We start from the raw sequence: 144,179 nt of genomic DNA on the forward strand, positions 1-144,179 counted from the left end.
TCTGAGCATCTCCTGTATCATGTCTGCAGTCTCTGACCATCTACTGTATCATGTCTGCAGTCTCTGGCCATCTCTTGTATCATGTCCGCAGTCTCTGACCATCTACTGTATCATGTCTGCAGTCTCTGACCATCTACTGTATCATGTCTGCAGTCTCTGACTATCTCCTGTATCATGTCTGCAGTCTCTGACCATCTCCTGTATCATGTCTGCAGTCTCTGACCATCTCCTGTATCATGTCTGTAGTCTCTGACCATCTACTGTATCATGTCTTCAGTCTCTGATCATCTACTGTATCATGTCCTCAGTCTCTGACCATCTCCTGTATCATGTCTGCAGTCTCTGACCATCTCCTGTATCATGTCTGCAGTCTCTGGCCATCTTCTGTATCATGTCTGCAGTCTCTGAGCATCTCCTGTATCACGTCTGCAGTCTCAGACCAATCTACTGTATCATGTCTGCAGTCTCTGAGCACCTCCTGTATAATGTCTGCAGTCTCTGACCATCTGTTGTATTATGTCTGCAGTCTCTGACCATCTCCTGTATCATGTCTGCAGTCTCTGACCATCTCCTGTATCATGTCTGCAGTCTCTGGCCATCTTCTGTATCATGTCTGCAGTCTCTGAGCATCTCCTGTATCACGTCTGCAGTCTCAGACCAATCTACTGTATCATGTCTGCAGTCTCTGAGCACCTCCTGTATAATGTCTGCAGTCTCTGACCATCTGTTGTATTATGTCTGCAGTCTCTGAGCATCTCCTGTATCATGTCTGCAGTCTCTGACCATCTACTGTATCATGTCTGCAGTCTCTGACCATCTACTATACTAATGTCTGCAGTCTCTGACCATCTCCTGTATCACGTCTGCAGTCTCTGACCATCTACTGTATCATGTCTGCAGTCTCTGACCATCTACTGTATCATGTCTGCAGTTTTTGAGCATCTACTGTATCATCTGCAGTCTCTGACCATCTCCTGTAACATGTCTGCAGTCTCTGACCATCTACTGTATCATGTCTTCAGTCTCTGATCATCTACTGTATCATGTCCTCAGTCTCTGACCATCTCCTGTATCATGTCCGCAGTCTCTGACCATCTCTTGTATCATGTCCTCAGTCTCTGACCATCTACTGTATCATGTCCTCAGTCTCTGACTATCTCCTGTATCATGTCTGCAGTCTCTGACCATCTCCTGCATCATGTCTGCAGTCTCTGACCATCTCCTGTATCATGTCTGTAGTCTCTGACCATCTACTGTATCATGTCTTCAGTCTCTGATCATCTACTGTATCATGTCCTCAGTCTCTGACCATCTCCTGTATCATGTCTGCAGTCTCTGACCATCTCCTGTATCATGTCTGCAGTCTCTGGCCATCTTCTGTATCATGTCTGCAGTCTCTGACCATCTCCTGTATCACGTCTGCAGTCTCTGACCATCTACTGTATCATGTCCTCAGTCTCTGAGCATCTCCTGTATCATGTCTGCAGTCTCTGACCATCTGTTGTATTATGTCTGCAGTCTCTGACCATCTACTGTATCATGTCTGCAGTCTCTGACCATCTACTGTATCATGTCTGCAGTCTCTGACCATCTACTGTACTAATGAATGACTGAGGGACCTTGCGCTTATGGATTAAAGTGAGATAAGTGTATAAAAAATGTGCATATAAAGCTGCTAGCAGCAGTGAAAAAGTGCTAGTGCTCTTTTAAAAATGTAAAAATGTGGATGCAGCGCTGCTTTTAAAATAGGTAAATATAAATATTGATGTTTCTTCTTAAATATAAGTGATAATATATGAAGATTAAGAAATCATAAAAAACATTATGAACTTCCCAAAATCAAATGATTAAACACATTGTGCTATAAATAAATGTCCATTAGTGCATCCTTCCAAGGTGCTGTGGTTTTCCCAATTATTCATAAAGTGCTTGAGTGCTTCAACTGTGCTGTGCGCGGGGTTTCCCCCTTAAGATGTCTACTTACCACCAAGTAGATATAATCAGGCATGTAAAAGGATTAACACTCAGCTTCTTCAATTGGTCAATCAAGAAGGAATATTGCTGGAAGGTCAAGATTCATCACCCGTATCCTCAGAAAAAGAAGCTTTTCATAGTGAAGTTCGTTTAAACAACACATTTATTGGGTGTACAACGGGGGTTTATACTCACAAACATCACAATAAAGCATGCAAAAAATGAATGGAGCGGCTCGGTGGTGTGCTGCTCCCGAAGACATGTCTTCAGTCTCTGACCATCTCCTGTATCATGCCCTTAGTCTCTGACCATCTCCTGTATCATGTCTGCAGTCTCTGACCATCTCCTGTATCATGTCTATAGTCTCTGAATATCTCCTTTAGCAAGTCTCCAATCTCTTACTCAAACTTAAACACATTGCTAATAATATTAGCTATCTATTTATGCTGAAGGTAGGACTGTGCAGGGGAGGCAGAGAGTGCAAAAGGGGGAACTGTGATTAGAGAGGCGGAGTGCAGACTGCAAGGGGCACTGTGTTGGGGGGGCTGTGAAATTTGTGCAAAAAATATTCTTGAACACATTACAATTTTTTGTGGGTGTTTTTACATTTTAAAGTTGGGGGGGGGGGGGTGCCAGATATAGGATCCGCCCCTGTAGTGCATTTGCACATCTTTCCCAGCAAGGAGTATTATCTCCAAGGGTTAGAAAGGCTGGATTCATCTCTTTTTCATGGATAGTGTAGGACCCACTGATAATGGGGTACTTTGACGCAGTGGTGGGCTTGAGCACTATATGGCCATATGGTGGGACCAAATCCCCATTTTTATTTATGGATTGTCTCCATATTTGATAGTCATTTCTTTTGCATATGTGTGCTATTCTTTTTTAATATACATGTCTCTTGGTTCATAGCTGCACCAGCTTTAGAAATACATGGGTATGCTCCCCCAAATTTTTTGCTTGTTTATTATGTATTCAGTCTGACCAGACTACCGAGGTTGAGCACCCCACCCCCCACACAAACCTGTACTCTATCAGTGTCCACTATCAAGTAGATATAGGAGGAGTCCCCTGTAGTGCATTTGCACATTTTTCCCAGCAAGGAGTATTATCTCCAAGGGTTAGAAAGGCTGGATTCATCTCTTTTTCATGGATAGTGTAGGACCCACTGATAATGGGGTACTTTGACGCAGTGGTGGGCTTGAGCACTATATGGCCATATGGTGGGACCAAATCCCCATTTTTATTTATGGATTGTCTTCAAATTTGGTAGTTTCTTTTGCATGTGTGCGCTATTCTTTTTTAATATACATGTCCCCCATCTGACCCTGCTGGGGAGCCAATGATGGACTTTAAGGGTGTTAATGGTGTTGTCTTGTGCCTCTCTACCCGGGGTAAATCCCATTTAGTCCACAGAGATCAAATGAAGTAGTAAAGGAAGGAGTCTGTTTGTGAGAATTTTTGCATATTTCTTCAAGTTGATGTTAAGCAATAATATCAGTCTGTAATTGGTGACTTGGGTAGGGTCTTTGTCCTTCTTGGGAATCATGATTATGTGGGCTTCTAGAGGTTGGGTTGGAATGACACTGCTTGCAGCGACCAACTTAAATGCTGCCAGGAAATGTGGGGCTAGGATCTCTAGAAAGCCTTTATATTGGTTGGTAAGGCCATCTGATCCGGCGCTCTTGCCAGGTTTCATTTGTTTGAGTGCCTGGCCAAGTTCCTCAGGGGTAAGAGGATCCTCCATGGTAGAAATGAAAGTGCTACGGTAATATGGGCATGGTGTTGTTGGAGAGATACTTGAAAATCAGATATTGGCGATTGGCCTTGCTCTGTTCCAAGGGATTGGTAGGGCTGATCTTATAAAGCAACCTATAATAGACAGTGATTTGCTTTGTGGTATCAACTGCCGTGTATTAAGTTTTACCAGTGTATCATGGATAGAATGTATATCTATCTCAGCTCATTTACCTTGAGCCATTTTTGCAAGAAGCCTGCCACTTTTATGTGCATGCTCATAAAAGAGCTTGTGACTCAGAAGCATACCTACATAAGGTTTGCATACCCCGCACCTCCTGGAGAGCTTTTCAGGGCTATGTCAAAGCTGTCAGAGTGTGTGCCGCTGGGGAGCATTTATGCACTGCTTTTGGATCCATGTAAGCAGAGTAGTAACGTGGGCTTGGCGGGCCTTATTCATTTTGGTCACATTTGTGAGCCTTCCACCTAATCAGCGGAGAGATGTCAGAGGCAGTGTTATGCCAAAAGTAGTCAATGAGGGCTTGAAACAAGGACTGACGTGCAACAGGGTCATTCAGGAGCGACGGATTGAAACGGCATGTTTTAGAAAAATAGATGACGTCAGAAAGGTGAGGCGTGAGAGTAATGGGGTGATGGTCAGATAAAAACAATGACTCAATACTCACTTTCCGAACACAAGATAGGTAAGTCTGTGAGATGAAGAAGTACAGTGAGAGAGAGAAAAGTAAATTAAATCTTTTGATGTTCGATAGAGGAAGCACCATGTGTCATAAAGCATAAGTGACTGAAGCTGTCCTTTTATAACCCGTAGGCCTTGTAGGGAATGGAGGTGGCCCCATTGGACGTGTCCAACAGGGGGTTGAGCGGGACATTCAGGTCGCCCTCAAGAATCACCATGCTTGACGCGAAAAAGGCCAGCAGTCTTTCAACTCAGCGATAGAATGCGATGTGTTTGGTATTAGGACTGTAAATACTTGCCAGTGTAACAGGTTTTATTATCCAAGGTGCCTTTCGAGAACATGCGGTCAGGTAACTGCATCTGGATTTGGGCTTTGGGCCACTGCACCTTCTGGATACAAAAGAGCTGTGAGGATTGTTTCCTGAAATTTTAGGAAGGATCCAGTTCTTCCAGTCGGTTTGCAAATAACAAAAGCATTATATAGAGCCAACTGAAATAAATATATAGATACTTTCTTGTACCGGTGTCTAGCTCTGCAGAACGCTAAATACGGCTCCATCATTTGGTTGTTAAAGTCTACTACTCCCATATAAGGACTATATTTGTGGGCAGAGAGAGGCTTTTCAGCAACAGCAGATGCTGTGCTAGTTGGGCCGTTGTTTCTTGATGAATGGAATACGGGATGAATACATCCTGTTTGTTCTTCCACTTCACTGTGAGTAGTTCATCATTCCGCAAGCAGGCTTTCTCCCCCTTTCTAAGTTGGGTATTTACAAGCCGCTGGGGGAAGCCCCTGTGACTGGGTCATATAGGGCCACAGCAGTGAATTGCTTTAATGAACAAATGTCAAAAAAGTGGCAAGCTTGCATAAAAGTTGTCCACGTACAAATGATACCACTTTAGGAACAAGGGTGATACCGAGTCCCATACTTTCTTGCCACTGCTCCTCATGTAGTCTGGGCATCCAGGGGGGTCCAGCTGATTCTTTTCCCTTGAATATTCTAAAATAATATGTATAGCCTGGGTATCTTTCACAGAGCTTATACAGTTTGACCCCATATCTGGCACGCTTACTGGGGAGATATTGCTTAACCACTTGACCTCTGGAAGATTTCATTCTCTTCCTAACCACAGCATTTTTTGCAATTTGGCATTATGTTACTTTAACTGGTAATTGCGCAGTCATGCAAAGCTGTACCCAAGCAAACGTTTGTTCTTTTTTATCCACAAATAGAGCTTTCTTTTGGTGCTATTTAATAACCACTGGGATTTTTGTTTTTTGCCATATAAACAAAAAAAATGTTGAAAAAAATGATATTTTGTACTTTTTGTTATAAAAAAAACATCCAAAAAATTCAATTTTAGTCATACATTTAGGCTAAAATGTATTTAGCTACATGTCTTTAGTAAAATAAATCCCAAAAGGCGTATATTTATTAGTTTGTGCAAAAGTTATAGCGACTACAAACTATGGTGTATATACAGTACTGGAACTTACGCAGCTTTTACTTTCTGACTGCCTATCTCATTTCTTGAGGCGCTAAAATGGCAGGGCAGTATAAAACCCCTTTAAATGACCCCTTTTTGGAAAGTAGAGGAATGTTGAACCCATTAAATATTTTATTTTTTTTTTTTCACGTTTTTAAAAAAGGACAAAAAAAATAAGTTGTCACTGAAATGATATATTGCTCACACATGCCATGGGTATATGTGGAATTACACCCCAAAATACATTCTGCTGCTTCTCCTGAGTATGGGGATACCCCATGTGTGAGACTTTTTAGGAACCTAGCCGCTTACAAGTGCCGAAAACGAATCACCGTCTTCAGGATTTTGCTCATTTTACTTCCTCTCTACCTATCAGAGATTCGGAGGCCCTGAAATGCCAAGAAAGCACATCCCCCCACCCCCCAAATGACCCTTTTTGGAAAGTAGACACCCAATCTATTTGCTGAGAAGCATGTGGAGTCTATGGAATATTTTCTGCTGCTTCTCCTGAGTATGGGAATACCCAATGTGTGAGACTTTTTGGCAGTCTAGCCAGGTACAGGACCCGGAAAACCAAGGGCGTAAATTACTAATTTCACTTCCTCACTACCTATTACAGTTTCAGAGGCAATGAAATGCCAAGATAGCACAATACGCCCCAAATTACCCCTTTTCAGAAAGTAGACACCCCAAACTATTTGCTGAGAGGCATGTTGAGTATTTTGCAGATCTCGCTTTTTGTCACAAGGTTTTGCAAATTGAAAAAAGAAATGAAAAAATAAATTTTCCTTTTCTTTCTTCATTTTCCAAAAAGTTGTGGCAAAAAATGAGACCTGAAAAATACTGACTATGCCTCTCAGTAAATAGCGCTGGGTGTCTACTTTCCTCAAAAGGGGTCATTTGGGGGGTTTTGTGCGATCTTGGCATTTTAGGGCCTCCAAAACTTATAGGTAGCGAGGAAGTGAAATTAGCAATTTACACTCTTAGAAAGCTGATGTTTTGGTTTTTGGGGTCCAGTATGCAGCTAGACTGCCAAAAAGTCTCTCACATGTGGTATTCTCATACTCAGGAGAGGTAGCAGAATGTATTTTGGGGTGTAATTCCACATATACCCATGGCATGTGTGAGCAATATATCAGTGACAACTTTGTGTAATAAAAAAAATGTAATTTTCCAGAAATTTGTGGCAAAACATAAAATATTCCATGGACTCAACATGCCTCTCAGCAAATAGCTTTGGGTGTCTCCTTTCCAAAAATGGGTCATTTGGGGGTGTTCCAACTGTCCTGGAATTTTATGTCCAACATTAGAAGCTTATGCCACACATCACCCACTCTTCTAACCACTTAAAGACCAAGCCTTTTCTGACACTTTTTGTTTACATGAAAAATAGATTTTTTTTTTTTTGCTTGAAAGTTACTTTGAACCACCAAACATTATATATTTTTTAAAGCAGAGGGCCTACAGAATAAAATGGTGGGCGTTGCAGTTTTTTTTTTTTTGTCACAGTATTTGTGCAGCGATTTTCCAAACAATTTTTTTTAATTTAATGCACGAAAAACACAATATATTGTCCAATTGTTTGTTAAAATATAAAAGATAATCTTATGCAGAGTACATAGATACCAAACACAACATGCTTTAACATTGTGCACGCCCGTGCAGCGGTGACAAACTTCATACATTTTTAACCAGTTCTGGATCAGAAGGATTTGCCCCCTTAATGACCAGGCCATTTTTTGCGATTCGGCACTGTGTTACTTTAACGGAAAATTGCGCGGTCGTGCAAAATTTATGTCCTTTTTTTCCACAAATACAGCTTTCTTTTGGTTGTATTTGATCACCTCTGAGATTTTTATTTTTTGCGCTATAACAAAAAAAGTGCGATAATTCTGAAAACAAAACAGTATTTTTCACATTCTGCTATATAACATCCCCCCCCCCCCCCCAAAATGCAAAAATCAAACTTTTTCATCCTTTTAGGCCAATTTATTTTCTGCAATAAGTTTATTTTGATTAGTCTGCGCAAAAATTATCGCGTCTACAAATTAGGGGAAAGATTTATGTCCTTTTTATTTATGTAATTTTTTTTTACTAGTAATGGCCGCAATCTGCGATTTTTAACAGGACTGCAACATTGCGGCTGACAGATCAGACCCTAAACTGACATTTTTGACACTTTTGGGGGGACCAGTGACATTACTACAGTAATCAGCGCTAAAAATATGCACTGTTACTGTAATAATGATCATACTGTTAAGTGTGAGCCTAGGGGAGTGTTTTCTAACTGTATGGGGGAGAGACTTGTGAAATGATCATAGTGACCTGTGATCCTATATAGCAGGATCACAGGCCCTCTGTGATCATTTCAGAGAGAAGAACGGTCAGCTGTGTTTAAAACAGCTGACCGTCCTTCTCTCTCACCAGGGAGAGATCGCGGGTGCCCAGCGGCAATTGCGGCCACTGGTCCATTGGATCAGCATTCCCGCTGCCTAGAGGGGGCGGAAGCACGACACCGGCAGCGCGCGCTTGCCCCCCCCAGCTCCGCCCGTGTCCAACGTAGGGCTACGTTCACACAGACGAGCCAGCCTGCCACAGTAAATCTGAGGCAGGCAGTCGGCAAGTGGTTAAAATCATTTAAAAGCCTTTACAGGTTACCACTTTAGATTTACAGAAGAGGTCTACTTCTAGAATTATTGCCCTCGATTTGACATTTGCGGTGATACCTCACATGCATGGTGCAATTGCTGTTTACATACGACATGAGACCGATGCTTGCATTTACCTTTGTGGCAAGCACGGGGGACAGGGGTGCTTTAATTCTTTTTATTATTATTTTTATTATTTTTTTGCTTTTTTATTTTATTTTTACACCATCACTTAAATGTTTTTTTTTCTTTTATCACTTTTATTGTTATCACAGGGAATGTAAATATCCCTTATGATATCAATAGGTAGTGACAGGTACTCTTTTTTAAAAAATATGGGGTTTATTAGACTGTAGATCTTTCCTCTGCCCTTAAAGCATCAGACCACACCAAGATCGGTGTGATAAGATGTTTTCCCAACTAAAAAACGGCGCTGTTTATATCTGGCGAAACCAAATTGATGAAATATTCGTAGCCATAGAGATGATTGGAGCAGTTCTGATCTCTGATCAACTCTATGGTCAGTTGGCGGAACCACCTGCTGCATTCTTGGGTTCCCGGGGGGGTCAGAAAAGCCAGAGAAAACCGTGAAAGGTGGCGGGAGGGGGGGCGTCCCCTTTCACTGCTTGAATTGCATTGCTTTTACATAAAAGTCGACCACCTACTGAAAAAAGAACAATACCAAGATGATTTCTAAACTTGCAGACATCATTTCAGTACAACCACTCAAAGTCCAGCAACGTACTAGTACATTGCTGGTCCTTGTTGGGCATATATTGAAATGTTCTTTTTTTATGCAGCCTGTGGGTTAAACTAAAAAAGAGAACCTAACAGATAACTCCATTCACATCGATTGATGTGGATGAAGAAAAATATGCAGAAGCATAGGGATGATCCGCTCTCTGTCCACCCCAACCCCTATGCTTCGGCATATATGCTCTTTTTTTTAACTGCGGTGGTGAAATCACCTCCTACAGTGCTTTAGTCACTGATTTACGTATACTGAAAGCAAACCCTGTTGCTGTCAGAATAAACAGATCAGTGCTGCTAACAAAAAAACACAGGAACAATAAAACATTACAGTATAGCAGTATAGTATGAGGTACAGTAAAACAGTAAGAACAGAACATAAACTCAATAAAACAAAAATTATTTTTGACTTTTTATTTTTTACTTTTTACAGTTTTATGTTTTAACTGAAAAGAAAATGTAAACGTATCTATATATATAAAGAGGGCGGCTGCAGTGTCCTTAACAACCAATAAGGTCTAGCTGACAGCTGAATGTAAAAAAAAAATGCCGGCAATAAAACTAAAATAAATTGGTGTGGCCCCCCCCCAATCCATACCAGGCTTTCTGGATCTGGTATGGATTTTAAGAGGAACACCACGCCAAATTCTTTTTTAAAAATGGAATGGGTTCCTCCTCAAAATCCATACCAGACCCTTATACGAGCATGCAACCTGGCAGGTCAGGAAAGGGAGGGGATGAAAGAACGTCCCCCCATACCATTCCAGGCCACATGCCTTTAAAGCACCCCCCAATGCTGAGGGCATGTGTCCAGGTATGGTTCAGGAAGGGGGGGGGCGCTCATTTGTCCCCTCCCTTTCCTGACCTACCTGGCTGCATGCTCAGATAAGGGTCTTGCATGGACTTTGGGGGAGACCCCGCGCCATTTTGAAAAAAAAAATTTGGTTTGGGGTTCCCCTCAAAATCCATATCAGACCCAAAGGGCCTGGTATGGATTTGGGGGAGGGGCACACTGTTTTTTTTCTTAATTTTTATTGCAGGCATTTTTTCTATTTACATTCAGCTGTCAAGAATTGCCCGTATCTAGTCATGGCCATGGCAGCAGAAAACACGGGCATATGGTGAATTGGGTCAGTGGACCAATATGACCACAACTCACTCTTTTTAGTAATGCCCATGAGGAGGGAAAACCCAACCATACAATCCCATATACACAATCCCCCCCCATCAACCCCCCCCCCCCCACAGTTGATCCAGAGGAAGGCGAAAAACCCCAGCAAAGCATGATCCAATTTGCTACAGCAGGGGGAAAAATTCCTTCCTGATCCCCCGAGAGGCAATCGGATAGTCCCTGGATCAACTTTACCCATAAATATTAGTACCCATTTATATTATGTGCACCTAGAAAAGAATCCAGGCCTTTTTTAAAGAAATCTAGTGAGGTAGCCAGAACCACCTCTGGAGGGGGTCTATTCCACATTTTCTTACGGTGAAGAAACCTTTCCGTAATTGGAGACTAAATCTCTTTTCCTCTAGATGTAAAGAGTGCCCTCTTGTCCTCTGTGTTGACCTTAAAGTGAATAACTCAACACCAAGTTCACTATATGGACCCCTTATGTATTTATACATGTTGATCATATCCGCCCTTAATCTCCTCTTCTCAAGAGAGAATAAATTCAGTTCCTCTAATCTTTCCTCATAGCTGAGCTCCTCCATGCCGCTTATCAGTTTGGTTGCCCTTCTATGCACTTTCTCCAGTTCCCCGATATCCTTTTGGAGAACTGGTGCCCTAAACTGAACTGCATATTCCAGATGAGGTCTTACTAATGATTTGTACAGGGGAAACATTATATCTCTCTCTCTCTCTCTCTGGAGTCCAGGCCTTTGTTAATACAAGAAAATACTTTGCTTGCTTTGGAAACCACAGCTTAGCATTGCATGCTTTTATTAAGCTTAGGATCTACCAGAACATCCAGCTCCTTCTCCACTATGGATTCCCCCAGTTCTACTCCCCCTAGTATGTATGATGCATGCATATTCTTAGCCCCCAAGTGCATAACTTTACATTTATCAACATTAAACCTCATTTGCCACATAGTTGCCACATGAAACAGTGCATTGAGGTCAGCTTGTAAGTTGGAAACATCCTGCAAGGAAGGTATTCCACTGCATAGCTTGGAATTGTTAAGGATGCTGCGGGCTGCCAGTTCCTTAAGTATGGCATGCTGGGACCACTACTTTTTACCACATGTATATACAGTATACACCTCCTACCTCCCTTGTTTTGCTGTGCTCTGCTGGTCCCCCTATACTTTATTCTCCTGTCTCCCTGTACTGTTCCCTTCTAGCCCCCTGTACTTTTCCCAACTGCCTTCCATACTGTGCTCCCCTGCCCCCCCCCCCCCTATACTGCTTCTTCCTGACCCCCTGTACTGTTCCCTTCTAACCCCCTGTACTGTTCTGTCCTAACCCCTTCCCCCTGTACTGTGCTGTATTCTCCTGAACCCCTATACTGTTTTCTCCTGCCCCCCCCCCCCATACTGTTCCCTTCTTGCCCCCCTGTAATTTTCCCTTCTGCCCCCCCTTACTATGCTCTGCTGGCCCCCTATACGGTTTTCCCCTATATCTCCCCTCCCCCCCTGTACTGTGGTCTATTCTCCGGGCTCCCCTACACTGTAGACAAGATACAGCTGGAACTATAGCTCCAGTCGATCCAGGCCAAAAATCTTATAAAGCATGCTTTGCCGAAGGGAAAGAATTCCGTCCCAACTGCTGAAGCCGTTCGTAGACTCCATGGGTCTCCTATAATGACTGGGTGCCGATTTAGACAGGCAAGCATTCGGGTCTGTCTTAGGTCTTGTACACTCCATGACGTGGATCTGATCTGATGACCCGCTGCTGCCCTCATCGGCAGTAAAATAGTCTGAAGAGTCGGATGAGGTGCTGAGTGATGCGGGTGAGACTGGTGGTGGTGACTCGGATGTTTGAGGTGATGTTTCCATCTTCAATGTTTCACTGGCAAATGAAAAATGGCTGTAGTGCTGTTGGTCTTCCAATAATACGGGACTATCCAGGTCTTCTGAGGACAAAAGATCAGCCATATCGAGTCTAATACTGAGTACTGGAGTCCACAATTCCTGAAAAGAAAGAAATATAAACATTAAAATCACTAGTTAATACAATTGATCGCAAACTTTAGTGCACTTCATATACCCGCTTGCGTTTCCTGTGCGATTCCTGTGCACTTTGAGTGCAGTGCACAGTCAGCCTATTTATTTGAATCGGCTGGAATCACACTGGACTGCACCAAAAGTAGTGCATGCACTAATATAAAAAAAAAAAAACGCAATGCAACCAGATCACATGGTACTTTTGTACAATGCAATCTGGTACTTGAATATGTGACCTGCGCTTTGGGTGTCGTTAGCATTGCATTGACACCCGCTGCAGATCGCAAGTGCAGTGTGTTTTGAAGGCAGTGCAGGAAACCTGTGGGTTTCCCATGCCGTGCTCTAGTGTGAACGAGCCCTAAATCCTCCACGTCCCTTAAATGTGCCCAAACTTCTCTCTTAAATTTATACTTACAGGTCGTACATGAAATAATGCAGGTGACTTCCCCGCCTCCACCTCAATCCAGTTGATCTCCTTGAAAAATGGATGCTCTCTGATATCTTTCAGGAGCTTTCGCCTGCACAGCGGGTCTTTGTGAAGAAGCTGTAACGAGAGAAACATAATTATAAACATGAACTAGCAATAACTGGAGAATATAATCCCTTTTTTAACATGGTCTCTAATACTTATTATTAAACCCCCCCCCCCCCGTCCATGCCTATCAGCCTACTTTTATATTATGACAGTATTGTACAGTATGGAAGACTTTCTATTAGGCCTCGGTTGGGGGGGGCTATGGTACCTCACTGGTCTTCAAGTGGTTGTACCAGGGTGATGCCATTATATATACTGTGTATATATATATATATATATATATATATATATATATATATATATATAGAATGTTTAGGGGTTCTAAGTATTTTTCTAGCAAAAAAGCTGATTGTTAAATGTAAAATAAAGTGCCAGAAAAAGCCTGGACCTTAAGTGGTTAAGCAAAACCTATCTTCACTGTCGTACTCGGCAGGCAGTACAGTTCTTCCATTAGGTCAGTGCTGTATTTTGGCCTAGGCTGACAAGGCCCAGGCCTAGGGCGGCACTTTGCGGGGGGGGCAGCAAAATAGCCACCCCCGCCTCCATCTAAGACTCTATTAGCCACTGGTTGCTAGAGCAACCAGTAATGTCACACCTTCTCCCACCCCCTCTCCCTCTCTCTCCCACCCCCTCTTCCTGTCTCTCCCATCCTCTCTCTCTCTCACCACCCCCTCTCTCTCTCTCCCACCACCCCCTCTCTCGCTCTCTCTCTCTCTCTATTCTCCTTCTCTCTCTCTCTCATCCCCTTCTCTCTCTCTCTCATCCCCCCTCTCTGTCTCACCCCCCCTTTCTCTCATCCCCCCTCTCTCTCTCATTCCCTTCTCTCTCTCTTATCCCCCTCTCTATCTCACCCCCTCTCTCTCTCATCCCCCCTCTCTCTCTCTCTCTCTCATCCCACTCTCTCTATCTCTCTCAACACCCCCCCCTCTCTCTCCCAACACTCTCTCTATCTCCCAACACCCTCTCTTTCTCTCCCTCTCTCTCTCTCCCAACACCCTCTCTCTCTCCCAACACCCTTTCTCTCTCCCATCACCCTCTCTCTCTCTCCCCCACCACCTTCTCCCTCTCTCATCCTCCCTCACCCTCCCTTACCCAACCCCCTCTCTCTCTCTCCCACCCCCCCTCCCCCCCCCCTCGTAAGATCTTAGGGGTTCTTGCTGGGACTTGTAGTCTTTCAATTTTGGAGGGAGTCACATCCGTTAAACAGGAAGGGGTGGGGAAAATTTACGTAGGAGGGGGAGGGGGGCGTTCAATTTTAGTCTTGCCTAGGGCAGCTCAAAACCAAAATACATCACTGCATTAGGTATGGGGTGCCACATATGCTATTGTTAGCTGGCCCTGCGAAAAATTCCCACAATGCTTCTTTTTCCATCTGTGTTTCCTTGGTATAAAGATCATAATTTCCTGTACTTACCTTGCTAATAAGGTTCCTAAGCTCGAATTCCATCGCTGGGGGATATATAGGATTAACTTCAGTAAGCGCAAACTTCAGACTTTTTCTGTTGATGCAAAATGGAACGTATGGGTATACGCTAACCGCCATTTCATATATTATAAGTCCCAGTGCGAAATAGTCGATCATGGCACCATACGGCAGACGTAACCAAAGCTGTAGAAAGAAAAGAGAAGAACGATGAGAAAGCTGTCATGCCAGGCATGGGACAGAGATGGTACTATGCTGGCATAGGTGATGTATTTAGCCTCCCAAGTGTCCTGATCTCCCCGGGTTTTTTTGTTTTTTTTCTTATGGTTTTAAAGCCAAATTAGGTGCAATTTTTGAGGATAGGCTTGGAGCTTAAAGTGTATGTAGATCCAAAACTAGAAAAGTGACTAAAACCCCTGTCCGCTTTTTAAAAAATCTTTCTGAGAAATTTCCCTTTACTTCCTGTCCCAAAGACACAACAGGAAGTATGAGAATATCTCTCCAAAGGGAGTGCCTATCCCATCCTAGATGACTGTCACCAGAACAGATTTACCCATTGGAAGACTTTCCTTCACCTCCTGTGTCACCAGGACAAATAGAGAGGATAAATCTCCCCAGTGGGGGATATGAACAGCAATAAAAACCTGAAAGGGGTTCTAATCTTTTCCCACTCAATCCACTCCAACCTCAATCAATCCATTTTGGCTTTACGCACACTTTAATTGTCCCTTTGCAGAGGGAAGACGAGGTATACTGAGTCCAATGGCTCAACTTTCTTACCATGTTATAATAACTAAGGACTGCAGTGAAAAGCCTCCACCTTATTTGTATCTCTAGCTTGGATCATTATCTGGCAAAGTAGATAACAATGGAGCTGATGTTGGGATACAAAAAAAAAGGTCTAAATGTACATGTAACCTCAATTTCCCCTGCAGAGGAACTCCAACGCTTCTTTAGGATTTAACACTTCCCACTTTTTGTTGGTTATTTAGTCCTAGCCCAGAAACCCAATGATATGGGACACCCAGGAAACGAAAGGAGACATTTTTCACTAAAAGCCCCTTTAACTCTTCTATACCCAATAACAAAGAGCTGTGTATCTAAATAAACACTAAAATGAAGTCAGCAGACTGTTTCTTACCTCTGGTGCCCAATATAATCGGGTGCCCTTATACTGTCCTGTAATACTCATTGGTTCAAAGACGCCCGTCATTGCCAGTCCAAAATTGCCGATCTTTGCATGGCCTATGCTGGTCATGAATATGTTTTCTGGCTTAATGTCCCTGTAAGGAGAAGAAACAGTTAGTACATATCACACAATATCGCAATTATCAAAAGTCTATGATCCTAAGGCAGGGGTCTACAAACTTTCCAAAGAAAGGGCCAGTTTACTGTTCTTTAGACTTGGGGGGTGAGAGGGGAGCAGACTTGGTCCAGTCTTAGTGGTCAGTGAGAATAAAAAAAATGACATTGCGGCTGTACGCAGTAGGGGGAAGAATAGTGCCCAATCATTGGAATATTTTCTCAATATTGGTGTCAGTGGGAGGAATAGTGCCCCATCATTGGTGTCAGTGGGAGGAATAGTTTCCCAATATTGGTGTCAGCGAGAGGAATAGTGCCCCATTATTGGTGTCAGTGGGAGGAATAGTTTCCCAATATTGGTGTCAGCGAGAGGAATAGTGCCCCATTATTGGTGTCAGTGGGAGGAATAGTGCCCCATTATTGGTGTCAGTGGGAGGAATAGTTTCCCAATATTGGTGTCAGCGAGAGGAATAGTGCCCCATTATTGGTGTCAGTGGGAGGAATAGTGCCCCATTATTGGTGTCAGTGGGAGGAATAGTGCCCCATTATTGGTGTCAGTGGGAGGAACAGTGCCCCATTATTGGTGTCAGTGGGAGGAATAGTGCCCAATTATTGGTGTCAGTGGGAGCAATAGTATCCCCTCGGTGGAGTCAGTAAGAGAAATAGTATCCTATGGTTGGTGTCAGTGGGAAGAACAGTGCCCCATCACTGGTGTCAGTGGGAGGAATAGTGTCCCATTCTTGATGTCAGAATATCTAACTCTTTAATGATGTGGGGGGGGGGGGGGGGCGCCGATACAGCTTCTCACCAAGGGCGTTGGAGACCCTAGGTACGCCTCTGGCCCCCTCATTGGTATAAGTGGAAGGAATAGTGTCCCATCATTGGTGTCAGTGGGATGAATAGTGTCCCATCATTGGTGTTAGTGGGAGTAATAGTGTCCCATCATTGGTACCAGTGGGAGCAATAGTGCCCCATCATTGGTGTCAGTAGGAGGAATGGCGCTTCCTTGTTGGGATGCTTTGCATCAGTGCCCCAAGCGTCAGATGAAGGTTAGCAAAGGACCACATTTGTGCTGTGGTCCACAGTTTGGAGACCACTGTCTGAGGGTAAAAGATAATATATATATATATATATATATATATCTACAGTATCTCACAAAAGTGAGTACACCCTTCAAATGTTTGTAAATATTTTATTATATCTTTTAGTGAGACACCAGTTAGGGTCCTTTCACACGGCCGCTCCGTGTGTCCGCAAATCATCCAATCCGTTTGCGGATGATTTGCGGACATAGACCGTGTGCGCCGAACAGTCTGTTGTTTGCCGGGCGCTCGGGTTCGGCACATCGCGGATCGGGTGAACAGATTATTGGGTGGGGCTGGGGAAGACCCAGCTGTCATGGTACACGTGGGTACCAATGACATAGGCAGAGGAAGACGGAGAGTCCTAAACGATTTCAGGGACTTAGGCGCTAAGTTGAGGACTAGGACCTCCAAGGTAGTATTTTCCGAAATACTACCTGTACCTCGAGCCACACCAGAGAGGCAGCGGGAGATTAGGGAAGTTAACGAGTGGCTGAGGAGCTGGTGTAGTAAGGAGGGTTTCGGGTTCCTGGAGAACTGGGCCGTCTTCTCAGTCGGTCACCGGCTCTTTGGTAGGGACGGATTGCACCTAAATGGGGTGGGTGCAGCCGTACTGGGTGAGAGGATGGCCAAAAAGTTAGAGGGGCTTTTAAACTAGGGAATGGGGGGGAGGGTACAGATGTAGAATTAGCCAGTGGAAAGCAAGTTTCAGAGGGCAGAAATGGGGGCATTAGCGGTAGGGTGTTCGGAGCCCCTATACCCAGGGTGGGTACGGGGAAAAATCAAGAGAGCAGCCTAAAAACATCAAAATTACGAGGCTTATATACCAATGCCAGAAGCCTGGCCAACAAGATGGGAGAGCTGGAGCTGCTGATGTTTGAGGAGGACTTAGATTTTGTGGGGATAACTGAGACTTGGTTTGACAGCTCTCATGACTGGATGGCGACCATTCAGGGGTATTCCCTTTATCGCAGAGATAGAGAGGGTAAAAAAGGGGGAGGGGTATGTTTGTATATTAAGAACAGTATACAGGTAAATATGAGGGATGATATTAATAATGGAGCTATGGACGAGGCAGAATCCCTATGGGTAGAGCTTCAAAGGAAAGGCACGGTGGGGAAGGTAATATTGGGCGTATGCTATAGGCCCCCAAACCAGAGGGAGGAGGGTGAGGTGGACCTCATGTTACAGATAGGATTGGCAGCAAGGATGGGAAATGTCATTATAATGGGGGACTTTAATTATCCTGATATAGACTGGGCAGAAGGAACCGCGCATTCAGCCAAGGCTCGGCAGTTCCTAAATGTTTTGCAGGACAATTTCATGGGTCAGATGGTGAATGCACCGACAAGAAACAATGCGGTACTTGACCTACTGATTACCAACAATACAGACCTGCTCACGGATATAGAAATACGGGACAACTTAGGGAACAGTGACCATAGGTCAATTGGTTTCAGTATTAATTACAGTAATAGGAAACACAAGGGTAATATAAGGACACTGAATTTCAAAAGAGCCAATTTCCCTAAACTGCGCTCGCTGCTAGAAAATATCAATTGGGATAGAACCCTGGGAACAAAGAACACGGAGGAAAAATGGGAGTGCTTCAAGAGCATACTTAACAAGGGGGTGGACCAGTGCATTCCACAGGGAAATAAATTTAAAAGAGCAAAACTAAACCCTGGGTGGCTAAACTCCAACATAAAAATGTATATTAGAGCTAAAGAAAAGGCCTTCAAAAAATACAAGACTGAGGGGTCAGTGGCAGCATTTAAGCATTACAAAGAGTGTAATAAGAAATGTAAAGATGAAATCAGGACGGCTAAAATAGAACACGAGAGACATATAGCGGAGGAGAGTAAAAAGAACCCCAAGAAATTCTTTAAGTATATAAACAGTAGGAAAGCGAGGCCAGAACACATTGGCCCCATAAAAGATGATAAAGGAAAAATGGCCACTGAGGACAGAGAAAAGGCGGAAGTGTTAAATAATTTCTTTTCTTCAGTCTTCACAAAGGAATCGGGGGGCTACACGAACCCCGCTTGTAAGGCCGAACTAAATAATACACCTCAGGAAGTGCCGCCATGGCTAACAGAGGATAGACTTAGAGCTAAACTAGAGAAACTTAACATAAATAAATCCCCGGGACCGGATGGCTTGCACCCAAGGGTTCTAAATGAGCTCAGTCAGGTGATTGCCAGACCATTATTCTTGATCTTTAAGGATAGTTTACAGACGGGTATGGTGCCAGCTGATTGGAAAAAAGCCAACGTGGTACCAATATTTAAAAAGGGGCCGAGATATATCCCGGGTAACTATAGGCCGGTCAGCCTAACATCTGTAGTCTGCAAAATTTTGGAGGGGATGATAAGGGACCACATACAAGACTTTAGTAATGAAAACGGTATTATAAGTAGTAATCAGCATGGATTCATGAAAAATCGTTCATGCCAAACCAATCTATTAACCTTCTACGATGAAGTGAGCTGCCACTTAGATAAAGGTAAGCCTGTGGATGTGGTGTATCTGGACTTTGCAAAGGCCTTTGACACCGTTCCCCACAAACGCTTACTGTACAAACTAAGGAAGGTAGGTATGGACCATAAGGTGAGTACCTGGATAGAGAACTGGCTCCAGGGGAGAGTACAGAGGGTGGTGATTAATGGGGAGTACTCGGATTGGGCGGGTGTGGAAAGTGGGGTCCCCCAGGGTTCTGTCCTGGGACCAATCCTGTTTAATTTATTCATAAATGATCTAGAGGAGGGGATATCTAGTACAATCTCAGTATTTGCAGATGATACTAAATTAGGCATGCCAATATCTTCTATGCAGGATGTGGAAATCTTGCAAGCAGACCTGAACAAAATAACGGGGTGGGCAACTACATGGCAGATGAGATTTAATGTAGAAAAATGTAAAGTAATGCACTTGGGGGCCAGAAACCAGAAAGCAAGCTACTCACTAGGGGGGGAACCTCTGGGTGAGTCTAGGATGGAAAGGGACCTGGGGGTACTGGTAGACAACAGGCTTGGAAGTGGCATGCAATGCCAAGCCGCTGCAAGCAAAGCCAACAGAATACTGGGTTGTATAAAAAAGGGGATTCACTCCAGAAATAAAGAGATTATTCTTCCACTCTACAAGACTCTGGTCCGGCCACATCTGGAGTATTCTGTCCAGTTCTGGGCACCGGTCCTCAGGAAGGATGTGCTGGAACTGGAGAAAGTCCAGAGAAGGGCAACAAAAATAATTAGGGGAATGGAGGACATCGGCTATGAGGAAAGACTACAAGCACTGAACTTGTTCTCTCTGGAGAAGAGACGCTTGAGGGGGGATATGATATCAATGTACAAATACTGTACTGGCGACCCTAGCATAAGGAACAAACTATTTAGAGTAAGGGAATACAATAAGACACGTGGCCACTCACTAAAACTAGAGGAAAGGCGGTTTAACCTTAAAGTGCGTAAGGGGTTCTTCACTGTAAGAGCGGTAAGGATGTGGAATTCTCTTCCGCAAGCAGTCGTATCAGCGGGGAGCATTGATAGTTTCAAAAAACTATTGGATGGACACCTTAAAGACCACAACATACAGGGGTATACAATGTACGGTTAAAAGCAAACACACACACATAGGTTGAACTGGATGGACTTGTGTCTTTTTTCAGCCTCACTAACTATGTAATAATGTAAGTGAATGGCACTGCGGATGTCAGCGGAATACCATCCGCTGACACCCGATTTTCCTCCTGTCAGTTCTGTTCCGTTTTTACGAATGGAACAGAACCCCATTTTTCCTTCCGTGTAAAAAACGGAAAGGAAGGAAAATCGGATGTCAGCGGTGTCATCCGCTGACATCCGCAGTGCCATATACTTACATTATGTCCGCATATCATCTGCAAACGGATGGGATGATATGCGGGCACACGGAGCGGATGACAGAAATGTCATCCGCCCTGTGGAAAAAAAAAAAAAAAAGTCCCGCAGCGGACCTTTCACACGGAGCGGCCGTGTGAAAGGAGCCTTAAGAAATGACACTTTGGGACATTGTAGCAAAGTGTCATTTCTTAAGTGATGTCACATGAAAAGATACAATTAAATATTTATAATTAAGAAAAAAAAAAAAAAAATATATATATATATATATATATATATATATATATATATATTAAAATAATAAAAAAAAATATATATACTGTATATGTATATATATATATATATATATATATATATATATATATATACAGTATAGATACGGAAATTTAGTAATGGGTGGATCACAGCTTCTTCTATGCCACTGTGGTTATGGGGAAGTCTGACTTGCCCAGTTGGGATTTCATTCATCATTCATTGAAAATGAAACAGGAGCACTAAGACTTCTGTAGATTTTATAAGGGACTGGAATAGGAAATGCAGTCATTATGTTATCTATGAATCAGAAGAAGCCAGGGGGTGATTTTACTATTTTACCCATAACTAAAGATAGCAATTTTGGTGACGTCACCCTTCATTTACTCCATAGTTAATCATATGTTTCCAATCCTTACCTGTGTATGATACCCTCACTGTGGAGGAATTGCAGTCCACATAATATTTCTGATGTAAGGATTTGGATGGCTCTTGCAGGAAATGGTGCTACAGCTTCTATGACCATCTTTAGGTCTCCTCCGCTCATATACTCCATCACAAATACGAGATAGTCCTGTGTGAAAATAAGGGATAAAGATAAGGGTTAAATTATGGACATTCATGATTTGGTGGGGTAATTTGTGAAGGCAGACCATGCAGTGTGGTCAAGCCCATATAACATTCTCCTAATATGGTGAGAATGGGAAAGACGACTTACATTTGTCTGAAAGGCACCAAATAGATGGGTGAAAAAGACGTTGTGTCTGGTCTTCTCCAGCAATTGACGCTCCATCAGGACTTCATTTTCTTTTTTTCCAGCCAGATGTCTCTTTTGCACCAACTTGACAGCAAGCGGATGGTCATAGGCAGCATGAGACGCTAATACAACCTGTAGAAGAAAGAGGAACATAATAAGTATGGTGCAATAATAGTGCAGGATGGTGATTGCTTTTTGTCAAGTACCACATATCCAGCATGTGCTCCCCAAATTGTCTAGGGGTAGCTAACCATGATCATAAGATATTAAGTCTATTATCTGCAGGGTTCACAGATATTTAGGGCTTAAGCTGTCCTTACATGGTTCAGCTTGTTTTTGTTCAGCCCCCCCAAAAAAACAGAACCAATTCCCCCATTCACGCATTAGAGGTGGATGAGGGAATCCTCCCTGCTTGGCTATTGTTTTCTAACAGCGGGGTGACTCCTCCATTGTCAGAATACACAGATCAGTACTTCAGACTATTGGCCGCTTTTATGTGGTGGGGCAAGTGAACAGAAGCCGATCGGTAAAGCAACTTCTGTTAAACCGCAGTGGCCACACATGGATTGACATTCGGCCAGTCCATGCTCAACCAGCCGAATGTTGATTCATACATGGCCAGCTTAATACACACTAGATTCATGTATAGTGCATGCATGTTAAAAAGAAATAAGCTGCAAGGATCATTTCTAGCATGCTTTGGATCTAGGATCAAGTGTGAACAAGGAACATGCAGGAATGGGTACATTTTGCCATGAACATAAATCCACAATCCACATGGTGGACAAATGCATGACCAAACTATAGGAAAATCAGCCTAATAACTTACCTTTCCAAAACCTCCCTGTCCCAGTAAATGATGAAATATAAAGCTGTCCATGGTTAAAGGACCTGACCCAATGCTGATGAATGGGGCTGGTAGGGATGGTTTGCTGGTTCTGATAGGTTCATCAATTTTGTCTTTCTTGCTATCACTGGTGCCTGAAGCCAATGTCCTCTTGTCAATGATAGCTGGATCCAATGTCTGTGGAATTGGTATCTTGCCACTGATAGCTGGATCCGATGGCTTCTTGATGCTAGTGGATGAGGCATCCTTTTTTTCTAGGGAGAGAATGAAAAATTCACATTGTTAGCATTTAACTTAACTTTGCATCATATAAATCATCTAATTCATGTGTGTTACTGTATATGACCTGTTTCTGGTATGCAACATTCCATATACATGGGTAAAATGGTGGTTTTTGGACCTGGGAGCCAGATCTTGGAGTGTGGAATTTAAGCTAGCAGTGATCCTCGTATGTGTATATAGTAGGGATCCGTGTGTGTGTGTGTGTCTGTGTCTGTGTGGCAATGGTTCTGGTGTGTGTATATAGCAGGGATCCCAGTGTGTATATATCATTGATGCCAGTATGTGTATATAGCAGGGATCCCAATATGTGTATATAACTGTGATCCCGGTATGTGTATATAGCAGGGATCCCAGTATGTGTATATAACTGTGATCCCGGTATGTGTATATAGCAATGATCCCGGTATGTGTATATAGTAGGGATCCCAGTATGTGTAGATAACAGTGATCCCGGTATGTGTATGTAGCAATTGTTCCAGTATGTGTATATAGCAGTGATCCCGGTATATGTATATAGCAGTGATCCCAGTATGTGTATATAGAAGAGATCCCAGTATGTGTATATAGCAGTGATCCCGGTATATGTATATAGCAGTGATCCCAGTATGTGTATAAACCAGTGATCCCGGTATGTGTATAAAGCAGGGATCCCGGTATGTGTATATAGCAGTGATCCCAGTATGTGCATATAGCAGGTATCTGGGTATGAGTATATGGCAGGGATTCTGATATGTGTATATAGCAAGGGTCCCGGTATGTGTATAAAGCAGTGATCCCGGTATGTGTATATAACAGTGATCCTAATAAGTGTATATAGCAGAGATCCCGATATGTGTGTATAGCAGTGATCCCGGTATGTGTATATAGCAGTGATCCTGGTATGTGTATATAGCAGAGATCCCGATATGTGTGTATAGCAGTGATCCTGGTATGTGTATATAGCAATGGTCTCAGTATGTATATATAGCAGAGATCTCGGTATGTGTATACAGCAAGGAACCCGGTATATGTATATAGCAGTGATCCTGGTATGTGTATATAGCAGGGATCCCGGTATGTGTATATAGCAATGATTCCGGTATGTGTATATAGCAATGATTCCGGTATGTGTATATAGCAATGATTCCAGTATGTGTATATAGCAATGATCCTGGTATGTGTATATAGCAATGATTCCAGTATGTGTATATAGCAGTGATCCCGGTATGTGTATATAGTAGTGGTCCTGGTATATTTATCTAGCTGTGATCCCGGAATATGTATAAGGCAGTGACCCCGATATGTGTATATAGCAGTGATCTCAGTATGTGTATATAACAGGGATCCCGATGTGTGTATATAGCAGTGATCCCGGTATGTGTATATAGCAATGATCCCGGTATGTGTATATAGCAATGATCCCGGTATGTGTATATAGCAGGGATCTTGGTATGTGTATATAGTAATGGTCCCAGTACATGTATATAGCAGGGATCCTGGTATATATATATATTGTAATTGCAGTGATCCCGGTATGTGTATATAGCAGTGATCCTGGTATGTGTATATAGCAGGGATCCCGATATGTGTATATAGCAGTGATCCTAATAAGTGTATATAGCAGAGATCCCGATATGTGTGTATAGCAGTGATACTGGTATGTGTATATAGCAATGGTCTCAGTATGTATATATAGCAGAGATCTCGGTATGTGTATACAGCAAGGAACCCGGTATATGTATATAGCAGTGATCCTGGTATGTGTATATAGCAATGATCCCGGTATGTGTATATAGCAATGATCCCAGTATGTGTATATAGCAATGATTCCGGTATGTGTATATAGCAATGATCCCGGTATGTGTATATAGCAATGATCCCGGTATGTGTATATAGCAATGATCCCGGTATGTGTATATAGCAATGATCCCGGTATGTGTATATAGCAATGATTCCGGTATGTGTATATAGCAATGATCCCAGTATGTGTATATAGCAATGATCCCAGTATGTGTATATAGCAATGATCCCGGTATGTGTATATAGCAATGATCCCGGTATGTGTATATAGCAGGGATCCCGGTATGTGTATATAGCAGTGATCTCAGTATGTGTATATAACAGGGATCCTGATGTGTGTATATAGCAGGGATCCCGGTATGTGTATATAGAAATGATCCCGGTATATAGGAATGATCCTAGTATATTTATATATAGCAATGTCCATGTTATGTATACAGGAGTTACCCCAATACATTGCAGAGTCTCCGATTATAAAGAGAACACAGCAGGATGGGGGATGGTAATTTTAGAAAAATGTCAGTTATTTTCAGTTGAGTCCAGTGAGATTTGAAAATGAGACTCCCATAGCTTTGTGAATGTTGCCTAAAATACTGATATGTTTCTATAATGTGTGTGTTCTCCATTGGGACACATAAATGACATGTTTGGTGACATTGTATATAAATGATGTCAATTTCTGGTTTATTTTGTGTACAGATATTGTAATGGTAATGGTGGGGCTCAGTCAGTGGATGTCGGAGTTATTATTACATTTCACTCACCATCCTCACCTGTTGTAATTTCCTTCTTCTCTTTTTCCCCAAAACACGGGAAAACACATTTAAAAACTCTCTTTGCTCCGCGCTTAAACGCCCGCCACTTCCCCTTTTTTGGGGGGGTCGTAGCGTTTGGCATTTCAGCGGGCTGGTGATCCTCTAACAAGGAATCAATTATATCTGCAGGTTTCTCTTTGGTGATGTTCAGAGAAACCTTTTCTTCCTTCTCTATTCTGCGATAAAATGTCATTCTCCAATTCTGAGCGATATCAGATAATAGAAAACACGACACACAGCGATCGCTTCCTCTCTGATCACAAGACACAGAGTGAATGACCACCAACTGACGCACAGCTCCTTATATAGACCCACAGTGCCAGTGGGCGGGGCTTAGTCACATGACCATGCAGTGGGTGGGGCTGTGTAGTGGGCGGGGCTTACAGTCACATGACCATGCAGGTACCTTGAGTGTGTAAACAAGTTTTTTTTTCTAAACAATGTCAGTTATTTTGAGCTGGGGATTAAATCTGAAAATAACACATGGCTGAAAATTCAAATCTTTATATTTGTATAACAGCTCTATGAGTGTCTGCACATTGTATCTATATTTAAAGTCATTTTAAATTACTATAAAGTACATTGTTTTTTTTTTTTTTTTAAATGATGACACCTCAATGCCATTTTTTGCGGGGCTTAAAGTCACATGACAATGCAGTAGGTGGGGCTGTGCAGTGGGCGGGGCTTAAAGTCACATGACCATGCAGGAACTTTGAGTGAGTAAACAAGTCTAACAGACTCAATTCAAAACAAGCATAACATTGTTTTTTTTGTTTTTTGTTTTTTTTGTTTTTTCTTGTTTTGTTTTTTTTACAATACATAGATTGGTGAAATGATGTACAATTGATATAAAGAGATTTTTTTTTTTTTGCCTAAAGTATTTTTTTTTTTTTTTAACTCTTTTTATTGCAAGAGATAAAAATGCAGAATACAAAATCAAATAATGCTTAATTTCCATATAAGTTATTGCAATAACAAGGTAAGGTCTGAAAACGGTGCAACAATAAGTGTAAGCAATGAGTGCAAACATGACATACAGTGACTATAGTTGGAACCTTTAAAACATCGAGTATTGAGCAAGAAAATTATAGATCATAACAAGTAAATCTATATAGTCAGATTTGAAGAGGTCCATATTTCCCAAATTTTGTTGCATTTTTTTGGAAATCCCCATTGTTCGAACACCAATTTCTCATAGGGCAGAATTTGATTGACCGGTTGTATCCAGAGAATAAAATGGAGATGGTTGCAATATTTTTTATCACACTGTATTTGCGCATCGGTCTTACAAAACACATTTTTTTTGGAAAAATTTAATTTTTTTAAATTAAAAATCAAGAAAACAGTAAAGTTAGCCCATTTTTTTCTATAAAATGAAAGATAATGTTACGCCAAGTAAATAGATACCCAACATTTCATGCTTCAAAATTGCACACGCTCGTGGAATGGCGACAAACATTGGTAGTTAAAAATCCCCATAGGCGACACTTTCTTCTACAAGTTACCATTTTAGAATTACAGAGGAGGTCTAGGGCTAGTATTTTTGCTCTGGCTCTAACGATCGCGGCGATACCTTACATGTGTGGTTTGAACACCATTTACATATGTGGGTGCAACTTGCCTATGCGTTTGCTTCTGCGCGCAAGCTAACGGGGACAGAGCTCTTTAATTATTATTTTTATTCTCTATTTTATTTTTCATTTTTAAACTATCCTTTAAAAAAAAAAATTTTGATCACTTTTATTCTTATTACAGGCGGTCTCCGGGTGTTCATCGGGTGTTCATGTGTTCGGTGAACACACAAACAAATGGGGCCTTTCGCAGGTAATTCGCCCCGCCACCGCACCCGAAAAATAGAAAAGAGAAAAAAAATGCTCCCGCCACTTCAGACACCTCCGACGTAATGAGCTGCTGGAGCTGTGACAGTTCTTTTAAAGGAAAGGGGCGGGGACACCATCCGGTGACACCGCCCCTTCTGACGACGTCAGTAATTTATTCACTGCACCTGAGCAGTACATTATGGGGCGCTCGTGATGTCAGATTCCTATAAAAGAGCTGTCAAACCCAAACAGCTCATTACGCGGGAAGAGTCTGAAGAGGCAAGAGCTTCTTTTTTTTTCTTTCTATTTTTCGGGTGCAGCGGGCGGCGTGATTGATGATGGATTTACATCGGGGGGACACTATTTTAAATTTTTTTTAATAAAGGACTTGTCCAAAATTGGCTTTTGTCTTTAATTTTTATTGTACACTTTTTTGGTGAATGGGTAGGGGTTCGATGTACCCAAAATACATTCACATGGGGGTCCGGATCTGGGGGCCCCCTTATTAAAGGGGGCTTCCAGATTCCGATAAGCCTTCTACCCGCAGACCCACACAACCACAGCCCAGGGTTGTCAGGAAGAGACCCTTGTCTCCATCAACATGGGGACAAGGTGCTTTGGGGGGCACCCCAAAGCACCCTCCCAATGTTGAGGGCAAGTGGCCTGGTATTGGTATGGTTCAGAAGGGGGGGGGCGCTCGCTCGGCTCCCCCCCATTCTGTCCAGCCAGGCTGCTTGCTCAGATAAGGGTCTGGTATGGACTGGAAGGGGGGTATGGTATGGACCCAAAGGGTGTGCTATGGACTGGAAGGGGGGACCCCACGCCATTTTCATGCTTTTTTTATCTGTATTGCCAGGAGCCAACAATACATTACAGCCGCAAGCAAGTTTACATTTTTTCCTTTAGAAATGTCAGTATTGCTGCAGCAGGCTACATACATCGTACAAATGCACCACTTTACAGGCACATTAAGGGGGCCCCCCAGGCACGATATTTAAAGACATTTTTAATTTTTATTGTTTCACTTTAAACATCATTAAAATCACTGCTCCTGTAAAAATGATTGTTTTTTAAAAAAATGTTTGCATCGGTAAATATCTCCCAGGGCAGTACCCAGGTCCTCATACACTTTGTTTGGGCAATAACTTGCATTTAAGCCTTTAAAATTAGGACTTTTGATTTTTCATGTTCGAGTCCCATAGGTTTTAATGGAGTTTGCATGTTCGTACGAACTTTTCCCCCGTTCGCGGTGCTCTGGTGCAAACCGAACCGGGGGGCGGGGGGGGGGGGGCTGGGTGCGTTGTTCGGCTCATCACTAGTCTCCACAGAAGCTTTATCACTAATCTTTGTTTCCAGAACAACCCAAAATTTTCAAAATACAGCAAAACAAATGTTACAAGGGTTTTAACCCTTCCCTATGCTATCCAGAAAACTTAAAATGTATTCTTTTGGCTGGAGTTACAATTAAAAAATGTACCTGTTCTGACTTACAAACAAATTCGACTTAAGAACAAACCTACAGACCCTATCTTGGTTGTAACCCGGGAACTGCCTGTACAAGTAATATAAACTTCCCTTGTAATGGAAATAAGAATGACAGGGCCTCTTTAATGTGAGATCTGGTGTCAAAAAGACCTCACATCTCACATCTACAGTTATTTTTTTTTCATGATGAAAAAAAAATGGGCTCTTTAACCACTTAAGCCCCGGAGGATTTTCCTGCTAAAAGACCAGGGGGTATTTTGCGATTCGGCACTGCGTGAATTTAACGGACAATTGCGCGGTCGTGCAACGCTGTACCTAAACGAATTTGACGTCCTTTTTTTCCCACAAACAGAGCTTTCTTTTGGTGGTATTTGATCACCTGTGCAATTTTTTGATCACGCGCTATAAACAAAAAAAGAGCGACAATTTTTCAAAAATAGCAATATTTTTCACATTTTTTTATATGAAATTCCCCAAAAAAAATGTAAAAATCAAAATTTTTTAACATTTTTGGCCAATTTGTTTTATCCTACCTATGTTTGGTAAAAAAAATCGCAAAAAGCGTATTTTGATTGGTTTGCGCAAAAGTTATCGCGTTTACTAACAAAGGGAAAGATTTTTGTCATTTTTGTTGTTTTTTTTTTAACGCGTAATGGCGGCGATCTGAAATTTTTTTTGCGGTACTGCGACATTGCGGCGGACAGATCGGACCCTTGACTGAAATTTTTGACACTTTTGGGGTTACCAGTGACATTTCTACAGTAATCAGTGCTATACATATGCACTGTTACTGTAAAAATACACTGGTTGTGAAGGGGTTAACTTTATTTGGGAGGGAGGGGCTGTGTGTGTCCCTAGGGGCGTGATTCTTACTGTGATTGGCTGTGGCTCTAGCTGTAAGGACACTGATCAACGGATCTACATACTAGATCCGTGTGATCAGTGTCTTTACAGCGAGGAGAATGACAGGTGGCTTGTTTACACAAGCTGCCTGACATTCTCCCTCTCCCCCGACGATCGCCGAGTGGCCAGCGGACATCGGGTCCGCTGGTCACACGCGCGGGGGAGTCCGTGACCGCGCGGGAGCGGGAGCGCGCCTCCGCAGGCGCGCGCTCGCTCCCCAGACCCTCCCAGGCTAGTGACGTTAATTAACGTCACTCTGCCTGGCAGGGGCTGACCGCCGCAGTAAATCTACTTGCGGCGGTCGGCAAGCGGTTAAGGCAGTTGCTGGGAAGTGACATATGACATCGCTCCGGTCCTCCAAGGCCATAGAGTGGATTGGGGGGCCAGCTTGTCCTCACTCGACTTTCTGCCTGAGAGGACAGCGGACAGGATCGTTTTCCCCGCTACCGACAACTCCAGTAAGCAGGGAAAACGACCGGGAAGCAGCGGGGGGGGGGGGGGGGCACCTCTCCCACCACCCATAAAGGTGATCCCACGGCAAATCTGCCGATGGGACGCCCTTATGTTAAAGCTATCTGCTGCTATAACCCCGGTATTTAACATCAAAGTACCAACGTAAATACACGGTGGGCGGTCCATAAACGGTTAATAGCGTTCCCGTGTATCGTGGCCAGATCTCCTCATCAAGGATACCCAGGAGACAAACCTTCGGTGTTAGGGGCACTTGTATAGACAATACTGCAGATAGAGCCTCTACCACCTTTTGCCAGAACTTTGCAATAATTGGGCGCTGTCATATTACAGGAGCAAAGTCACCTCTAGGGCATTTGTATCTTGCACAATTTGATGAAGGTATGCGATGCGTTGCGTGTTGTCTAATTGGTGTTGGGTAAGATTGATGAAACATATGCATTTGGGTCAGCTTATAAATGATATGGATATTTTTAATGGTAATTATGTTGGTGATTGGATGAGGAGGACTAGACCAATACACATACAGGGATCAGTGCTATGTATATACAGTGAATCCGGAAAGTATTCACAGCGCTTCACTTTTCCCACATTTTGTTAATTTACAGCCTTATTCCAAATGGATTACATTCATTATTTTTCACAGCATTCTACAAACTATACCCCATAATGACAATGGTAAAGAAGTTTGTTTGAAATATTTGCAAATTTATTAAAAATAAAAAACAAAAAAATCACATGTACATAAGTATTCACATTGACACTCAAAATTGAGCTCAGGTGCATCCTGATTCCACTGATCATCTTTGAGATGTTTCTACAACTTGATTGGAGTCCCCCTGTGGTAATCTCAGTTGATTGGACACGATTTGGAAAGGCACACACCTGTCTATATTAGGTCCCACAGGTAACAGTGCATGTCAAAGCACAAACCAAGCCATGAAGTCCAAGGAATTGTCTGTAGACCTCTGAAACAGGATTGTATGGAGGCACAGATCAGGGGAAGGGTACAGAAACATTTCTGCAGCATTGAAGGTCCCAATGACCACAGTGGCATCCATCACCTGTAAATGGGAGAAGTTTGGAACCACCAGGACTCTTGCTAGAGTGGGCTGCCCTGCCAAACTAAGTGTTTGGGATAGAAGGGCCTTAGTCAGGGAGATGAGCAAGAACCCAATTGTCACCCTGACAAAGCTCCAGCATTTCTCTTTGGAGAGAGGAGAACCTTACAGAAGAACAACCATTTCTGCAGGACTCCACCAATCAGGCCTGTATGGTAGAGTGGCCATATGGCAGCCTACCTGGAGTTTACCTAAAGGCACCTGAAGGCAGTGGCGGCTGGTGCTCAAAATTTTTGGGGGGTGGGGGGGGCGCAAAAAGAAAAAATGTATTAGGTATTGCTTTGCGGCAAAAAAGCGGTAAAAAAATGCGTGACTTTAAGGTCACACAAGTGTGAAAGGGGCCTTCAGTAATCAAGGAACAGTGCCTTGAAAAAGTATTCATAGTCACCCCTTGAAATAATCCACATTTTGTCATGTTATTTACAACTAAAAACTTAAATGTATTTTATGTGATAGACCGGCACAAAATTGTGAAGTGGAAGGAAAATGGAAGAAAAATGACAATGCAGATCTCTAGAGGGGGTCAGTGATTAGATAATCTGCAGACCATAAATCTAGATGGGACAGATAGATAGAAGAGAACTATATTGTGCCTATCTATTTATATGTTCGGCAGATTATCCCCATCACTTACCCCTCTACAGATCTGCAGAACATTGCTCTGTCCCATCTAGATTTATGGTCTGCAGATTATCTAATCACACAGACCCTTCTACAGATAGAAGAGAACTATATTGTGCCTATCTGTAGAAGGGTCTGTGTGATTAGATAATCTGCAGACCATAAATCTAGATGGGACAGAGGAATGTTCTGCAGATCTCTAGAGGAGTAATTTGATGGGTAATCTGCAGAACATATATTTTGGTGGGACAGAGCAATGCTCATGCAGGGGTCATTGATGAAGAGAGCGTAATACACAGAGTGCTGGGCTAGGAAAGCGTAATACACAGAGTGCTGGGTTAGGAGAGCGTAATACACAGAGCGCTGGGTTAGGAGAGCGTAATACACAGAGTGCTGGGTTAGGAGAGCGTAATACACAGAGTGCTGGGTTAGGAGAGCGTAATACACAGAGTGCTGGGTTAGGAGAGCGTAATACACAGAGCGCTGGGTTAGGAGAGCGTAATACACAGAGTTCTGGGTTAGGAGAGAGTAATACACAGAGTGCTGGGTTAGGAGAGCGTAATACACAGAGCGCTGGGTTAGGAGAGCGTAATACACAGAGTGCTGGGTTAGGAGAGCGTAATACACAGAGTGCTGGGTTAGGAGAGCGTAATACACAGAGTGCTGGGTTAGGAGAGCGTAATACACAGAGTGCTGGGTTAGGAGAGCGTAATACACAGAGCGCTGGGTTAGGAGAGCGTAATACACAGAGTTCTGGGTTAGGAGAGCGTAATACACAGAGTGCTGGGTTAGGAGAGTGTAATACACAGAGTGCTGGGCTAGGAGAGCGTAATACATAGAGCGCTGGGTTAGGAGGGTGTAATACACAGAGTGCTGGGCTAGGAGAGCGTAATACACAGAGCGCTGGGTTAGGAGAGCGTAATACACAGAGTGCTGGGTTAGGAGAGTGTAATACACAGAGTGCTGGGCTAGGAGAGCGTAATACATAGAGCGCTGGGTTAGGAGAGTGTAATACACAGAGTGCTGGGTTAGGAGAGCGTAATACACAGAGTGCTGGGTTAGGAGAGCGTAATACACAGAGCGCTGGGTTAGGAGAGCGTAATACACAGAGTGCTGGGTTAGGAGAGCGTAATACACAGAGTGCTGGGTTAGGAGAGTGTAATACACAGAGTGCTGGGCTAGGAGAGTGTAATACACAGAGTGCTGGGCTAGGAGAGCGTAATACATAGAGCGCTGGGTTAGGAGAGTGTAATACACAGAGTGCTGGGTTAGGAGAGCGTAATACACAGAGCGCTGGGCTAGGAGAGCGTAATACACAGAGTGCTGGGCTAGGAGAGCGTAATACACAGAGCGCTGGGCTAGGAGAGCGTAATACACAGAGTGCTGGGTTAGGAGAGCGTAATACACAGAGCGCTGGGTTCAATACAGGATAATACACAGGTGGGCTATGCAAAGAGTGCACTTCTGCCCCCACATCCAAAGCTTACTCTGCACTAGGGATGATCGAACGGTTCGGGTCCACCATCGGTTCGGCCCGAACATTCAGTGTTCGAGGTTCGGCCGAATTTAGAACTTTTTGCCCAAAAAGTTCGGAATTCGGCAACCAGAACCGACCAAAATGCAATGCTTCAGGAAATGGGCTTTAAAAGCCCGTGATTGGACCAGAACCATTAGCAAAAGCCAATTGAGGGGGCAGGAGAATGCTAGGAATGTGATTGGAGTGACTAGGGGGTCCCTAGACCAATCATTATTGAATACGCCCCCCAGTATTTAAGATCGCCCCCGCCATATTCCTAGCATTGTTATGCTGGACATGGAAGAGAGTGGAAGCAGTTCTGTTAATTTTACTTTAAAAGTGTCATTTAGCATTTATTAGTGTCAGGAAAGGGATATCTAGTGTAGTTAGAGTGCTCCTTTACACTTAAGTTAGCTTCAAAAATTTAGTTTCTGTAGGGAAAGTGTTAAGTGTCAGGGGACCGTAGTGTAGTGTAGGGTTAACTGGCAGTGACTGCTATGGCAGGGTGACAAAACCCTTCCATAGCAGGGTGACCGCTATAGAGAAATGATCATTTCTCTGAATTGCTTCGGCACACCAATATGGCTTCTCACCCACAAGCATTTTTTATGCTGCAGGGGCTGCCACTGCCAGTGCTTTTTTGAGGACATGTTTGATGTCAGACATGACATCTGAACATGTGTATAGGGGGTATATATAGACATATATGTCTGTATATATACCCCTAGACATATATAGGTGTGATAGTAGCAGAAATAAATGCTTGCGCTAATGAAATCATTTACAGTAATATATTTCTGCTACTATCACACCTATATATGGCTAGGTGTCTATATACATATAATTATGTGTGTATATATACCACTATACACATGTTCAGATGTTTTGCCTGCCTCAAAAGAACCCCAAAAAATGCCAAAAAAACGCTAGCGTCAAAAATAAATGCCCAGGTGTGTTTTTGCTGGCATTTTTTGGGGGGTTTTGGAGGCAGGCAAAACATCTGAACTTGTGCACAGTACCACTATACACAAGTTCAGATGTTTTTCCTGACTGCAAAGAACCCAAAAAAATGCCTGCTTTGAAACCGGCAAGGTGTTACAGCAGAGAAGCCATATTCCAGAGCTGAAAGTTTGCTAATACATACAATCCTTTTTTTTTCTGGTTCTGGACATGCTACAGAGCTGAAACTTCACAGGTACACCTTGTAGACCCCCCAGACACAAAATCACACAAAAAAAGTTCTTAAAAATTGTCATTTTTGATAAAAAAAAGCCAATTATTGGAAAAATTAAAAAAAAAAAATTTTGATTTTTACATATTTTTTTGGGGGAATTTCATATAAAAAAAAAGGGAAAAATATTGCTATTTTTGCAAAATTGACGCTCTTTTTTTGTTTATAGCGCGTGATCAAAAAATCGCACAGGTGATCAAATACCGCCAAAAGAAAGCTCTGTTTGTGGGAAAAAAAGGACGCCAAATTTGTTTAGGTACAGCGTCGCACGACCGCGCAATTGTCCGTTAAAGTCACGCAGTGCCGAATCGCAAAATACCCCCTGGTCGTTTAGCAGCCAAATCCTCCGGGGCTTAAGTGGTTAAGGCCTTTTGTCCGTTACTAGTATCCAGCATGGTTTCCAAAGAGGAGACATGGATTGCGACTGCCTATGATTGCCACTGATGTTTGCTGGGATTAGTTTCATATTTGCCACCTTGGTTTGGACTGTGTAAAGTTGCTGCCGCTGTATTGCCTCTGTGAATAGTGTGTCCTGGTAGAATCTCTGGCTTTCCATGCAAAATGTTAGGGGACTTTGGATCTCCTGACCTACGATAGTCATCAAATTGTGGGGACAACAGGATCATTGCTGGGTTCCCTTGAACATTAACTGGGGGTCACATGGCTTGAGGAAGGGCTCGCTAAACACTTGTTTTGAAATACCGTATTTTCCGGCGTATAAGACGACCCCCCTAATTTTCAAGTTAAAACATAGGTTTTGGGCTATACTCGCCGTATAAGATTACCTCCCCCTTCTGAAGCAAGGCAACACCATTGAAAAACATCAGATTTCTCATAGATCTCCAAGGTACCCCAAGTACTGTAATACATGTAATCTCTCATAATATCTCCAAGGTACCCTAAGTATTACCAGTAGATGAAATCTCAAGACGCTGGCTGTGCGGGAATCCTGTACAGGTATACCGTATGTACCGTAGCTTCAGTATACATACTCTCCCTGATTGGCTCAGCGCTACACTGTATGTAGCCGAAGCTACGGTACATACGGTATACCGGTACAGGATTTCCACATAGCCAGCATCTTGAGAGATTACATCTACCGGTAATGCTTATACTTAGGTTACCTTGGAGATATTATACTCGGCGTATAAGACGACCCCCCATTTTGGGGGATTTTTTTGATGTTCAAAAGTAGTCTTATATGCCAGAAAATACAAATTGTGTAAATGTAATAAGATTAATGTATTGTAAAATTACAACTCCCAGTATTGATTAGGATCCATGAAGAAGCTACAAGCGAAAAAGGGGAATGATCCTGCAATTTGTGAAGATACCCGTGGAACCTAGAGAATTTCATCTCTATTTTACGATATTCATATACACTACGGGTATTTTCATATAGGCTCTCTCCTGCATCCCTTGTGATGCAGGAGAGAGCCTGTTATATTATTTAATATGAGGAGATATTGTATCTGTTTTTTTTTTTATTGATTTTATATAATCTTTTAAATTCGTCTAAATAAAATGTATATTTATTATACAAACACTTGAGTCTATTTCTCCCGGGGGTTATGAGTGGCTACCTTAAAAGTCCCAATCTCTTTCTCTATTCTTCATTTTACTCAATCTATATGGGGATGTGGAGCCACTAATTATTGAGTCTTGTCTCATATTTTCTTGGGTCCCTGGTGAGGTCAGTGGCAGTCAGTTCCCCCCACTGCCAGCTAGTGTCAGATTGCCCGCAGCACTATCACAGTCCAATTATATGTTGCTGATAGCCACTAGTATAAAAAAAAAAAAAAATTCCTGTATACATACCATAGTTTGTGGACTCTATAACTGTCGCGCAAACCAACCGATATACAACTTATTGGGATTTTTTTTTTTTTTTTACCAAAAACATGCAGCAGAATACATTTTGGTCAAAATTTATGAAGAAATTCGATTTTTTTTATTAGATATGTTTTATAACAGAAAGTAAAAAATATATATTTTTTTTCTTTTATATAATAAAAAAAATTAAAAACCCAGTGGTGATCTAATACCACCAAAAAAAAAGCTCTATTTGTGGGGGAAAAAAATGATATACATTTAATTTCAGTACAGCGTTACATGACTGCGCAATTACCAGTTAAAGTAGTGCAGTGCTAAATCACAACAAAAAATGCCCTGCTCATGAAGGGGCTAAAACCTTCCAGAGCTAAAGTGGTTAAAGGCTAAGTTCACTTTTCCAAAAAAAACAAATGTGCAGAATTTTCAGGAAAAAAAAAGGAGTGCAATTTTTGGTTTTTATATTGTAATATAGGACCCTGCAGAGCATTGTGCCCATAATCAGTGGATCGCAGATACAACGTCAGGCTCCTGCACATACTGCCTAGAGCTCTCCATATGCGCAGACAGTTCCTGAGCTGTAGGCAGTGTGAATGAACTACAAGCGTGCTGATCCGCTCTCGCTGGTAGTTCATTGATACCTGCCTGGTGGGGGATGGGACTTGTAGTTTATTCATTCACAGACCCATGTGAATGAATGTTGCGCCATTTATAAAATGTAACTGCAGGTTTGGGAAGAAGAACCCCCACTCACTGTCATGGTGGGGATGGGGGGAGTGAGCAGGGGTGCTGAACTGGTAACATGGTATAGGTCAGGGATCCTCAAACTACAGCCCTCCAGCTGTTTCGGAACTACACATCCCATGAGGCATTGTAAAACTCTGACATTCACAGACATGACAAGGCATGATGGGAATTGTAGTTCCTGAACAACTGGAGTGCCGTAGTTTGAAGACCCCTGGTATAGGTTATACCCTAAATATGGCGTAATATGTAACATGTTGGTCAAGGTGATCCCATCCTTAACAATGAGGATATTTAAAAAACAAAAAAACAAAAAAAAAAAAAAACCACAACAGGCGACATCTTGAGATAAAAAATACATGTAATTATATAAATCTGTACAAGTGTGCACATTTACAAAGGTTTAAAGATCCTCTTAAAGGACAATTTACTATGAACACCATTGGTCTGTCCATTAAATAGACAGCAGCTGGAAATTCAAGCTCCCCTGGATGCCAAATTTGGGAATTCAGTCCAATGTTCAACAAATCTCCCTTCTCTGAAGATCCGAAAACAGCAAGCCAGTCTAAAACTTCTGCAAGAATTTCAGCACCATGTCCCTAAGTCGCACCCGAAGTCGCTCATCGTGCTCGCAGATGATATGGGTGGAGTCTTCCTCAAACTGGATGAGAGTATCGGCCTCCTGCAAGTGGACGATGTGACCCTTGGCGGTGTCCTCTATCTTCACATCGCTGAATCCGTGCTGTAATTGGAGGAGGGCAAATCAGTACATCAGACAGACTATTGGAGGAAGGAATTTACCAGCATCCAATAATGTTACCCTCCACCACAGACCAAACAAATATAGAATGTTCTTAAAAATTCAGTTCCTTGTACTTTTCTATGTTTAGGTCTATTTTTTTTTCTGTCACTGTGATGTCATATGTTGTATACATTTTTTTTTTCAAATTTAAACAAAAAAAATAAATAAATCAATCAATCACTTTCTCTGATCTGGAATAGCTTACTTAACCCTTTCCTACTGTTGCCCCATGAATCTTTAGGAAAAGTGCTGGGAGGTGAAGACAGGAATTATGATCATGTGACCGCTGTGATTGGCTGTTAAATGGTCGTAAAGCTCCTGATAACATATACAGTATCTCGATGCAAAAATCCTGAGGTAGATAAAGGGGGATAAAAGGTACCAACATATACACCAAGATATACAGTATCTCACAAAAGTAAGTACACCCCTCACATTTTTGGAAATATTTTATTCTATCTTTTCATGTGACAACACTGAAGAAATGACACTTTACTACAATGTAAAGTAGTGAGTGTACAGCTTGTATAACAGTGTAAATTTGCTGTCCCCTCAAAATAACTCAACACACAGCCATTAATGTCTAAACCGCTGGAAACAAAAGTGAGTACACCCCTAAGTGACAATGTCCAAATTGGGCCCAAAGTGTCAATATTTTGTGTGGCCACCATTATTTTCCAGCACTGCCTTAACCCTCTTGGGCATGGAGTTCACCAGAGCTTCACAGGTTGCCACTGGAGTCTTCTTCCACTCCTCCATGACATCACGGAGCTGGTGGATGTTAGAGATAGGGATGCACCGATCCGATATTCGGATCGAATATCGGCACCGATATGGCCATTTTAGATGGATCGGGGAATCGGTAACATTGCCTGATCCACTGGCCGATCCGGTTTTTGCTTGGTAATGGCTCAGCCATCCCTTACTAGGTGCAGTAGTAGTATGGGATGGGAGCCGCTACTTCCTGTATAGGCCCGGATCACAGGCGGAGTGATATCAGATGCACTCCGCCTGTGAATGGAGGAGCCGTACACATGAAGCAGCGGCTTTGCTCTGTACTGCAGCCACTTGCTTTGTGTGTAGCTCAGGATCGGTTCCGGTATCGGCATTTTCACAACGCCAAATATCGATATCGGGTCCAAAAAAGTCAGATCGGTGCATCCCTAGTTAGAGAACTTGTGCGCCTCCACTATCCGTTTGAGGATGCCCCACAGATGCTCAATAGGGTTTAGGTCTGGAGACATGCTTGGCCATTCCATCACCTTTACCCTCAGCTTCTTTAGCAAGGCAGTGGTCGTCTTGCTGGTGTGTTTGGGGTCGTTATGTTGGAATACTGCCCTGCGGCTGTCTCTGAAGAGAGGGGATCATGCTCTGCTTCAGTATGTCACAGTACATATAGGCATTCATGGTTCCCTCAATGAACTGTAGCTCCCCAGTGCCGCCAGCACTCATGCAGTGGCTTGCCTCATTTAAAGTCCCATGACCATTCTAGTTCTGTTTGTCTCCATCCCCACATTCCTCCTGTCACCCTGCTGTCGCCCCCCTCCCACAGCTCGCCCGGGTCTCCCATTCCACCGGGAGACCCAAGAATCCTACCTGCACTGCCGCCAAAGACCCGATCAAAGCCGCATTCCGATCTGATCGGGTCTCCATGTAAAAACTCGGAAGGGTACTCGGCACCGAATTCAAAAAAATTACAGCATTCAAAACAGCCAAACTTGGCGTTTTGAATGCTTTTAAGTGCAGAGGAGCCAGCATGTCCAGGAGCAGTGGCGTTTTGGTAGAAAAAAATGCAAGACGTATGTAAACGCTAGGCGCGGTTAGCTCTTGAGTGTTAATTCATTTCAACGACCAGAACATATTATTCTGGCCAATTAAATAAATTAGCGCATACACGCATTACACACATTTACAAGCGTCAAGTGTTTAACAACTTCCAGACCACAATATGTACATATACGTCATCTGTTTTGAAGTGTTATACAGAGTTTATGCCTGCAGATGGCAGGCATCCACCCAGTATTTTTTTTGTTTCCCTCTCCTGGCGCTATTTTTATGTCCCCCCCATCGCTACTCTCCGCTTCTTCTCTGGGCTCTCCGGTCCCACCCGGAGCCTGGTAGCGAAGCCGGTGGTTCTCCTGGCCTACTATAAAGCCAGAGATGTATAGTAACTAAGTAGAACTACTTCACTACTTTACTTAAGTACCGAAAGGTGGTATCTGTACTTTCCAGGAGTAGAATTTTTTTCTCCTACTTCCACTTTTACTTCACTACATTTTTTCGATGATTTCAATACTTCTACTCCAATATTTTTTTTGTGTGCTGCATAGTTACTCGTTACAATTATAAAAATTACCACTGCCAGAACAGTAGATGGCAGGTTTCATGAAGCTCAAAACATGTGTATTATCAGCGCATACGAAAATAAATGCTACTGTATGTATAAATAAAAGCTGCATTAGAAATAATAAAAAACAATATGATGTTCAAACTTTTGACTTCTTTCTTTAATAACTACATAACACAGTACTTGTACTTTTACTTTCAGTACTTGAGTAGCAATTTTTTTTTTCAAAACTACTGGTACTTTTACTTTCAGTACTTGAGTAGCAAAATTTTTAAAAAAACTACTTGCAATACTTAAGTACAAAAAATGTTGAATACTTTAGTACTTCTACTCAAGTCACTTTTTGATCGAGCACTTGTACTTTTACTCAAGTATGGGTTTCGAGTACTTTATACAACTCTGCATAAAGCGAATCAGGGACCAGAACGTCTCCGGTCATCTTTAGGCCCCATTCACACCTGAGCATTTTGTAGTTCAAAGGTCGAAGCTACAATACGCTGGAGGAGAAAAAAAAATCAATGCATCTCTATAGAGACGGTTCACATCTCCACTCCAAGTTGCCTGAAGCCAAACTCCTGAAGCTCAAAAAAGTTCTGGGGCTTTTTTTGTAGCTCCATTCGGGCAGATTTGGGCGTTTTTGGCGCCTTTTTATTCCCATAGAAGTACACAAACGCGCAATTCGCGTGTTTTTATGTACTATTGCGCGTTTTGTCGCGCGACTTGGCGCGTTTTTCTGACCCAGGAAGTGGATGAATAACATAGCAACAAACGATGAAACAGATGATCTTTTATCTATTGGCTAATAAAAAAATGCCCAAGAGCAAAAATGCTGCATAAAAACGCGCATGAAAAAGTGCCAAAATCGATCATAAAAACACGCCAAAATTGATCATAAAAACGCCCAAAGACGCTACGCTCAGGTGTGAATGCAGCCTTATGGTATAAGAAACCAGAAGCGACAATTATTTAGTCACTGATGCTTTCAGCCGGTTGTTTACTGGCCATTATGGCAAAGGAAAAGCTTCGGATCAAATCGATTCAGGTTTCATCTGAATCTTTCAAGTGCATAGGAGAGACTTGCTGATCTAATAGACCTCAGATCTCTCGGTAAAGATGACCTGTCACTGCCTACTTTGCCCCTTTTACACTTGTGCGACCTAAAAGTCACGTGATTTTTTTTGCCACAATTTTGACTGGAATTGAAGCAATGCCAGTGTAATCTTGGGCAATGGACCTCAAAATGCATCAAAGTCGAACCGCAGGGACTACTTTGAAGTCGCTCCATCTTGAAGTCGCACAGATATGAACGGTACTCATTGGAAATCATGAAACTTTGCAGTCCCAAGTCGCTCAAGTGTGAAAGGGACCTTTCTATCACAAGAGAGGTTTACATTCCTTGTGACAAGAGAAAACACATTCTAGGGACAGTGTAAAAATATAAACAAATGTATAAAATACATTTAAAAAGGAAAGATATTTTTTACACTAATGCAGAGAATGCATTAAAGTAATAAAACTTTAAAGCAGTAATAAAGCCCCCCCCCCCCCCCCAAAAGAAAAAAGAAAAAATGGGCCCCTGCAGGATAAGGCCATAATGTGCAAACGTACGCCCCATATTTGCACATTATGACAGACTTACCTTAAAATGAACCCTCCAGCACGGTCACTGCTGCAGGGCTTCCATCTTCACCCGTTCTTCCTTCCTGGGTTCGCAGGCTTAGGCTGTTTGAGTGGCCGAGCCGCAATGACCCCATTCCTGTGCACATGACCGCTGCACAGTGCTCTGAATGAGCGGCACCCTCCATTCAGAGTGCAGAGCGCAAGTGTCGGTGACATTACCGGCTGCTACTAAAGTAAATATCTTCTAAATGGGGCACATTTAGAAGATATTTACTGTACCTACAGGTAAGCCTGATTATAAGCGTACCTGTAGGTATAAATAAAAAAGCGGACTTTACTACCACTTTACACCCTTACAACAATTGTAAAATACAGCTGCTAAGAAACACCAGGCTGGGAAGGAAGGCACACAGAATACAACTGTGGGTATTCCACTTACCTTCTCCAGGGTCTGTACAAATTGCTCCACAGGAATGGTTCCGCTCAGTAGAGCTTTGAACGGCTGGCTCTCTGGACTCTCCTCCGTGGCTCGCTTCCTCTTCTTACCTGACGGAGGTGGCGCGGTCTTCGGAGGAGGCTGAGCAAGAAACCAAAGAAACTTCCATTATAATAGTGCATGGAGGTTCATTTTTTCCTCTACAGACTCCGTACAAGTGTAGAGTCCTACTTATAATGTCCTACTATGCAGGCCATGAGGCCAAAGCCATTCTATTCTGTATGCTGTGCTGTACTTTACATACTCCACACCACTCACCTCTACTGTACGTTATATACTCCATGCCACTCACCTCTACTGTACGTTATATATTCCATACCACTCACCTCTACTGTACGCTATATACTCCATGCCACTCACCTCTACTGTACGTTATATACTCCATGCCACTCACCTCTACTGTACGTTATATATTCCATACCACTCACCTCTACTGTACGTTATATACTCCATACCACTCACCTCTACTGTACGTTATATACTCTATACCACTCACCTCTACTGTATAACAATTGCCGTGATAATGTGCCCAAACCCCTATTATTGTGTAATAGAAAGATGGGGCTTTGTATGGGCAATTGGAGAGAGGAGGACCACAATTATCACACCATATAATTAATTAAAATTGCTCTCTTTATTGAACAGACACACACATATATATATATATATATATATATATAGACAAAAAACGAAATATACAAACCCAAATCCAAAAAAGTTGGGACACTGTACAAATTGTGAGTAAAAAAGGAATGGACTAATTTACAAATCTCGTAAACTTATATTTTATTCACAATATAATATAGATAACATATCAAATGTTGAAAGTGAGACATTTTGAAATGTCATGCCAAATATTGTCTCATTTTGGATTTCATGAGAGCTACACATTCCAAAAAAGTTGGGACAGGTAGCAATAAGAGGCCAGAAAAGTTAAATGCACATATAAGGAACAGCTGGAGGACCAATTTGCAACTTATTGGGTCAATTGGCAACATGATTGGGTATAAAAAGAGCCTCTCAGAGTGGCAGTGTCTCTTAGAAGTCAAGATGGGCAGAGGATCACCAATTCCCCCAATGCTGCGGCGAAAAATAGTGGAGCAATATCAGAAAGGAGTTTCTCAGAGAAAAATTGCAAAGAGTTTGAAGTTATCATCTACAGTACATAATATCATCCAAAGATTCAGAGAATCTGGAACAATCTCTGTGTGAAAGGGTCAAGGCCGGAAAACCATACTGGATGGCGGTGATCTTCGGGCCCTTAGACGGCACTGCATCACATACAGGAATGCTACTATAATGGAAATCACAACATGGGCTCAGGAATATTTCCAGAAAACATTGTTGGTGAACACAATCCACCGTGCCATTCGCCGTTGCCGGCTAAAACTCGATAGGCCAAAAAAGAAGCCAAATCTAAACATGATCCAGAAGCGCAGGCGTTTTCTCCGGGCCAAGGCTCATTTACAATGGACTGTGGCAAAGTGGAAAACTGTTCTGTGGTCAGACGATTCAAAATTTGAAGTTCTTTTTGGAAAACTGGGACACCATGTCATCCGGACTAAAGAGGACAAGGACAACCCGTTGTTGTTTTTAGCGCTCAGTTCAGAAGCCTGCATCTCTGATGGTATGAGTGGCATGAGTGCGTGTGGCATGGGCAGCTTACACATCTGGAAAGGCACCATCAATGCTGAAAGGTATATCCGAGTTCTAGAACAACATATGCTCCCATCCAGACGTCGTCTCTTTCAGGGAAGACCTTGCATTTTCCAACATGACAATGCCAGACCAAATACTGCATCAATTACAACATCATGGCTGCGTAGAAGAAGGATCCGGGTACTGAAATGGCCAGCCTGCAGTCCAGATCTTTCACCCATAGAAAACATTTGACGCCTCATAAAGAAGATGCGACAAAGAAGACCTAAGACAGTTGAGCAATTAGAAACCTGTATTAGACAAGAATGGGACAACATTCCTATTCCTAAACTTGGGCAACTTGTCTCCTCAGTCCCCAGACGTTTGCAGGCTGTTATAAAAAGAAGAGGGGATGCCACACAGTGGTAAACATGGCCTTGTCCCAACTTTTTTGAGATGTGTTGATGCCATGAAATTTAAAATCAACTTATTTTTCCCTTAAAATTATTCATTTTCTCAGTTTAAACACCTGATATGTCATCTATGTTGTATTCTGAATAAAATATTGAAATGTGAAACTTCCACATCATTGCATTCTGTTTTTATTCACAATGTGTACAGTGTCCCAACTTTTTTGGAACCGGGTTTGTACTATAACTACATAGAAAGACTGGCTAAAAGAAAAACGCATATGTAGAAATATATTCCCAAGGGGAATGCCGATACAGTGTATCTCATTAGATGTTACGGTCTCTAGATAGCACGGTCTAGGGTCCCCAGCAAGCCGACGCGTTTTGCAACAGGGCTTCCTCAGGGCTAGAGAGACCAAGGCAGACCGATATTTCCAGCTGCGATAGAGACCTTGGCAGACACATGCGTTGAGGGGCAGATCAGTGCAGGCAGATATATGCAAGAGGTTATATGCAATGATGTTTACATGAGCTTTTACGTAGGAGTTAGTGCCGGTTCACACTATAGCGATGATAGACATCGCATGTGATTTGCAGAGCAGTGCTGTGCGAATCATATGCAATGTCTATCACAGCACTGCTCTGCAAATCACATGCGATGTCTGTACGATGCAAATTCAGTCATACAGATTGTATGGCTGAATTCGCATCACACTCGGACCAAAGTCATTCAGGACACTTTTTTTGGTCCACACCAGAATCGGATCACATGGGGGTGTTCACACCTATGCGATCTGATTCCTGTTCGAACTGACAGTTTTCACTGCGATATGCGAACTAATCTGGGGGTGTCATTAACTTTGTATTGACACTCCCAGCGATTCGCATATGGCAGTGTGAACTGCCTGCGAGTCGGGTGCGATGCAGTGGTTTGCAGGGTTCCAGCATCGCACCAATATGAACCGCCACCTAAAGGTAAACCAAGGAAAGCCGGCACAAAGCAGCAAGTTCTAGCAAATTATTATTTCAAAGTGAGCCAACAGCTCTGGACAATCCTGCTGCTGTGTTTCAGCCTACGGAGAGGCCTTAGTCCTAGCTGACTGCTAATACAACATACTCAGTATGACTAAAGCTGAACATAGATGGACTGAATTTTGGCCAGTCCAGCAGGGACTGGTCGAGATTTGATCCATGTATAGGCAGGCTGGTTGTTCTGAAGTTTATCCATCGATCGACTTCAATACAATCAGCCGGTCAGATTTTATGCCAGCGGCTATCATTATGTTCTGCTGACAGGGAAGGCTACTTGCCAGCAGAACCCAATAGTTCTGTGGGAGGGATTTCTCCAACACCACTGACTGTGTTGATGGGGGAATAGAGCGGTTTTCTTTTCTGTAACCTGTAGCTGCCGGAAAGAAAACTGAATCATCTATGGCCTGCTTAAGTCCTCTTTGTAGGCAGAACTTGTTCATTTTTACATAAACATTTGCAAGGACTTGCTGCTATGTACCTTCTTTCATAATTTTACTCTATGGTTTACGCTCAGACAGGATCCTAGGCTTCTGAGTAGTCCATTAAGATAGGGAGGTAGAGCAGTATCCCCCACAGCTATTGCCTTTTGTATCAATTGACCCTCCCTTTTAGATTGTAAGCTCTAACGAGCAGGGCCCTCTGATTCCTTTTGTTCCAAATTGTATTGTAACTGTAATGTCTGCCTTCATTTTGTTAAGTGCTGCGCAAACTGTTGGCGCTATATAAATCCTGTATAATAATAATAATACTTGGTTAAAGGTACACACCAGTGAAAGAAAAAAGACTTTGTGCAATAAATTGGCAATTCGATCTAGAAATTTGGTTTTCCATCCTTCTATTGCTGCTGTGCCAGGATGCCCTCTCTACAGCCAGGGCCGGCCCTACAATGGGTCCCAGTGGGTCCATTGGACCCAGGCGGCAGATAAGCAGGGGCGGCCGCGGGCCGAAGAAGTAGAAGAAAAAAAAAAATTGCCACCACAGACAGTAAATGTTGCGGGCGGCTGGCGGCTGCACTCGTCTCGGAGCGAGTCAGAGTGTTCAAATTGACGGGTCTGGGTGGGTCTGGCCGCCGTCTCTGTCATGGTCACTCACCGTCTCTCACCTCCTATTCTGCAGTGCTGACTGGCCGAGCCGAGGCGAGCGGGGCGAGCCGGAGCGGCAATGCGGCTGCCGGTTGGTTGAGCAGTGTGGGTGGGCGGGCTTGTGGGGCGGAGCCAGCGCAGGAGAGCGGCGGACTCAGCGGAGCAGCTTTCCAGGCACCACGCAAGGCAAGACAGAGAGAGCACGAACCGCCGGTGAGTGTTTAAAGAATAAATTAAATGAAAAAAAAAATACACTGACGCCGTGCTACTATAATAACTTTAAGCCAGGCAATGAAAACGGCTGTGTAAAACTAAAAGGCTGCATGTACACACTAGCTGCTATACCTCTGTGAGCCCCCTATAAACATGTACCTGTATGTCATGTGACTGGTGCTGCTTGCTTTGTATGCTTATTTCAGCCTGGCTCTGAAGACGGATTCCGTTTTTCTCAGCGGGGGATCGATCCGTTGATCCTCCGCTGAGCAGGAGGATGACAGCTGTGTCTCCGCGCTGTGTGCGGAGACACAGCTGTCAGTTCCCAATACATCCCTATGCGGGAATCGGATGGGAACGGACCGTTGGTCCATTCTCATCCGATCCGATCCGCTGGACGGATGAAAAATAGGGTTTCCATCCGTCCAGATTTGACGGATCGGATCAGATGTCAGTGGACATGTCTCCGCTGACATCCGATCCCCCATAGAGATGCATGGGGGCAGGACCGGCCCTACCATGGGTCCCGGTGGGACCATGGGTCCCAGGCGGCACTTAGAGAGGGGCGGCCCCCGGCCGCCTCTTCTCTTCTAAGCCTATCGCAAAAAAAAAAAGGTCCGCGGCTGGCCCGACATGCACACTGTGCATGCGCCGCCGCAGCTCGGCGAAGCCCGTAAATGTTCGCCTATTTCCGGGAATAGCCGAACATGTATTAGCTTTTCCGAGCGGCGGCGGTGCATGCGCAGTGTGCATGTCAGGCCGGCCGCGGACATGTTGACGTGTGGCGCCGGGCAGCGCCATTTTTTAATTCTAAAACGCCCTTTAGGAACAGGTAAGTGAGACTGCACACTACCTGTCATTATGCAGGGCTGCAGGCAAACTACAGAAGATGCAGTGCTGCGGGCATGGTACATGTCCACAGCACTGCATCTCCTGTAGTATGCCCACAGCCCCGCATTCTCTTGTACCATATCCGTCTCCTGTACCATGCCCACACAGCCCTGCATTCTCATACACCATGCCCACACAGCCCTGCATTCTCATACACCATGCCCACAGCCCTGCATTCTCATACACCATGCCCACAGCCCTGCATTCTCCTGTACCATGCCCGCAGACCCGCATTCTCCTGTACCATGCCCACAGCCCTGCATTCTCCTGTACCATGTCCGCAGCCCCGCATTCTCCTGTACCATGCCCGGAGCCCTGCATTCTCCTGTACCATGCCCACAGCACTGCATTCTCCTGTACCATGCCCGCAGCCCTGCATTCTCCTGTACCATGCCCGCAGCACTGCATTCTCCTGTACCATGCCTACAGCCCTGCATTCTTCTGTATTATGCCCGCAGAACTGCATTCTCCTGTACCATGCCCGCAGCCCTGCAGGGCACTGTGGCACTATAGACAGTAGAAAGCCTGGTGCGCTCATCTGCCCAGTGTCTACTGCTCTGTCCTGCTCCTGCTGTCACTCCGTACACACTCACACTCCTCTGACTGCTTTCATAGTCCTATAGAATGTGGGGACATCTTGGAGGGCGTGAATTTTTTTTTTTTTTGGGGGGGGGGGGGCAGCATTTCATTCTCGGACCCAGGCAGCACAATGTCTTGGGCCAGCCCTGTCTACAGCCATTATAAAGTCTGGATTGGATAAGTCCATCCGCATGGCACCTAGTCTGTATCATTGCATGTGATGGTATCCTGGCCCCCAACAACCCCTGGTCTTCTCCCCCTGAGTGGGTCAGGCTCTCATCCAATCAAGTGGCCAGATGTCACTGACACCTCCAGCACAATGACTGGCTGTGTAGCCCTAGTGTGCGGCTGCAACTCCTTAAGAACAGCCAGTGGGGTACCTCAGGGATCTGTACTGGGACCAATTTTGTTTAATATCTTCATAAGTGATATTGCAAAAGGCCTCGATGGTAAGGTTTGTCTTTTTGCTGATGACACAAAGATATGTAACAGGGTTGATGTTCCTGGAGGGAAACGCCAAATGGAAAAGGATTTAGGAAAACTAGAAGAATGGTCAGAACTCTGGCAACTGAAATTTAATGTGGATAAGTGCAAGATAATGCACCTGGGGCGTAAAAACCCAAGGGCAGAATATAGAATATTTGACACAGTCCTGACCTCAGTATCTGAGGAAAGGGATTTAGGAGTAATTATTTCAGAAGACTTAAAGGTGGGAAGACAATGTAATAGAGCAGCACGAAATGCCAGCAGAATGCTTGGATGTATAGGGAGAGGTATAAGCAGTAGAAAGAGAGAAGTGCTTATGCCGCTGTACAGAACACTGGTGAGACCTCACTTGGAGTATTGTGCGCAGTACTGGAGGCCATATCTCCAGAAGGATATAGATACTCTAGAGAGAGTTCAGAGAAGAGCTACTAAACTAGTACATGGATTGCAGGAAAAAACTTACCAGGAAAGGATAAAGGACCTTAACATGTATAGCTTGGAAGAAAGAAGAGACAGAGGGGATATGATAGAAACATTTAAATACATAAAGGGAATCAACTCGGTAAAGGAGGAGAGCATATTTAAAAGAAGAAAAACTACCACAAGAGGACACAGTTTTAAATTAGAGGGGCAAAGGTTTAAAAGTAATATGAGGAAGTATTACTTTACTGAGAGAGTAGTGGATGCATGGAATAACCTTCCTGCAGAAGTGGTAGCTGCAAATACAGTGAAGGAGTTTAAGCATGCATGGGATAGGCATAAGGCTATCCTTCATACAAGATAGGGCCAGGGACTATTCATAGGATTCAGATATATTGGGCAGACTAGATGGGCCAAATGGTTCTTATCTGCCGACACATTCTATGTTTCTATGTTTCTTAAGAACCCCTAGCACATGGGGCCATCTAGATGCAGTGCACCTGGGAGAGATAGGTGCAGTGTCCAGCTGTCAAAGTCTATGGCAGGCTGCGGCTATGAGACTGAATGCCGTTCGGACTTTAGGGATGAAGGACCACAACAAAGGTCTTCTTCACCACGTAGTACAGTGTTCACCCTCGTCCATCCACAGCCTGCCAAAGACTTTCACAGACTGCAGGCATCAGGGCTGGAGGCTGTAGCTGCCAATCTTGGATGCACTAAAACTCCAAGTGGGAAGCACTTCACCTAGACAGCCCTGTGTGCAGGCGGCCTTAACAACCCTGTGAAGACACTGAGGAAACAAACTGGGTTGGTATTCGAGAAAACTCAGGTTAGGGTCAGCTGTGTTGACTTTCTGGATTTTAACCAAAACAGTACCCAACTGGGGCATACAATGCCGTAATCTGTCACATGGCTTACATATATCAGCTGGCTTTTCTGAGTGGAGGGCCTGTGACTGAGCACCTGCAGAAGACACCATTAGGGCATCCAGGTAACTGGTTTCTTCACCCATACCTGAACTCCCTTGCCCCAGGCCCAGTCACTCACCTGCAGGACATGCTTGTTATCTTTCGTATACAGAACGGCAGACACAGTCGCCAAGGAGACGCCAGGTTTAATTTCCATCGGCACCAAAGACTCGGCCAACTACACAAGAAAAGGAAAAAAATACAATGGAGAATATACAAACATACAATAAAAAATATAAAAATATGCAATGGACAATATAAAAACGTATACATCCTGGACCCCACTGCATGATTTCTAATGGGACAAAATAAATCATGGCATTTTTTGGAAACAGAAGAGTCTGTTATTACTAATAGAGTAGTTATTTTTGGACTATTATTAAAGCTGAATTCCAGGATAATTTTAAAAATCTCTCCTTAAGGTGATCCTAAACCCTCTATGGGGAAGTGTATTAAATCTGGAGTAGCTGTACATAGCAACCAATCAGCTTCTTTCTTCCGCTTGTTCAGTTGAAGCCCAACTCTGGGTCCATTTTTAAAAAAAATGTTTACGCATGTAGTGGTGCTGTGTCCGCACTGCATTGGTTAACGGCTTGTTTTGTCTAGCGGTGAACAAAGAGCCTATAATCACCTGATCCTTCAGAATATGGTGCTCCCCCACGTCCAGAGGTGGTCTGTTCCCAACGAATTCACATCCAGAGCCTTTCTATGGGTGTGATGTCAGGAACATTCCACCGCACAAGACTGCGGGCGAGGGGTGGTCCAGGAGCTGCAGGAACCGATCTTGCGCTGGGAGGATTAGGGGAGTATATCTTATCTCTCCAATCCCCTAGACCAGTGGTCTCCAAACTGTGGCCCTTTGCTTGCCTTTATCTGGCCCTTGAGACATAATTCCTGCCACTGACACCAACAGTGGGGCACTAATCCTCCCACTGACAACAAAAATGGGGCACTTTTTCTTTTCATTGACACCATCGATAGGCCACTATTTCTTTCAATGACACTAACTATGGGGCACTATTCCTTCCACTGACACCAACGCCTGGGCACTATTCCTTCCACTGACACCAACGACTGGGCACTATTCCTTCCACTGACACCAATGACGGGGCACTATTCCTTTCACTGACACCAATGACGGGGCACTATTCCTTCCACTGACACCAGTGATGGGGCACTATTCCTTCCACTGACACCAATGATGGGGCACTATTCCTTCCACTGACACCAATGATGGGGCACTATTCCTCCAACTGACACAGATGGGATGCTACTCCTTCCAGTGATAACAATGATGGGGCACTATACCTCCCACTGACCCCAATGATGGGGCACTATTCCTCCAAATGATACCAACGATGGGGAACTATTTCTCCCACTAACACCAATGATGGAACACTATTCCTCCCACTGATACCAATGATGGGGCACTATTCCTCCCACTGACACCAATGATGGGGCACTATTCCTCCCACTTATACCAATAAATGGGGTACTATTCCTCCTACTGACACCAATGATGGGGCACTATTCCTCCCACTGATACCAATGATGGGACACTATTCCTCCTACTGATACCAATGATGAGGCACTATTGATCTTTTATTGAAAAGAATCAAGCAACATATTTTATACAAAAGTAAAAAACAGAACTATAGTACAATATTCCAACAAAAAAAACAAAGGAATTCACATCCATGTGCAGAATATATACAATATATACATAATCCACTTCCAACATTCTTAGAAAACTATTTACATAAAGCAGCAGAGAGGGCCTAAGAGGCACAACCCATCACCTATGTATGCAGCCATTTATCAAAAACTGAGCATTAAGAAAAAATCTAGGGTGATAAGAGACAGAAAGCCACACCCGGGAAAGAGACTCCTGGCAGTCAGGGAGGCTTGAAACCCCTCCACGCCTTCAGCCAAGCCCTCTGACCCCACTTGTCTCTCTCAAGCGCCCGAATCTTCCCCACCTCATGCAGAATGTCACACACCACCACCTGAACAGGAAGGATTTTACGCCGAAGGGTGACCTGACACCGTGCGTTCCATGTGTAATAACGGACTACTAAACTAACTAAAAAAAGTGTATCCAAACAAAAGCCCCCACCAGTATTGAATGCTCCGTACACCCACTCAGCATAACCCAGCCTGGAGAGGAAAGGAACACCGAGGGCCCGCCCAACCTGTTTGTATACCTCTATGTTAAAAGGGCAACGAAGCAGAAAATGGTCCATAGTCTCCTCCTCACCTGCACATTCCTCTCGAGGACAACCACGATCCATCCCACTGCGGAATTTCAAATTGCCCCGAACATAGAGCCTCCCGTGGAAGCACAACCAGGCCAGATCCCTGAATTTAAGGGGGACTCTAGCCAAATTAATCAATCTTAACCCTTCCCTCAAAATTGGGCCTGGGCAATCCCTTAAGGCCAGTGGGTCATGAAAGACTTCACTCAAGACTCGGCTCATAAGGACTTTCCTCGGAGCGGATCTGAGATCTTCAGCCGACAGTCGCCACTGCCGCAGCAACTTCAGACACGGAGCGACATAGGCTGGGAGCTGACCACGATGACCCCTGAGATTCTTCACTTGGCCACCTTCTTCCCAAAGTCGCAGAAAAGGCCTAAACCAAGATCTAAACATGCCTGCCCATCCAGGAGGTTCCACTGCAAGCATACTACCAATGTTAAACTTGAGAAATAGCAGTGAAAAGAAAAGAACGGGGTTGACCATACCTAAGCCACCCTCCCTCCTGGATAGATAGGTGACATTCCTCTTGATGGGGTTCAGTCTGTTCCCCCACAGCATCTGGAAGAACACACTATAGATCCTAGCATAGAGAGACACTGGCAAGATGCAGACAGGGCTGACATACAAGAAGATCGGTATCAGGTAAGTCTTAATCAGATCAACCCTTTCCCTCAGAGATAACTTCCATCTCTTCCAGCTGACCACCTTAGTATTGGCAACTTCCAGCCTGCCCTCCCAGTTTTTGAGGCCATAATCGCCAGGTCCAAATTCAATGCCTAATATCTTAATTTTTTCCTGGGGCACTGGAAAAGTGTCCGGGAGATCAAACCCCTCACCTTCCTTTCCCATCCAAAAAACTTCACTCTTTTCCTGATTGATCTTGGAGCCTGATGCTTCAGAGTACCGTGATGTCAGAGAGACCACCTCCTCCGCTTCATCTGTCCCAGTGACAATCACTGACACATCATCCGCATAGGCAACAACCCTCAAAGGCGGCTCACCCGGGATTCCCACTGGTACCCCACACAACATGCTGCTCTCTAGCCTCCTGATGAAGGGGTCGATTGCAAACACATAGAGCAGGGGACTCAGCGGACAACCCTGGCGCACCCCAGAACCAACCTCAAAGGACTGTCCAACCCAACCATTAACAAGAGGGAAGCTTTCTGCCCCCTTATACAAAACTTTTAACCAATCGACAAAACCACCCGGCAGACCGTACTTACTAAAGAGCAACCACAGGTACTCATGGTTGACACGATCGAAAGCCTTTGCCTGATCCAATGCCAGTAGATACTTTCCCCAGCCTGCAGCCCTGCACTGCTCCAAGGCCTCCCGGACAGCTAAAACCGCTGTGAAGGTGCTCCTACCCTGGATCGAACAGTGCTGATGGCGAGAAAGCAAAGACTCTGCTACTGCCGATAGGCGCCAGAAAAATATCTTCGCCAGCACCTTTCTATCGACATTGAGAAGGCTGATGGGGCGCCAATTCTCAATCATCGAAGGATCTTTACCTTTTGAAAGAAGAATCACAGCTGAGTGTCTCATGGAAGGGGGAAGCACCCCCTCAGCAAGACAACTGTTAAAAATCTCTACCAAATGTGGGGCCAGAATAGACTTAAAGGCTTTGTAAAACTCAGCCGTCAGACCATCCGGTCCAGGTGACTTCTTGATGGCAAGCTGTTCAATTGCCCTCGTCACCTCTTCAACTGTGATCTCTTCTGTCAAATTCATCAAAGGGACATCTCCACCATTTAGACCTGGAATAGAGTCCAAAAAGCTTTCCATCTTGTCTCGGTCAAGCTCCTTCCTCCCAAGAAGTTCAGCATAAAAAGACCTCACGACCTCCAGGATCCCTGACCTGGACTTTGTCAAGGAACCTGTACTATCCTTAAGGCCAACGACCATCTTAACAGCTACACCCTGTTTGCAGTTCTGGTAAGGGTCAGGCGAGTGGTATTTCCCATAGTCCCGCTCCAGAACCAAAGAGGTATGCCGGTCATATTGACACTTCCTGAGGAGGATTTTCACTTCAGAGATTGCCCCAGGATCTCCTCCTCTCGAGACAAGAATATCTAGCTTCCTCCGCAAACGTTGGTAGGTCATGTATCTATTAAACTGTTTTTTATTGGCTAGGCCCCTGAAGAATCCAGCAATCCTCTTTTTGGTCAGCTCCCACCACTCAGCCTTGCTGCTACAAAAGTCCAGGATGGTCACCTGTGCCTGAAAGAATTCCTCAAAGGATTGTCTAACATGTTCTTCCTCAAGGAGAGTCGAATTTAATCTCCAGATGCCTTTGCCCCTCTGAGGGAAATCTGAAGCATTCAAGACCACAAATAGCATACAGTGATCAGAGAACTCCACCGCCTGCACCACTGGGGGTGAGAAAGCAGAGGCCTCCTTCAAAAAAAACCTATCTATCCTACTCTGACTATTACCTCGATGAAAGGTGAACCCTGTGTCATCCGGGAGGTGCTTAATGTGCACATCCACAAGACCAGCATCCCTAACCATACTATTTAAAAAAACGCTATCATATCCCAGCCGGTCATTGAAGTCCTTCCTGTCCTTGGGCCTAGTCACAGTATTAAAGTCACCTCCAAAAACCACTTGCCGGGATGTAAAAAGAAATGGCTTGATCCTTGTAAAAAGGCATTTCCTGTCCCACTTTGTGTGCGGCCCATAGATATTAATTAGGCGCAGGTCCTGCCCTCCCACAAGAACGTCTAAGACCATACATCTCCCAATCTCCACCTCAATAACCCGCCGGACAGTTACCATGCCGGTTTTAAACAACACCGCCACCCCGCCGTAAGGCTCGGCCGCAAGAGACCAGTAAGATGGACCATACCTCCACTCTCTCTTGGCCATATGAATATCTGCCAAGGAGGTGAGCCTAGTCTCCTGCAAAAATAAAATTTCAGCATCTAATTGGCTGAACAAAAATAAGGCCATAGAACGAGCTCTTACCGACTTAATGCTGGCGACATTTATTGTCACCACTTTTAACGGAGGGGGAACCGCCATTTGGGTTATTGGGTGGATTGCTTCTTAGCTCCCCTCTGCTGCTCATCACCAGAAGCCTCTCTCTTTCTTGAAGCCTCCTCCAACTCCATTTCAATTTCTGAATTCTGCTCAGAAGAATCCCCAGATGAGGAGATATCCCAAGCAGAAGCCCTAGAACGGTTGGAGACAGTCACTGAGGCATCCTGTCCCTGTTCCGTCCTCACCGTCTGTCTCTTCCGCCTCACAACCTTCCTTCTCTCCTCCAGGTACTGAAGGTCAGATTCAGAGATGCTTTCATCTCTTGTTTTCTTCTTCTTCTTCTTTGAAGTCTTCACAGAAGACTTCTTTACAGAGGAAGCCGCAGCAGCACCCTTTTTGGTACCCTCTGCCACTCCTGGTGGGTGGGGGGCTTCTTTAAGGTCACACTTAGGAAGGGAAGACTGATCGGGAATAACTGACTCAGGGGGCACAGACTTGGCAGATTCTGACACAAGAGGAGCCGGTACAGTAGGCTGGGGGGACACAGGGACAGACACAGAAGGAAAACTTACAGATACAGGAGGGGTGGGCACAGGGACTAGGGAGGGATCCTGCACAAGACCAGGGGGGTCAGTCACCGCAGAGGAGGGTGGTACAACAGGGGCCTCATCCTCCATCCTGTCCAGCCTTAACAGATCATCTATCACCTCTCTATCCATATTATGCCAGGCTTCAGGACATCGGCTGTAGGGGTGGCCAAGGCGCAGGCACAGGTTGCACCTTATCGCCTGGGTGCAGTCCCTGGCCACATGACCCTGCCCCCGACACACTGAACAGATCAGAGCTGAACAAGAGGAGCTAAAATGCCCCTTTTCTCCACAGCGGTGACACAGTTTTGGCTGACCGGGATAAAAAATGGTCATCCTATCCCTCCCTATAAAGGCAGAGGAGGGCAGGTGACGGACAACATTCCCATCCCTAGCCAACCTGACCGTTACCGACCAACCCCCGGTCCAGATGCCACGCTCATCATGAATTTTATCCGGCCTGGTCAAAACATCCCCATAATTTCTCAACCAGACCTCTAAGTCCCGAGCAGGAACACTCTCATTTGTAAGGACAATAGTAATTTTCTTCACTGTTGACCTTTGGGAAACTGCCACTGGCACCAGACCTTCCCATTCGGGTCTTGACCTGCACCGAGCCATATATCGTTCCCAGAACAAGTCAAGACCCTCTGGTCTGGTGAAACTAACTGTGTATTCCCGGCTTCCAGCCACATGTATCAGGGCATATAGGTCATTAGCCCCAAAACCCATATCTAAGATCAGGTCCACCACCATACGCCTTGCTAGAGGGACTGCACCACCTTCCCATTTAAGGAGGACTACGTTCCGCCTTGGACCCCCAGCAGAAGCCATAGATCCAATACCAGATCCAATGGTGCTCATAGTGGCAGCCCGCGAGGGAAAACCCTGATTAGAAGCAGAGCTCCTCCTTGATTGTAACCCTGGCTTGGTGATATTGCCAGGAGCACAGCTTACCACCTGTGCAAATGTAGGCTTATTAGGGCCAAGACCCCACACTGATGTCACATTATCAGGTACACTACTATTATTATTTTTACCAGCTTGGCCTAAACAAGCAGCATTATCATTTCCACATATAATGGTGGGATCCACCATGCCTGCAATGTTATTAGGGATAACTGTTTCTGATGCAGTACCAGATGTTTCCTGCTGCTGCGCTGTAGAGTCCTGTTCAACAGTGACTGAAATAGTTTTAAGCTCAGCAGAAGGGGGGTTAATCGGCTCTTCTGGGTTTTGTGGTTCTTCAGCAGAAATGTCATTTTTTAAACACAACTTTTCCTGTTTAGAGACATCAGCAGCAGGCACAACATTGCTGAGCATAGGGGAATCACCCGGAGTGTCATTAGGAAACCCATCATTAGGCAAGGTGCTAAAAGGCACAAAAACTGTTTTATCTGTAAGCTGGGGCTTTATATACTTTACTTTATCAGGCACACTCTCAGGTAAGTCCTCCACATCACCAAACACCAGCTGATCTTCCTGCATTGGAGACTCCATTACCTGTATAACTTTCAACATGCCTCCTGAGCCCTGAGATGGCAATGGGCTGCTTACCTCACCTTGAGGGGGAAGGGGGTCAGAACCGGGGGTCTCCTCCTCCACCTCCATCTTTGCAAACCTCCGTTCATTGCAAAACTTCTCCCTGAAGGGACCATCCCTGCCTTCCATCATGGCCACGATAGTTTCTTGATGATCCACACAGACTTTCGCTAATTGGACCTCTGAATCCATTGATCCACGGTTCTTGCTGAACAAGCCTTCACGCTGCTTTCTCAGGCGCTTTAAATCCGCTCTAAGCTTGTAGAGCTTGTCTCTCTCCTTATTGAGGACTTTGATCCCGGCCACCACTCGCTCCCGAATGGATCCAGCATCTTCATCCTCACCAGGTGCAGAGAGATCACCAACCACGGGCTGCACAGGAGCAGGGGTGCCATCCATCCGCCCAGGGGATGTCTGAGAGCCTCCAGCAGGAGAGGCCCTGCTGGCCTCCATGGCTTCCCCAGAAGGGGGCCAGGAGAGCTGGGAGGGATTTCACCTCACACCCTCTTACACAGATCACCTGCAGCAGCAACAGACACACAGCCAGAGAACCTTCCAGCAGCCACACCCGAAGCTGAATGATGGGAAACTACTCCTCCCACTGACACCAATGATGGGACACTATTCCTCCCACTGACACCAATGATGGGACACTATTCCTCCCACTGACACCAATGATGGGGCATTATTCCTCCAACTGATACCAATGATGAGGCACTATTCCTCCAACTGATACCAATGATGGGGCACTATTCCTCCCACTGATACCAATGATGGGACACTATTCCTCCCACTGATACCAATGATGAGGCACTATTCCTCCCACTGACACCAATGATGGGGCACTATTCCTCCCACTGACACCAATGATGGGACACTATTCCTTCCACTGATACCAATGATGGGGCCAGAGGCGTACCTAGGGTCTCCAACGCCCTTGGCGAGAAGCTGTATCGGCGCCCCCTCCCCATCATTAAAGAGTTAGATATTCGGTTTGTCTTTTTACATCAATTTCTATTAATTTTTAATCGTCTGCATATCCATTGAAGATAATGTTTAGGTTATACAGTCCTTTTTCAATTGTTTTGACTCAGAAACAGATATTGCATGTAAGCATAGTAGTCAGATGAGATTTAGGCTAAACATGTGATATCACATTCAGAAGAAATATAATATATTAATAGATTTTATATTTTTTTCTGATATAACTAATTTTACATTTTTAAAGGTGCTATGCTATAATAAAAGATAAGAATCTGTATTCAAATTATATCAAAACAATATTTTTTTTTATAAATTCTTTATAGGTATGCCAAGAACAGTTACAACAAATAAGCCATAATACAGGATCAAAACCAACAATAAACATAGAATGCAACAATTAACCCTGATGTGAGACGGCCTGAGGTGGCCAAAGGTGCCCCAAAAAACAGGATAGAAAGGGGGGGGGGGAAGGTAGGGAAGCAGAATGGTCGGAAGGGGCATGCCCTCCAAGCAGCACGAGACAGGGGGAGGGTTAGATCCCATGGTCCGCAGAGCTGGGCACAGGCCATCAGCAGTCAGTAACAAGCTAGGTACATCAGTCTAGCAACCGTCGATAGTCCTCTGAGAAAACAAATTAGTGCCAGGACAAAATGTTTTTTAATCACTTGCCGTCTGCTCACTTGAGCACTACTGCGGCAAAGTGGTTGGTTATAGTCTGGCGACATAGACCTACGTCGCCAGACACTCCCCCTTTGCGGCGGCGCGTGCGCGCCGCCGGAGGCTCGCTCCCGCTGTGTTCAGTCACAGCGGGAGTCGGGCCAGGGGAGGAGCAGCGGCGATCGCCGCTGCTCTTCCCCGATCGTCGGGGAATCGAGTGTGGAGATCCGCCCGCTTGTGTAAACACAAGCAGGCGGATCTCCTAAGTGACAGGCAGGGTCAGATTGCAGGGTTCAGCATAGCTGAACCCTGGATCTGTCCTTGTGTCACACAGTCACCTCCCCCCACACACGTTAGTAAGCACCAGGCATACATTAACCCCTCCCTCTCCAATAAAATTAACCCCTTCCCTGTCAGTGTCATTTTTACAGTAACAGTGCATATTTATAGCACTGATTACTGTAGTAATGTCACTGGTACCCCCAAAAGTGTCAAAAATGTCAGTCCGGGGTCCGATCTGTCCGCCACAATGTCGCAGTCCCGCAAAAAAAAAAAAAAAAATCGCAGATCGCTGCCATTACTCGTTAAAAAAAAAAAACACCAAAAATGACAGAAATCTTTCCCTTAGTTAGTAAACGCAATAACCTTTGTGCAAACCAATCAAAATACGCTTATTGTGATTTTTTTTTACCAAAACATAGGTAGCAGAAAACAAATTGGCCAAAAATTTAAAATAACTTTGATTTTTAAATTTTTTTGGGGGGGGAATTTCATATAAAAAAAATGTCAAAAATATTGTTATTTTTTCAAAAATTACGCTCTTTTTTTGTTTATAGCGCAAGAAGTAAAAATCGACAGGTGATCAAATACCACCAAAAGAAAGCTGTGTTTGTGGGAAAAAAAGGACGTAAATTTCCTTTGGGTACGGCATCGCACGACCGCGCAATTGTCAGTTAAAGTTGCACAGTGCCGAATCGCAAAAAGTGGCTCAGACGTAAGACAGCATAATCCTCTAGTGGTAAAGTGGTTAATGTTATGCTTTTTTATCAATTATGGATAACTCTCCAAGTAAAAAGAAAAGCTGCCTCTGTGCTTAGCTTGGCTATCTAAAATTTCACTTTTCTCGCTTTGACTGTAGCAAAATCGTCTACTATGGCATCTACATTAATCTGTGAAACCATTTTATGTTCGATTGATAATAAGGCAAGGCTGGTTAATCTTTCTTGGCTCATTGTAGAACGTAGATAATTCTTTATCAACTTGAGTTTGCTAAAGCTGCGTTCACAAGACGCCACGGTCACTGGTAAGGTTAAATAAATTCGAAGTGCTGTTTTGATGTTTGGATAGATATCACCCAGACAGTACTCTTGTATATAATACCAAGTAAACTATCATCGCAAACCAAAATATAACACAAAACTAATGTGTGTAGATAAAGTGTAGCAAAATATCCTCGAGTGTATATATACTAATCCGGCAGCAAACACCAATCGTGTTCACAAATCACAAACCATACAAAAATAACCAAAATGTGCTGCGCCAGACATACACAAATAAAAGCAGTGATATTATGTGATAATAATGATAAATAGAAAAAAGTTCATAAGGCACATAATCGTGCTAGTGCTCCAATCAAATGAATCTCCAAAAGTCCCAGTGTTCAACTGAAATGTGATCCAATCGTGATAAACAACGAATATTGTGAACACAGTTTAGTGAATCCCTCCACCAGACAGATAAGCCTCTCACCTTCCCATCAGACCCAAATGGCATAACATGAATATGGATTTCCAGGAAAGGGCCTCTCTACTGTGCAGCTCCAAGGATTCCAAGATATATGTGGGGATAAGAATGGGACAGAATCTAGTGCTCTCCGCATATATATATAAATCAGCTTTATTGAAGAGAATAAACAAACTCACATTTACAGGGCACTCGGCCGTGCCTGCTTTGCTGACATGTAATGTAGATAGTGCTCCGGAGAAACGATCTGCGTCGGCCACGCACGCTCCGCCCCCCCCTATACGCGTTAAGTCGAGCGTGATGCTCCTTTGACTTCCTCAGTAGGGGTGGCTTGTGCGTGTCAAGCCTCGCTCTAAATATGTGAGCGCTCCGGTGGATTGGCCAGCGGGTCCTAGTCACTCCCCTTCCTTTTAGCTCAGTGTGAGACACCGGAACCTCCGAACCAGGCATTCGTTCGGCGGTGTCACTAGCTAATACATTCATTGGGGCACTATATAGGATGTAAACAGTACTAATAATATACTACAATAGTGTACTAAATTGCGGATACAGCGTGGCGATGCCGATCTTTCTCAGGAATGCACTAGATACATAAAAACATATATAATCACATGTAATCTATACCCAAATTTTACTAAAACATAGAAAGCCTATAAAAAGCATATATTATCATTCAAATTGAATCAATAACCTAAAATACATTAAAAATCTTTAAATCATTAAAATCAATAAAAAATCCATTACTCTGTAAAAAATTCTAAAAATAGCTCTAAAATTAGGCAAATATAGCCAGATAAATATAATACATGATACAATGTTGGCCACTATTTATCGCTAATGAAGCAGTTGAGGTCAAAGTCCTTATTTAAACCTCTGGGTGCCAGTACTTTGGCTTCATACACCCAGAAGGATTCCCTCCTGCTTAACTGGCGGATGTAATTTCCTCCTCTCCAATGTGGTTGTACATGTTCTATTCCCCAGAATTTTAATGTAAGTGGTTTTTTGTTATGGAATTCTTTGAAGTGTTTAGACACATTGTGTAAGGCCTCCCCCTTCTTTATATTTGCAATGTGTTCTCCTATCCTTACATTTAGGGCTCTGGAGGTCCGTCCAACATATTGGAGTCCACACCCACATTCCATCATATAAACTACCCCAATCGTAGTACAAGTTATAAGATCTTTAATACGATATTCCTTGCCTGTGCTGTTACATATGAAGGACTTCCTTTTCTTTATATTCTTTCTTGTCTGTTGGCATACACCACATCTGCCACATGCGTGAAAGCCAGACAAGAACTGAAACACTGTATTTTTCTTCTGTATAGGAGGATTTATCACCCCCGGGGCCAACCTGTCCTTCAGTATAGGTGCTCTCCTATAAATGAAGCCAGGTCTCTCTGGGAGGTGGGGTCCCAAAACTCTGTCTTGTTTAAGGACTCCCCAGTGTTTCTTTACAATTCGTTCAACTTGCTTGTGTTGAGCATTGTAATCCAACACTAATTTGAAATTGTTATTGGCCTCCTTGGATGAAGCTGGTTTATTTCTTAACAGTTCTGTTCTGTTTAATCTAGAAACTTTCTCTAAATCTGAAGACACTTTTTCCATGTTATACCCTTTTTGCTGAAACCTGTCTACTAATATTTTGGACTGTGCAACAAAGTCATCTTGATTTGAACAGTTTCTCTTGATTCGGATCAGCTGTCCCCTTGGAATATTGAAGAGCCAATTTCTATGGTGGCAGCTGTCCATAGAAAGGTAAGAATTACGGTCTGTGGGCTTGAAAAAATTTCTGGTATGTATTTGACCGTCTTTAATAAAAATCTCTAAATCAAGGAACTGTATTTTTTCTTTGCTCTCTGTCCATGTTAAAACAATATTTTTATTATTAAAATTCATTTTAGCTTTAAAAAGATTAAAAGAATCCATATCACCATCCCAGATCATAATCAAATCATCTATAAACCTTCTATAAAAGATGAGTTCTGGAGGTCTGTGAGATAAAATGTCTTCTGCTTCCCATTGGGCCATAAATAAATTGGCGACACTGGGGGCAAATCTTGCCCCCATCGCCACGCCTTTGGTTTGTAGAAAAAAGTTTCCTGCATACCAAAAATAATTATGTTTAAGGCAAAATTCCAAGCTTTCCAATATGAACTCTACATGATCCTCTTCCAACTCCGATTCATCCAGGGCCCATGATGCGGCCCTCATAGCCGCATCGTGCCCTATGATCGTATATAAAGAGCCCACATCTGCAGTTGCTAGAATGCAGTTCTCTGTGATGGGAAGGGATTGTAGGTCTTGGATCACATGTTTGGTGTCTCTAATGTATGCCGGCGTGCGGGTAACCAATGGTTGCAAATAAACATCAATATATTGGCCTAACCTGGAGCTCAGGGAGTCAATCCCATTAATAATGGGTCTCCCGGGAGGCTTCTCTACAGACTTATGAATTTTTGGGAGAAAATAAATAATGGGGGTTCGACAGGAAATAGGGTTCAGGTACGTTGCTTCTTTCTTATTTAAAATAGCTTCATCCAATCCATTTTTAATCAATACATCAAGTTCCTTCTTATATGTATTTAGCGGATTACCCCTTAAACGGGAATAAGTATTTGGGTCAGAAAGTTGTCTGGTCATTTCATTATTGTAATATTCTGTACTCATGACAACTATTCCGCCCCCTTTATCCGCTGGTCTAATTACCAGTTGTTTATTGGCTTCCAGGCTTGCGATCCCTTTTTTAATCCATTGGGGGTCTTGGATTTTTCTTATTTTTAGTTGCTCAAGATCTTGTGATACCAGATTTTTAAATACTTCCATATACTTGCTGTCTTTATTGGGTGGATTGAACACCGATTTGTTTCTCAACATAGAATAATGTGTTCTCTCACTGTTCATAGGGCGGTTATCTGGTTTGGATAGGAAATACTTCTTTTGATTTAGGCTTCTCATGTATTTCTGTAAATTGACATAAGTGTCGAATTTATTTAAATTTTTTACAGGGGCATATTTTAACCCTTTATCTAGGACTTTCGTCTCTTCCTTAGTCAAAGGTATGCCACTAATATTAAATATGCCTGCTCCTATTGGGTTTTGCTTTTACTCTTGTATACACTTCAATAAATCCATGGGAGTTGCTGACTCTAATTCCTTGATCAGCTCCTGCACTTGTTCTTTGAAGACTTCTAATTCGGAAACAAGCTCCACGATGTCTACGTCCGATGAGTAGTGAAGTCCGAAGTCAGTGGCATGTTTTTTCAGCTCACTGAAACTCATATTCTTCAAGTTATTACCACACAAAAAGGAAAATTCTGAAGCTATAGCTGACATGGCCTCATATCGTGACTTCATTTCGGTTACAATTCTGTCATAAACTGTATTTATTTCTCTTCTAAAGTTTTGTTCGGGGGAAAGATAGGGGTCTTTGTCAGAAGCACTATCGTGAAACAATTTCACTTTCTTCACCCTCACATTAGGAACGTCGCCTTCTAAATCCATTTCTGAGGATTTCTCTTTGGCAAACATTATGCCTGGTTCCGTTCCATCATCTCGCATTTTCTGCAATGATTCTGTGAGACCCTTTAACATTTTGTTTGCTACATCAAGAGAAATAGCCTTGCTTTGAAGAGACTGGTTGACCTTGTCAATGCAACACAGTATTCTTTCCCATATGTGAAGAAGGCAAAGAAATCTGAAGTCTATTTGTCTCATCAAAGTTTCTGCTCCAAATGCGGTTTCCTCATTATAATTTATGCGATCTGACATGTCATTCAGTACATCAAAAACAGATTTTACAGACTTTTTTAAGGCGCTAACTGCCCTCTGTTTGGATGACCACCTCGTATCGCTGTGACCTTTTAAACTAACTTCAAGTTTCTGCATTAAAACTTGCCATCTTCCTGTGGAACCACTGAAAAAATTGAAGATTTGCTTTACAGTTCCAAAAAACGTTAACATCATCGGTGAAACACTTGCAGCATGGGAGCCAACAAGATTTAAACTGTGGGCAGCACAGGGTATACATCTTGCCAATTCATTAACCTGAGATAATCTTGCTTGTACTCCGCTATATTTTCCAGCCATATTGCTTCCATTATCGTATGCTTGACCACGGCAGTCATCGATTTTCAGACCGTCTGCCTGCAGTTTTAATAAAATAGTATTTGAAAGGCCCTTTCCTGTTTTTTCATCTGTATTAATAAAATCAAAGAAACTTTCCTCAATTTGACAAAGGCCATCCGGGAGGTCTACAAACCGTATCACTTGACTCATCTGCTCCATCCGAGCACTATCTGGGGTGCAGTCAAATATCATAGAAAAATATTTTGCTGCTTTAATTTTTTTCAGCATCTCCTCTTTTACTTTTCTGGCTATTAACACAATTAACTCATTTTGAATTTTTGGTGAAAAATAACTCACAGCGTGTTTGTTTTCTTTCATGTAGGTCATGTGAGCTGCTAGCTGAGGGTGATAATGGCTTAACAATTCCAAGGTACTGAGGAATATACCACATTCCGGCTCCCCTGCGATTCCCTTCCAATTGCTTCCACGAAATGCCAAATTGTTTTTGGCACAAAACAAAATAACGTCAACAACAACTTTTAAAATATTGCGCCATTTCTCCTTTTCTTTTTGAAGTCGGCTTTGTATTTCAGCATCCGCAGTTTGACCAATTTTTAATCCCCTTTCAAAATCTTTACACGTCATGTAGCAATCTCTGTGATGGGATGAGTTTTCATGAATTTGAAGAGACGGATTTAAGTGTTTCCAATCCTGAAAACCTTTGTCAAAGTCAGAAAAGGCTGTGAGTTTGGGGCTCTTGGAAAACAGTAGATATGGAAAACAAAAAAGAGCATCTTTAGATTCGCTGTAAATCATCCATTGTCTTCTGACACGTTCCCCATTTTTAAGATTCTTATAAAACCATTTGGCGTCAAGATGTCTTCCGTCATCTGAGGTTGGAAATTTAAATTTGGATATATCGACTGTTTCAGGGCCATGGTCAACAACAAGCTGTGTACGAACACTATCGGTGATCTCAGGAATTCCTGGCCACTTGGCTGGATCTTCATAAGCAATCACTTTTAGTTGTACTTGGTTACAGTTGCCCTTTTAATCTTGTTCTTCGTCGTTCACACCTGTTATAGGCTCACTGCTCTTTGTCTCTGTAGATGTGCATGAAGAAGAAGCCACAGCGAAGTCTTCAACCTGTGGAATCACAGAATCATATTCATTTCCTATAGGTTCTGTAAAAGACATTTCAGCTTCATGGCTCTGACAGTTGCTTGCTTCTTTTTCTGTCAAAGGATGTTGATTAGCTCCGTCTGCATCTGTATTACAACCACTAGCATATCCCTCGTTGTTTGGGTGCAGCCAGTTATTAAAGCAGAGTTCCCTAGAGTCAGGGCTAGTGCATTCCACAATGGCTAGCCTCTGATCTGTCCCGGGTTGCACTTACCTTTTAGGAGAAATACTTACCTTGAAAAAGTATTCTCCAGCGCTGCCATCTCAGGTGTGGGCAGCTTGAAGCCAGCGCGAACCTCTTCTGCGTCCTCTTCCTTCTTCTTCGGTCCCACAATGCACTGCACGGGCCCCGCCGTCACTTCCGGTGCGCGCGCGTTGTCCCTCCACAGTTTCTGGGCATGCCCAGAAGCTGTTTAGAAGGGAATGACGCGCGCGCACCGGAACTGACGTCGGGGCCGGTGCAGGCGCATTGATTCCTGGGAGCGATGACGTTCAGCTCCCAGGAATCATTGCAAAGCGGAAGTGACGAATCGCCGTGGCCGCCGAGGGGAGGAAGAAGGAAGTAAGGTAAGTATATTTTCTCTACAAGGTAAGTAAAAAAGAAAAAAAAATGCGATTATTCATTTGTTTTTCAGGTGACCCAGAGCGAGAAGATGGAGGTAAGTATCAATTTAGGGTGGAACTCCACTTTAAGACCTCCAGATAAAGAAGCAACTTTTTTTTCTCTTTCTCTTTTCAGCTTTCTAAATGCACTACCAGATGGCTTTTTAGGTCCCATGTTGCAGGCACTGTTTTGCCCCTCAACTTCAAAGAAGTACAGGGAAAACCTCTGCAGACAGTCGGATAATTAACCACTTGCCTACCGGGCACTTTCACCCCCTTCCTGCCCAGGCCAAATTTTCAGCTTTCAGCGCTCTCACGCTTTGAATGACAATTGCGCGGTCATGCTACACTGTACCCATATAACATTTTTTTCACACAAATAGAGCTTTCTTTTGGTGGTATTTAATCATCTCTGGGTTTTTTATTTTTTACAAAAAAAAAGAAAAAAGACAGAAAATTTTGAAAAAATAAAAAGTTTTTCTTATTTTCTGCGAGTAAATTTTGAAAATAAATAAATGTTTCTCCTTCACTGATGAGACGGCACTGATGGGCACTGATAGGCTGCACTGATGAGGTGGCACTTATGGGCACTGATGAGGAGGTACTAATATGCCGCACTGATGAGCACTGATAGGCGGCACGGATAGGAGGCACTGATGAGCACTGATGAGCACTGATAGGTGGCACTGATGAGCACTGAGAGCTGTCACTGCTGAGCACTGAGAGGTGTCACTGCTGAGCACTGAGAGGCGGCACTGATGGGCACTGACGGGTGGCACTGATAGGCAGCACCATCAGTGCCCACACTCAGTGCCCATAGTGCTGCCTAGATGAGCAGGCACTGATGGGCACTGACTGGCAGCACTATGGGCACTGATGGGGGGCACTGTGGGCACTTGTGTTATTTTATTTACCTCTTTTGTAATCAGGGCACTGGTGATCAGTGTCCTGATTACATTTTTCTTTGTCCCCTTACCGGTGATCGGCTCTGCACCTTCCTCACATGCAGTCTCTGTGTGAGGAAGGAGAGCTGGCAATGAGAGATGATCAATTGCATGGTCCGATCACGTGGTAAATGGCTGCTGTGATTGGCCATTTACCACTATCTGTGATTGGCTGTGTCCAAGTGACACGGCCGACACAGATTTTCCCCGATACACGATCGCGGGAGCGTGCGGGGAGCCTGTTACTGGGAGGCTGTTTAAAGACGGCCTCCCGGAAATTCGAGTCCGCGCTGTAGCCGTACTTCGGCTATAGCACGGACCGGAAGTGGTTAATCTATGTTAAATGGGCACAAAAAAAAAAAAACGTATGTTTAATTGAAATATTGAATCAAGTGTATTATTGCAATAAATGATTGCTAATAAAATGCTTAAACTTGATGCAATATTTCCATTAAAAATACCATTCAACACAACAGCACTCACCTGTCTACTTCATACAAGGTATTGGACACCCCTGGGTCATTAACCACTTGCCGACCGCCGCACGACTATTTACGCCGGCAGTCAGCCCCTCACAGGCAAAGTGACATAGTACTACATCGCTATCCTGTGAGGCTCTAGGGGGCAAGCGCACGCCGCCGGTGGCGCGCTCCCGCCCCCGCTCGTTCACGGATCCCCCCCCCGCGCGTGTGACCGGCGGACCCGATGTCCGCCGGTCACTCGCGGCGATCGTCTGTTACAGAGGGAGAAAGGCAGGCGGCTAATGTAAACAAAGCCGCCTGTCATTCTCCCTTGAGTAAAAGCAGAGATCATACGATCCTGCTATGTAGGATCGTAGATCTCTGCTGTTACATGAAAAGCCACATCCCTGCACGCCCCTAGGGACACACTTAGCCACTGCATCACTAATAAAGTTAACCCCTTCCCTGCCAGTGTCATTTTTACAGTAACAGTGCATATGTATAGCACTGATTACTGTAGTAATGTCACTGGTACCCCCAAAAGTGTCAAAAATGTCAGTCAAGGGTCCCGATCTGTACGCCGCAATGTCGCAGTCCCGCAAAAAAAAAAAAAAAAAACTCAGATTGCCTCCATTACTCGTTAAAAAAAATAAATAAAATAAAAATGACATAAATTTCCCGTAGTTAGTAAACACAATAACTTTTGCGCAAACAAATCAAAATACGCTTATTGGGATTTTTTTTACCAAACATATGTAGCAGAAAATAAATTGGCCTAAAATGTTAAAAAATTTTGATTTTTACATTTTTTTGGGGGGGAATTTCATACAAAAAAAATGTGAAAAATATTGTTATTGGATAAAATGTTTCTTACACTCCCAAAATGAGGCGAGGTATATGCAGCATACCTGGTTGATGAGCGGCGTGTCGTTGAGGTCTAGGAACTTAAGATAACCAGTTGGTTTGCTCTCTAGTGGGAATACCACAGCTCACCTCCTTTCTCCTATTCTTATTGAATTGTATGGCCATATGATCTACATAATCTTCTGAGGTCACGTTCTATATCTATCATAAGGGACCCTATGCTTATCCTAGCAATTCCCTGTGGCCTAATACTGTCATAGCTATTCTATGGTTATATACATGCTATGTCCCGTATGCTGCATATACCTCGTCTCATTTTGGGAGTGTAAGAAACATTTTATCCAGATATCTTTGGACCTCCTAAATCCTCTTTTCGACCCACACCTTGTCTCTTACTTTTTCTTATCAAGAAATCATTGATTAATTCCTCTTGAACAGAAATCCTGAAGAAGCGGATTCCCCGCAAAACATGTAGAGTAAGATTGAAGATTTTTTTTTCTGAGTGGTCCCCCTGGGTGGGTTAGGGATGATCGAACGGTTCGGGTCCACCATCGGTTCGGCCCGAACATTGGGTGTTCGAGGTTTGGCCGAATTTAGAACTTTTTGCCCAAAAAGTTCGGAATTTGGCAACCAGAACCGACCAAAATGCAATGCTTCAGGAAATGGGCTTTAAAAGCCGGTGATTGGACCAGAACCATTAGCAAAAGCCAATTGAGGGGGCAGGAGAATGCTAGGAATGTGATTGGAGTGACTAGGGGGTCCCTAGACCAATCATTAGTGAATACGCCCCCCAGTATATAAGATCGCCCCCGCCATATTCCTAGCATTGTTATACTGGACATGGAAGAGAGTGGAAGCAGTTCTGTTAATTTTACTTTAAAAGTGTCATTTAGCATTTATTAGTGTCAGGAAAGGGATATCTAGTGTAGTTTGAGTGCTCCTTTACACTTAAGTTAGCTTCAAAAATTTAGTTTCTGTAGGGAAAGTGTTAAGTGTCAGGGGACCGTAGTGTAGTGTAGGGTTAACTGACAGTGACTGCTATGGCAGGGTGACAAAACCCTTCCATAGCAGGGTGACCGCTATAGAGAAATGATCATTTCTCTGAGTTGCTTCGGGACAGGCATGTGGCTTCTCACCAGCAAGCATTTTTTATGCTGCAGGGGCTGCCACTGCCAGTGCTTTTTTGAGGACATGTTTGATGTCAGACATGACATCTGAACATGTGTATAGGGGGAATATATAGACATATATGTCTGTATATATACCCCTAGACATATATAGGTGTGATAGTAGCAGAAATAAATGCTTGCGCTAATGAAATCATTTACAGTAATATATTTCTGCTACTATCACACCTATATATGTCTAGGGGTATATATTCAGACATATATGCCTATATATACCCCCTATACACATGTTCAGATGTTTTGCCTGCCTCAAAAGAACCCCAAAAAATGCCAAAAAAACGCTAGCGTCAAAAAAAAAAGATGCCCAGTTGTGTTTTTGCTGGCATTTTTTGGGGGGTTTTGGAGGCAGGCAAAACATCAGAACTTGTGCACAGTACCACTATACACAAGTTCAGATGTTTTGCCTGCCTCAAAAGAACCCCAAAAAATGCCAAAAAAAACGCTAGCGTCAAAAAAAAAATGCCCAGGTGTGTTTTTGCTGGCATTTTTTGGGGGGTTTTGGAGGCAGGCAAAACATCAGAACTTGTGCACAGTACCACTATACACAAGTTCAGATGTTTTTCCTGACTGCAAAGAACCCAAAAAAATGCCTGCTATTAAACCGGCAAGGTGTTACAGCAGAGAAGCCATATTCCTGTGCTTAAAGTTTTCTAATACAAACGATCTTTTTTCTTTATGGTTCTGAACATGCTACAGAGCTGAAACTTCACAGGTACACCTTTTAGACCCCCCCAGACACAAAATCACACAAAAAAAAGTTCTTAAAAATTGTCATTTTTGATAAAAAAAGCCAATTATTGAAAAATTAAAAAAAAAAAAAAAAAAAGAGATTTTTTGATTTTTACTTTGGATTTAGTATCTGGGGGGTCTAAAAAGTGTACATGTGAAGTTTCAGCTCTGTAGCATGTCCAGAACCCCCCAAAAATTAGCATTTTCTTATAATTTTTATTAGAACAGGAATACGGCTTCTCTACGGCGCTTTTTCTTGCATTTATCGGGCATTTTTGGAGGCAAGCATGACTTTTTTTGGATTTAGTGTCTGGGGGGTCTAAAAAGTGTACCTGTGAAGTTTCAGCTCTGTAGCATGTCCAGAACCAGAAAAAAGATCATTTTTCAGTAGAGCAGGGATGGTGGGACCCCTCTTTTACACTTATATGATCTTTTTTTCTGGTTCTGGACATGCTACAGAGCTGAAACTTCACAGGTACACCTTTTAGACCCCCCAGACACAAAATCACACAAAAAAGTTCTTAAAAATTGTCATTTTTGATAAAAAAAAAGCCAATTATTGAAAAATTAAGAAAAAAAAAAAAAGAGATTTTTTTATTTTTACTTTGGATTTCACATCTGGGGGGTCTAAAAAGTGTACATGTGAAGTTTCAGGTCTGTAGCATGTCCAGAACCATTAAAAAAAGATCGTTTGTATTAGAAAACTTTAAGCACAGGAATATGGCTTCTCTGCTGTAACACCTTGCCGGTTTAATAGCAGGCATTTTTTTGGGTTCTTTGCAGTCAGGAAAAACATCTGAACTTGTGTATAGTAGTACTGTGCACAAGTTCTGATGTTTTGCCTGCCTCCAAAACCCCCCAAAAAATGCCAGCAAAAACACACCTGGGCATTTTTTTTTTTGACGCTAGCGTTTTTTTTGGCATTTTTTGGGGTTCTTTTGAGGCAGGCAAAACATCTGAACATGTGTATAGGGTGTATATATATATATACCCCTAGACATATATAGGTGTGATAGTAGCAGAAATATATTACTGTAAATGATTTCATTAGCGCAAGCATTTATTTCTGCTACTATCACACCTATATATGTCTAGGGGTATATATACAGACATATATGTCTATATATACCCCCTATACACATGTTCAGATGTTTTGCCTGCCTCAAAAGAACCCCAAAAAATGCCAAAAAAACGCTAGCGTCAAAAAAAAAAAATGCCCAGGTGTGTTTTTGCTGGTATTTTTTGGGGGGTTTTGGAGGCAGGCAAAACATCAGAACTTGTGCACAGTACTACTATACACAAGTTCAGATGTTTTTCCTGACTGCAAAGAACCCAAAAAAATGCCTTCTATTAAACCGGCAAGGTGTTACAGCAGAGAAGCCATATTCCTGTGCTTAAAGTTTTCTAATACAAACAATCTTTTTTTTTATGGTTCTGGACATGCTACAGAGCTGAAACTTCACATGTACACTTTTTAGACCCCCCAGATACTAAATCCAAAGTAAAAATCAAAAAATCTCTTTTTTTTTTTTTTTTTTTTTAATTTTTCAATAATTGGCTTTTTTATCAAAAATGACAATTTTTAAGAACTTTTTTTGTGTGATTTTGTGTCTGGGGGGTCTAAAAGGTGTACCTGTGAAGTTTCAGCTCTGTAGCATGTCCAGAACCAGAAAAAAAGATCATATAGGTGTTAAAGTTAAAGGAGGGTCCCGACCCACATCCCTGTTCTACTGAAAAATTATCTTTTTTTTTTTCATGGTTCTGGACATGCTACAGAGCTGAAACTTCACATGCACACCTTTTAGACCCCCCAGATACTAAATCCAAAGTAAAAATCAAAAAATCTCTTTTTTTTTTTTTTTTTTAATTTTTCAATAATTGGCTTTTTTATCAAAAATGACAATTTTTAATAACTTTTTTTTGTGTGATTAATAGTTAATGGGGCATGACCCAGAACCCTAGGCACTTTTTAGGGGCATTTATTGGGTTTTAGGGCTTAAAAATGGTGTTTTTTGATTACAGAAGTTCGGGTCCCATTGATTTCAATGGGGTTCTGAAATCCGGGCCGAACTTTCGTGAAGTTCGGGTGTTCTGGTCGAACCGAACTTTTCAAAAGTTCGATCATCCCCTGTGTGGGTAGATGCACTAATATCCTATCTATACCAGAGGAATTTCTCATTGAATCATCCCTTTTGAGTTTTGTTCATCTTCAATGGCTTATGCGCCGTTAGTGAACCATTATACTATTATGAGTGTTGCTCACTTTCCTCCCTGTATGGGCGGCTTCTTTTAATATTTGTGTTAGCAATAAAATTTGTTATTTTTATATAATCACTGTGTTGTAAGTCTTTGAGGTACCATGAAAGTCCTCAGTGCCTCAACTCTATTTCCAAATCTGTATATGAATCTTTAGGGCCTAGGTACAATCTTAATTATATTATCTATGTAGCATATACTATTTGTCACAGTTTCATAGTAGGTAAGGTTGAATAACCACTTCCCACCCAACAATGTCATATGATGCTGTGGACTGAGTTGGGATATCTGAATGATGGGTGCAGCTGCAGGCATCATCCAGATATCTTTTTTTTTTTTCTGCCGACGATTCCCTTCACAGTAAAAACAATCATAGCGGCTGTTCAGCAACTTGATTGTTTTTACAGGCAAAGAGAGGGAACATCCCCCCCTCCTGCCACCCCCTCTGGTGCTTCTACAGGCTCGCCTGTATAATTGGTAAACCGGAGAATGAACCGGCCGGCGGCGGCCATTTACCATAGAGATGACCCAGGACTAGATGGTCCCCGGTCATCTCTATGACCTTCGGAGGCCGGGCGTGACGTTTTGACATCACGCTCAGCCTCTGCAGTTGTAAACGCTGCCTTAGCCTCGGCTGGGAAGCCAAGATTGTTTTTTTTTTTTTTAGGCTTTCCAACCTAGAGGCGAGATCTGGGGAATAGACCTCAGATATCGCTATAAAGGGAACCTGTCATGCCCTATTTCTATTAAAATGGATGCATTCCTTGTAGTAAGTATAAGGGCTCTTTCACACGGGCGTTCCATATGTCCGTTTTTCATCCCATCCATTTGCGGATGAAAAACGGACATAATGTATCTCTATGTAAATACGGATGTCAGCGGATGATCATCCGCTGACATCCGTTTTTTGTCAGTTCAGTTCAGTTTTTTTGAATGGAGGAGAACCCTATTTTTTCCTCCTTTCAAAAAACGGAACGGACGCAAAAACGGATGTCAGTTGTGTCATCCGCTGACATCCGTATTTACATAGACATGCATTATGTCAGTTTTTCATCCGCAAACGGATGGGATGAAAAACGGACATACGGACCGGATGACACAAGTGTCATCCGTGTCCGTTACAAAAAAAAAAAAAAGGACCTGATCGGGCAAAAAAAAAAAGGAACGCCCGTGTGAAAGAGCCCTAAAAGTGATAAAAAAAAATGTAAAAGTAAAATAAACAAAAAAAATTTAAAGCGCTCCTGGTCCCCACACGCAGAAGTGGACACATACGTACGTATGTAAACGGCATTCAAACCATGAGAGGTATCGCTGCGAACATTAGCGCGAGAGCAATAATTCTAGCACAAGACTTCCTATGTAACTCTAAACTGGTAACCCGAAAAAGATTTTTAAAGTGTCACCTATTTTTTAAGTACCGAATTTTGGTGCATTTCCACGAGTCTGTACAATTTTAAAGCAAGACATGTTAAGTATCTATCAACTTGGCGTAACACCATTCACATTATGCAAAAAAAAAAAAATCAGGCTAACTTCAGTTTTTTTTTCTTTGATCCATAAAACAATTTTTTTGCCCGAAAAAAAAAAAAACACGTTTGAAAGAGCTGCGCAAATACCGTGCGACATAAAAAGTTGCAACGACCACCATTTAATTTCCTAGTGACTCGCCTAAAAAACATATATAATTTTGGGAGGTTATGAGTAATTTTCTAGCAAATAAATGATTTTTACATGTAGGAGAGAATTGTCAGAAATGGCCTGGGTGGCAAGTGGATAAAGACAATAGTCCATTAAGTTCAACCTGTGTAGGTGTGTGTGTGTCAGTGTCGATAATCATTTCCCATATCCTCCATGTTGTGTTCACTAAGATGCATGTGCAAGAGTCTTAAAAATACCAATACTCCCTGCTGACACCACCAATTGTGGAAGAAAGATCCACATGCTTATCGCTCTGACAGTATAAAAGTTATACAAGTACTGGGACTTTTTTTATCTTAATATTGTGAATGCATTAAAAAAAAAAAAAAAGTGTAGACCTTAGAACTACTTTAACCACTTAAGCCCCGGAGGATTTGGCTGCTAAAGGACCAGGGGTTTTTTTGCGATTTTTTACTGCGTGACTTTAACGGACAATTGCGCGGTCGTGCGACGCTGTACCTAAACGAATTTGACGTCCTTTTTTTCCCACAAACAGAGCTTTCTTTTGGTGGTATTTGATCACCTGTGCGATTTTTTGATCACGCGCTATAAACAAAAAAAGAGCGTAAATTTTGCAAAAATAACAATATTTTTCACATTTTTTTATATGAAATTCCCCAAAAAAAAAAGTAAAAATCAAAATTTTTTAACATTTTTCGGCCAATTTGTTTTATGCTACCTATGTTTGGTAAAAAAAATCGCAAAAAGCGTATTTTGATTGGTTTGCGCAAAAGTTATCGCGTTTACTAACAAAGAGAAAGATTTTTGTCATTTTTGGTGTTTTTTTTTTAACGCGTAATGGCGGCGATCTGCGATTTTTTTTTCGGTACTGCGACATTGCGGCGGACAGATCGGACCCTTGACTGACATTTTTGACACTTTTGGGGTTACCAGTGACATTACTGCAGTAATCAGTGCTATACATATGCACTGTTACTGCAAAAATGACACTGGCAGGGAAGGGGTTAACTTTATTGGACAGGGAGGGGTTAAGTGTGTCCTAGGGGCGTGCTTTCTACTGTGTAGGGACATTCCTATTGGTGTAAAAGCAAAGATCAACCGTTCTACATAGTAGAACGGTCAGATCTTTACTTTTACACAGGGAGAACTGACAGGCAGCTTGTTTACACAAGCTGCTCTGTCTTTCTCCCTTCACAGGAGCGATCGCAGTGTGACTGGCGGACATCGAGTCCGCCGGTCACACGCACTGACTTGCCTGTGAACGAGCCGCGGCGGGCGCGCGCCTCGGCGGGCGCGCGCCCGCCCGCGATAGGCTCGCAAGTCAGTGACAGGCGAGTGACGTACCGATACGTCACTCTGCCTGGCCGGGGCTGACCGCCGCAGTATATAGTCGTGCGGCGGTCGGCAACCGGTTAAATTTCCTTCCCTAGTTTATCTTTTCTTCTTTACCAAACTGCTAAAACCATTTTTTAAACCCCATGACATCATCATTGCTACAACCACCATCTAGGAATATTAGTCCTTTGGAAAGAGATGGCATTGGAGTGCCCAACATCACATCCTGTGCCTATTCCAGTTTCCTCTGTGTCCCAGAATGCTTTGGGACATTAGCAACGGTGTTGGGCAGGATTGTGGGTAGAGACGGCATTGTGGACGGGAGGTCCTTTGCATGGCTGTCAGGAAAATCATGTAAGTGTGGATGGGCAGAACAGACAGGGTAGTGAAATAAGTTGTCAGCTAACGGATGCAGCACGGATGTGTGCAGGGCCACTGATAAGGCAGTACAGCCAGCACTCCTGGGGCCCAGACCACATCAGTTCAAAAGGGGGGCCCGGGCCCCTGCTGAGTCCGGCTGTACTATATTATTACAGACACCGATCCTCTTCTGTCTCCCCTTGCAGCTCTGCCAACTTCTCCTCCTCTCCCTCCCTCCAGCTGCACTGCAATGGGAATTGGATCTAGCACATGCATCCCTTCTATCTGCTGTCTGTCCCCCATTGTGCTGACGGCTTCACTAATCTCCCACCGGAAGCTGCTGTGGGCACAGAAGGGGATGTAATTTACTTCCCCCTTCCTTTCCTGAATAAACACAGTGAGTGATCGGTTCCAAACACTCCTGTGTCCATTCATCACTGAAGTCTACTATGCTTCAGTATGTGAATGAGCAGGAGGCCTCAGAGTGCTTCCTGTTCATTTGTCTGTGCAGCTGAGGCTGTAGAGAAAGGGACTGATAAATCTATGTCCTCAGTCGCTTTCGGCGGGGGGGGTCCTCTCAGGTAGGCTGTATGGGGCCCTGTGATTGCTAACAGCAGCCCTGGATATGTGGGAAGGACCCAACCTAGACAGTGGCGATGCCATTATGCCATGGCAAAGGAGAACAAACTAAACAAGGGCAGTTAGATGAGTGGTGGCCCCTCTCAATGAAGAGAGTTAAGTGACCCCCGGTCTTAGAAACACGATAACAGCGCAATGAGCCCTTTAATGGGTCTTTTACAGACTAATTACTCAGTGGCTGCTTGTATATAAAACAGAAAGAATACTGCTGAAAGGTTAGAGAAGACTGCAACAAAAGTGCTTTCATATTCCTGACCGGAGTTCAGCTTTAACCACTTGCCGCCAAATCATGTACATGTATGCTATTGTGTTCAAGTGGTTACACCGGGGCCATGGCTGCAGCGGTCAGCAATAACCCGGTATCGAAATTTGCAGCCAGCGATTCCCTACCCTATAAAAAGTGACCTGAGCGGCTGATTAGCCGATGATCCAGTTTGGCTATTTTTTTTATTTTTCCGCATACAAATAAAATTTTTAATTTTTGGCAATAAAAATAATTAAACCACCAGAACATTATATATTTTCTGAAAGCAGAGGCCATGTAGAACAAAAAAGAATGATAGTTGCAAATTGTTTGTTTCGCATGATATTTGCGCAACTGTTAATTAAACGCAAAATGTCAGGAATAAAAGATAATAAAATAAATTTTAGTGCAAAACCACACCATATAATACCCATTTTTGGGTAAAATATAAAAGATGAGGTTGCACTGAGTAAATAGATCCCAAACATTCCATGTCTTAAAATTGTGTGCGACCACAATATCGCCAAAAACGATGGTGCCCAAAAATCCCCATAGATGACGCTTTAAAAGCCTTTACAGCTGATCAGTTTAGAGTTAACTAATAGCTCTTGTGCTAGAATTATTGTTCTCACTCTGGCGTTCGCAGGGATACCTCACACGTGTGGTGCGACTGCGGTTTACATGCGCGTGCACACCCTGAGCAGGTGTGCGGGGCTACAGGGGTTGTCGCCATTTCTTTTTTTTTTTTATATAGTATTTTTTTTTTTTTAAACTTAATTCTTTTTTTATATTTATTTTTACTTGATTGCTATCACAAGCGGTTAATAAACCCCTATGTGATAGCATTGGGCAGGTGAAGGGTACTCTTTATGGAGACATAAGGGGCCCCAATGTCTCCCCTGCCCTTCACACCATCTAACCAAGCACAGATCAGCTTGGTTAGATGCGTCTGATGGCTGTACTGGCCAGGAAATGGTAAATCTGAAACCGGAAGTGACATCACTTCCGGTTTCACTGTTTGCATGTGAGATCCAGGCATGGATTTGCCTCGGTCTCACTGAAATCTCTCTCCCCTCACCACCGGCCGTGTTCCAGGGCATTGCATGTGAGATCTAGACATCGATTTGCCTCGGTCTCACTGAAATCTCTCTCCCCTCGCCACCGGCCGTGTTCCAGGGCATTGCATGTGAGATCGAGGCATGGATTTGCCTCGGTCTCACTGAAATCTCTCTCCCCTCGCCACCGGCCGTGTTCCAGGTCATTGCATGTGAGATCGAGGCATGGATTTGCCTCGGTCTCACTGAAATCTCTCTCCCCTCGCCACCGGCCGTGTTCCAGGGCATTGCATGTGAGATCTAGACATGGATTTGCCTCGGTCTCACTGAAATCTCTCTCCCCTCGCCACCGGCCGTGTTCCAGGGCATTGCATGTGAGATCGAGGCATGGATTTGCCTCGGTCTCACTGAAATCTCTCTCCCCTCGCCACCGGCCGTGTTCCAGGGCATTGCATGTGAGATCTAGACATCGATTTTCCTCGGTCTCACTGAAATCTCTCTCCCCTCGCCACCGGCCATGTTCCAGGGCATTGCATGTGAGATCTAGACATGGATTTGCCTCGGTCTCACTGAAATCTCTCTCCCCTCGCCACCGGCCGTGTTCCAGGGCATTGCATGTGAGATCGAGGCATGGATTTGCCTCGGTCTCACTGAAATCTCTCTCCCCTCGCCACCGGCCGTGTTCCAGGACATTGCATGCGAGATTGAGACATGGATTTGCCTCGGTCTCACTGAAATCTCTCTCCCCTCACCACCGGCCGTGTTCCAAGTCATTGCATGCGAGATCGAGGCATGGATTTGCCTCGGATTCACTGAAATCTCTCTCCCCTGGCCACCGGCCATGTTCCAGGGCAAGGGTGAACAGGGGACAGCCCGGGAACCATGGGGGGAGGAGGAAGGGGGGGCACTGAGCTGCTGGCTCAGCTATCGGCAGCTATGGAGCTGCTGCATCACTTTCACCTTGAAGCCCGAGACCTGGCTCTACAAAACACATTAAACTTTCACTCTTTGGACATACATAGTACGCCCAAAGAGCTGAATTGGTTACAAGGAGAGATTATTCGTCTTGTTTACAAAAATCATGCAAATACAAATGTGTGGCACTCACCTCTGGCATGACCTTGATCTTCTCATAGCGTCTCTTGAAGGGAAGGGCGAGCACCTCAGCGCGGCGGTATGACATGGGGGGAGGCTGGCAGTCTATCATGAGGTCGGAGCGGTGGGACTGGGCAGCTGGTGGCTGTGTGTACTGCTCTGGACACACTACATGCAGAGGCTGCGGAACAAAGCCAACACAATAGAAGTTAGAGAGCAGTTTTTCGATTAGGTAAAATGGTCAATTCATCCAAAGCTCATACTTCTCATGGGGGGCAGAAAGCAGGCCATAGATGATGCGATTTTCTTTCTTTCAACCACAGTCAGTGTTGATGGGGAAATCCCTTCTGTGGAACTACTGTATTCTCCCCGCAGGGGAAGGGGGGGGGGGCTGTCCCTGCCGGGAGAATACAGTGATTATTGCTAGCTGCTAGCGGCTCTAGCCACTGGCAATAATGGCATGTAAAAATCTGACATGCTGGTAAGTTGATCAATTGATTGACTGGGATACAATCAGCCTGTCCATAGATGGTTTTGAATCTCAGCCGGTCCCTGCTGAACCGGTCAAGATTCAAACCATCTATGTGGCCCGGCTTAAAGTGATTGTAAATTCTCGCTTAAAAAAAATAAAATAGCAAATACGTTATGCTTACCTGCTCTGTGCAGTAGGTTTTGCACAGAGTAGCGCGGATCCTCCTCTTCTTGGGTCCCTCTTCTGTGCTCCTGGCCCCTCTCTCCTGTTAAGTTCCCCACGGCAAGCAGCTTGCTATGGGGGGGCACCCAAGCCAAGTGACAGCTCCTTGCGTCCGTTCCGACGCGGAGCTGCGACCTACCCCCACTCCCCCACTCTACTGATTGGCTGACTGACAGTGACAGCAGCGGGAGCCAATCGCACCACGCTGCTGTCCCAGCCAATGAGAAGGGGAGTCCCGGGCAGCTGAGAAACTCCTGCAACATTGCTGGATAAGGACAGGCTCAGGTAAGTATTAGGGGGGCTGCTGCACACAGAAGGTTTTTTTTATCTAAAAAATAAAAACCTTCTGCCTTTACAATCCCATTAAGTCTACACACTTGCTGGAGCCAATACAAGGATGTCCTTCTATTCCTATTAGACTTTTATTTATTTCTTTATTTGACAATGCAACAGAAATCGCCTATTAAAGTAAATCTAGCTCATTCAATGGCGATGCGGTAATCATCTGCGCTGTGTTACTGTTTTCTGACAGTGGGGAGACTCCCCCTGCCGTCAGAATACACTGATCAGAAATGGCTGCATGTGCTGATCGAAAACAAAATTTTACAGCAGGACCATTCATGAGAAGTCAATTCATAGTTGGGAATGTCCAGAGATCGAAATCGGTCTGCTGCCTGCTCAACCAGCCAAATATAAATCCATCTATGGCCAGCTTAAGACTACAAGGACAAAAAGTTTTGGGAACTATGGAGGAACTCCTACCAAAGGAACAAGAATGGGTAACTTGTAGGGCTGCAACTAATGATTATTTTAATAATCGATTAGTTGCCGATTATTTTTTCGATTAATCGATTAATCGGATAAAATAATAAAAAAAACTCAATATGCCTTTTTTTTCATTTATTTAAAATAATAATGAGCAAACAGAGTGTAAGTGCCGGTTCACACTTGTGCGATGCTGGAAGGCTGCGTATTCGCAGCCTGTTCCCGCATCGCATCCGCACAAGAGGCAGTTCACACTGCCATATGCGATACGCAGGGGTGTCAATTAAATGTTAACGACACTCCCAGTTTGATCGCATATCGCAGTGCGATCTGACAGTTCGCACAGGATCGGATCGCACAAGTGTGAACCACTGCGCGATCCGATCCTGATGCGGCTGAAAAAAAGGGTCATGTGCGACTTTTGTGCGGGTGCAGTGCGAATCAGCGCACCCGCAGTAGTGTGAACCAGCACTTAGTGCCGGTTCACACTTGTGCGGTTTGCGAGATCGCATGTAATTCGGAGCGCACTGCTCCTAAATTACATGCGATCTCCTGTGCGGATGCGAGTTCAGCCATACACTTTGTATGGCTGAATTCGCAGCGCATCCGCAGCAAACTCGCACATGAGGCATTTTTTGAGCCGCCTCAGGATCGGATCGTGTAAAGCGTGTTGATGATCGTGTAAAGCGACCCCACATCAGCAGTCACCAGGATGCAATCTGAAATCTCTGTTAGGTCGTCCAGAAGGGTTATGGCATGTTTTGTATCCCTAAGGTATGCGTATGTTTCACACACCAAGGGCTGCAAGTAATGGTCGTTGTATTGACCGAGCCTTGCTGTTACTGACTCAATGCCATTTACGATCGGTCGACCTGGGGGGCAAGTCTGATGCTTATGGATTTTAGGGAGAAAATAAATTATAGGGGTCCTACAAAACAAAGGGTTAAGGTACTGAGCCTCCTTTGAGCTCAAAATCCCTCGTTTCTCTCCTCTGTCAATCAAACCCCCAAGTTCTTTCTTGAACTTGATCATCGGATTTCCAGGAAGAGGGGAATAAGTGTCCCTATCACTCAACAATCTCTGCATCTCTTGGCGATAGTAATTGCCACTCATCACAACCAACCCTCCTCCCTTGTCCGCTGGGCGTTACACGATCATCAACCATGAAGATGCTCTGAGCTCAGTAAAATGGGCACTAAATAAGTCAGATTTGCCATTGAAACATCGGAGATTTTTGGTAGAGTGTTTAGATTTCTGTCTGCTAAAGAACTATTTTTGGTATGACAAGAAATATTTCCTACAAGTAAAAGGAGTGGCGATGGGGGGGACGGTTTGCCCCCAGTGTGGCTAACTTGTTTATGTCACACTGGGAGGAAGAGGTCATCTTTACAAACCGTCCTCCCCAGCTGAGCTGCTGCCGTCGTTTTATCGATGACCTTCTGCTGATATGGAAAGGGGACATGACCAGTTTACAACATTTCATGGATCGACTCAATTCCAACACTCGGAATATTGAGTTGACATGGAATATAAATACTGAGAGTATTGTTTTCCTTGACTTGGAGATTTTTAAAAAAGATGGTAGCTTGAAAACTCGAACATACTTCAAGCCGACCGATAGAAATTCTTATATACCCACAGGCAGTTGCCACCATAACCTGTGGTTGTATAATATCCCAAGAGGGCAGTTCCTGAGGATGAAAAGGAACTGCTCCTTGGAAGAGGATTTCCAGTCCCAATCTAAAAAATTGGCATCAAGATTTCTGGAAAAAGGGTATGACCCTGAACATATTGAGAGAGAACTTTCTAGAGTTAGCACCACCGCAAGGGAAACTACACTAGTGCCTTCTAGAAAAACTACCTCCAGTAATGAATTTTGCTTTTTGCTGGATTACAATATCCAGTACAGAAAGTTTGAAAAAATTGTGGCCAAGTATTGGCCTATTCTACAGCATAACAGGATATTGGGCCCTGCACTCCCGGCTAAGCCGAGGTTTGTGTATCAGAGGGCACCCACACTCAGAGACCGGCTAGCCCCCGGAGTGGTTGACCCACCTGTTAAATCTGGTAATGCGCTCATTCCCTCTTTAAAGGGATTCTATGCCTGTGGCAACTGTGCGGCCTGTAAGACCTCTAAAGGTAATATTAAGCAAAGGAAAGAATTCGTGGCCACAGCCACACAAGAGGTGCACATCCTCAAAGATTTCATCACATATGAAACAAAAGGGGTTGTGTACATGCTTGAATGTAAGTGTGGTTACCAGTATGTGGGCAGGACCACAAGGGCCTTACATGTAAGAGTAGGAGAGCACATAAATAGAATCCGGAAAGGTAAAGATAAGCATAATGTCCCCAAACACTTCAAAAAATACCATCAGTGTGTAATGTTCTGGTACCTCTGGTACCCCTATTCCACTTTCCACTTCAGTGTATGCGTCCCACCATTCTCTTCTGGTAGGTGCGCATACACCTTTAAGACCGATGCTGTCATCACTGAGCGCCGCAGAGCGGCTATTTCAACCGCCGGCGTTCTCACTCACATGTTCGTTCAATGTGCCTTGTTGCTGACCTGCCTTGAAGCTCATATGCTTGCAAGCGTACCTCGCTGTCGGAACCTCGCTACTGATCCCTGTATCCCGCTACCGGATCACTCGCTAATACCGAACCTCTCTACTACTGCTTGCTATTAGTGATAAGTACCCCGCAGGGGAATCCTCCATAACCTTCCTACTAAGCTTACACTATCTAGCTCTGCATATTAAGGACTGTTACTATCATCTGCACTAATTAGATTGCTAGCTCTTGAGCCTACTAACATCTATCCTTGCACTGGGTTAGTCTTTCCTGTATGTCATCTGCTATCCTACCACCTACTACGATACATGATTGCTAACCTATCTGCATCCTACCTGTTACCATCTATGCTCTCATGAACATTTCTCTCAAGTGCTGTTCACCTATTGTCACTGTTCATACCTGTCTCTTCAGCTCATCACCACTATACTGCTATATACATCTATCACTCCAGGAACATCTTATTGAGTGTGTATATTTGTATGCTGAATCAGACAGACCACAGTGATGAGTCTTGGGAGTTGGAATTGGTGTTTCAACGTATCTCTACATGACTGCTGAGTGGAGTTTTTCTGCAGCTGCAAATCCATCTTGTTTCAGAAAACGCAGGAGCGTTACAGATTGAACGAACCTAAAATGGATTCAGCAGATTTACCCACTCAAGTGACACAATTAAAACAACAAGTGACTGCGTTAATACACGCTCTTACTGAATTAAAAGAAGACAATCAGGCTCTGAAGCAGCAGGTAACCCGTCTATCACAACTTGCCGCTGCTCAGCCCCCTGAACCCAAAATAAATCCTCCTCTAGTGTTTACAGGTGATCGCAAAAAATTTTGTGAATTCAAAAACGCCTGTGAGTTACTTTTCTTGCTAAAACCTCGTACCTACCTTACTGATCATATCAAAGTCTGTACTATTATTTCATACCTAACGGGTGATCCACGGGCCTGGGCAGACTCTCTCTTTGAGAAAAATGATCAGCTTCTCAACTCCTATGCTTTATTCCTAGCGGAACTCGCTAGTCTATATGATGACCCCAATAGGCAGAGTACTGCCGATATTCAATTGAGGTCCTTGAAACAAGGTAGGAGACCTGTAGAAGACTTTGTAGCAGAGTTCAAAAGATGGACCCTTGATTCAGGGTGGAATGATACATCTCTGAGAACTCAATTTAGACTCGGCCTATCAGAAGCCGTTAAAGACGAGCTCGCCCGAGCGGATTTACCGGACACCCTGGATGCTTTGATACAACTCAGTATCAACATAGACAGGAGGCTGCGAGAAAGAAAGGCTGAAAAAATGGGAATGCCATTGTCCAGTCCTTCTCGGATTTCGGCCGTTGACCCTACTCCTATGGAGGTAGGAACCATACGCCCACCTTTATCAACTACTGAAAGAGCCAGGAGACGATCCAGTAATCTTTGCTTGTACTGCGCATCCCCGGATCACATGATAAGCGTCTGTCCCCTTGTCCGCAAAAAAGAGGGTGAGTGTTTACATGTCCTCCTAGGGGGATTGACAACTTCATTTACTAACCCTTATCTTTTTGTTCGTTTGACATTGCAGTGGGACCAGACTAGGATTACCACTAAAGCCATGATCGACACAGGATCTTGCGGAAATTATATCGATATACGTTTTGCTACTTTAAATAAAGTACCTATTATTTCAAAACCTAAGCCTGTCTCTGTGAGTCTTATTAACGGTATTCCGTTATCTTCTGGCCCAATCACAAATCAGACACAAGCACTCCTAGTCACCACTAACGAGTCTCATACGGAGACCACTACCTTCGACCTATTATCTTCGCCCCATTTTCCCATTGTTTTGGGACTTCCCTGGTTACACACACATCAACCAACCATAGATTGGAAGAAACGGACCCTAACCTTCCTCTCTTACTATTGCGAGAGTACATGTAACCTCCCGTCTTAGGGAAAGATCCGGTCTGTGGTGTCAGATGAGATTGCACCACTATGCTATCAGGATCTGTCCGAAGTTTTTCTTGAGAAAAATGCTCAAGTACTGCCTCCCCATAGGGATTATGATTGCACTATTGATCTACTCCCAAATAGTAAATTGCCTTTTGGTCATGTTTATCCTCTTTCACAGGATGAACTTTCCCATCTCAAGGAATACTTGGATGAGAATTTGACAAAAGGTTTTATTAGACCTTCCACTTCTTCCACAGTTGCAGGACTTTTTTTTGTCCGCAATAAAGACTCAATTCTCAGGCCTAATATCGACTATAGGCAATTGAACGCCATTACAGTAAAAGATCGCTATCCTTTGCAGCTTATCCCTGAACTCATTGAACAAGTGCGTGGAGCTACCTACTTTTCAAAATTGGACCTGAAAGGGGCATACAATCTAATCCGAATCCGTGATGGAGATGAGTGGAAGACAGCATTCAGAACCAGATACGGATTGTTCGAATATCTTGTAATGCCATTTGGGCTATGTAACGCTCCCGCAGCCTTCCAACGATTCCTAAACAATATCTTTAGAGACTTACTTGATGTCTGTGTTGTGGTATATCTGGACGATATACTTATTTATTCACGATCCTTGTCTGAACATATAAAACATGTAAGACTTGTGTTATCCAGATTACTCACACACAATCTATACGTGAAACTAAAAACATGCTTATTTCATAAAGAAGAAGTATTATTCCTAGGATACATCATATCCAAAACAGGAATCAAGATGGATATGAGTAAGATATCCTGTATTCAGGATTGGCCTATACCAACCACCGGCAAAGCACTACAGCGATTCCTTGGATTTTCAAACTTCTATAGAAAGTTCATCAGGAACTTCTCTGCCATTGTGAGACCTCTCACACAACTCACAAGTATTAAGAAACCATTCAAATGGTCAGATGAAGCAAATGAAGCTTTTCGCTTGTTAAAAACAAGCTTTACCTCTGCTCCCATTTTACGCCATCCAGACCCATCCCTCCAATACATTCTGGAAGTAGATGCGTCAAATATGGCAGTAGGAGCAGTACTCTCCCAACGACCAACGAATACTTCACCACTCCATCCAGTCGCCTTCTTCTCTAAATCTCTAAGCAGCCCAGAGGTGAATTACCCAGTGGGTGAAAAGGAACTGCTTGCTATAAAACTGGCTCTGGAGAATTGGCAACATCTACTTGAAGGCACCCGATTACCAATACTCATATATACAGATCATAAAAATCTTCAATATCTTCAGACTAACAAAACCCTCTCCCACCGGCAGGTACGATGGTCACTATTCTTCCTAAGATTTAACTTCCTGGTGACCTACACACCTGCAGACAAGAATAAAAAAGCGGATGTGCTATCACGATTAACTGAAGATAATTGCTCCGAAATCCCTTCCGTTCCTATAATACCCTACAAGCGTATTATTGGGGTTGTCCGTTCCTTGAAGGAAGAGATTCTACACAGTATAGGTTTGGATTCACCTCCACCACAACTAAGTGCTGATGCAGAAGGCTTCCTCTACTACAACGACAAACTCTACATACCCCCCTACTATGCGCACCAAGATCTTGGAATTGTCACATGATGTGCCTATGGCAGGACATATGGGTATGACAAAGACCCTTAATTTGCTTACCAGGCAGACATCTATACAAAAATTTGTCTCTTCATGCAACGTCTGTGCCAGGTCCAAAATTGACACTACAAAACCATCCGGTCTACTATGCAGTCTACCAATACCCCAGACTCCATGGGAAGTTGTGTCCTTGGACTTTATAGTAGAACTACCACCTTCCAAAGGATTTAATACCATTTTAGTGTCAGTGGACCATCTGACAAAGATGGCATATTTCGTTGCTATTCGCAGACTACCTTCATCCAAACAGCGGAACTACTGATGAAACATGTCTTTAAGTTACATGGAATTCCAAAAACTCTTTTGTCTGACCGTGGATCACAATTCATCTCCAAGTTTTGGCAAGAACTATGTCACATACTACGAATTGAGCGAAAGCTCACTTCTCCCTACCATCCTCAGACCAACGGACAGACTGAAAGAGTCAACCAGTGCATCGAGCAATATTTACGTTGCTACACATCATACCTACAGGATGATTGGGTGGATCTCCTCCCTCTGGCAGAATTTGCCTACAACAATGCAACCCACAGTATGACCAAACAGAGTCCGTTCTATTTGAACTATGGGTTTCATCCCACTATTCTTCCACCACGCATCCTTCCATCAAGTAACCCAGTAGCCTCAGACTATCTTACCCAAATAAAAGACTCTCTGGGTTTTCTTAATACTACCATCTCACACGCTCATAGTCAACAAAAAAAGTACTATGACCTTCGTAGAAGACCTTCTCCTCAGTATGCTATTGGGGACCTCGTTTGGCTATCAACAAAAAACTTAAGATTAAAGATCCCTAGCAAAAAGCTTGGGCCTCTGTTCTTGGGACCCTTCCCAATCAGGAAACTTATTGGAAAGGCTGCAGTACAGCTCACATTACCAACAGACCTCAAGATACATCCCATCTTCCATGTGTCGCTACTGAAGCCCCATGTTCCTGACCAAGGAATAAGGCCTACCATCCCACCTCCACCTCCTGTACAAGTTGAAGGCGGAGAAGAATATGAGATAAAGGAGATTCTGGATTCTCGTATCCACAGAAGAAGACTCCAATATCTAGTACGATGGAAGAACTATGGGCCCCAAGACGACACCTGGCTGGATACCTCTGATATACATGCCCCTAGGCTGATTCGCAATTTTCATGCGAAATACCCGGAAAAAAACAGTTCTAGAGGCCATCCGGAGCCGGCCTTAAGGGGGGGGGGTACTGTAATGTTCTGGTACCTCTGGTACCCCTATTCCACTTTCCACTTCAGTGTATGCGTCCCACCATTCTCTTCTGGTAGGTGCGCATACACCTTTAAGACCGAGGCTGTCATCACTGAGCGCCGCAGAGCGGCTATTTCAACCGCCGGCATTCTCACTCACATGTTCGTTCAATGTGCCTTGTTGCTGACCTGCCTTGAAGCTCATATGCTTGCAAGCGTACCTCGCTGTCGGAACCTCGCTACTGATCCCTGTATCCCGCTACCGGATCACTCGCTAATACCGAACCTCTCTACTACTGCTTGCTATTAGTGATAAGTACCCCGCAGGGGAATCCTCCATAACCTTCCTACTAAGCTTACACTATCTAGCTCTGCATATTAAGGACTGTTACTATCATCTGCACTAATTAGATTGCTAGCTCTAGAGCCTACTAACATCTATCCTTGCACTGGGTTAGTCTCTCCTGTATGTCATCTGCTATCCTACCACCTACTACCATACATGATTGCTAACCTATCTGCATCCTACCTGTTACCATGTATGCTCTCATGAACATTTCTCTCAACTGCTGTTCACCTATTGTCACTGTTCATACCTGTCTCTTCAGCTCATCACCACTATACTGCTATATACATCTATCACTCCAGGAACATCTTATTGAGTGTGTATATTTGTATACTGAATCAGACAGACCACAGTGATGAGTCTTGGGAGTTGGAATTGGTGTTTCAACGTATCTCTACATGACTGCTGAGTGGAGTTTTTCTGCAGCTGCAAATCCATCTTGTTTCAGAAAACGCAGGAGCGTTACACAGTGTGACCCTACGGGTTTGAAGTTTTGGGGCATTGAGAAAACCACACGTCACTGGAGAGGAGGCAATTTTGTGAGGCAATTAAGCCGCAGGGAATCATTCTGGATTTTTCAGACTAAAGTTTTAGTACCTGGCGGGCTTAATATTGAGTTTGATCTAAATTGTTTTATTTCTAATAGATAATGGATGTGGTTTATTTTGATTTTGTTTGTTTTTTAACATGTATATGTTTTAATTTCTGATGTATATTTAATGGTGCTCTTTTTATGTATGTGGACCTCTCGGAGCCTCGTGGGTATACGCCACTATTGATTGAAAGCAGATTGATTTTTCTGCTTCTTACAATAAAGTTTAGGTCATGTGCTATTTTTAATATAGTGTTTTACTAATTGAAATTTGTGCAGCATTTGTACCGGTGCATTTGTGGACCGGGAGTGTTTCAGTTCCGTGTTATGAACGCTCCAAGTATCGGTCTATATTATGCTACTTATAGCCACCCGGAAGTAGGGAGTTTTTCCCTCATCAAAGATGGAGATTGGCGATATGTCATTTCCGCTTTGAGAATTAGTGTCCGGTTGCTAGGCATCTATTTAAGGCGTGCGGGTGCCGCCCGCTCCGTACCCCTGCTGAAGAAGTCAACGCCCACTGACGCAACGCGTACGGGGGAGGAGCTGTGACGTCACCCGCGACGCTCTGAGAGGACCGCACGTTCGAGCACATCGATCAGATGTTTGACATGCTGTTCCCGATGCACTAGGAATAGTGCTATGTTTGTGAGTAACCAGTTTTTATTTTGAATAAATATATCCAATTTTAAACGGAGAGCACTAGATGTCCTTTGTTATCCTTTCATGTGGAATCTTTATGCTGACCTGCTGAGGGGCTGTGGTTTCCATGATCTTAAGACTGGGACAGGAGAAGTTCACCAGAGTCTATGATAAAGCGCAATGGCCCTTGTGGTCAGTGCATGGAGGTGAGAGGCTGGCATTAACTGTGGTGGTGGAATCACGCATGTTTGGTGTTTTGTCTACTTCTATACATGGGTCACCTTTACCTCAAGCCTGGCTTTGGATTTATGAACATTCCCAGATCATTATGGACATTGTTACTGTTTATTGGTTTTAACATTTTAGCGCTGCACCATTTTTTACCTTTATCTCCTGTATCATGTCTGCAGTCTCTGACCATCTGTTGTATTATGTCTGCAGTCTCTGAGCATCTCCTGTATCATGTCTGCAGTATCTGACCATCTACTGTATCATGTCTGCAGTCTCTGACCATCTACTGTACTAATGTCTGCAGTCTCTGAACATCTCCTGTATCACGTCTGCAGTCTCTGACCATCTACTGTATCACGTCTGCAGTCTCTGACCATCTACTGTATCATGTCTGCAGTTTCTGAGCATCTCCTGTATCATGTCTGCAGTCTCTGACCATCTACTGTATCATGTCTGCAGTCTCTGGCCATCTCTTGTATCATGTCCGCAGTCTCTGACCATCTACTGTATCATGTCTGCAGTCTCTGACTATCTCCTGTATCATGTCTGCAGTCTCTGACCATCTCCTGTATCATGTCTGCAGTCTCTGACCATCTCCTGTATCATGTCTGTAGTCTCTGACCATCTACTGTATCATGTCTTCAGTCTCTGATCATCTACTGTATCATGTCCTCAGTCTCTGACCATCTCCTGTATCATGTCTGCAGTCTCTGACCATCTCCTGTATCATGTCTGCAGTCTCTGGCCATCTTCTGTATCATGTCTGCAGTCTCTGAGCATCTCCTGTATCACGTCTGCAGTCTCAGACCAATCTACTGTATCATGTCCTCAGTCTCTGACCATCTACTGTATCATGTCTGCAGTCTCTGAGCACCTCCTGTATAATGTCTGCAGTCTCTGACCATCTGTTGTATTATGTCTGCAGTCTCTGAGCATCTCCTGTATCATGTCTGCAGTCTCTGACCATCTACTGTATCATGTCTGCAGTCTCTGACCATCTACTATACTAATGTCTGCAGTCTCTGACCATCTCCTGTATCACGTCTGCAGTCTCTGACCATCTACTGTATCATGTCTGCAGTCTCTGACCATCTACTGTATCATGTCTGCAGTTTTTGAGCATCTACTGTATCATCTGCAGTCTCTGACCATCTCCTGTAACATGTCTGCAGTCTCTGACCATCTACTGTATCATGTCTTCAGTCTCTGATCATCTACTGTATCATGTCCTCAGTCTCTGACCATCTCCTGTATCATGTCCGCAGTCTCTGACCATCTCTTGTATCATGTCCTCAGTCTCTGACCATCTACTGTATCATGTCCTCAGTCTCTGACTATCTCCTGTATCATGTCTGCAGTCTCTGACCATCTCCTGCATCATGTCTGCAGTCTCTGACCATCTCCTGTATCATGTCTGTAGTCTCTGACCATCTACTGTATCATGTCTTCAGTCTCTGATCATCTACTGTATCATGTCCTCAGTCTCTGACCATCTCCTGTATCATGTCTGCAGTCTCTGACCATCTCCTGTATCATGTCTGCAGTCTCTGGCCATCTTCTGTATCATTTCTGCAGTCTCTGACCATCTCCTGTATCACGTCTGCAGTCTCTGACCATCTACTGTATCATGTCCTCAGTCTCTGACCATCTACTGTATCATGTCTGCAGTCTCTGAGCATCTCCTGTATCATGTCTGCAGTCTCTGACCATCTGTTGTATTATGTCTGCAGTCTCTGACCATCTACTGTATCATGTCTGCAGTCTCTGACCATCTACTGTATCATGTCTGCAGTCTCTGACCATCTACTGTACTAATGAATGACTGAGGGACCTTGCGCTTATGGATTAAAGTGAGATAAGTGTATAAAAAATGTGCATATAAAGCTGCTAGCTGCAGTGAAAAAGTGCTAGTGCTCTTTTAAAAATGTAAAAATGTGGATGCAGCGCTGCTTTTAAAATAGGTAAATATAAATATTGATGTTTCTTCTTAAATATAAGTGATAATATATGAAGATTAAGAAATCATAAAAAACATTATGAACTTCCCAAAATCAAATGATTAAACACATTGTGCTATAAATAAATGTCCATTAGTGCATCCTTCCAAGGTGCTGTGGTTTTCCCAATTATTCATAAAGTGCTTGAGTGCTTCAACTGTGCTGTGCGCGGGGTTTCCCCCTTAAGATGTCTACTTACCACCAAGTAGATATAATCAGGCATGTAAAAGGATTAACACTCAGCTTCTTCAATTGGTCAATCAAGAAGGAATATTGCTGGAAGGTCAAGATTCATCACCCGTATCCTCAGAAAAAGAAGCTTTTCATAGTGAAGTTCGTTTAAACAACACATTTATTGGGTGTACAACGGGGGTTTATACTCACAAACATCACAATAAAGCATGCAAAAAATGAATGGAGCGGCTCGGTGGTGTGCTGCTCCCGAAGACATGTCTTCAATCTCTGACCATCTCCTGTATCATGTCTTCAGTCTCTGACCATCTCCTGTATCATGCCCTTAGTCTCTGACCATCTCCTGTATCATGTCTGCAGTCTCTGACCATCTCCTGTATCATGTCTATAGTCTCTGAATATCTCCTTTAGCAAGTCTCCAATCTCTTACTCAAACTTAAACACATTGCTAATAATATTAGCTATCTATTTATGCTGAAGGTAGGACTGTGCAGGGGAGGCAGAGAGTGCAAAAGGGGGAACTGTGATTAGAGAGGCGGAGGGCAGACTGCAAGGGGCACTGTGTTGGGGGGGCTGTGAAATTTGTGCAAAAAATATTCTTGAACACATTACAATTTTTTGTGGGTGTTTTTACATTTTAAAGTTGGGGGGGGGGGGGGGTGCCAGATATAGGATCCGCCCCTGTAGTGCATTTGCACATCTTTCCCAGCAAGGAGTATTATCTCCAAGGGTTAGAAAGGCTGGATTCATCTCTTTTTCATGGATAGTGTAGGACCCACTGATAATGGGGTACTTTGACGCAGTGGTGGGCTTGAGCACTATATGGCCATATGGTGGGACCAAATCCCCATTTTTATTTATGGATTGTCTCCATATTTGATAGTCATTTCTTTTGCATATGTGTGCTATTCTTTTTTAATATACATGTCTCTTGGTTCATAGCTGCACCAGCTTTAGAAATACATGGGTATGCTCCCCCAAATTTTTTGCTTGTTTATTATGTATTCAGTCTGACCAGACTACCGAGGTTGAGCACCCCACCCCCCACACAAACCTGTACTCTATCAGTGTCCACTATCAAGTAGATATAGGAGGAGTCCCCTGTAGTGCATTTGCACATTTTTCCCAGCAAGGAGTATTATCTACAAGGGTTAGAAAGGCTGGATTCATCTCTTTTTCATGGATAGTGTAGGACCCACTGATAATGGGGTACTTTGACGCAGTGGTGGGCTTGAGCACTATATGGCCATATGGTGGGACCAAATCCCCATTTTTATTTATGGATTGTCTTCAAATTTGGTAGTTTCTTTTGCATGTGTGCGCTATTCTTTTTTAATATACATGTCCCCCATCTGACCCTGCTGGGGAGCCAATGATGGACTTTAAGGGTGTTAATGGTGTTGTCTTGTGCCTCTCTACCCGGGGTAAATCCCATTTAGTCCACAGAGATCAAATGAAGTAGTAAAGGAAGGAGTCTGTTTGTGAGAATTTTTGCATATTTCTTCAAGTTGATGTTAAGCAATAATATCAGTCTGTAATTGGTGACTTGGGTAGGGTCTTTGTCCTTCTTGGGAATCATGATTATGTGGGCTTCTAGAGGTTGGGTTGGAATGACACTGCTTGCAGCGACCAACTTAAATGCTGCCAGGAAATGTGGGGCTAGGATCTCTAGAAAGCCTTTATATTGGTTGGTAAGGCCATCTGATCCGGCGCTCTTGCCAGGTTTCATTTGTTTGAGTGCCTGGCCAAGTTCCTCAGGGGTAAGAGGATCCTCCATGGTAGAAATGAAAGTGCTACGGTAATATGGGCATGGTGTTGTTGGAGAGATACTTGAAAATCAGATATTGGCGATTGGCCTTGCTCTGTTCCAAGGGATTGGTAGGGCTGATCTTATAAAGCAACCTATAATAGACAGTGATTTGCTTTGTGGTATCAACTGCCGTGTATTAAGTTTTACCAGTGTATCATGGATAGAATGTATATCTATCTCAGCTCATTTACCTTGAGCCATTTTTGCAAGAAGCCTGCCACTTTTATGTGCATGCTCATAAAAGAGCTTGTGACTCAGAAGCATACCTACATAAGGTTTGTATACCCCGCACCTCCTGGAGAGCATTTCAGGGCTATGTCAAAGCTGTCAGAGTGTGTGCCGCTGGGGAGCATTTATGCACTGCTTTTGGATCCATGTAAGCAGAGTAGTAACGTGGGCTTGGCGGGCCTTATTCATTTTGGTCACATTTGTGAGCCTTCCACCTAATCAGCGGAGAGATGTCAGAGGCAGTGTTATGCCAAAAGTAGTCAATGAGGGCTTGAAACAAGGACTGACGTGCAACAGGGTCATTCAGGAGCGACAGATTGAAACGGCATGTTTTAGAAAAATAGATGACGTCAGAAAGGTGAGGCGTGAGAGTAATGGGGTGATGGTCAGATAAAAACAATGACTCAATACTCACTTTCCGAACACAAGATAGGTAAGTCTGTGAGATGAAGAAGTACAGTGAGAGAGAGAAAAGTAAATTAAATCTTTTGATGTTCGATAGAGGAAGCACCATGTGTCATAAAGCATAAGTGACTGAAGCTGTCCTTTTATAACCCGTAGGCCTTGTAGGGAATGGAGGTGGCCCCATTGGACGTGTCCAACAGGGGGTTGAGCGGGACATTCAGGTCGCCCTCAAGAATCACCATGCTTGACGCGAAAAAGGCCAGCAGTCTTTCAACTCAGCGATAGAAAGCAATGTGTTTGGTATTAGGACTGTAAATACTTGCCAGTGTAACAGGTTTGTTATCCAAGGTGCCTTTCGAGAACATGCGGTCAGGTAACTGCATCTGGATTTGGGCTTTGGGCCACTGCACCTTCTGGATACAAAAGAGCTGTGAGGATTGTTTCCTGAAATTTTAGGAAGGATCCAGTTCTTCCAGTCGGTTTGCAAATAACAAAAGCATTATATAGAGCCAACTGAAATAAATATATAGATACTTTCTTGTACCGGTGTCTAGCTCTGCAGAACGCTAAATACGGCTCCATCATTTGGTTGTTAAAGTCTACTACTCCCATATAAGGACTATATTTGTGGGCAGAGAGAGGCTTTTCAGCAACAGCAGATGCTGTGCTAGTTGGGCCGTTGTTTCTTGATGAATGGAATACGGATGAATACATCCTGTTTGTTCTTCCACTTCACTGTGAGTAGTTCATCATTCCGCAAGCAGGCTTTCTCCCCCTTTCTAAGTTGGGTATTTACAAGCCGCTGGGGGAAGCCCCTGTGACTGGGTCATATAGGGCCACAGCAGTGAATTGCTTTAATGAACAAATGTCAAAAAAGTGGCAAGCTTGCATAAAAGTTGTCCACGTACAAATGATACCACTTTAGGAACAAGGGTGATACCGAGTCCCATACTTTCTTGCCACTGCTCCTCATGTAGTCTGGGCATCCAGGGGGGTCCAGCTGATTCTTTTCCCTTGAATATTCTAAAATAATATGTATAGCCTGGGTATCTTTCACAGAGCTTATACAGTTTGACCCCATACCTGGCACGCTTACTGGGGAGATATTGCTTAACCACTTGACCTCTGGAAGATTTCATTCTCTTCCTAACCACAGCATTTTTTGCAATTTGGCATTATGTTACTTTAACTGGTAATTGCGCAGTCATGCAAAGCTGTACCCAAGCAAACGTTTGTTCTTTTTTATCCACAAATAGAGCTTTCTTTTGGTGCTATTTAATAACCACTGGGATTTTTGTTTTTTGCCATATAAACAAAAAAAATGTTGAAAAAAATGATATTTTGTACTTTTTGTTATAAAAAAAACATCCAAAAAATTCAATTTTAGTCATACATTTAGGCTAAAATGTATTTAGCTACATGTCTTTAGTCAATAAATCCCAAAAGGCGTATATTTATTAGTTTGTGCAAAAGTTATAGCGACTACAAACTATGGTGTATATACAGTACTGGAACTTATGCAACTTTCTGACTGCCTATCTCATTTCTTGAGGCGCTAAAATGGCAGGGCAGTATAAAACCCCTTTAAATGACCCCTTTTTGGAAAGTAGAGGAATGTTGAACCCATTAAATATTTTATTTATTTTTTTTCACGTTTTTAAAAAAGGACAAAAAAAATAAGTTGTCACTGAAATGATATATTGCTCACACATGCCATGGGTATATGTGGAATTACACCCCAAAATACATTCTGCTGCTTCTCCTGAGTATGGGGATACCCCATGTGTGAGACTTTTTAGGAGCCTAGCCGCTTACAAGTGCCGAAAACCAATCACCGTCTTCAGGATTTTGCTCATTTTACTTCCTCTCTACCTATCAGAGATTCGGAGGCCCTGAAATGCCAAGAAATCACATCCCCCCACCCCCCAAATGACCCTTTTTGGAAAGTAGACACCCAATCTATTTGCTGAGAAGCATGTGGAGTCTATGGAATATTTTCTGCTGCTTCTCCTGAGTATGGGAATACCCAATGTGTGAGACTTTTTGGCAGTCTAGCCAGGTACAGGACCCGGAAAACCAAGGGCGTAAATTACTAATTTCACTTCCTCATTACCTATTACAGTTTCAGAGGCAATGAAATGCAAGATAGCACAATACGCCCTAAATTACCCCTTTTCAGAAAGTAGACACCCCAAACTATTTGCTGAGAGGCATGTTGAGTATTTTGCAGATCTCGCTTTTTGTCACAAGGTTTTGCAAATTGAAAAAAGAAATGAAAAAATACATTTTCCTTTTCTTTCTTCATTTTCCAAAAAGTTGTGGCAAAAAATGAGACCTGAAAAATACTGACTATGCCTCTCAGAAAATAGCGCTGGGTGTCTACTTTCCTCAAAAGGGGTCATTTGGGGGGTTTTGTGCGATCTTGGCATTTTAGGGCCTCCAAAACTTATAGGTAGCGAGGAAGTGAAATTAGCAATTTACACTCTTAGAAAGCCAATGGTTTGGTTTCTGGGGTCCAGTATGCAGCTAGACTGCCAAAAAGTCTCTCACATGTGGTATTCTCATACTCAGGAGAGGTAGCAGAATGTATTTTGGGGTGTAATTCCACATATACCCATGGCATGTGTGAGCAATATATCAGTGACAACTTTGTGTAATAAAAAAAAATGTAATTTTCCAGAAATTTGTGGCAAAACATAAAATATTCCATGGACTCAACATGCCTCTCAGCAAATAGCTTTGGGTGTCTCCTTTCCAAAAATGGGTCATTTGGGGGTGTTCCAACAGTCCTGGAATTTTATGTCCAACATTAGAAGCTTATGCCACACATCACCCACTCTTCTAACCACTTAAAGACCAAGCCTTTTCTGACACTTTTTGTTTACATGAAAAATAGATTTTTTTTTTTTTTGCTTGAAAGTTACTTTGAACCACCAAACATTATATATTTTTTAAAGCAGAGGGCCTACAGAATAAAATGGTGGGCGTTGCAGTTTTTTTTTTTTTTTGTCACAGTATTTGTGCAGCGATTTTCCAAACAATTTTTTTTAATTTAATGCACGAAAAACACAATATATTGTCCAATTGTTTGTTAAAATATAAAAGATAATCTTATGCAGAGTACATAGATACCAAACACAACATGCTTTAACATTGTGCACGCCCGTGCAGCGGTGACAAACTTCATACATTTTTAACCAGTTCTGGATCAGAAGGATTTGCCCCCTTAATGACCAGGCCATTTTTTGCGATTCGGCACTGTGTTACTTTAACGGAAAATTGCGCGGTCGGGCAAAACTTATGTCCTTTTTTTCCACAAATACAGCTTTCTTTTGGTTGTATTTGATCACCTCTGAGATTTTTATTTTTTGCGCTATAACAAAAAAAGTGCGATAATTCTGAAAACAAAACAGTATTTTTCACATTCTGCTATATAACATTCCCCCCCCCCCCCCCAAAATGCAAAAATCAAACTTTTTCATCCTTTTAGGCCAATTTATTTTCTGCAATAAGTTTATTTTGATTAGTCTGCGCAAAAATTATCGCGTCTACAAATTAGGGGAAAGATTTATGTCCTTTTTATTTATGTAATTTTTTTTTACTAGTAATGGCCGCAATCTGCGATTTTTAACAGGACTGCAACATTGCGGCTGACAGATCAGACCCTAAACTGACATTTTTGACACTTTTGGGTGGACCAATGACATTACTTCAGTAATCAGTGCTAAAAATATGCACTGTTACTGTAATAATGACACTGACAGGGAAAGGGTTAACCTAGGGGTGATCATACTGTTAAGTGTGAGCCTAGGGGAGTGTTTTCTAACTGTATGGGGGAGAGACTTGTGAAATGATCATAGTGACCTGTGATCCTACATAGCAGGATCACAGGCCCTCTGTGATCATTTCAGAGAGAAGAACGGTCAGCTGTGTTTAAAACAGCTGACCGTCCTTCTCTCTCACCAGGGAGCGATCGCAGGTGCCCAGCGGCAATCGCGGCCACTGGTCCATTGGATCAGCATTCCCGCTGCCTAGAGGGGGCGGAAGCACGACACCGGCAGCGCGCGCTCGCCCCCCCCAGCACCGCCCGTGTCCAACGTAGGGCTACGTTCACACAGACGAGCCAGCCTGCCACAGTAAATCTGAGGCAGGCAGTCGGCAAGTGGTTAAAATCATTTAAAAGCCTTTACAGGTTACCACTTTAGATTTACAGAAGAGGTCTATTTCTAGAATTATTGCCCTCGATTTGACATTTGCGGTGATACCTCACATGCATGGTGCAATTGCTGTTTACATACGACATGAGACCGATGCTTGCATTTACCTTTGTGGCAAGCACGGGGGACAGGGGTGCTTTAATTCTTTTTATTATTATTTTTTTGCTTTTTTATTTTATTTTTACACCATCACTTAAATGTTTTTTTCTTTTATCACTTTTATTGTTATCACAGGGAATGTAAATATCCCTTATGATAGCAATAGGTAGTGACAGGTACTCTTTTTTAAAAAATATGGGGTCTATTAGACTGTAGATCTTTCCTCTGCCCTTAAAGCATCAGACCACACCAAGATCGGTGTGATAAGATGTTTTCCCAACTAAAAAACGGCGCTGTTTATATCTGGCGAAACCAAAGTGATGAAATATTCGTAGCCATAGAGATGATTGGAGCAGTTCCCGGGGGGGGTCAGAAAAGCCAGAGAAAACCGTGAAAGGTGGCGGGAGGGGGGGGGCGTCCCCTTTCACTGCTTGAATTGCATTGCTTTTACATAAAAGTTGACCACCTACTGAAAAAGAACAATACCAAGATGATTTCTAAACTTGCAGACATCATTTGAGTACAACCACTCAAAGTCCAGCAACGTACTAGTACATTGCTGGTCCTTGTTGGGCATATATTGAAATGTTCTTTTTTTATGCAGCCTGTAGGTTAAATTAAAAAAGAGAACCTAACAGATAACTCCATTCACATCGATTGATGTGGATGAAGAAAAATATGCAGAAGCATAGGGATGATCCGCCCTCTGTCCACCCCAACCCCTATGCTTCGGCATATATGCTCTTTTTTTTAACTGCGGTGGTGAAATCACCTCCTACAGTGCTTTAGTCACTGATTTACGTATACTGAAAGCAAACCCTGTTGCTGTCAGAATAAACAGATCAGTGCTGCTAACAAAAAAACACAAGAACAATAAAACATTACAGTATAGCAGTATAGTATGAGGTACAGTAAAACAGTAAGAACAGAACATAAACTCAATAAAACAACAATTATTTTTGACTTTTTATTTTTTACTTTTTACAGTTTTATGTTTTAACTGAATAGAAAATGTAAACGTATCTATATATATAAAGAGGGCGGCTGCAGTGTCCTTAACAACCAATAAGGTCTAGCTGACAGCTGAATGTAAAAAAAAAATGCCGGCAATAAAACTAAAATAAATTGGTGTGCCCCCCCCCCCCCAATCCATACCAGGCTTTCTGGATCTGGTATGGATTTTGAGAGGAACCGCACGCCAAATTCTTTTTTAAAAATGGAATGGGTTCCTCCTCAAAATCCATACCAGACCCTTATACGAGCATGCAACCTGGCAGGTCAGGAAAGGGAGGGGATGAAAGAACGTCCCCCCATACCATTCCAGGCCACATGCCTTTAAAGCACCCCCCAATGCTGAGGGCATGTGTCCAGGTATGGTTCAGGAAGGGGGGGGGGGCGCTCATTTGTCCCCTCCCTTTCCTGACCTACCTGGCTGCATGCTCAGATAAGGGTCTTGCATGGACTTTGGGGGAGACCCCGCGCCATTTTGAAAAAAAAAATTTGGTTTGGGGTTCCCCTCAAAATCCATATCAGACCCAAAGGGCCTGGTATGGATTTGGGGGAGGGGCACACTATTTTTTTTCTTAATTTTTATTGCAGGCAATTTTTCTATTTACATTCAGCTGTCAAGAATTGCCCGTATCTAGTCCTGGCCATGGCAGCAGAAAACACGGGCATATGGTGAATTGGGTCAGTGGACCAATATGACCACAACTCACTCTTTTTAGTAATGCCCATGAGGAGGGAAAACCCAACCATACAATCCCATATACACAATCCCCATCACCAACCCCCCCCCCCCCCCCACAGTTGATCCAGAGGAAGGCGAAAAACCCCAGCAAAGCATGATCCAATTTGCTACAGCAGGGGGAAAAATTCCTTCCTGATCCCCCGAGAGGCAATCGGATAGTCCCTGGATCAACTTTACCCATAAATATTAGTACCCATTTATATTATGTGCACCTAGAAACTGGAGACTAAATCTCATTTCCTCTAGATGTAAAGAGTGCCCTTTTGTCCTCTGTGTTGACCTTAAAGTGAATAACTCAAAACCAAGTTCACTATATGGACCCCTTATATGTATTTATACATGTTGATCATATCCCCCCCTTAATCTCCTCTTCTCAAGAGAGAATAAATTCAGTTCCTCTAATCTTTCCTCATAGCTGAGCTCCTCCATGCCGCTTATCAGTTTGGTTGCCCTTCTATGCACTTTCTCCAGTTCCCCGATATCCTTTTGGAGAACTGGTGCCCTAAACTGAACTGCATATTCCAGATGAGGTCTTACTAATGATTTGTACAGTGAAAACATTATCTCTCTCTCTCTCTCTCTGGAGTCCAGGCCTTTGTTAATACAAGAAAATACTTTGCTTGCTTTGGAAACCACAGCTTAGCATTGCATGCTTTTATTAAGCTTAGGATCTACCAGAACATCCAGCTCCTTCTCCACTATGGATTCTCCTAGTTCTACTCCCCTTAGTATGTATGATGCATGCATATTCTTAGCCCCCAAGTGCATAACTTTACATTTATCAACATTAAACCTCATTTGCCACATAGTTGCCAAATGAAACAGTGCATTGAGGTCAGCTTGTAAGTTGGAAACATCCTGTAAGGAAGGTATTCCACTGCATAGCTTGGAATTGTTAAGGATGCTGCGGGCTGCCAGTTCCTTAAGTATCGCATGCTGGGACCACTACTTTTTTACCACATGTATATACAGTATACACCTCCTACCTCCCTTGTTTTGCTGTGCTCTGCTGGTCCCCCTATACTTTATTCTCCTGTCTCCCTGTACTGTTCCCTTCTAGCCCCCTGTACTTTTCCCAACTGCCTTCCATACTGTGCTCCCCTGCCCCCCCCCTATACTGCTTCTTCCTGACCCCCTGTACTGTTCCCTTCTAACCCCCTGTACTGTTCTGTCCTAACCCCTTCCCCCTGTACTGTGCTGTATTCTCCTGAACCCCTATACTGTTTTCTCCTGCCCCCCCCATACTGTTCCCTTCTTGCCCCCCTGTAATTTTCCCTTCTGCCCCCCCTTACTATGCTCTGCTGGCCCCCTATACGGTTTTCCCCTATATCTCCCCTCCCCCCCTGTACTGTGGTCTATTCTCCGGGCTCCCCTACACTGTAGACAAGATACAGCTGGAACTATAGCTCCAGTCGATCCAGGCCAAAAATCTTATAAAGCATGCTTTGCCGAAGGGAAAGAATTCCGTCCCAACTGCTGAAGCCGTTCGTAGACTCCATGGGTCTCCTATAATGACTGGGTGCCGATTTAGACAGGCAAGCATTCGGGTCTGCCTTAGGTCTTGTACACTCCATGACGTGGATCTGATCTGATGACCCGCTGCTGCCCTCATCGGCAGTAAAATAGTCTGAAGAGTCGGATGAGGTGCTGAGTGATGCGGGTGAGACTGGTGGTGGTGACTCGGATGTTTGAGGTGATGTTTCCATCTTCAATGTTTCACTGGCAAATGAAAAATGGCTGTAGTGCTGTTGGTCTTCCAATAATACGGGACTATCCAGGTCTTCTGAGGACAAAAGATCAGCCATATCGAGTCTAATACTGAGTACTGGAGTCCACAATTCCTGAAAAGAAAGAAATATAAACATTAAAATCACTAGTTAATACAATTGATCGCAAACTTTAGTGCACTTCATATACCCGCTTGCGTTTCCTGTGCGATTCCTGTGCACTTTGAGTGCAGTGCACAGTCAGCCTATTTATTTGAATCGGCTGGAATCACACTGGACTGCAGCAAAAGTAGTGCATGCACTAATATAAAAAAAAAAAAAAAAAACGCAATGCAACCAGATCACATGGTACTTTTGTACAATGCAATCTGGTACTGGAATATGTGACCTGCGCTTTGGGTGTCGTTAGCATTGCATTGACACCCGCTGCAGATCGCAAGTGCAGTGTGTTTTGAAGGCAGTGCAGGAAACCTGTGGGTTTCCCATGCCGTGCTCTAGTGTGAACGAGCCCTAAATCCTCCACGCCCCTTAAATGTGCCCAAACTTCTCTCTTAAATTTATACTTACAGGTCGTACATGAAATAATGCAGGTGACTTCCCCGCCTCCACCTCAATCCAGTTGATCTCCTTGAAAAATGGATGCTCTCTGATATCTTTCAGGAGCTTTCGCCTGCACAGCGGGTCTTTGTGAAGAAGCTGTAACGAGAGAAACATAATTATAAACATGAACTAGCAATAACTGGACAATATAATCCCTTTTTTAACATGGTCTCTAATACTTATTATGAACCCCCCGTCCATGCCTATCAGCCTACTTTTATATTATGACAGTATTGTACAGTATGGAAGACTTTCTATTAGGCCTCGGTTGGGGGGGGCTATGGTACCTCACTGGTGGTTGTACCAGGGTGATGCCATTATATATACTGTGTATATATATATATATATATATATATATATAGAATGTTTAGGGGTTCTAAGTATTTTTCTAGCAAAAAAGCTGATTGTTAAATGTAAAATAAAGTGCCAGAAAAAGCCTGGACCTTAAGTGGTTAAGCAAAACTTATCTCCACTGTCGTACTCGGCAGGCAGTACAGTTCTTCCATTAGGTCAGTGCTGTATTTTGGCCTAGGCTGACAAGGCCCAGGCCTAGGGCGGCACTTTGCGGAGGGGGGGGGGGGCGGCAAAATAGCCACCCCCGCCTCCATCTAAGACTCTATTAGCCACTGGTTGCTAGAGCAACCAGTAATGTCACACCTTCTCCCACCTCCTCTCCCTCTCTCTCCCACCCCCCTCTTCCTCTCTCTCTCCCACCCCCTCTTCCTGTCTCTCCCATCCTCTCTCTCTCTCACCACCCCCTCTCTCTCTCTCCCACCACCCCCTCTCTCGCTCTCTCTCTCTCTCTCTATTCTCCTTCTCTCTCTCTCTCATCCCCTCCTCTCTCTCTCTCATCCCCCCTCTCTGTCTCACCCCCCCCCTTTCTCTCATCCCCCCTCTCTCTCTCATTCCCTTCTCTCTCTCTTATCCCCCTCTCTATCTCACCCCCCTCTCTCTCTCATCCCCCCTCTCTCTCTCTCATCCCACTCTCTCTATCTCTCTCAACACCCCCCCCCCTCTCTCTCCCAACACTCTCTCTATCTCCCTACACCCTCTCTTTCTCTCCCTCTCTCTCTCTCCCAACACCCTCTCTCTCTCCCAACACCCTCTCTCTCTCCCCCATCACCCTCTCTCTCTCTCCCCCACCACCTTCTCCCTCTCTCATCCTCCCTCACCCTCCCTTACCCAACCCCCTCTCTCTCTCTCCCACCCCCCCTCACCCCCCCCCCCCCTCGTAAGATCTTAGGGGTTCTTGCTGGGACTTGTAGTCTTTCAATTTTGGAGGGAGTCACATCCGTTAAACAGGAAGGGGTGGGGAAAATGTACGTAGGAGGGGGAGGGGGGCGTCCAATTTTAGTCTTGCCTAGGGCAGCTCAAAACCAAAATACATCACTGCATTAGGTATGGGGTGCCACATATGCTATTGTTAGCTGGCCCTGCGAAAAATTCCCACAATGCTTCTTTTTCCATCTGTGTTTCCTTGGTATAAAGATCATAATTTCCTGTACTTACCTTGCTAATAAGGTTCCTAAGCTCGAATTCCATCGTTCGGGGATATATAGGATTAACTTCAGTAAGCGCAAACTTCAGACTTTTTCTGTTGATGCAAAATGGAACGTATGGGTATACGCTAACCGCCATTTCATATATTATAAGTCCCAGTGCGAAATAGTCGATCATGGCACCATACGGCAGACGTAACCAAAGCTGTAGAAAGAAAAGAGAAGAACGATGAGAAAGCTGTCATGCCAGGCATGGGACAGAGATGGTACTATGCTGGCATAGGTGATGTATTTAGCCTCCCAAGTGTCCTGATCTCCCCGGGTTTTTTTGTTTTTTTTCTTATGGTTTTAAAGCCAAATTAGGTGCAATTTTTGAGGATAGGCTTGGAGCTTAAAGTGTATGTAGATCCAAAATTAGAAAAGTGACTAAAACCCCTGTCCGCTTTTTAAAAAATCTTTCTGAGAAATTTCCCTTTACTTCCTGTCCCAAAGACACAACAGGAAGTATGAGAATATCTCTCCAAAGGGAGTGCCTATCCCATCCTAGATGACTGTCACCAGAACAGATTTACCCATTGGAAGACTTTCCTTCACCTCCTGTGTCACCAGGACAAATAGAGAGGATAAATCTCCCCAGTGGGGGATATGAACAGCAATAAAAACCTGAAAGGGGTTCTAATCTTTTCCCACTCAATCCACTCCAACCTCAATCAATCCATTTTGGCTTTACGCACACTTTAATTGTCCCTTTGCAGAGGGAAGACGAGGTATACTGAGTCCAATGGCTCAACTTTCTTACCATGTTATAATAAGTAAGGACTGCAGTGAAAAGCCTCCACCTTATTTGTATCTCTAGCTTGGATCATTATCTGGCAAAGTAGATAACAATGGAGCTGATGTTGGGATACAAAAAAAAAGGTCTAAATGTACATGTAACCTCAATTTCCCCTGCAGAGGAACTCCAACGCTTCTTTAGGATTTAACACTTCCCACTTTTTGTTGGTTATTTAGTCCTAGCCCAGAAACCCAATGATATGGGACACCCAGGAAATGAAAGGAGACATTTTTCACTAAAAGCCCCTTTAACTCTTCTATACCCAATAACAAAGAGCTGTGTATCTAAATAAACACTAAAATGAAGTCAGCAGACTTTTTCTTACCTCTGGTGCCCAATATAATCGGGTGCCCTTATACTGTCCTGTAATACTCATTGGTTCAAAGACGCCCGTCATTGCCAGTCCAAAATCGCCGATCTTTGCATGGCCTATGCTGGTCATGAATATGTTTTCTGGCTTAATGTCCCTGTAAGGAGAAGAAACAGTTAGTACATATCACACAATATCGCAATTATCAAAAGTCTATGATCCTAAGGCAGGGGTCTACAAACTTTCCAAAGAAAGGGCCAGTTTACTGTTCTTTAGACTTGGGGGGTGAGAGGGGAGCAGACTTGGTCCAGTCTTACTGGTCAGTGAGAATAAAAAAAATGACATTGCGGCTGTACTCAGTAGGGGGAAGAATAGTGCCCAATCATTGGAATATTTTCTCAATATTGGTGTCAGTGGGAGGAATAGTGCCCCATCATTGGTGTCAGTGGGAGGAATAGTTTCCCAATATTGGTGTCAGCGAGAGGAATAGTGCCCCATTATTGGTGTCAGTGGGAGGAATAGTTTCCCAATATTGGTGTCAGCGAGAGGAATAGTGCCCCATTATTGGTGTCAGTGGGAGGAATAGTTTCCCAATATTGGTGTCAGCAAGAGGAATAGTGCCCCATTATTGGTGTCAGTGGGAGGAATAGTGCCCCATTATTGGTGTCAGTGGGAGGAATAGTGCCCCATTATTGGTGTCAGCGAGAGGAATAGTGCCCCATTATTGGTGTCAGTGGGAGGAATAGTGCCCCATTATTGGTGTCAGTGGGAGGAATAGTGCCCCATTATTGGTGTCAGTGGGAGGAACAGTGCCCCATTATTGGTATCAGTGGGAGGAATAGTGCCCCATTATTGGTGTCAGTGGGAGGAACAGTGCCCCATTATTGGTGTCAGTGGGAGGAATAGTGCCCCATTATTGGTGTCAGTGGGAGGAATAGTGCCCCTTCATTGCTGTCAGTGGGAGGAGTAGTGTCCCATCATTCAGCTTCGGGTGTGGCTGCAGGAAGGTTCTCTGGCTGTGTGTCTGGAGCTGCTCCAGGTGATCTGATTGAGAGGGGAGTCTGGTAAAATCTCTCCCAGCTCTGCTGGCCCCTATCTGGGGAGGCCATGCAGGCCAGCAGGGCCTCTCCTGCTGGAAGCTCTCAGCCATCCCCTGGGCAGATGGATGACATACCTGCTCCTGGACAAGCCATGGCTGGGGATCTCTCTGCCCCTGGTGAGGATGAGGATACCGAGTCCATTCGGGAGCGAGTGGTGGCCGGGATCAAGGTCCTGAATAGGGAGAGAGACCAGCTCTACAAACTGAGAGCGGAGTTGAAGCGTCTGCGAAAGCAACGTGAAGGTTTGCACAGCCGCAGCCGTGGATCTATGGATCCGGAAATCCAGTTGGCAAAGGTCCGGGTTCAACACCAGGAAACCATTGTGGCCATGATGGAAGGTAAAGAGGGGCCCTTTAAGGAAAAGTTTTGCAATGATCGCAGATTTGCAAGGATGGCAAAGATGGAGGTGGACGAGGAAACCCCCAGTTCTGACCCCCTGACCCCCCAAGGTGAGGTAAGCAACCTGTTGCCTTCTCAGGGCTCAGGAGGCATGCTGACAGTGATCCAGGCAGTGGAGTCTCCATTACGGGCGGATCAGCTGGTGTTTGGTGAGGAGAACTTTCCTGATAATGTGCCTGATAAGGTAAAACCTAGCAAGTCCCAAGTGACTGATAAAACTATTTTTGTGCCATTTAACACCTTGGCTAATGCGGATGTTTTGCCCAATGACACCCAGGCTGGTAATATTATATCCAGCAATACTTCAGCTGCTGTTTCCACTGAGGAAAAATTGCGTTTAAAAAATGACATTGCAGCAAAGGAACTACAAGAGCCAGAACAACCCGTTAACCCCCCTTTTGCTGAGTCAAAGGCTGTTTGTCCAGTCACAGCTGCTGTCTCTATACTGCAGCATCAGGACACCTGTGGTACTACAGCAGAAACTGTGATAGTGAATACTGATTGTGACATTTCTTCCAGCACAGCTGTTCCTAATAATAATACTAATGTGTGTTTAATGGACAATCCTGCTGGCTCAGTACAAGAAGTTAATAATAAGGATAATAATAATAATGTACCAGCTAAAGTTACATCAGTGTGGGGCCTTGGCCCTGATAAGCCTTCTTTTGCTCAGGTGGTACGCTCTGCTCCTGGTAATATTATTAAGCCAGGGCTGCAGCCAATGAGGAACCCTGCTTCCAGGCAGAGATTTACACCACAAACTGCCACTTTGAGCACCCCTGGTTCCGGTCTTGGGTCTCTGGCTTCTGCTGGGGGTCCAAGACGTAATGTCGTTATACTTAAATGGGAAGGTGGTGCAGTCTCTCCAGCACGGCGTGTGGTGGTGGATATGATTTTGGAGATGGGCTTTGGGGCGAATGACCTTTATGCCCTAATACACGTAGCTGGGAGCCGGGAGTACACAATCAGCTTCACCAGGCCGGAGGGTCTTGACCTGTTCTGGGAACGATATGAGGCTCGGTGCAGGTCAAGACCCGAATGGGAAGATCTGGCACCAGTTGCTGTTTCGCAGAGATCAACGGTTAAAAAAATAACCATCATCCTCAATAATGAGAGTGTTCCTGCTCGGGACCTAGAGGTCTGGTTAAGGAACTATGGTGAGGTTTTGACAAGGCTAGAAAAAATCCTTGATGAACGTGACATCTGGACCGGGGGTTGGTCAGTAACGGTCAGGTTGGCCAGGGATGGGAATGTTGTCCGTCACCTGCCCTCCTCGGCTTTCATAGGGAGGGATAGGATGACTATTTTTTATCCTGGTCAGCCAAAGCTATGTCACCGCTGTGGAGAAAAGGGGCATTTTAGCTCCTCCTGTTCAGCCTTAATATGTTCAGTATGTCGGGGACAGGGTCATGTGGCCAGGGACTGTACCCAGGCGATAAGGTGCAACCTGTGCCTGCGCCTTGGCCACCCCTACAGCCGATGTCCGGAGGCCTGGCACAACATGGAGAAGGAGGTAGTAGATGAACTGTTGAGGCTGGACGGGATGGAGGATGAGGCCCCTGGTGTACCATCCTCCTCAGCGGTGACTGACCCCCCAGGTCCTGTTCAGGATCCCTCCCCAGTTTCTGTGGCCAACCCTCCTGTGTCTGTAGGTATTCCTTCTGTGACTGTCTCTGTGTCCCCCCAGCCTACTGTACCTGCTCCTCTTGTGTCAGAACCTTCTAAGTCTGTGCCCCCCGAGTCAGTCTTGCCCCATGAGTCTCCTAGGTCTGACTTAAGGAAGGTCCCCCCCCCACCTGGAGCGGTGGCATGTGCCAAAAAGGGTGCTGCTGCTTCTTCTGTAAAGAAGTCTTCTGCGAAGACTTTGAAGAAAAAAACAAGAGATGAAAACATCTCGGAGTCTGACCTGCAGTACCTGGAGGAGAGAAGGAGGGTTGTGAGGCGGAAGAGACAGGCGGTGAGGACGGAACAGGGACAGGAAGCCCCAGTGTCTGTCCCCAACCATTCTAGGGCTTCCGCTTGGGATGTTTCCTCATCTGGAGCTTCCTCTGAACAAAATTCAGACTCAGAAATGGAGTTGGAGGAGGCCTCAAGAAAAAGAGAGGCTTCTGGTGATGAGCAGCAGAGGGGAGCTAAGAAGCAATCCACCCAATAACCCAAATGGCGGTTCCCCCTCCGTTAAAAGTGGTGACAATAAATGTCGCCAGTATTAAGTCGGTAAGAGCTCGTTCTATGGCCTTCTTTTTGTTCAGCCAATTAGATGCTGAAATTTTATTTTTGCAGGAGACTAGGCTCACCTCCTTGGCAGATATTCATATGGCCAAGAGAGAGTGGAGGTATGGTCCATCTTACTGGTCTCTTGCGGCCGAGCCTTACGGCGGGGTGGCGGTGTTATTTAAAACCGGCATGGTAACTGTCCGGCGGGTTATTGAGGTGGAGATTGGGAGATGTATGGTCTTAGACGTCCTTGTGGGAGGGCAGGACCTGCGCCTAATTAATATTTATGGGCCGCACACAAAGTGGGACAGGAAATGCCTTTTTACAAGGATCAAGCCATTTCTTTTTACATCCCGGCAAGTGGTTTTTGGAGGTGACTTTAATACTGTGACTAGGCCCAAGGACAGGAAGGACTTCAATGACAGGCTGGGATATGATAGCGTTTTTTTAAATAGTATGGTTAGGGATGCTGGTCTTGTGGATGTGCACATTAAGCACCTTCCGGATGACACAGGGTTCACCTTTCATCGAGGTAATAGTCAGAGTAGGATAGATAGGTTTTTTTTGAAGGAGGCCTCTGCTTTCTCACCCCCAGTGGTGCAGGCAGTGGAGTTCTCTGATCACTGTATGCTATCTGTGGTCTTGAATGCTTCAGACTTCCCTCAGAGGGGCAAAGGCATCTGGAGATTGAATTCGACTCTCCTTGAGGAAGAACATGTTAGACAATCCTTTGAGGAATTCTTTCAGGCACAGGTGACCATCCTGGACTTTTGTAGCAGCAAGGCTGAGTGGTGGGAGCTGACCAAAAAGAGGATTGCTGGATTCTTCAGGGGCCTAGCCAATAAAAAACAGTTTAATAGATACATGACCTACCAACGTTTGCGGAGGAAGCTGGATATTCTTGTCTCGAGAGGAGGAGATCCTGGGGCAATCTCTGAAGTGAAAATCCTCCTCAGGAAGTGTCAATATGATCGGCATACCTCTTTGGTTCTGGAGCGGGACTATGGGAAATACCACTCGCCTGACCCTTACCAGAACTGCAAGCAGGGTGTAGCTGTTAAGATGGTCGTTGGCCTTAAGGATAGTACAGGTTCCTTGACAAAGTCCAGGTCAGGGATCCTGGAGGTCGTGAGGTCTTTTTATGCTGAACTTCTTGGGAGGAAAGAGCTTGACCGAGACAAGATGGAAAGCTTTTTGGACTCTATTCCAGGTCTAAATGGTGGAGATGTCCCTTTGATGAAATTGACAGAAGAGATCACAGTTGAAGAGGTGACGAGGGCAATTGAACAGCTTGCCATCAAGAAGTCACCTGGACCGGATGGTCTGACGGCTGAGTTTTACAAAGCCTTTAAGTCTATTCTGGCCCCACATTTGGTAGAGATTTTTAATAGTTGTCTTGCTGAGGGGGTGCTTCCCCCTTCCATGAGACTCTCAGCTGTGATTCTTCTTTCAAAAGGTAAAGATCCTTCGATGATTGAGAATTGGCGCCCCATCAGCCTTCTCAATGTCGATAGAAAGGTGCTGGCGAAGATACTTTTCTGGCGCCTATCGGCAGTAGCAGAGTCTTTGCTTTCTCGCCATCAGCACTGTTCGATCCAGGGTAGGAGCACCTTCACAGCGGTTTTAGCTGTCCGGGAGGCCTTGGAGCAGTGCAGGGCTGCAGGCTGGGGAAAGTATTTACTGGCATTGGATCAGGCAAAGGCTTTCGATCGTGTCAACCATGAGTACCTATGGTTGCTCTTTAGTAAGTACGGTCTGCCGGGTGGTTTTGTCGATTGGTTAAAAGTCTTGTATAAGGGGGCAGAAAGCTTCCCTCTTGTTAATGGTTGGGTTGGACAGTCCTTTGAGGTTGGTTCTGGGGTGCGCCAGGGTTGTCCCCTGAGTCCCCTGCTCTATGTGTTTGCAATCGACCCCTTCATCAGGAGGCTAGAGAGCAGCATGTTGTGTGGGGTACCAGTGGGAATCCCGGGTGAGCCGCCTTTGAGGGTTGTTGCCTATGCGGATGATGTGTCAGTGATTGTCACTAGGACAGATGAAGCGGAGGAGGTGGTCTCTCTGACATCACGGTACTCTGAAGCATCAGGCTCCAAGATCAATCAGGAAAAGAGTGAAGTTTTTTGGATGGGAAAGGAAGGTGAGGGGTTTGATCTCCCGGACACCTTTCCAGTGCCCCAGGAAAAAATTAAGATATTAGGCATTGAATTTGGACCTGGCGATTATGGCCTCAAAAACTGGGAAGGCAGGCTGGAAGTTGCCAATACTAAGGTGGTCAGCTGGAAGAGATGGAAGCTATCTCTGAGGGAAAGGGTTGATCTGATTAAGACTTACCTGATACCGATCTTCTTGTATGTCAGCCCTGTCTGCATCTTGCCAGTGTCTCTCTATGCTAGGATCTATAGTGTGTTCTTCCAGATGCTGTGGGGGAACAGACTGAACCCCATCAAGAGGAATGTCACCTATCTATCCAGGAGGGAGGGTGGCTTAGGTATGGTCAATCCCGTTCTTTTCTTTTCACTGCTATTTCTCAAGTTTAACATTGGTAGTATGCTTGCAGTGGAACCTCCTGGATGGGCAGGCATGTTTAGATCTTGGTTTAGGCCTTTTCTGCGACTTTGGGAAGAAGGTGGCCAAGTGAAGAATCTCAGGGGTCATCGTGGTCAGCTCCCAGCCTATGTCGCTCCGTGTCTGAGGTTACTGCGGCAGTGGCGACTGTCGGCTGAAGATCTCAGATCCGCTCCGAGGAAAGTCCTTATGAGCCGAGTCTTGAGCGAAGTCTTTCATGACCCACTGGCCTTAAGGGATTGCCCAGGCCCAATTTTGAGGGAAGGGTTAAGACTGATTAATTTGGCTAGAGTTCCCCTTAAATTCAGGGATCTGGCCTGGTTGTGCTTCCACGGGAGGCTCTATGTTCGGGGCAATTTGAAATTCCGCAGTGGGATGGATCGTGGTTGTCCTCGGGAGGAATGTACAGGTGAGGAGGAGACTATGGACCATTTTCTGCTTCGTTGCCCTTTTAACATAGAGGTATACAAACAGGTGGGGCGGGCCCTCGGTGTTCCTTTCCTCTCCAGGCTGGGTTATGCTGAGTGGGTGTACGGAGCATTCAATACTGGTGGGGGCTTTTGTTTGGATACACTTTTTTTAGTTAGCTTAGTAGTCCGTTATTACACATGGAACGCACGGTGTCAGGTCACCCTTCGGCGTAAAATCCTTCCTGTTCAGGTGGTGGTGTGTGACATTCTGCATGAGGTGGGGAAGATTCGGGCGCTTGAGAGAGACAAGTGGGGTCAGAGGGCTTGGTTGAAGGCGTGGAGGGGTTTCAAGCCTCCCTGACTGCCAGGAGTCTCTTTCCCGGGTGTGGCTTTCTGTCTCTTATCACCCTAGATTTTTTCTTAATGCTCAGTTTTTGATAAATGGCTGCATACATAGGTGATGGGTTGTGCCTCTTAGGCCCTCTCTGCTGCTTTATGTAAATAGTTTTCTAAAAATGTTGGAAGTGGATTATGTATATATTGTATATATTCTGCACATGGATGTGTATTCCTTTGTTTTTTGTTGGAATATTGTACTATAGTTATGTTTTTTACTTTTGTATAAAATATGTTGCTTGATTCTTTTCAATAAAAGATCTATAGTGCCCCATTATTGGTGTCAGTGGGAGGAATAGTGCCCCATTATTGGTGTCAGCGAGAGGAATAGTGCCCCATTATTGGTGTCAGTGGGAGGAATAGTGCCCCATTATTGGTGTCAGTGGGAGGAATAGTGCCCCATTATTGGTGTCAGTGGGAGGAACAGTGCCCCATTATTGGTATCAGTGGGAGGAATAGTGCCCCATTATTGGTGTCAGTGGGAGGAACAGTGCCCCATTATTGGTGTCAGTGGGAGGAATAGTGCCCCATTATTGGTGTCAGTGGGAGGAATAGTGCCCAATTATTGGTGTCAGTGGGAGCAATAGTATCCCCTCGGTGGAGTCAGTAAGAGAAATAGTATCCTATGGTTGGTGTCAGTGGGAAGAACAGTGCCCCATCACTGGTGTCAGTGGGAGGAATAGTGTCCCATTCTTGATGTCAGAATATCTAACTCTTTAATGATGGGGGGGGCGCCGATACAGCTTCTCACCAAGGGCGTTGGAGACCCTAGGTACGCCTCTGGCCCCCTCGTTGGTATCAGTGGAAGGAATAGTGTCCCATCATTGGTGTCAGTGGGAGCAATAGGGCCCCATCATTGGTGTCAGTAGGAGGAATGGCGCTTCCTTGTTGATGTCATCCGCAGGAATAGTGCTTTGCATCAGTGCCCCAAGGGTCAGATGAAGGTTAGCAAAGGACCACATTTGTCCTGTGGTCCACAGTTTGGAGACCACTGTCTGAGGGTAAAAGATAATATATATATATATATATATATATATATATATATATCTACAGTATCTCACAAAAGTGAGTACACCCTTCAAATGTTTGTAAATATTTTATTATATCTTTTAGGCTGCATTCACACTTGAGCGTAGCATTTTTCACCGTGATTTTACCGCGATTTTTACCGCGATTTTTACCGCGATTTTTACAGCGATTTTACCGCAATTTTACCGCAATTTTTTCAGGCGTTTTTCATTGACATCTATCAAAAACGCTGGTAATCAGCCCAAAAAGAAGCTCATGTACTTTTTTCAGCTACAGGCGTTTTGCAAAACGCTCAGATGTGAACAGGGGCCATTTAAATGAATGGGGTTTTACTTGTTGGGCGTTTTGGAAGCGTTTCTTTTGAGCGTTTTTGGAGCTGAAAACGCCCAGGTGTGAATGGAGCCTTAGTGAGACAACAGTTAAGAAATGACAATTTGGGACATTGTAGCAAAGTGTCATTTCTTAAGTGATGTCACATGAAAAGATACAATTAAATATTTATAATTAATGAAAAAAAAAATAAAAAAAAAATATATATATATATATTAAAATAGTAAAAAAATATATATATATATATACAGTATAGATACGGAAATTTAGTAATGGGTGGATCACAGCTTCTTCTATGCCACTGTGGTTATGGGGAAGTCTGACTTGCCCAGTTGGGATTTCATTCATCATTCATTGAAAATGAAACAGGAGCACTAAGACTTCTGTAGATTTTATAAGGGACAGGAATAGGAAATGCTGTCATTATGTTATCTATGAATCAGAAGAAGCCAGGGGGTGATTTTACTATTTTACCCATAACTAAAGATAGCAATTTTGGTGACGTCACCCTTCATTTACTCCATAGTTAATCATATGTTTCCAATCCTTACCTGTGTATGATACCCTCACTGTGGAGGAATTGCAGTCCACATAATATTTCTGATGTAAGGATTTGGATGGCTCTTGCAGGAAATGGTGCTACAGCTTCTATGACCATCTTTAGGTCTCCTCCGCTCAGATACTCCATCACAAATACGAGATAGTCCTGTGTGAAAATAAGGGATAAAGATAAGGGTTAAATTATGGACATTCATGATTTGGTGGGGTAATTTATGAAGGCAGACCATGCAGTGTGGTCAAGCCCATATAACATTCTCCTAATATGGTGAGAATGGGAAAGACGACTTACATTTGTCTGAAAGGCACCAAATAGATGGGTGAAAAAGACGTTGTGTCTGGTCTTCTCCAGCAATTGACGCTCCATCAGGACTTCATTTTCTTTTTTTCCAGCCAGATGTCTCTTTTGCACCAACTTGACAGCAAGCGGATGGTCATAGGCAGCATGAGACGCTAATACAACCTGTAGAAGAAAGAGGAACATAATAAGTATGGTGCAATAATAGTGCAGGATGGTGATTGCTTTTTGTCAAGTACCACATATCCAGCATGTGCTCCCCAAGTTGTCTAGGGGTAGCTAACCATGATCATAAGATATTAAGTCTATTATCAGCAGGGTTCACAGATATTTAGGGCTTAAGCTGTCCTTACATGGTTCAGCTTGTTTTTGTTCAGCCCCCCCAAAAAACAGAACCAATTCCCCCATTCACGCATTAGAGTTGGATGAGGGAATCCTCCCTGCTTGGCTATTGTTTTCTAACAGCGGGGTGACTCCTCCATTGTCAGAATACACAGATCAGTACTTCAGACTATTGCCCGCTTTTATGTGGTGGGGCAAGTGAACAGAAGCCGATCGGTAAAGCAACTTCTGTTAAACCGCAGTGGCCACACATGGATTGACATTCGGCCAGTCCATGCTCAACCAGCCGAATGTTGATTCATACATGGCCAGCTTAATACACACTAGATTCATGTATAGTGCATGCATGTTAAAAAGAAATAAGCTGCAAGGATCATTTCTAGCATGCTTTGGATCTAGGATCAAGTGTGAACAAGGAACATGCAGGAATGGGTACATTTTGCCATGAACATAAATCCACAATCCACATGGTGGACAAATGCATGACCAAACTATAGGAAAATCAGCCTAATAACTTACCTTTCCAAAACCTCCCTGTCCCAGTAAATGATGAAATATAAAGCTGTCCATGGTTAAAGGACCTGACCCAATGCTGATGAATGGGGCTGGTAGGGATGGTTTGCTGGTTCTGATAGGTTCATCAATTTTGTCTTTCTTGCTATCACTGGTGCCTGAAGCCAATGTCCTCTTGTCAATGATAGCTGGATCCAATGTCTGTGGAATTGGTATCTTGCCACTGATAGCTGGATCCGATGGCTTCTTGATGCTAGTGGATGAGGCATCCTTTTTTTCTAGGGAGAGAATGAAAAATTCACATTGTTAGCATTTAACTTAACTTTGCATCATATAAATCATCTAATTCATGTGTGTTACTGTATATGACCTGTTTCTGGTATGCAACATTCCATATACATGGGTAAAATGGTGGTTTTTGGACCTGGGAGCCAGATCTTGGAGTGTGGAATTTAAGCTAGCAGTGATCCTCGTATGTGTATATAGTAGGGATCCGTGTGTGTGTGTGTCTGTGTCTGTGTGGCAATGGTTCTGGTGTGTGTATATAGCAGGGATCCCAGTGTGTATATATCATTGATGCCAGTATGTGTATATAGCAGGGATCCCAGTATGTGTATATAACTGTGATCCCGGTATGTGTATATAGCAGGGATCCCAGTATGTGTAGATAACAGTGATCCCGGTATGTGTATATAGCAGTGGTTATGGTATGTGTATATAGCAGGGATCCCAGTGTGTGACCGGGCTGTGCGACTGAGCGTTGTGCGTCTGACCGGGCTGTGCGACTCAGTGTTGTGCGTCTGACCGGGCTGTGCGACTCAGTGTTGTGCGTCTGACCGGGCTGTGCGACTCAGTGTTGTGCGTCTGACCGGGCTGTGCGACTCAGTGTTGTGCGTCTGACCGGGCTGTGCGACTCAGTGTTGTGCGTCTGACCGGGCTGTGCGACTCGGTGTTGTGCGTCTGACCGGGCTGTGCGACTCGGTGTTGTGCGTCTGACCGGGCTGTGCGACTCGGTGTTGTGCGTCTGACCGGGCTGTGCGACTCGGTGTTGTGCGTCTGACCGGGCTGTGCGACTCGGTGTTGTGCGTCTGACCGGGCTGTGTGACTCGGTGTTGTGCGTCTGACCGGGCTGTGCGACTCGGTGTTGTGCGTCTGACCGGGCTGTGCGACTCTGTGTTGTGCGTCTGACCGGGCTGTGCGACTCTGTGTGGTGCGTCTGACCGGGCTGTGCGACTCAGTGTTGTGCGTCTGACCGCGCTGTGCGACTTAGTGTTGTGCGTCTGACCGGGCTGTGCGACTTAGTGTTGTGCGTCTGACCGGGCTGTGCGACTTAGTGTTGTGCGTCTGACCGGGCTGTGCGACTTAGTGTTGTGCGTCTGACCGGGCTGTGCGACTCAGCGTTGTGCGTCTGACCGGGCTGTGAGATTGTGAGTGTTGGGTGACTGACCGGTGTCAAGTGAGTGGAGCGGAATACCAGAGGGTGAGAAGGTAGCATTAGGAAGCCAGGAAATAGCCACATAGGATAGACTTAAATCGCTGAATCCCCATTAGATTAGATAGTAGGTACAATGCCCGGCGGGTGTGGAGATGCGACTCGGTGTACATCTTGTGATATGTATGCGTTCCTCGGTCATGCGATCGAGGGCGAATACAAATGCGCAAAATGTGAGCACGTTGCTTCCCTGGAAGCTCAGGTCCTGAATCTAGGGAAGCAGCTGGCAACACTGAGACGAATGTCCATACCGGAGGAGAGCCAGGATTGTACCAATCAGGTGCAGACAGGGGCCTGCACAGAGGTGGGTGGAGTATCGGAGGTGCAGGCATCAGAGCAGAGCAGAGGGGTGACAGTTAGGAGGGGTAGAAGGGGACAAGTCAAGGAGGCTGATCCTGGGCTGGAGCACCCCAATAGATACGCCCCGTTGTGTGATGTTGGGGAAACCAGTCAGGGACCAGCATTGCTGGAGCAGAGTGATGCCCCTAGCTGCCAGGGGAAGAACTCCTCCAGTGAGGCCGGGAGAAAGGGAAAGGAAAGACAGGTGCTGGTGGTAGGGGACTCAATTATTAGAAGGGCAGACAGTGTAATCTGTGACATAGACCGTGTGCGCCGAACAGTCTGTTGTTTGCCGGGCGCTCGGGTTCGGCACATCGCGGATCGGGTGAACAGATTATTGGGTGGGGCTGGGGAAGACCCAGCTGTCATGGTACACGTGGGTACCAATGACATAGGCAGAGGAAGACGGAGAGTCCTAAACGATTTCAGGGACTTAGGCGCTAAGTTGAGGACTAGGACCTCCAAGGTAGTATTTTCCGAAATACTACCTGTACCTCGAGCCACACCAGAGAGGCAGCGGGAGATTAGGGAAGTTAACGAGTGGCTGAGGAGCTGGTGTAGTAAGGAGGGTTTCGGGTTCCTGGAGAACTGGGCCGACTTCTCAGTCGGTCACCGGCTCTTTGGTAGGGACGGATTGCACCTAAATGGGGTGGGTGCAGCCGTACTGGGTGAGAGGATGGCCAAAAAGTTAGAGGGGCTTTTAAACTAGGGAATGGGGGGGAGGGTACAGATGTAGAATTAGCCAGTGGAAAGCAAGTTTCAGAGGGCAGAAATGGGGGCATTAGCGGTAGGGTGTTCGGAGCCCCTATACCCAGGGTGGGTACGGGGAAAAATCAAGAGAGCAGCCTAAAAACATCAAAATTACGAGGCTTATATACCAATGCCAGAAGCCTGGCCAACAAGATGGGAGAGCTGGAGCTGCTGATGTTTGAGGAGGACTTAGATTTTGTGGGGATAACTGAGACTTGGTTTGACAGCTCTCATGACTGGATGGCGACCATTCAGGGGTATTCCCTTTATCGCAGAGATAGAGAGGGTAAAAAAGGGGGAGGGGTATGTTTGTATATTAAGAACAGCGTACAGGTAAATATGAGGGATGATATTAATAATGGAGCTATGGACGAGGCAGAATCCCTATGGGTAGAGCTTCAAAGGAAAGGCACGGTGGGGAAGGTAATATTGGGCGTATGCTATAGGCCCCCAAACCAGAGGGAGGAGGGTGAGGCAGACCTCATGTTACAGATAGGATTGGCAGCAAGGATGGGAAATGTCATTATAATGGGGGACTTTAATTATCCAGATATAGACTGGGCAGAAGGAACCGCGCATTCAGCCAAGGCTCGGCAGTTCCTAAATGTTTTGCAGGACAATTTCATGGGTCAGATGGTGAATGCACCGACAAGAAACAATGCGGTACTAGACCTACTGATTACCAACAATACAGACCTGCTCACGGATATAGAAATACGGGACAACTTAGGGAACAGTGACCATAGGTCAATTGGTTTCAGTATTAATTACAGTAATAGGAAACACAAGGGTAATATAAGGACACTGAATTTCAAAAGAGCCAATTTCCCTAAACTGCGCTCACTGCTAGAAAATATCAAATGGGATAGAACCCTGGGAACAAAGAACACGGAGGAAAAATGGGAGTGCTTCAAGAGCATACTTAACAAGGGGGTGGGTCAGTGCATTCCACAGGGAAATAAATTTAAAAGAGCAAAACTAAACCCTGGGTGGCTAAACTCCAACATAAAAATGTATATTAGAGCTAAAGAAAAGGCCTTCAAAAAATACAAGACTGAGGGGTCATTGGCAGCATTTAAGCATTACAAAGAGTGCAATAAGAAATGTAAAGATGAAATCAGGGCGGCTAAAATAGAACACGAGAGACATATAGCGGAGGAGAGTAAAAAGAACCCCAAGAAATTCTTTAAGTATATAAACAGTAAGAAAGCAAGGCCAGAACACATTGGCCCCATAAAAGATGATAAAGGAAAAATGGCCACTGAGGACAGAGAAAAGGCGGAAGTGTTAAATAATTTCTTTTCTTCAGTCTTCACAAAGGAATCGGGGGGCTACATGAACCCCGCTTGTAAGGCCGAACTAAATAATACACCTCAGGAAGTGCCGCCATGGCTAACAGAGGATAGACTTAGAGCTAAACTAGAGAAACTTAACATAAATAAATCCCCGGGACCGGATGGCTTGCACCCAAGGGTTCTAAATGAGCTCAGTCAGGTGATTGCCAGACCATTATTCTTGATCTTTAAGGATAGTTTACAGACAGGTATGGTGCCAGCTGATTGGAAAAAAGCCAACGTGGTACCAATATTTAAGAAGGGGCCGAGATATATCCCGGGTAACTATAGGCCGGTCAGCCTAACATCTGTAGTCTGCAAAATTTTGGAGGGGATGATAAGGGACCACATACAAGACTTTAGTAATGAAAACGGTATTATAAGTAGTAATCAGCATGGATTCATGAAAAATCGTTCATGCCAAACCAATCTATTAACCTTCTACGATGAAGTGAGCTGCCACTTAGATAAAGGTAAGCCTGTGGATGTGGTGTATCTGGACTTTGCAAAGGCCTTTGACACCGTTCCCCACAAACGCTTACTGTACAAACTAAGGAAGATAGGTATGGACCATAAGGTGAGTACCTGGATAGAGAACTGGCTCCAGGGGAGAGTACAGAGGGTGGTGATTAATGGGGAGTACTCGGATTGGGCGGGTGTGGAAAGTGGGGTCCCCCAGGGTTCTGTCCTGGGACCAATCCTGTTTAATTTATTCATAAATGATCTAGAGGAGGGGATATCTAGTACAATCTCAGTATTTGCAGATGATACTAAATTAGGCATGCCAATATCTTCTATGCAGGATGTGGAAATCTTGCAAGCAGACCTGAACAAAATAACGGGGTGGGCAACTACATGGCAGATGAGATTTAATGTAGAAAAATGTAAAGTAATGCACTTGGGGGCCAGAAACCAGAAAGCAAGCTACTCACTAGGGGGGGAACCTCTGGGTGAGTCTAGGATGGAAAGGGACCTGGGGGTACTGGTAGACAACAGGCTTGGAAGTGGCATGCAATGCCAAGCCGCTGCAAGCAAAGCCAACAGAATACTGGGTTGTATAAAAAAGGGGATTCACTCCAGAAATAAAGAGATTATTCTTCCACTCTACAAGACTCTGGTCCGGCCACATCTGGAGTATGCTGTCCAGTTCTGGGCACCGGTCCTCAGGAAGGATGTGCTGGAACTGGAGAAAGTCCAGAGAAGGGCAACAAAAATAATTAGGGGAATGGAGGACATCGGCTATGAGAAAAGACTACAAGCACTGAACTTGTTCTCTCTGGAGAAGAGACGATTGAGGGGGGATATGATATCAATGTACAAATACTGTACTGGCGACCCGAGCATAAGGAACAAACTATTTAGAGTAAGGGAATACAATAAGACACGTGGCCACTCACTAAAACTTGAGGAAAGGCGGTTTAACCTTAAAGTGCGTAAGGGGTTCTTCACTGTAAGAGCGGTAAGGATGTGGAATTCTCTTCCGCAAGCAGTCGTATCAGCGGGGAGCATTGATAGTTTCAAAAAACTATTGGATGGACACCTTAAAGACCACAACATACAGGGGTATACAATGTACGGTTAAAAGCAAACACACACACATAGGTTGAACTGGATGGACTTGTGTCTTTTTTCAGCCTCACTAACTATGTAACTATGTAACTATGTAACTATGTAACTATGTAACTATGTAACTATGTGTATGTAGCAATTGTTCCAGTATGTGTATATAGCAGTGATCCCAGTATGTGCAAATAGCAGTGATCCTGGTATGTGTATATAGCAGTGGTGCTGGTATGTGTATAGCAGGGATCCCAGTATGTGTATAAAGCAGGTATCTGGGTATGTGTATATTGCAGGGATTCTGATATGTGTATATAGCAAGGGTCCCGGTATGTGTATAAAGCAGTGATCCTGGTATGTGTATATAGCAGTGATCCTAAAAAGTGTATATAGCAGAGATCCCGATATGTGTGTATAGCAGTGATCCTGGTATGTGCATATAGCAATGATCCCGGTATGTGTATATAGCAATGATTCCGGTATGTGTATATAGCAATGATCCCGGTATGTGTATATAGCAATGATCCCGGTATGTGTTTATAGCAGTGATCCCGGTATGTGTATATAGTAGTGGTCCTGGTATATTTATCTAGCAGTGATCCCGGAATATGTATAAGGCAGTGACCCCGATATGTGTATATAGCAGTGATCTCAGTATGTGTATATAGCAATGATCCCGGTATGTGTATATAGTAATGGTCCCAGTACATGTATATAGCAGGGATCCTGGTATATATATATTGTAATTGCAGTGATTCCGGTATGTGTATATAGCAGTGATCCTGGTATATAGGAATGATCCTAGTATATTTATATATAGCAATGTCCATGTTGTGTATACAGGAGTGACCCCAATACATTGCAGAGTCTCCGATTATAAAGATAACACAGGAGGATGGGGGATGGTAATTTTAGAAAAATGTCAGTTATTTTCGGTTGAGTCCAGTGAGATTTGAAAATGAGACTCCCATAGCTTTGTGAATGTTGCCTAAAATAGTAATATGTTTCTATAATGTGTGTGTTCTCCATTGGGACACATAAATGACATGTTTGGTGACATTATATATAAATGATGTACATTTCTGGTTTATTTTGTGTACAGATATTGTAATGGTAATGGTGGGGCTCAGTCAGTGGATGTCGGAGTTATTATTAGATTTCACTCACCATCCTCACCTGTTGTAATTTCCTCCTTCTCATTTTTCCCAAAACAAGGGAAAACACATTTAAAAATTCTCCTTGCTCCGCGCTTAAACGCCCGCCACTTCCCCTTTTTTGGGGGGGTCGTAGCGTTTGGCATTTCAGCGGGCTGGTGATCCTCTAACAAGGAATCAATTCTATCTGCAGGTTTCTCTTTGGTGATGTTCAGAGAAACCTTTTCTTCCTTCTCTATTCTGCGATAAAATGTCATTCTCCAATTCTGAGCAATATCAGATAATAGAAAACACGACACACAGCGATCGCTTCCTCTCTGATCACAAGACACAGAGTGAATGACCACCAACTGACGCACAGCTCCTTATATAGACTCACAGTGCCAGTGGGCGGGGCTTAGTCACATGACCATGCAGGTACCTTGAGTGTGTAAACAAGTCTGTCAACAGACTCAATTCAAAATAAGCATAACATTGTTTTTTTTTTTTGTTTTTTTTTTTTTAACAATGTCAGTTATTTTGAGCTGGGGATTAAATTTGAAAATGACACATGGCTGAAAATTCAAATCTTTATATTTGTATAACAGCTCTATGAGGGTCTGCACATTGTATCTATATTTAAAGTCATTTTACATTACTTTAATTTTAAAGTAAATTGTATTTATTTTATTTTTTTTAATGATGACACCTCAATGCCATTTTTGGTACAATACATAGATTGGTGAAATGATGTATAATCGATATAAACAGATTTATTTTTTATTTTTGCCTATGGATATTTTAATGGTAATGATAATGGTGATTGGATGAGGAGGACTGGACTAATACACATACAGGGATCAGTGCTATGTATATATACCGGGTCACTCATTAAAGGCTCATTTACATCACAATTCTGCATTTACTGTACCTTTCTGCATGCAGGTTTGCAGTGCTTTTTATGGAATAATTGATTTGTTTATTTCAATTTATCTTTTTTTTCTAAGTTACGTTTACATGTGTTTGTACCTGTGCACCATGTCTGCAGTCTCTGAGCATCTCATATACCATTCAGGTATATTTTATGTGTGTACCCAGCGCTGTCTAACCATAAAGTGCTTAAATTGTATCTCTATTCATTATTTGTGCAGAAACATAAAATTTAAATCACAATACATAATATTTATAAAAAAATTAAAGTGCAATCAGAGCAAAAAATGTGCATGAATGATAAGTGCTTTAACCACTTTAGCCCCAGAAGATTTTGCTGCTCAATGACCAGGCCACTTTTTTTAACTTGGAACTGCGCGAATTTAACTGACAATTGCGCGGTCATGCGACGCTGTACCCAAACTATATTTACGTCCTTTTTTTCCCACAAATAGAGCTTTCTTTAGGTGGTATTTGATCACTTCTGCGATTTTTATTTTTTGCGATATTAATAAAAAAAAGCGACAATTTTGCGAAAAATTTACATTTTCTACTTTGACTGTTAAAAATATCCAATATATTCAATTTTTGTCATATATTTAGGCCAAAATATATTTAGCTACATGTCTTTGACAAAAAAATTCTCAATGAGCGTATTTTTATCCACATTAAGACCGGAAGATTTTACCCCATTCCTGACCAGGCTATATTTTGCGATTCGGCACTGTGTTACTTTAACGGACAATTGCGCGGTCGTGTGACGCTGTACCCAAATTAAATTTACGTCCTTTTTTTCCCACAAATCGAGCTTTCTTTTGGTGGTATTTAATCACCTGTGCGATTTTTAATTTTTGAAAAAAAGAGCGACAATTTTGAAAAAAAAAACAATATTTTTCACCTTCTGATATATAACATTCCCCAAAAAAGAATTTCAAAATCAAAATGTTTTAACATTTTAGGGCAATTTGTTTTCTGCTACATATTTCTTGTAAAAAATATCGCAATAAGCGTATTTTGATTGGTTTATGCAAATGTTATCGCGTTTACTAACTACAGGAAAGATTTGTCATTTTTATTGTTTTTTTTTTTTTTTTTACTAGTAATGGTGGCGATCTGCGTTTTTTTTTTTTTTTTGCGGAACTGTGACAGATCGGACCCCTAACTCACATTTTTGACACTTTTGGGGGTACCAGTGACATTACTACAGTAATCAGTGCTAAAAATATGCACTGTTACTATAATAATGACACTGGCAGGGAAGGGGTTAATACCGTTGGTGATCAAGGGGTTAAATGTATGCCTCATGCTTACTGACATGTGTGGGGGGAGGGGGTTCTGTGTACAGGAGTGACCCCAGTACATTGCAGAGTCTCCGATTATAAAGATAACACAGCAGGATGGGGGATGGTAATTTTAGAAAAATGTCAGTTATTTTCAGTTGAGTCCAGTGAGATTTGAAAATGAGACTCCCATAGCTTTGTGAATGTTGCCTAAAATAGTAATATGTTTCTATAATGTGTGTGTTCTCCATTGGGACACATAAATGACATGTTTGGTGACATTATATATAAATGATGTACATTTCTGGTTTATTTTGTGTACAGATATTGTAATGGTAATGGTGGGGCTCAGTCAGTGGATGTCGGAGTTATTATTAGATTTCACTCACCATCCTCGCCTGTTGTAATTTCCTCCTTCTCTTTTTTCCCAAAACAAGGGAAAACACATTTAAAAATTCTCCTTGCTCCGCGCTTAAACGCCCGCCACTTCCCCTTTTTTGGGGGGGTCGTAGCGTTTGGCATTTCAGCGGGCTGGTGATCCTCTAACAAGGAATCAATTCTATCTGCAGGTTTCTCTTTGGTGATGTTCAGAGAAACCTTTTCTTCCTTCTCTATTCTGCGATAAAATGTCATTCTCCAATTCTGAGCAATATCAGATAATAGAAAACACGACACACAGCGATCGCTTCCTCTCTGATCACAAGACACAGAGTGAATGACCACCAACTGACGCACAGCTCCTTATATAGACTCACAGTGCCAGTGGGCGGGGCTTAGTCACATGACCATGCAGTGGACGGGGATGTGCAGTGGGAGGGGCTTAAAGTCACATGACCATGCAGGTACCTTAAGTGTGTAAACAAGTCTGTCAACAGACTCAATTCAAAATAAGCATAACATTGTTTTTTTTTTTTTTTTAAACAATGTCAGTTATTTTGAGCTGGGGATTACATTTGAAAATGACACATGGCTGAAAATTCAAATCTTTATATTTGTATAACAGCTCTATGAGTGTCTGCACATTGTATCTATATTTAAAGTAATTTTAAATTACTTCAACTTTAAAGTAAATTGTATTTTTTTTTTTTTAAATGATGACACCTCAATGCCATTTTTGGTACAATACATAGATTGGTGAAATGATGTACAATTGATATAAACAGATTGATTTATTCTTTTTGCCTATGGATATTTTAAAGCGGTTGTACACCCTTAAAAAAAAAAAAAAAAAAACCTGCAAGACAAAGGCATAATGAGCTAGTATGCATCGCATACTAGCCCATTATGTGTAACTTACCTTAGAACGAAGCCCCGACACGGACCCCCGGACATCGCTGCGGGCGCTGCCATGATCCCTCGCCGTCTCTTCCGGGTTTGGCGGCTCCGGCGCGGTGATTGGCCAGAAGAGACGGCTCCGGCGCGATGATTGGCCGGAGCCGGGATGACGTCACTCCCGCGCATGCTCCTGGCAAGCTCCCGGCAAACTAAATTGAACTCGCGCGAGCGGCTGCATGCACTGTAAATATCTCCTAAACCATGCTGGTTTAGGAGATATTATTTGTACCTACAGGTAAGCCTTATTATAGGCTTACCTGTAGGTAAAAGTGTCAAAAAGCGGGATACTACCGCTTTAATGGTAATGATAATGGTGATTGGATGAGGAGGACTGGACTAATACACATACAGGGATCAGTGCTATGTATATATACCGGGTCTCTCATTAAAGGCTCATTTACATCACAATTCTGCATTTACTGTACCTTTCTGTATGCAGGTTTGCAGTGCTTTATAAGGAATAATTGATTAGTTTATTTCGATTTACCTTTTTTTTTTTCTAAGTTACGTTTACATGTGTTTGTTCCTGTGCACCATGTCTGCAGTTTCTGACCATCTCATATACCATTCAGGTATATTTTATATTATGTGGCTGGATTTTGGTTACCAAAAATATTTAGCAAAATGCAAATTGAATTGAAAAGAATGGCCTGGTCATTAAGGGGAAAATCCTTTCCGGGCCAGAAGTGGTTAAAATGCTGGTTATCTTATTATGCCAGTGCCAGTATGTTCCAACAAGTGCCGTTGTGCTCCCCCCCTTTTGTGCCCTTACTCACCGACTAGTGATGGGTTAAACACCTGTGTTTAAAAAATAATCCTCCAGTGGCAAAAAACATTTTTTTCCTTTCTTTTGTGACTCCAGGCAGGTTTACAGAACCTCATATTAGTGTAGGGAGATAGAATCAAGAGGAATCCGTAGTGTAATTCTGTTTTCTCTTACGTCCTCCGACAGTCGCCGCCACCTCTAAGTCATCACTGTTGGGTATTGACTTCCCATCCGCAGGAATAGCTAGGCATATAGACTTAGTCCAAAGACAAAAGGCATTAGCATATACACACCCATGGGGGCTGTCCCATCTGGTCAATACCCCCCCTGCATCACCACTCCCAACTTTTAATCTGCCTAGCGTCAGGAATAGTCAGGCTTCCCTTGTGCTGGGGCTTCAGTCTCAGCCTTCCTAATCTTTTATTTGATTTTCTTTGAAAATGTCAGTTTTTTCTCTTGCTTTACTAGCTGGTTATTTTGTCAGCTCTAGTGTTAGTCTTCTCTTCGGATGAAGATGGATCATGCGGTGCTGGGATTCGGACTGACCGCCCTGGTTTTCCAGGTCACAGAGGGTCAGATGGACCCCCAGCCAGCCATCGAGCATTCAGCTATGGTTCGCTCTGGCATTACGAACGACCCATCCCTGTTCGCTACAGGGATGCAGCCGTGAGGTGGCTACCTCACAGGATTCGTCTGCGGTGCTGCAGCGTCATGTCCCTGGCTCGCGGCACTCCCTGTCAGATGAGGACAGAGGTTTTCCGTGCATAGAGGCTCCCCCACGCCATCTGGTACAGGTAAGTACTTTTCTGTGTGGGGTGTAGCTCCTCTGGGGCGCTCCTGCATGTCGTTTTGGTGCCATCCGCCGCCATTTTGTGGGCGGTGGAACGATCGGTCCGGCCGCATGTCGTCGGCCATTTTGGCGTGGCCTCCAATGCATCCCTATGGGGCAGCCATTTTCCTGGGGTCTGGCTTATAGTCCAGCCCTCTCCAGCAGCATTTCCATCAGCAGCAAGGACACTGGTAGCAACGCTCTGCGGGCTCTGCAGGTTATCACTCTCATATTTCCCTCTGTATATCGCTTCTGGCTCAGTTTTCTCTTCTCCTTTGGGGGTCTTTCATCACTGTTGCAGTAGCGTTCTTAAAGGGGACAGTACACTGTTTTTTGCACTGTAGTTTGTCTGATAACTTGAGCCATGGATTCTCAGGAAAGCAGTTTCGTCCAGCTTTAGTGGGGGGCCCCAGTTCTCCTGTGGCCCCGCTGCTCCCCGATCTGGCTGCTGTGGCGAATATGGAACTGCTGATGTCTGAACGGGCTGCGAGAAAGAGTCCCAGGTTGTCTCTCTCTTCTCATTCAGATGGGGATATGGCTGCTGCTGCTGCGAGCGTGCCCTTTTCAGGGTCCTGCTCATCTTTGGACCCCCTGGGGTCTGAGGGGGAGGCTGAGATGGAAGGGGTTTATGCCCCCTCCCCGGGGTCACCTGAAGAACGGGCGACCATAGATGGGTTGATGGGTTACATTTGGAGGATGAGCCCTGTCCTCCGGGCGTTGTGTCCCTGTTTGGGACGCACAGGACCGCAAGTCTGTGTAGGTTTTTCCCTGCCCAGAAGAATTCCATGACACTGTTAATGAACAGTGGCGCATGTTAAAACGTCCGTTCCTGGTACCTAGTCGGTTTAGGTTGCTTTATCCTTTTGATCCGGCTACGGAATCACGATGGTGTGTGCCTCCACAGGTAGATCACACTGTGGCTGTGCTGAACAAGGCTACCTTGGTTCCTACTGAGGATGCCCCAGTTTTCCGGGGTCCCACAGACCGGCGGTTGGAGTCCCTATCTCGCCATTCCTATACGGTGGAGGGTTCGTTGCTCAAACCCATTTTCGTGTCCGTCCTGGTGGCTCAGGCGGCTGCTGATTGGACTAAGATGCTTAGGCGCAATCTTGTGTCTGCTGGTGTTACACCTGCCCGGCTGATGTTGGTGGATCAGAGTCATGTACTTGTGTGATGCAGCCTTGAACGAGGCCCCCTTAGTGGCTCGCCTCTCTAGTGTCGCGGTGCTTCAACGGCGACTGATATGGCTGAAGAGCTGGTCGGCCGACAAGTCCTCAAGGGACACTGTTGCTGATTCTCCCTATGCTGGCTCTCGCCTTTTTGGCGAGGCATTGGACACCCTGGTAACAGGCGTCACGGGGGGCATGAGCACTATGCTGCCCCAGAACCCGAAGACCAAGTCTTTTCGAGGCAGGCGGGGTTCTGCGTCTAGTTCCAATCGGGGGTCTTTTCGTGCCTTTCGGACCCATCCCAAGGGTAAGCCCTTCCAGGCCCAGGGCACCCAGAAGAAGCCCTGGGCGGGTAAGCAAAAGTCCGGCAATGCCGGCTTGGCGGGGCAATCCGCCTCTACCTGAAGGGGCGCCCTCACCCATTTCAGGGGTGGGGGGGCGTTTGCGCGGTTTCCTCCAACCTTGGCTGCTCCGGCTATCGAACAGGTGGGTTCAGGAAATCATTAGATCGGGTTACAAGATCGAATTCCTTTCCCGGCCGGCGGACAGATTCTTTCCCTCCATTCTTCATCTGCTTCCAGGGCGCCTGCGGGATTTGCATCAAGCGGTGCTGGACCTGCTTTCTCAGGGGGTGTTTGTCCCGGTGTCTCATCGGGACAGGTTTCGGAGGCTTTCTTCGAATCTGTTCACTGTTCCCAGGAAGGAGGGCAAAGTGCGTCCTGTCTGGACCTGACAGTTCTGAACCGCTTTGTGCGTGTTCGGAAGTTTCGAATGGAGTCTCTCCGTTCGGTTGTGGTCTCCTTGAGTCCGGGAGATTTCCTGGCCTAGTTAGATCTGAAGGACGCGTACCTGCACATCCTCATTTTTGAGGGTCGTCGGCGGTACCTGCGGTTTGCTATCGCAGAGGACCTTTCCGGTTTTGTGGCGTTACCTTTTTGGTCTCGCTTCGGCACCAAGGGTGTTTAACAAGGTATTGGCGCCGGTTCTGGGCCTGTTGAGGGTCCAGGGCATTGCGGTCTTGGTTTGCCTGGACGATCTGCTTCTAAGATCACGTGCCAGCCAGGACCTTGTGCGCGTTCTGTCCATCACGGTACAGACGCTCCGGGCAAAGGTGTTCTTGCCGGAGGGCAAGCTCCGGACTTTGCGTGACGAGCTCAGGTCCCTCAGGAACAGCCCGTCTTCATCACTCAGGACCTGTATGCAGGGCCTGGGGTTGATGGTTTCAGCCTTCGAGGCGATACCCTTTGCTCAGTTCCACATGCGGGCTCTCCAGGCGGAGATCCTGGCAGGTTGGGACGGACTGTCTCAGTCCTTGGATCTGGATGTCTCATTGAGTCGTCAGACCAGATTGGCCCTTCTGTGGGGGCTCCAGTCTACGTCGGTGGCGGAAGGCAGATCCTTCCGTCCGTTGGTGTGGACGGTGGTTACCACGAATGCCAGCCTGCGTGCCAGCCAGGACCTTGTGCGAGTTCTGTCCATCACGGTACAGACGCTCCGGGCAAAGGTGTTCTTGCCGGAGGGCAAGCTCCGGACTTTGCGTTACGAGCTCAGGTCCCTCATGAACAGCCCGTCCTCGTCACTCAGGACCTGTATGCGGGGCCTGGGGTTGATGGTTTCAGCCTTCGAGGCAATACCCTTTACTCAGTTCCACATGCGGGCTCTCCAGGCGGAGATCCTGGCAGGTTGGGACGGACTGTCTCAGTCCTTGGATCTGGATGTCTCATTGAGTCGTCAGACCAGATTGGCCCTTCTGTGGGGGCTCCAGTCTCCGTCGGTGGCGGAAGGCAGATCCTTCCGTCCGTTGGTGTGGACGGTGGTTACCACGAATGCCAGCCTGCCGGGCTGGGGTGGAGTCCTGGGCAACCTGTCTGCCCAGGGCACTTGGTCGGGGGAGGAGTCCTCCTTCCCGATGGATGTGCTGGAATTGCGGGCGATCTAACTCTGCCTCTTCCAGTTGTCGGACCGTCTCCGGGGCCTGCCTGTCCACGTACAGACGGACAATGCTACTGCGGTGGCTTACGTGAACCACCAGGGGGGCACCAGGGGTTCTCGAGCGGCCCGAGAGGTGACCGACATTCTGTCTTGGGCCGAGACTCATGTCCCGGCGATCCCAGCAGTTCACATTCCGGGTGTGAAAAATTGGCGGGCCGCCTATTTGAGCCGCCAGACCCTGGACCAGGGGGAATGGTCCCTACACCCGGAGGTCTTCCTAATGCTGTGTGCGAAGTGGGGATCCCTGGACGTGGATCTGTTCGCATCCCGGCTACACCAAAAGGTGGAAAGGTTCGTGGCAAGACCGCGCGATCCTTTGGCGGACGCCTCGGATGCATTGGTAGCCCCTTGGAATCAGTATCATCTGATATATGCCTTTCCCCCGTTTCGTTTCCTATCCCGGTTCCTCCGCCGATGGTTTCGGAACCGCACGTGGGGATTCTGGTGGCTCCGGACTGGCCGCGCCGGTCCTGGTACGCCGCCGTTGTTCACCTGGCAGTGGCGCCTCTGTGGCGTCTGCCTCTGCGGGAAGATCTCCTGTCTCAGGGTCCGATCTTCCATCCTGCTTACAGTCGTTGGCTTTAACAGCCTGGCTGTTGAGACCCTGGTCTTGAAGGACTAGGGTCTCTCCCCGGGGGTCATCCCTGCCCTGATCAGGGCCAGGATCTCCTCCTCTGGTATACTTTGTTACCATACCTGGAAGGCTTATTTTGCCTGGTATAAGTCCAGGGGGTTCTCCCCTCGCTCGTACTCGGTGTCCAGAGTGTTGACCTTCCTCCTGTTGGGGGTGTACCGGCGCCTGGCGCTGGCCAGGTTTGTAGGCCAGGTGTCCGCACTGGCCATTCCACGTTTGTAGGCCAGGTGGCCGCACTGGCCATTCTCACTCCTTGGTTCGTACCTTCATTCAAGGTGTGCGACATTTGGCTCCTCCCTGGAAGGAGCCTTTACCTCCATGGGACTTGAACTTGGTTCTGTCCGTCTTACAGCGTGTTCCCTTTGTAAACATTAGGGAAATATCGTTGCCTCTGCTGTCTGAGAAGGTTGCCTTTTTGGTGGCGATCACTTTGGCTCGCAGGGGGTCTGAACTGGCAGCGTTATCTTGCCGTTCTCCGTACTTGGTGATTCACCGGGATAAGGGGTTTTACGTCCGCATCCCTCCTTTCTTCCTGAGGTGGTCTATGAGTTCCACGTTAATGAGGACATTGTCCTGCCTTCTCTTTGTACAAAGCCTAAGCATCCTAAGGAGGTTGCTCTGCATTCCTTGGATGTTGTCAGGGCGATCAGGGTTTACCTGTCGTCTACGGAGTCCTTTCGGAAGACGGATTCCCTCTTTGTCCTTCCCGAGGGACCTCGGAAGGGCATGGCTGCATCTGCAGCCACTATCGCCAAATGGATCAGACAGACCATTGCACAGGCTTACGCCTTGAAGGAACGGGTTCCGCCGTTCCCTGTTACGGCGCACTCCACCAGCTCTGTGAGTGCGTCCTGGGCCTATTGGCATCGGGCCTCGGTGGCCCTGGTGTGCAAGGCTGCGACTTGGTCGTCGGTGCACACGTTTTTCCACATTCTACAAAGTAGACGTTCAGGCATCGGCTGATGCTTCCTTTGGCCGCAAAGTTCTCAGTGCGGCAGTGCCATGATGGACCCCTGTTTGTTTCTGGGTCCCTGGCTGTTGGCATTTGCTTTCCTGGGCTGTTGCTCCTGTTGAGCGTATTTTTTATGTTGCCCAGTTGGTTCTCTTACAGTGTCTGTAAGGTTCCTTTCTCTGATGTGGGTACTGCGTTGCCTTTTCTACGGTTGCGTCTCCCACCCCTCATGTCTATACTGCTTTGGGACATCCCAACAGTGATGACTTAGAGGTAATGGCGACTGTCGGAGGACGTAAGAGAAAACGTAATTTTTGTAAAACTCCTTTCTCTGAGTCCTCCGACAGTCGCCGCCCCCGCCCCTCTTTTGGGGTTCTTATTACCTACTGCTATGATACCAAACTGAGTTGGGAGTGGTGATGCAGGGGGGGTATTGACCAGATGGGACAGCCCCCATGGGTGTGTATATGCTAATGCCTTTTGTCTTTGGACTAAGTCTATATGCCTAGCTATTCCTGCGGATGGGAAGTCAATACCCAACAGTGATGACTTAGAGGTGGCGGCGACTGTCGGAGGACTCAGAGAAAGGAATTTTACAGGTAAGATTTTACAAAAATTCAGTTTTTATTATTAAAAAAACATATAAAAGCCGATTGCGCACTTAGAAACCTCTCCTCTTGCATGTGAGCATGTAATGACGCCGCTCTGGAATTCAAAAGTCGTGGTTTGCGTTCCAAAGAGCAGGCGTGACTTAACTGGAAGTATCCACCCGCTTTCTTCCGGTTATATCACGTCCGCTCTTTGGAACGCCTGGAGGAGGATAAAAGGGACGACTCACTGTTTATTATATTTTTGTATGTGATATATATATCTGTCATATCTTTGTTTATTGATGGAAAATAATAAAAATATAAAGAATTAGACCCCGTTCACACTGGGGCGATCCGACTTGCCGGGGCGACCTCATAGGTAGCGGCGCGCAGCTCGCACCGCGACCTCGGAGTGGCCGGCACGGACTTCATAACATTGAAGTCAATGCAGGTCGCTCCAGGTCGCCCCAAAGAAGCTCCGGACCCTTTTTCTAAGTCGGAGCGACTTGTGTCGCTCCTATTAGAACGGGTCCACAGCTTCTCTATGGCAGGCGACCTACGGTGACCTGTCAGGCGACCAGGTCGCCTGACAGGTCGCCTCAGTGTGAACGGGGTCTTAAAAAAAAAAAAAAACATTTTTTGCCATTGGAGGATTATTTTTGAAGCACAGGCGTTTAACCCATCACTAGTAGTCGGTGACTTGTTGGAACATACTGGCACTGGAAGAATAAGATAACCAGCACTTAAAAGGACTTATCGTTCATGCACATTTTTTGCACTGATTGCACTTTAATTTTTAATATTATGTATTGTGATTTAAATATTATGTTTCTGCACAAATAATGATTAGAGATACAAATTAACCACTTTACCACTAGAGTATTTTGCTGTCTTACGTCTGAGCCACTTTTTGCGATTCGGCGCTGTGCTACTTTAACTGACAATTGCGCGGTCGTGCGACGCCATACCCAAACGAAATTTACGTCCTTTTTTTCCCACAAACAGAGCTTTCTTTTGGTGGTATTTGATCATCTGTGCGATTTTTACTTTTTGCGCTATAAACAAAAAAAGAGCATAAATTTTGAAAAAACAACAATATTTTTCACATTTTTTTATATGAAATTCCCCCCAAAAAATGTAAAAATCAAAATTTTTTTTTAATTTTTGGCCAATTTGTTTTCTGCTACATATGTTTGGTAAAAAAAATTCACAATAAGCTTATTTTGATTGGTTTGCGCAAAAGTTATTGCGTTTACTAACAAAGGGAAAGATTTCTGTCATTTTTGGTGTTTTTTTTTAACGCGTAATGGCGGCGATCTGCGATTTTTTTTGCGGGACTGCGACATTGCGGCGGACAGATCGGACCCTTGACTGACATTTTTGACACTTTTGGGGGTACCAGTGACATTACTGCAGTAATCAGTGCTATATATATGCACTGTTACTGTAAAAATGACACTGGCAGGGAAGGGGTTAATTTTATTGGAGAGGGAGGGGTTAATGTATGCCTGGTGCTTACTGACGTGTGTGGGGGGAGGTGACTGTGTGAGCCAGGGACAGATCGGAGTGTTCAGCTATGCTGAACACTCAGATCTGTCACTCCCTGTCACTTGGGAGATCCGCCCGCTTGTGTTTACACAAGCGGGCGGATCTCCACACTAGATCCCCAACGATCGGGGCAGAGCAGCGGCGATCGCCGCTGCTCCTCCCCTGGCCCGACTCCCGCTGTGACTGAATACAGCGGGAGCGGGTCTCCGGCGGCGCGTGAGCGCCGCCCACAAGGGGGAGTGTCTGACGACGTAGGTCTACGTCGTCAGACGATAACGAGCCACTTTGCCGCAGTAGTACTACGGTACTCAGTGGCAAAGTGGTTAAGCACTTTATGGTTAGACAGCGCTGGGTACACACATAAAATATACCTGAGAGGAATATACACCTTACATCCCAGCAGCAGTCTAGTAAACGCACTCCACACACTACATAGCACGGGGATCACAATATTTTAATATCTCATATACCATGTCCGTAGTCTCTGACCATCTAATAAACCATCCCAAAGTCTATGGCCACCTCTTGTATCATGTCCACAGTCCCTGACCATCTTATATATCAGGTCCACAGTCTCTGACCATCTCGTATACCATGCTTATGCCATGCTTACAGTTTCTGATCAACTCTTGTATCATAAACAAGCAAAAAATTGGGGGAGCAAACCCTGAACATGTATATCTAAAGCCGGTGCAGCTATGGACCAAGCAACATGTATATTAAAAAAGAATAGCGCACACATGCAAAAGAAATGACTATCAAATATGGAGACAATCCATAAATAAAAATGGGGATTTAGTCCCACCATATGGCCATATCGTGCTCAAGCCCACCACTGCGTCAAGGTACCCCATTATCAGTGGGGTTAAATGCTCCATCAAGTCTCCCTTGCAATACTTGTTTTTGTAATTTTTTTGCTCTTCTCCATTTGGATATAGGGCTAGGGTATTCCAGGGGGCACCCGGATTTGAACCAGGGACCTCTTGATCTGCAGTCGAATGCTCTACCACTGAGCTATACCCCCTCTGCCCTTGAACACAAGTCGCACTACGGAAGGTTGACCACACATTTGACAATAATGGGGTACTTTGACGCAGTGGTGGGCTTGAGCACTATATGGCCATATGGTGGGACCAAATCCCCATTTTTATTTATGGATTATCTTCAAATTTGGTAGTTTCTTTTGCATGTGTGCGCTATTCTTTTTTAATATACATGTCTCTTGGTTCATAGCTGCACCAGCTTTAGAAATACATGGGTATGCTCCCCCAAATTTTTTGCTTGTTTATTATGAACTCTTGTATCATGCCTGCAGTCTCTGACCATCTAAAATACCATGTCTACAGTCCATGACCATCTCAAATATCATGCCCACAGTCTCTGGCAAACTCTTGTATCATGTCTTCAGTCTTTTACCATCTCCTATATCACATCTGCAGTCTCTAGCTACCTCCTGTACCATGTCCACAGTCTCTGACCATCTCATATACCACGTCTGCATACTCTGACCATCCCATATAACATGTCCGCAGTCTCTGATATACCAGCCCAAAGTCTCTGGCCTCCTCTTGTATCATGTCTACAGTCCCTGACCATCTCATATATCAGGTCCGCAGTCTCTGACCATCTCATATACCATGCTGATACTATGCTCACAGTTTCTGACCAACTCTTGTATTATGCCTGCAGTCTCTGACCATCCCTTATACCATGTCCACAGTATCTGACCATCTGATATACCATGTCTACAGTCTTTGATAATCTCTTGTATCATGTCTGCAGTCTCTGACCATCTTATATGCTATGTCCGCAGTTTCTGACCATCTAAAGCAAGGATGTTAAACTCAAATTCATTGGGGGACGCATCAGCAATATAGTTGCCCTCAAAGGGCCGGTTGTACGGAGTGTGGTGTTCATGAGTGCGCTGCGCACAGAGTGCGGGGTTCAGGAGTGCGCTGGGTACGGAGTGCGGAGTTCAGGAGTACGCTGGGTACGGAGTGTGGAGTTCAGGAGTGGACTGGGTATGGAGTGCGGAGTTCAGGAGTGCGCTGGGTACAGAGTGTGGAGTTCAAGAGTGTGCTGGTTACAGAGTGCGGAGTTCAGGAGTGCGCTGGGTACAGAGTGCGGGGTTGCGTATGGAGTGCGGAGTTCAGGAGTGCGGGGTTGCATACAGAGTGCGGAGTTCAGGAGTGCGGGATTGCATACGCAGTGCGGAGTTCTGGAGTGCGGGGTTGCGTGCGGAGTGCGGAGTGTAGGGTTGCGTGCGGAGTTCTCGTGTGCGCTGGGTACGGAGTGCGGGGCTCAGGAGTGCGCTCTGCTCCCATCCTCCCACCTACCTCCACAGCCCTCGCCCCCCCCCCCCCCGAAAAAAAAAAAACTCTCTCACATCTTTGCTTTCTCCTGCCTTCCTATCTGTCCCAGCTCTGGTACAACCCCTGCCTGTGTATTGGGCAAAAAGCCCGCTCTCAGGGTGCAGCTCACTGACAGGAAAAAATAAACACTGACACTAACACTAGGGACACTAGGGACTGGGGAGAGAGTGCAGGAGACTGGCCAGCCGACCGGCATGCGCTCAGCTCAATCAGCCGGTGCCCCTAGTATTGGTGCCAGTTTATGCAGTAATACCCCTAGTATTGATGTCAGTTTATGCAGTAATAACCCCTAGTATTAGTGCCAGTTTATGCAGTAATAACCCCTAGTATTGATGCCAGTTTACACAGTAATAACCCCTAGTATTAGTGCCAGTTTATGCAGTAATAGCCCCTAGTATTGGTGCTAGTTTATTTAGTAATAGCCCCTGGTACTGGTGCCAGTTTACGCATTAATAGCCCCTATTATTGGTTCCAGTTTATGCAGTATATAGCCCCTAGTATTGGTGCCAGTTTACGCAGTGATAACCCTTAGGAATGGTGCCAGTTTATGCAGTAATAACCCCTAGTATTGGTGCCAGCTTACGCTGTAATAGCCCCTAGTGTTGGTGCCAGTTTACGCAGTAATAACTCCTAGTATTGGTGCCAATTTATACAATAATTACCCCTAGTATTGGTGCTGGTATGCACAGTAATAACCCCTAATATTGATGGCAGTTTACACAGTAATAAAGCCTAGTATTGGCGCCAGCTTGCACAGTAATAAAGCCTAGTATTGATGCCAGTTTATGCAGTATAGCCCCTTGTATTGGTGCAAGTTTATGCAGTAATAGCCCCTAGTATTGGTGCCAGTTTACGTAGTAATAACCCCTAGTATTGGTGCCAGTTTACACAGTAATAGCCCGTAGTATTGGTGCCAGTTTATACAGTAATAGCCCGTAGTATTGGTGCCAGTTAATACAGTAATAACCCTTGCCTGTGTATTGGGCAAAAAGCCCGCTCTCAGGGTGCAGCTCACTGACAGGAAAAAAAAAACACTGACACTAACAATAGGGACACTAGGGACTGGGGAGAGAGTGCAGGAGACTGGCCGGCCGGGCATGCGCTCAGCTCAATCAGCCGGCGCCGCTAGAAGGACAGAAGGAACGAGAGATATCACCTTGCACAAGCACAGGCGGCGCCGGAGGATGTATTTGTGTGCGAGAAAGTGATAAAGAGGTGGTAGTCAGCGGCCGCTACGCGGACCCCATGAAAAGGCCTGGCGGCCGGATTCGGCCCGCGGGCCTTGTGTTTGCCACCCGTGATCTATAGTATCACGTCTGCAGTCTCTGACTATCTCATATGGCATGTCAACAGTCTCTAAACATTTGTTGTATCATGCTTGCAGTCTCTGACCATCATACATACAATGTTTGCAGTCTCTGACTATCTCATATAATATTTATGCAGTCTCTGGCCATCTCATTTACCATTTCTGCAGTCTCTGGCCATCTCATGTATCATGTCTGCAGTGTCTGACCATCTCATATACCATGTCTTCAGTCTCTGACCATCTCTTATATCATGTTTGCGATCTCTGACCATCTCACTTACCATGTCTGCAGTCTCTGACCATCTCTTATGTCATGTTTGCAGTCTCTGACCATCTCATTTACCATGTCTGCAGTCTCTGACCATCTTCTTTATTATGTCCACAGTTTCTGACCATCTCTTGTGTCATGTGTGCAGTCTCTGAGCATTTCATATACTATGTCTGCAGTCTCTGACCATCTCATGTGTCATGTCTGCAGTGTCTGACCATCTCCTGTACCATGTCCACAGTCTCTGACCATCTCTTATATCATGTCTGTAGTCTCTGACCATCTCATGTGTCATGTCTGTAGTGTCTGACCATCTCATGTACCATATCCACATTCTTTGACCATCTCTTAAGTCTCATGTTTGCAGTCACTATCCATCTCATATACCATGTCTGCAGTCTCTGACCATCTCATATACCATGTCCACAGTCTCTGACCATCTCTTAAATCCGGTTTGCATTCTCTGACCATCTCATTTACCATGTCCGCAGTCTCTGACCATCTCCTTTATTATGTCCACAGTTTCTGACCATCTCTTGTGTCATGTCTGCAGTCTCTGAGCATCTCCTATACTATGCCCGCAGTCTCTGACCATCTCTTATATCATGTGGCTGGATGGTGCGCTAAGTGCTACTAACATTAAGGGCAGTATGTGCCCAGGGAAGAATGCTCAGAATGCAGACAGTAAAGGTGGTGCCAAGGTAAAGAAAACCCACTGCTCCAGGTGGAATAAATGAGCCTGATGGAACCTCCGTATGAGTGCTAGCCTCAACTCGCCTCGTTGGATAGTATCAGAGTATCAGGGTAAGAAGAAACAACTGCACATCACATTAGTTACAAATGCCTTTTATTTATATACCCAAGGTGGCACCGCAGGACACCAACAAATAGTCTAGGTAGATGCATTTCACATAATAAAGTTGTGATTAATCATTACACCTGTGCAGTGGCTACTCTAGGAACAATATATAGGGGGAGCACATAAGATACCTCAGGCAAAACTCAGGTGGGGGGGGGGCACTCATAATTTTCACCACTATATCATACCCTTGAAAAAAACGAAATAAGTATATATAAAGAGGTTCAAAAATACAGTAATGCAGTATGTACTGATACCTTTTTATTGTACTAACCTAAAACTGATAAGTTTTCAAGAGTTTTCTCCTTTCTTCCTCTTTCCGCCTTCCCCCTATCTTCATTAATAACCCCTAGTATTGGTGCCAGTTTATGCAGTAACAGCCCCTAGTGTTGCTGCCAGATTATGCAGTAATAGCCCCTAGTATTGGTGCCAGTTTATGTAGTAATACCCCTAGTATTGATGTCAGTTTATGCAGTAATAACCCCTAGTATTAGTGCCAGTTTATGCAGTAATAACCCCTAGTATTGATGCCAGTTTGCACAGTAATAATCCCTAGTATTAGTGCCAGTTTATGCAGTAATAGCCCCTAGTATTGGTGCTAGTTTATTTAGTAATAGCCCCTGGTACTGGTGCCAGTTTACGCATTAATAGCCCCTATTATTGGTTCCAGTTTATGCAGTATATAGCCCCTAGTATTGGTGCCAGTTTACGCAGTGATAACCCTTAGCAATGGTGCCAGTTTATGCAGTAATAACCCCCAGTATTGGTGCCAGCTTACGCTGTAATAGCCCCTAGTGTTGGTGCCAGTTTACGCAGTAATAACTCCTAGTATTGGTGCCAATTTATACAATAATAACCCCTAGTATTGGTGCTGGTATGCACAGTAATAACCCCTAATATTGATGGCAGTTTACACAGTAATAAAGCCTAGTATTGGCGCCAGCTTGCACAGTAATAAAGCCTGGTATTGATGCCAGTTTATGCAGTATAGCCCCTTGTATTGGTGCAAGTTTATGCAGTAATAGCCCCTAGTATTGGTGCCAGTTTATGTAGTAATAACCCCTAGTATTGGTGCCAGTTTACACAGTAATAGCCGTAGTATTGGTGCCAGTTTAGACAGTAATAGCCCGTAGTATTGGTGCCAGTTAATACAGTAATAACCCCTAGTATTGGAGCCAGTTTATACAGTAATAGCCCCTAGTATTGGTGCTAGTTTACACAGTGATAGCCGCTAGTATTGGTGCCAGTCTATGCAGTAATAGCCCCCAGTATCGGTGTCAGTTTATGCAGTAATAACACCTAGTAATGGTTCCAGTTTATGCAGTCAAATGTGTGCAGAAGTCTCCAAAATATCATCCACAATAACCATATTCCAAAATGTTATCAAACTTTTTTTCTGGACTTTTATCTTCAATCTGTCCTTATTTTTCTTTATCATATTTTTTTTTCCACCTTCTTATGTTATCCATCACCATTTAGAGAAAAGGTTTCCCCAGTTTGGAAATAGGACTTTAAAGGCTCAAAGAGTAAACATTACATTATATTAAAAGGTGCACTGCTCAAAAAAATTAAAGGACCACTTTTTAATCAGAGTATAGCATCAAGTCAATTAAACTCCTGGGATATTGATCTGGTCAGTTAGGTAGCAGAGGGGGTTGTTAATCAGTTTCAGCTACTTTGGTGTTAATGAAATTAACACCAGGTGCACTAGATGGGCAACAATGAGACAACCTCCAAAACAGGAATGGTTTTAAAAGTGGAGGCCACTTAAATTCTGTTTCCCTACTCATCTTTTCTGACTGTTTTTCACCAGTTTTGCATTTGGCTAGGGTCATTGTCACTGCTGGTAGCATGAGGCGATACCTGGACCCTATAGAAGTTGCACAGGCACTCCAGCTCCTCTAGGATGGCACATCAATACATGCCCTTGCAAGAAGGTTTGATGTGTCTCAAGAGCATTGAAAAGATTCCAGGAGACAGGCAGTTACTCTAGGGGAGATGGACAGGGTCGTAGAAGGTCATTTACCCATCAGCCGGACTGTCATCTGCTCCTTTGTGCAAGGAGCAACAGGATGATCACTGCTAGAGCCCTACAAAAGGACCTCTAGCAGGCCACTGGTGTAAATGTCTCTGACCAAACAATCAGAAAGTGACTTCATGAGGGTTTCCTGAGGGCTCGACGTCCTCTAGTGTGCCCTGTGCTCACTGCCCGGCACCGTGGAGCTCAATTGGCATTTGCCATTGAACACCAGAATTGGCAGGTCCGCCACTGGCGCCCTGTACTTTTCACAGATGAGAGCACGTTCACCCTGAGCACATGTGACAGACGTGAAAGGGTCAGAGAAGCCGTGGCGAGCGTTATGCTGATTGTAACATGCAGTGTTGGGGGTAACTAGTTACAAAGTAACTGATTACAGTAACTACATTACTTTTTTTGGTAACTAAGTAATGTAACTAGTTACAATACTAATATTGGTAACTACTCTACTTTACTAGGCTATAGGAGGTAACTACACTACTTTACTAGGCTATAGGAACGCGCTTTCCTGCGTTACCCAAGCCATGCGATACAATCGTTATTTCGAAGAATAGAGAGGGATGAAGTTTATGAATTTTTGTTGCACTTTATGTTTTATTCAGTTTTTTCAGCTTGTGTTCTCATGTTTCCCAAAGCCTGTGTTTATACAATAAACTCTATGCAGAAAGAGTGTCATATATCTTCTTCTACACGGTCAATTAAGAAAGAGGAAAGTAAAGTAATAAGTAAAAGCATAAATAGACAGCGCTAACAGGTGACAAAATGTAAATGAATTATAAATATATATAAATGTGCTACAATAATTAATTGGTGCCCTAAAACATTGATGCTCTAAAAAATTGGTACAACCAAAAAGTGTATATATAAACAATACATATATAATAAATACTAAAGTGCTAAGATTAAGTGTCCATAATATAACCATTAAAGTGCAAAGTGATTTGTTAAGGTGCAGTCCAAAAAATGCTTCTTCAACACAAAACTAAAGTGCCAAACAGGTGCTCGAATCCATAAAAGTGCCCAAGTGCTCTTCAGGAAAAAGGCCCCCAATGGGGATGCACTCACCAGATTTTGGGTAAAAATGAGCCTTGAACATGTATAATGTTCCTTGATCGGATCACAGGATCAATGCAGCTACCCTAGCATATGAGATATCCCTCAGACGGATGGATGGATGACAAGCACCTCATAGACTGGCTCCTTAATAATTCGTCTCCTCTCTCTCTCCCATGTGTGTTTCAAATATAAAGAGAGAAGCCGTACATAGTGAAGCCCGTAATATTTATTTAAAACAGAATGGTAAGAATAGTACTCACAATGTATCTTTTTTAAAGATACATTGTGAGTACTATTCTTACCATTCTGTTTTAAATAAATATTACGGGCTTCACTATGTACGGCTTCTCTCTTTATATTTGAAACACACATGGGAGAGAGAGAGGAGACGAATTATTAAGGAGCCAGTCTATGAGGTGCTTGTCATCCATCCATCCGTCTGAGGGATATCTCATATGCTAGGGTAGCTGCATTGATCCTGTGATCCGATCAAGGAACATTATACATGTTCAAGGCTCATTTTTACCCAAAATCTGGTGAGTGCATCCCCATTGGGGGCCTTTTTCCTGAAGAGCACTTGGGCACTTTTATGGATTCGAGCACCTGTTTGGCACTTTAGTTTTGTGTTGAAGAAGCATTTTTTGGACTGCACCTTAACAAATCACTTTGCACTTTAATGGTTATATTATGGACACTTAATCTTAGCACTTTAGTATTTATTATATATGTATTGTTTATATATACACTTTTTGGTTGTACCAATTTTTTAGAGCATCAATGTTTTAGGGCACCAATTAATTATTGTAGCACATTTATATATATTTATAATTCATTTACATTTTGTCACCTGTTAGCGCTGTCTATTTATGCTTTTAGTTTTTTCTGGTATTTCACCTAGTGAGCAGCAGCTTCAGGTTTTATACATTGTTTATATTTTATTTTTTCACCAAAATATACATCACAGCGCGGAAAATAAGTTATTGTTTTACAAAGTAATAAGTAGTGAAGTTACTTTTCAAATGCAGTAACTAGTAAAGTAATCTCATTACAATTTACAGAAGTAACTAGTAACTAGTTACATTTTTTGAGTAACTACCCCAACACTGGTAAAATGCTTCAGCATGACCGGTTTGATGGTGGGTCAATAATGGTCTGGAGAGGCATATCCATGGAGGGAGGCACAGACCTCTGCAGGCTAGACAATGGCACCCTAACTACTGCCGATAGGTATCAGGATGAACTCCTTGGACCCATTGTCAGACCCTACACTGGTGCAGTGGGTCCTTTGTTCCTCCTGGTGCACGACAATGCCTGGCCTCATGTGGCGAGAGTATACAGCCAGTTCCTGGAGGATGAAGGAATTAATACCATTGAATTGCCCTTACGCTTGTCTGATCTAATCTAATAGAACACTTCTGGGACATTATGTTTCGGTCCATCCGATGCCGCCAGGGTGCACCTCAGTCTATTCAGGAGCTCAGTGATGCCCTGGTTGACATCTGGGAGGAAATACCCCAGGACACCATCTGTCGTCTCCTTTAGGAGCATGCCCTGACATTGTCAAGCATGTATACAAGCT

General features: G+C 44.2%; 1 protein-coding gene across 1 annotated transcript; it reads right to left on the reverse strand.

Annotated features, from left to right (window-relative positions):
• Positions 1 to 37,648: 37,648 nt before the first annotated feature.
• LOC309550319 (integrator complex subunit 9-like) lies at positions 37,649 to 82,202 on the reverse strand (the record flags this gene model as incomplete). Its single annotated transcript, XM_082250716.1, has 5 exons — positions 37,649 to 37,900; positions 42,367 to 42,504; positions 50,222 to 50,320; positions 79,592 to 79,759; positions 82,161 to 82,202. 5 exons carry the CDS (start codon positions 82,200 to 82,202, stop codon positions 37,724 to 37,726), a joined length of 624 nt encoding a protein of 207 aa, XP_082106842.1. The 3' UTR covers positions 37,649 to 37,723.
• Positions 82,203 to 144,179: the final 61,977 nt, after the last annotated feature.

Source organism: Pelophylax lessonae (genome assembly GCF_965119305.1).
Source record: "Pelophylax lessonae genome assembly, chromosome: 3".
Classification (NCBI taxonomy): Eukaryota; Metazoa; Chordata; class Amphibia; order Anura; family Ranidae; genus Pelophylax; species Pelophylax lessonae.